The sequence below is a fragment of the Carassius gibelio genome, chromosome A11 (assembly GCF_023724105.1).
Source record: "Carassius gibelio isolate Cgi1373 ecotype wild population from Czech Republic chromosome A11, carGib1.2-hapl.c, whole genome shotgun sequence".
NCBI lineage: Eukaryota > Metazoa > Chordata > Actinopteri > Cypriniformes > Cyprinidae > Carassius > Carassius gibelio.
In genome coordinates this window covers 17,265,926-17,410,104 of record NC_068381.1, presented here as the reverse complement: position 1 = coordinate 17,410,104, position 144,179 = coordinate 17,265,926, and the positions used below count along the sequence as shown (strand labels likewise).

Below are 144,179 nucleotides of genomic sequence, written 5' to 3'. Positions count from 1 at the left end.
GGTGGTAGTTTACAATTTAAACATTATTCGAAACATTTGGGGTAATTTAAGTAAGTCATTAAAATATATAACACTGTTCTAGTGGTGTTTTAGGCATTTTAATATAAAAATTATACATATTGTGCCTTTAGAATTTAAACCCAAAAGACTGAGTCTCGCTGTATCACTCAGGCTGCACTGCAGTGTCTATTCACAGGTGCGACCCCACTACTGATCAGCACGGGGGCTTTGACCTGCTCCGTCTCCGACCTGGGTCGGTTCACCCCTCCTTAGACGACCTGGTGGTCCCAAGCTCCCCTAGGAGCACCATATCGATACTGAACTTAGTGTGGACACCTGATCGACATAGTCCACTGCAGTCCAGAACCCCTGAACTCAAGCGATCCACCAGCCTCAGCCTCCCAGCAGCTTGGATTACAGGCACGCGCCACTGCACCCGACGAGAGCTGCGAGCATCAGCGCTGATACTCAATCTAGTGCTCACTGAGACCTCCAGCGCAGCACAGCACAAAATAGTTTTTAACCTTGGTACATTTTTCCAAATCACTGGTACTTTTAGATAGCTTTATTTTCCTAACAGATCATCAAAAACGGTGCGTTTATAAATGTTTCAACATAATTTTAATCGAATCACAAAATCACTTTTTTCACCACCACACCTGATAGTTGTTTCATCTAGATACTCCATTCATGTTAAGTAATTGCCTTGCATAAAACCTTTGACACAATTTAACTAGTACTGTTAAAATTAGAGCGTTAATGCAGGCAATTTTATTATTATTATTTTCTTCAGTTTAACGCGTTAAAAATATTTAATGCAATTAACTTGACCCACCACAGTCGTGTCATCCGCTAACTTAAAGAAGAGGTTGAGTTTGTGTGACAGTGTGCAGTCGTGGGTCAGCAGAGTGAAGAGGAGGGGGCTCAGCACACATCCTTGGGGGGCCTCAGTGTTCAGTGTTCAGTGTTCAGTGTGATGGTGCTGGATGTATTGCTGCCGACCTGTTGCAAGTTGCACAGCGAAGTGTTGATCCCCAGCTGGACCAGTTTGTGAATGAGCTGTTGAGGGATGACAGTGTTGAATGCTGAACGGAATCTTTGAACAGCATTCTGACGTATGAGTCTTTTTTTTATCCAAATGTGTGAGTGCTGAGTGGAGAGCAGTGGCGATGGCATCATCGGTTGAGTGGTTAGACCGATATACAAACTGGTAGAGGTCCAGGGAGGGTCGTTGACTAGGACGATGACTAGCCGTTCAAAGCACTTCATGAGAATAGGAGTATGTGCAACTGGACGGTAGTCATTGAAGCAGGATGGAGACGGCTTCTTCAGGACTGGATTGATGGTGGTAGTTTACAATTTAAACATTATTCGAAACATTTGGGGTAATTTAAGTAAGTCATTAAAATATATAACACTGTTCTAGTGGTGTTTTAGGCATTTTAATATAAAAATTATACATATTGTGCCTTTAGAATTTAAACCCAAAAGACTGAGTCTCGCTGTATCGCTCAGGCTGCACTGCAGTGTCTATTCACAGGTGCGACCCCACTACTGATCAGCACGGGGGCTTTGACCTGCTCCGTCTCCGACCTGGGTCGGTTCACCCCTCCTTAGACGACCTGGTGGTCCCAAGCTCCCCCAGGAGCACCATATCGATACTGAACTTAGTGTGGACACCTGATCGACATAGTCCACTGCAGTCCAGAACCCCTGAACTCAAGCGATCCACCAGCCTCAGCCTCCCAGCAGCTTGGATTACAGGCACGCGCCACTGCACCCGACGAGAGCTGCGAGCATCAGCGCTGATACTCAATCTAGTGCTCACTGAGACCTCCAGCGCAGCACAGCACAAAATAGTTTTTAACCTTGGTACATTTTTCCAAGTCACTGGTACTTTTAGATAGCTTTATTTTCCTAACAGATCATCAAAAACGGTGCGTTTATAAATGTTTCAACATAATTTTAATCGAATCACAAAATCACTTTTTTCACCACCACACCTGATAGTTGTTTCATCTAGATACTCCATTCATGTTAAGTAATTGCCTTGCATAAAACCTTTGACACAATTTAACTAGTACTGTTAAAATTAGAGCGTTAATGCAGGCAATTTTATTATTATTATTTTCTTCAGTTTAACGCGTTAAAAATATTTAATGCAATTAACTTGACCCACCACAGTCGTGTCATCCGCTAACTTAAAGAAGAGGTTGAGTTTGTGTGACAGTGTGCAGTCGTGGGTCAGCAGAGTGAAGAGGAGGGGGCTCAGCACACATCCTTGGGGGGCCTCAGTGTTCAGTGTTCAGTGTGATGGTGCTGGATGTATTGCTGCCGACCTGTTGCAAGTTGCACAGCGAAGTGTTGATCCCCAGCTGGACCAGTTTGTGAATGAGCTGTTGAGGGATGACAGTGTTGAATGCTGAACGGAATCTTTGAACAGCATTCTGACGTATGAGTCTTTTTTTTATCCAAATGTGTGAGTGCTGAGTGGAGAGCAGTGGCGATGGCATCATCGGTTGAGTGGTTAGACCGATATACAAACTGGTAGAGGTCCAGGGAGGGTCGTTGACTAGGACGATGACTAGCCGTTCAAAGCACTTCATGAGAATAGGAGTATGTGCAACTGGACGGTAGTCATTGAAGCAGGATGGAGACGGCTTCTTCAGGACTGGATTGATGGTGGTAGTTTACAATTTAAACATTATTCGAAACATTTGGGGTAATTTAAGTAAGTCATTAAAATATATAACACTGTTCTAGTGGTGTTTTAGGCATTTTAATATAAAAATTATACATATTGTGCCTTTAGAATTTAAACCCAAAAGACTGAGTCTCGCTGTATCGCTCAGGCTGCACTGCAGTGTCTATTCACAGGTGCGACCCCACTACTGATCAGCACGGGGGCTTGACCTGCTCCGTCTCCGACCTGGGTCGGTTCACCCCTCCTTAGACGACCTGGTGGTCCCAAGCTCCCCCAGGAGCACCATATCGATACTGAACTTAGTGTGGACACCTGATCGACATAGTCCACTGCAGTCCAGAACCCCTGAACTCAAGCGATCCACCAGCCTCAGCCTCCCAGCAGCTTGGATTACAGGCACGCGCCACTGCACCCGACGAGAGCTGCGAGCATCAGCGCTGATACTCAATCTAGTGCTCACTGAGACCTCCAGCGCAGCACAGCACAAAATAGTTTTTAACCTTGGTACATTTTTCCAAGTCACTGGTACTTTTAGATAGCTTTATTTTCCTAACAGATCATCAAAAACGGTGCGTTTATAAATGTTTCAACATAATTTTAATCGAATCACAAAATCACTTTTTTCACCACCACACCTGATAGTTGTTTCATCTAGATACTCCATTCATGTTAAGTAATTGCCTTGCATAAAACCTTTGACACAATTTAACTAGTACTGTTAAAATTAGAGCGTTAATGCAGGCAATTTTATTATTATTATTTTCTTCAGTTTAACGCGTTAAAAATATTTAATGCAATTAACTTGACCCACCACAGTCATGTCATCCGCTAACTTAAAGAAGAGGTTGAGTTTGTGTGACAGTGTGCAGTCGTGGGTCAGCAGAGTGAAGAGGAGGGGGCTCAGCACACATCCTTGGGGGGCCTCAGTGTTCAGTGTTCAGTGTGATGGTGCTGGATGTATTGCTGCCGACCTGTTGCAAGTTGCACAGCGAAGTGTTGATCCCCAGCTGGACCAGTTTGTGAATGAGCTGTTGAGGGATGACAGTGTTGAATGCTGAACGGAATCTTTGAACAGCATTCTGACGTATGAGTCTTTTTTTTATCCAAATGTGTGAGTGCTGAGTGGAGAGCAGTGGCGATGGCATCATCGGTTGAGTGGTTAGACCGATATACAAACTGGTAGAGGTCCAGGGAGGGTCGTTGACTAGGACGATGACTAGCCGTTCAAAGCACTTCATGAGAATAGGAGTATGTGCAACTGGACGGTAGTCATTGAAGCAGGATGGAGACGGCTTCTTCAGGACTGGATTGATGGTGGTAGTTTACAATTTAAACATAATTCGAAACATTTGGGGTAATTTAAGTAAGTCATTAAAATATATAACACTGTTCTAGTGGTGTTTTAGGCATTTTAATATAAAAATTATACATATTGTGCCTTTAGAATTTAAACCCAAAAGACTGAGTCTCGCTGTATCGCTCAGGCTGCACTGCAGTGTCTATTCACAGGTGCGACCCCACTACTGATCAGCACGGGGGCTTTGACCTGCTCCGTCTCCGACCTGGGTCAGTTCACCCCTCCTTAGACGACCTGGTGGTCCCAAGCTCCCCCAGGAGCACCATATCGATACTGAACTTAGTGTGGACACCTGATCGACATAGTCCACTGCAGTCCAGAACCCCTGAACTCAAGCGATCCACCAGCCTCAGCCTCCCAGCAGCTTGGATTACAGGCACGCGCCACTGCACCCGACGAGAGCTGCGAGCATCAGCGCTGATACTCAATCTAGTGCTCACTGAGACCTCCAGCGCAGCACAGCACAAAATAGTTTTTAACCTTGGTACATTTTTCCAAGTCACTGGTACTTTTAGATAGCTTTATTTTCCTAACAGATCATCAAAAACGGTGCGTTTATAAATGTTTCAACATAATTTTAATCGAATCACAAAATCACTTTTTTCACCACCACACCTGATAGTTGTTTCATCTAGATACTCCATTCATGTTAAGTAATTGCCTTGCATAAAACCTTTGACACAATTTAACTAGTACTGTTAAAATTAGAGCGTTAATGCAGGCAATTTTATTATTATTATTTTCTTCAGTTTAACGCGTTAAAAATATTTAATGCAATTAACTTGACCCACCACAGTCGTGTCATCCGCTAACTTAAAGAAGAGGTTGAGTTTGTGTGACAGTGTGCAGTCGTGGGTCAGCAGAGTGAAGAGGAGGGGGCTCAGCACACATCCTTGGGGGGCCTCAGTGTTCAGTGTTCAGTGTGATGGTGCTGGACGTATTGCTGCCGACCTGTTGCAAGTTGCACAGCGAAGTGTTGATCCCCAGCTGGACCAGTTTGTGAATGAGCTGTTGAGGGATGACAGTGTTGAATGCTGAACGAAATCTTTGAACAGCATTCTGACGTATGAGTCTTTTTTTTATCCAAATGTGTGAGTGCTGAGTGGAGAGCAGTGGCGATGGCATCATCGGTTGAGTGGTTAGACCGATATACAAACTGGTAGAGGTCCAGGGAGGGTCGTTGACTAGGACGATGACTAGCCGTTCAAAGCACTTCATGAGAATAGGAGTATGTGCAACTGGACGGTAGTCATTGAAGCAGGATGGAGACGGCTTCTTCAGGACTGGATTGATGGTGGTAGTTTACAATTTAAACATTATTCGAAACATTTGGGGTAATTTAAGTAAGTCATTAAAATATATAACACTGTTCTAGTGGTGTTTTAGGCATTTTAATATAAAAATTATACATATTGTGCCTTTAGAATTTAAACCCAAAAGACTGAGTCTCGCTGTATCGCTCAGGCTGCACTGCAGTGTCTATTCACAGGTGCGACCCCACTACTGATCAGCACGGGGGCTTTGACCTGCTCCGTCTCCGACCTGGGTCGGTTCACCCCTCCTTAGACGACCTGGTGGTCCCAAGCTCCCCCAGGAGCACCATATCGATACTGAACTTAGTGTGGACACCTGATCGACATAGTCCACTGCAGTCCAGAACCCCTGAACTCAAGCGATCCACCAGCCTCAGCCTCCCAGCAGCTTGGATTACAGGCACGCGCCACTGCACCCGACGAGAGCTGCGAGCATCAGCGCTGATACTCAATCTAGTGCTCACTGAGACCTCCAGCGCAGCACAGCACAAAATAGTTTTTAACCTTGGTACATTTTTCCAAGTCACTGGTACTTTTAGATAGCTTTATTCTCCTATCAGATCATCAAAAACGTTGCGTTTATAAATGTTTCAACATAATTTTAATCAAATCACAAAATCACTTTTTTCACCACCACACCTGATAGTTGTTTCATCTAGATACTCCATTCATGTTAAGTAATTGCCTTGCATAAAACCTTTGACACAATTTAACTAGTACTGTTAAAATTAGAGCGTTAATGCAGGCAATTTTATTATTATTATTTTCTTCAGTTTAACGCGTTAAAAATATTTAATGCAATTAACTTGACCCACCACAGTCGTGTCATCCGCTAACTTAAAGAAGAGGTTGAGTTTGTGTGACAGTGTGCAGTCGTGGGTCAGCAGAGTGAAGAGGAGGGGGCTTGGCACACATCCTTGGGGGGCCCCAGTGTTCAGTGTGATGGTGCTGGATGTATTGCTGCCGACCTGTTGCAAGTTGCACAGGGAAGTGTTGATCCCCAGCTGGACCAGTTTGTGAATGAGCTGTTGAGGGATGACAGTGTTGAATGCTGAACGGAATCTTTGAACAGCATTCTGACGTATGAGTCTTTTTTTTATCCAAATGTTTGAGTGCTGAGTGGAGAGCAGTGACGATGGCATCATCGGTTGAGTGGTTAGACCGATATACAAACTGGTAGAGGTCCAGGGAGAGTCGTTGACTAGGACGATGACTAGCCGTTCAAAGCACTTCATGAGAATAGGAGTATGTGCAACTGGACGGTAGTCATTGAAGCAGGATGGAGACGGCTTCTTCAGGACTGGATTGATGGTGGTAGTTTACAATTTAAACATTCTTCGAAACATTTGGGGTAATTTAAGTAAGTCATTAAAATATATAACACTGTTCTAGTGGTGTTTTAGACATTTTAATATAAAAATTATACATATTGTGCCTTTAGAATTTAAACCCAAAAGACTGAGTCTCGCTGTATCGCTCAGGCTGCACTGCAGTGTCTATTCACAGGTGCGACCCCACTACTGATCAGCACGGGGGCTTTGATCTGCTCCGTCTCCGACCTGGGTCGGTTCACCCCTCCTTAGACGACCTGGTGGTCCCAAGCTCCCCCAGGAGCACCATATCGATACTGAACTTAGTGTGGACACCTGATCGACATAGTCCACTGCAGTCCAGAACCCCTGAACTCAAGCGATCCACCAGCCTCAGCCTCCCAGCAGCTTGGATTACAGGCACGCGCCACTGCACCCGACGAGAGCTGCGAGCATCAGCGCTGATACTCAATCTAGTGCTCACTGAGACCTCCAGCGCAGCACAGCACAAAATAGTTTTTAACCTTGGTACATTTTTCCAAGTCACTGGTACTTTTAGATAGCTTTATTCTCCTAACAGATCATCAAAAACGGTGCGTTTATAAATGTTTCAACATAATTTTAATCGAATCACAAAATCACTTTTTTCACCACCACACCTGATAGTTGTTTCATCTAGATACTCCATTCATGTTAAGTAATTGCCTTGCATAAAACCTTTGACACAATTTAACTAGTACTGTTAAAATTAGAGCGTTAATGCAGGCAATTTTATTATTATTATTTTCTTCAGTTTAACGCGTTAAAAATATTTAATGCAATTAACTTGACCCACCACAGTCGTGTCATCCGCTAACTTAAAGAAGAGGTTGAGTTTGTGTGACAGTGTGCAGTCGTGGGTCAGCAGAGTGAAGAGGAGGGGGCTCAGCACACATCCTTGGGGGGCCTCAGTGTTCAGTGTTCAGTGTGATGGTGCTGGACGTATTGCTGCTGACCTGTTGCAAGTTGCACAGCGAAGTGTTGATCCCCAGCTGGACCAGTTTGTGAATGAGCTGTTGAGGGATGACAGTGTTGAATGCTGAACGAAATCTTTGAACAGCATTCTGACGTATGAGTCTTTTTTTTTATCCAAATGTGTGAGTGCTGAGTGGAGAGCAGTGGCGATGGCATCATCGGTTGAGTGGTTAGACCGATATACAAACTGGTAGAGGTCCAGGGAGGGTCGTTGACTAGGACGATGACTAGCCGTTCAAAGCACTTCATGAGAATAGGAGTATGTGCAACTGGACGGTAGTCATTGAAGCAGGATGGAGACGGCTTCTTCAGGACTGGATTGATGGTGGTAGTTTACAATTTAAACATTATTCGAAACATTTGGGGTAATTTAAGTAAGTCATTAAAATATATAACACTGTTCTAGTGGTGTTTTAGGCATTTTAATATAAAAATTATACATATTGTGCCTTTAGAATTTAAACCCAAAAGACTGAGTCTCGCTGTATCGCTCAGGCTGCACTGCAGTGTCTATTCACAGGTGCGACCCCACTACTGATCAGCACGGGGGCTTTGACCTGCTCCGTCTCCGACCTGGGTAGGTTCACCCCTCCTTAGACGACCTGGTGGTCCCAAGCTCCCCCAGGAGCACCATATCGATACTGAACTTAGTGTGGACACCTGATCGACATAGTCCACTGCAGTCCAGAACCCCTGAACTCAAGCGATCCACCAGCCTCAGCCTCCCAGCAGCTTGGATTACAGGCACGCGCCACTGCACCCGACGAGAGCTGCGAGCATCAGCGCTGATACTCAATCTAGTGCTCACTGAGACCTCCAGCGCAGCACAGCACAAAATAGTTTTTAACCTTGGTACATTTTTCCAAGTCACTGGTACTTTTAGATAGCTTTATTCTCCTATCAGATCATCAAAAACGTTGCGTTTATAAATGTTTCAACATAATTTTAATCGAATCACAAAATCACTTTTTTCACCACCACACCTGATAGTTGTTTCATCTAGATACTCCATTCATGTTAAGTAATTGCCTTGCATAAAACCTTTGACACAATTTAACTAGTACTGTTAAAATTAGAGCGTTAATGCAGGCAATTTTATTATTATTATTTTCTTCAGTTTAACGCGTTAAAAATATTTAATGCAATTAACTTGACCCACCACAGTCGTGTCATCCGCTAACTTAAAGAAGAGGTTGAGTTTGTGTGACAGTGTGCAGTCGTGGGTCAGCAGAGTGAAGAGGAGGGGGCTTGGCACACATCCTTGGGGGGCCCCAGTGTTCAGTGTGATGGTGCTGGATGTATTGCTGCCGACCTGTTGCAAGTTGCACAGGGAAGTGTTGATCCCCAGCTGGACCAGTTTGTGAATGAGCTGTTGAGGGATGACAGTGTTGAATGCTGAACGGAATCTTTGAACAGCATTCTGACGTATGAGTCTTTTTTTTATCCAAATGTTTGAGTGCTGAGTGGAGAGCAGTGACGATGGCATCATCGGTTGAGTGGTTAGACCGATATACAAACTGGTAGAGGTCCAGGGAGAGTCGTTGACTAGGACGATGACTAGCCGTTCAAAGCACTTCATGAGAATAGGAGTATGTGCAACTGGACGGTAGTCATTGAAGCAGGATGGAGACGGCTTCTTCAGGACTGGATTGATGGTGGTAGTTTACAATTTAAACATTCTTCGAAACATTTGGGGTAATTTAAGTAAGTCATTAAAATATATAACACTGTTCTAGTGGTGTTTTAGACATTTTAATATAAAAATTATACATATTGTGCCTTTAGAATTTAAACCCAAAAGACTGAGTCTCGCTGTATCGCTCAGGCTGCACTGCAGTGTCTATTCACAGGTGCGACCCCACTACTGATCAGCACGGGGGCTTTGACCTGCTCCGTCTCCGACCTGGGTCGGTTCACCCCTCCTTAGACGACCTGGTGGTCCCAAGCTCCCCCAGGAGCACCATATCGATACTGAAATTAGTGTGGACACCTGATCGACATAGTCCACTGCAGTCCAGAACCCCTGAACTCAAGCGATCCACCAGCCTCAGCCTCCCAGCAGCTTGGATTACAGGCACGCGCCACTGCACCCGACGAGAGCTGCGAGCATCAGCGCTGATACTCAATCTAGTGCTCACTGAGACCTCCAGCGCAGCACAGCACAAAATAGTTTTTAACCTTGGTACATTTTTCCAAGTCACTGGTACTTTTAGATAGCTTTATTCTCCTAACAGATCATCAAAAACGGTGCGTTTATAAATGTTTCAACATAATTTTAATCGAATCACAAAATCACTTTTTTCACCACCACACCTGATAGTTGTTTCATCTAGATACTCCATTCATGTTAAGTAATTGCCTTGCATAAAACCTTTGACACAATTTAACTAGTACTGTTAAAATTAGAGCGTTAATGCAGGCAATTTTATTATTATTATTTTCTTCAGTTTAACGCGTTAAAAATATTTAATGCAATTAACTTGACCCACCACAGTCGTGTCATCCGCTAACTTAAAGAAGAGGTTGAGTTTGTGTGACAGTGTGCAGTCATGCATGGGTCAGCAGAGTGAAGAAGAGGGGGCTCAGCACACATCCTTGGGGGGCCTCAGTGTTCAGTGTTCAGTGTGATGGTGCTGGATGTATTGCTGCCGACCTGTTGCAAGTTGCACAGCGAAGTGTTGATCCCCAGCTGGACCAGTTTGTGAATGAGCTGTTGAGGGATGGCAGTGTTGAATGCTGAACGGAATCTTTGAACAGCATTCTGACGTATGAGTCTTTTTTTTATCCAAATGTGTGAGTGCTGAGTGGAGAGCAGTGGCGATGGCATCATCGGTTGAGTGGTTAGACCAATATACAAACTGGTAGAGGTCCAGGGAGGGTCGTTGACTAGGACGATGACTAGCCGTTCAAAGCACTTCATGAGAATAGGAGTATGTGCAACTGGACGGTAGTCATTGAAGCAGGATGGAGACGGCTTCTTCAGGACTGGATTGATGGTGGTAGTTTACAATTTAAACATTATTCGAAACATTTGGGGTAATTTAAGTAAGTCATTAAAATATATAACACTGTTCTAGTGGTGTTTTAGGCATTTTAATATAAAAATTATACATATTGTGCCTTTAGAATTTAAACCCAAAAGACTGAGTCTCGCTGTATCGCTCAGGCTGCACTGCAGTGTCTATTCACAGGTGCAACCCCACTACTGATCAGCACGGGGGCTTTGACCTGCTCCGTCTCCGACCTGGGTCGGTTCACCCCTCCTTAGACGACCTGGTGGTCCCAAGCTCCCCCAGGAGCACCATATCGATACTGAACTTAGTGTGGACACCTGATCGACATAGTCCACTGCAGTCCAGAACCCCTGAACTCAAGCGATCCACCAGCCTCAGCCTCCCAGCAGCTTGGATTACAGGCACGCGCCACTGCACCCGACGAGAGTTGCGAGCATCAGCGCTGATACTCAATCTAGTGCTCACTGAGACCTCCAGCGCAGCACAGCACAAAATAGTTTTTAACCTTGGTACATTTTTCCAAGTCACTGGTACTTTTAGATAGCTTTATTCTCCTAACAGATCATCAAAAACGGTGCGTTTATAAATGTTTCAACATAATTTTAATCGAATCACAAAATCACTTTTTTCACCACCACACCTGATAGTTGTTTCATCTAGATACTCCATTCATGTTAAGTAATTGCCTTGCATAAAACCTTTGACACAATTTAACTAGTACTGTTAAAATTAGAGCGTTAATGCAGGCAATTTTATTATTATTATTTTCTTCAGTTTAACGCGTTAAAAATATTTAATGCAATTAACTTGACCCACCACAGTCGTGTCATCCGCTAACTTAAAGAAGAGGTTGAGTTTGTGTGACAGTGTGCAGTCATGCATGGGTCAGCAGAGTGAAGAGGAGGGGGCTCAGCACACATCCTTGGGGGGCCTCAGTGTTCAGTGTGATGGTGCTGGATGTATTGCTGCCGACCTGTTGTAAGTTGCACAGCGAAGTGTTGATCCCCAGCTGGACCAGTTTGTGAATGAGCTGTTGAGGGATGACAGTGTTGAATGCTGAACGGAATCTTTGAACAGCATTCTGACGTATGAGTCTTTTTTTTTATCCAAATGTGTGAGTGCTGAGTGGAGAGCAGTGGCGATGGCATCATCGGTTGAGTGGTTAGACCGATATACAAACTGGTAGAGGTCCAGGGAGGGTCGTTGACTAGGACGATGACTAGCCGTTCAAAGCACTTCATGAGAATAGGAGTATGTGCAACTGGACGGTAGTCATTGAAGCAGGATGGAGACGGCTTCTTCAGGACTGGATTGATGGTGGTAGTTTACAATTTAAACATTCTTCGAAACATTTGGGGTAATTTAAGTAAGTCATTAAAATATATAACACTGTTATAGTGGTGTTTTAGGCATTTTAATATAAAAATTATACATATTGTGCCTTTAGAATTTAAACCCAAAAGACTGAGTCTCGCTGTATCGCTCAGGCTGCACTGCAGTGTCTATTCACAGGTGCGACCCCACTACTGATCAGCACGGGGGCTTTGACCTGCTCCGTCTCCGACCTGGGTCGGTTCACCCCTCCTTAGACGACCTGGTGGTCCCAAGCTCCCCCAGGAGCACCATATCGATACTGAACTTAGTGTGGACACCTGATCGACATAGTCCACTGCAGTCCAGAACCCCTGAACTCAAGTGATCCACCAGCCTCAGCCTCCCAGCAGCTTGGATTACAGGCACGCGCCACTGCACCCGACGAGAGCTGCGAGCATCAGCGCTGATACTCAATCTAGTGCTCACTGAGACCTCCAGCGCAGCACAGCACAAAATAGTTTTTAACCTTGGTACATTTTTCCAAGTCACTGGTACTTTTAGATAGCTTTATTTTCCTAACAGATCATCAAAAACGGTGCGTTTATAAATGTTTCAACATAATTTTAATCGAATCACAAAATCACTTTTTTCACCACCACACCTGATAGTTGTTTCATCTAGATACTCCATTCATGTTAAGTAATTGCCTTGCATAAAACCTTTGACACAATTTAACTAGTACTGTTAAAATTAGAGCGTTAATGCAGGCAATTTTATTATTATTATTTTCTTCAGTTTAACGCGTTAAAAATATTTAATGCAATTAACTTGACCCACCACAGTCGTGTCATCCGCTAACTTAAAGAAGAGGTTGAGTTTGTGTGACAGTGTGCAGTCATGCATGGGTCAGCAGAGTGAAGAAGAGGGGGCTCAGCACACATCCTTTGGGGGCCTCAGTGTTCAGTGTGATGGTGCTGGATGTATTGCTGCCGACCTGTTGCAAGTTGCACAGCGAAGTGTTGATCCCCAGCTGGACCAGTTTGTGAATGAGCTGTTGAGGGATGGCAGTGTTGAATGCTGAACGGAATCTTTGAACAGCATTCTGACGTATGAGTCTTTTTTTTATCCAAATGTGTGAGTGCTGAGTGGAGAGCAGTGGCGATGGCATCATCGGTTGAGTGGTTAGACCGATATACAAACTGGTAGAGGTCCAGGGAGGGTCGTTGACTAGGACGATGACTAGCCGTTCAAAGCACTTCATGAGAATAGGAGTATGTGCAACTGGACGGTAGTCATTGAAGCAGGATGGAGACGGCTTCTTCAGGACTGGATTGATGGTGGTAGTTTACAATTTAAACAATCTTCGAAACATTTGGGGTAATTTAAGTAAGTCATTAAAATATATAACACTGTTCTAGTGGTGTTTTAGGCATTTTAATATAAAAATTATACATATTGTGCCTTTAGAATTTAAACCCAAAAGACTGAGTCTCGCTGTATCGCTCAGGCTGCACTGCAGTGTCTATTCACAGGTGCAACCCCACTACTGATCAGCACGGGGGCTTTGACCTGCTCCGTCTCCGACCTGGGTCGGTTCACCCCTCCTTAGACGACCTGGTGGTCCCAAGCTCCCCCAGGAGCACCATATCGATACTGAACTTAGTGTGGACACCTGATCGACATAGTCCACTGCAGTCCAGAACCCCTGAACTCAAGTGATCCACCAGCCTCAGCCTCCCAGCAGCTTGGATTACAGGCACGCGCCACTGCACCCGACGAGAGCTGCGAGCATCAGCGCTGATACTCAATCTAGTGCTCACTGAGACCTCCAGCGCAGCACAGCACAAAATAGTTTTTAACCTTGGTACATTTTTCCAAGTCACTGGTACTTTTAGATAGCTTTATTTTCCTAACAGATCATCAAAAACGGTGCGTTTATAAATGTTTCAACATAATTTTAATCGAATCACAAAATCACTTTTTTCACCACCACACCTGATAGTTGTTTCATCTAGATACTCCATTCATGTTAAGTAATTGCCTTGCATAAAACCTTTGACACAATTTAACTAGTACTGTTAAAATTAATTTCAATCAATCAATTTTATTATTATTATTTTCTTCAGTTTAACGCGTTAAAAATATTTAATGCAATTAACTTGACCCACCACAGTCGTGTCATCCGCTAACTTAAGGAAGAGGTTGAGTTTGTGTGACAGTGTGCAGTCGTGGGTCAGCAGAGTGAAGAGGAGGGGGCTCAGCACACATCCTTGGGGGGCCTCAGTGTTCAGTGTTCAGTGTTCAGTGTTCAGTGTGATGGTGCTGGATGTATTGCTGCCGACCTGTTGCAAGTTGCACAGCGAAGTGTTGATCCCCAGCTGGACCAGTTTGTGAATGAGCTGTTGAGGGATGACAGTGTTGAATGCTGAACGGAATCTTTGAACAGCATTCTGACGTATGAGTCTTTTTTTATCCAAATGTGTGAGTCCTGAGTGGAGAGCAGTGGCGATGGCATCATCGGTTGAGTGGTTAGACCGATATACAAACTGGTAGAGGTCCAGGGAGGGTCGTTGACTAGGACGATGACTAGCCGTTCAAAGCACTTCATGAGAATAGGAGTATGTGCAACTGGACGGTAGTCATTGAAGCAGGATGGAGACGGCTTCTTCAGGACTGGATTGATGGTGGTAGTTTACAATTTAAACATTATTCGAAACATTTGGGGTAATTTAAGTAAGTCATTAAAATATATAACACTGTTCTAGTGGTGTTTTATACATTTTAATATAAAAATTATACATATTGTGCCTTTAGAATTTAAACCCAAAAGACTGAGTCTCGCTGTATCGCTCAAGCTGCACTGCAGTGTCTATTCACAGGTGCGACCCCACTACTGATCAGCACGGGGGCTTTGACCTGCTCCGTCTCCGACCTGGGTCGGTTCACCCCTCCTTAGACGACCTGGTGGTCCCAAGCTCCCCCAGGAGCACCATATCGATACTGAACTTAGTGTGGACACCTGATCGACATAGTCCACTGCAGTCCAGAACCCCTGAACTCAAGCGATCCACCAGCCTCAGCCTCCCAGCAGCTTGGATTACAGGCACGCGCCACTGCACCCGACGAGAGCTGCGAGCATCAGCGCTGATACTCAATCTAGTGCTCACTGAGACCTCCAGCGCAGCACAGCACAAAATAGTTTTTAACCTTGGTACATTTTTCCAAGTCACTGGTACTTTTAGATAGCTTTATTTTCCTAACAGATCATCAAAAACGGTGCGTTTATAAATGTTTCAACATAATTTTAATCGAATCACAAAATCACTTTTTTCACCACCACACCTGATAGTTGTTTCATCTAGATACTCCATTCATGTTAAGTAATTGCCTTGCATAAAACCTTTGACACAATTTAACTAGTACTGTTAAAATTAGAGCGTTAATGCAGGCAATTTTATTATTATTATTTTCTTCAGTTTAACGCGTTAAAAATATTTAATGCAATTAACTTGACCCACCACAGTCGTGTCATCCGCTAACTTAAAGAAGAGGTTGAGTTTGTGTGACAGTGTGCAGTCGTGGGTCAGCAGAGTGAAGAGGAGGGGGCTCAGCACACATCCTTGGGGGGCCTCAGTGTTCAGTGTTCAGTGTGATGGTGCTGGATGTATTGCTGCCGACCTGTTGCAAGTTGCACAGCGAAGTGTTGATCCCCAGCTGGACCAGTTTGTGAATGAGCTGTTGAGGGATGACAGTGTTGAATGCTGAACGGAATCTTTGAACAGCATTCTGACGTATGAGTCTTTTTTTTATCCAAATGTGTGAGTGCTGAGTGGAGAGCAGTGGCGATGGCATCATCGGTTGAGTGGTTAGACCGATATACAAACTGGTAGAGGTCCAGGGAGGGTCGTTGACTAGGACGATGACTAGCCGTTCAAAGCACTTCATGAGAATAGGAGTATGTGCAACTGGACGGTAGTCATTGAAGCAGGATGGAGACGGCTTCTTCAGGACTGGATTGATGGTGGTAGTTTACAATTTAAACATTATTCGAAACATTTGGGGTAATTTAAGTAAGTCATTAAAATATATAACACTGTTCTAGTGGTGTTTTAGGCATTTTAATATAAAAATTATACATATTGTGCCTTTAGAATTTAAACCCAAAAGACTGAGTCTCGCTGTATCGCTCAGGCTGCACTGCAGTGTCTATTCACAGGTGCGACCCCACTACTGATCAGCACGGGGGCTTTGACCTGCTCCGTCTCCGACATGGGTCGGTTCACCCCTCCTTAGACGACCTGGTGGTCCCAAGCTCCCCCAGGAGCACCATATCGATACTGAACTTAGTGTGGACACCTGATCGACATAGTCCACTGCAGTCCAGAACCCCTGAACTCAAGCGATCCACCAGCCTCAGCCTCCCAGCAGCTTGGATTACAGGCACGCGCCACTGCACCCGACGAGAGCTGCGAGCATCAGCGCTGATACTCAATCTAGTGCTCACTGAGACCTCCAGCGCAGCACAGCACAAAATAGTTTTTAACCTTGGTACATTTTTCCAAGTCACTGGTACTTTTAGATAGCTTAATTTTCCTAACAGATCATCAAAAACGGTGCGTTTATAAATGTTTCAACATAATTTTAATCGAATCACAAAATCACTTTTTTCACCACCACACCTGATAGTTGTTTCATCTAGATACTCCATTCATGTTAAGTAATTGCCTTGCATAAAACCTTTGACACAATTTAACTAGTACTGTTAAAATTAGAGCGTTAATGCAGGCAATTTTATTATTATTATTTTCTTCAGTTTAACGCGTTAAAAATATTTAATGCAATTAACTTGACCCACCACAGTCATGTCATCCGCTAACTTAAAGAAGAGGTTGAGTTTGTGTGACAGTGTGCAGTCGTGGGTCAGCAGAGTGAAGAGGAGGGGGCTCAGCACACATCCTTGGGGGGCCTCAGTGTTCAGTGTTCAGTGTGATGGTGCTGGATGTATTGCTGCCGACCTGTTGCAAGTTGCACAGCGAAGTGTTGATCCCCAGCTGGACCAGTTTGTGAATGAGCTGTTGAGGGATGACAGTGTTGAATGCTGAACGGAATCTTTGAACAGCATTCTGACGTATGAGTCTTTTTTTTTATCCAAATGTGTGAGTGCTGAGTGGAGAGCAGTGGCGATGGCATCATCGGTTGAGTGGTTAGACCGATATACAAACTGGTAGAGGTCCAGGGAGGGTCGTTGACTAGGACGATGACTAGCCGTTCAAAGCACTTCATGAGAATAGGAGTATGTGCAACTGGACGGTAGTCATTGAAGCAGGATGGAGACGGCTTCTTCAGGACTGGATTGATGGTGGTAGTTTACAATTTAAACATTATTCGAAACATTTGGGGTAATTTAAGTAAGTCATTAAAATATATAACACTGTTCTAGTGGTGTTTTAGGCATTTTAATATAAAAATTATACATATTGTGCCTTTAGAATTTAAACCCAAAAGACTGAGTCTCGCTGTATCGCTCAGGCTGCACTGCAGTGTCTATTCACAGGTGCGACCCCACTACTGATCAGCACGGGGGCTTTGACCTGCTCCGTCTCCGACCTGGGTCGGTTCACCCCTCCTTAGACGACCTGGTGGTCCCAAGCTCCCCCAGGAGCACCATATCGATACTGAACTTAGTGTGGACACCTGATCGACATAGTCCACTGCAGTCCAGAACCCCTGAACTCAAGCGATCCACCAGCCTCAGCCTCCCAGCAGCTTGGATTACAGGCACGCGCCACTGCACCCGACGAGAGCTGCGAGCATCAGCGCTGATACTCAATCTAGTGCTCACTGAGACCTCCAGCGCAGCACAGCACAAAATAGTTTTTAACCTTGGTACATTTTTCCAAGTCACTGGTACTTTTAGATAGCTTTATTCTCCTATCAGATCATCAAAAACGTTGCGTTTATAAATGTTTCAACATAATTTTAATCGAATCACAAAATCACTTTTTTCACCACCACACCTGATAGTTGTTTCATCTAGATACTCCATTCATGTTAAGTAATTGCCTTGCATAAAACCTTTGACACAATTTAACTAGTACTGTTAAAATTAGAGCGTTAATGCAGGCAATTTTATTATTATTATTTTCTTCAGTTTAACGCGTTAAAAATATTTAATGCAATTAACTTGACCCACCACAGTCGTGTCATCCGCTAACTTAAAGAAGAGGTTGAGTTTGTGTGACAGTGTGCAGTCGTGGGTCAGCAGAGTGAAGAGGAGGGGGCTTGGCACACATCCTTGGGGGGCCCCAGTGTTCAGTGTGATGGTGCTGGATGTATTGCTGCCGACCTGTTGCAAGTTGCACAAGGAAGTGTTGATCCCCAGCTGGACCAGTTTGTGAATGAGCTGTTGAGGGATGACAGTGTTGAATGCTGAACGGAATCTTTGAACAGCATTCTGACGTATGAGTCTTTTTTTTATCCAAATGTTTGAGTGCTGAGTGGAGAGCAGTGACGATGGCATCATCGGTTGAGTGGTTAGACCGATATACAAACTGGTAGAGGTCCAGGGAGAGTCGTTGACTAGGACGATGACTAGCCGTTCAAAGCACTTCATGAGAATAGGAGTATGTGCAACTGGACGGTAGTCATTGAAGCAGGATGGAGACGGCTTCTTCAGGACTGGATTGATGGTGGTAGTTTACAATTTAAACATTCTTCGAAACATTTGGGGTAATTTAAGTAAGTCATTAAAATATATAACACTGTTCTAGTGGTGTTTTAGACATTTTAATATAAAAATTATACATATTGTGCCTTTAGAATTTAAACCCAAAAGACTGAGTCTCGCTGTATCGCTCAGGCTGCACTGCAGTGTCTATTCACAGGTGCGACCCCACTACTGATCAGCACGGGGGCTTTGACCTGCTCCGTCTCCAACCTGGGTCGGTTCACCCCTCCTTAGACGACCTGGTGGTCCCAAGCTCCCCCAGGAGCACCATATCAATACTGAACTTAGTGTGGACACCTGATCGACATAGTCCACTGCAGTCCAGAACCCCTGAACTCAAGCGATCCACCAGCCTCAGCCTCCCAGCAGCTTGGATTACAGGCACGCGCCACTGCACCCGACGAGAGCTGCGAGCATCAGCGCTGATACTCAATCTAGTGCTCACTGAGACCTCCAGCGCAGCACAGCACAAAATAGTTTTTAACCTTGGTACATTTTTCCAAGTCACTGGTACTTTTAGATAGCTTTATTCTCCTAACAGATCATCAAAAACGGTGCGTTTATAAATGTTTCAACATAATTTTAATCGAATCACAAAATCACTTTTTTCACCACCACACCTGATAGTTGTTTCATCTAGATACTCCATTCATGTTAAGTAATTGCCTTGCATAAAACCTTTGACACAATTTAACTAGTACTGTTAAAATTAGAGCGTTAATGCAGGCAATTTTATTATTATTATTTTCTTCAGTTTAACGCGTTAAAAATATTTAATGCAATTAACTTGACCCACCACAGTCGTGTCATCCGCTAACTTAAAGAAGAGGTTGAGTTTGTGTGACAGTGTGCAGTCATGCATGGGTCAGCAGAGTGAAGAAGAGGGGGCTCAGCACACATCCTTGGGGGGCCTCAGTGTTCAGTGTTCAGTGTTCAGTGTGATGGTGCTGGATGTATTGCTGCCGACCTGTTGCAAGTTGCACAGCGAAGTGTTGATCCCCAGCTGGACCAGTTTGTGAATGAGCTGTTGAGGGATGGCAGTGTTGAATGCTGAACGGAATCTTTGAACAGCATTCTGACGTATGAGTCTTTTTTTTATCCAAATGTGTGAGTGCTGAGTGGAGAGCAGTGGCGATGGCACCATCGGTTGAGTGGTTAGACCAATATACAAACTGGTAGAGGTCCAGGGAGGGTCGTTGACTAGGACGATGACTAGCCGTTCAAAGCACTTCATGAGAATAGGAGTATGTGCAACTGGACGGTAGTCATTGAAGCAGGATGGAGACGGCTTCTTCAGGACTGGATTGATGGTGGTAGTTTACAATTTAAACATTATTCGAAACATTTGGGGTAATTTAAGTAAGTCATTAAAATATATAACACTGTTCTAGTGGTGTTTTAGGCATTTTAATATAAAAATTATACATATTGTGCCTTTAGAATTTAAACCCAAAAGACTGAGTCTCGCTGTATCGCTCAGGCTGCACTGCAGTGTCTATTCACAGGTGCAACCCCACTACTGATCAGCACGGGGGCTTTGACCTGCTCCGTCTCCGACCTGGGTCGGTTCACCCCTCCTTAGACGACCTGGTGGTCCCAAGCTCCCCCAGGAGCACCATATCGATACTGAACTTAGTGTGGACACCTGATCGACATAGTCCACTGCAGTCCAGAACCCCTGAACTCAAGCGATCCACCAGCCTCAGCCTCCCAGCAGCTTGGATTACAGGCACGCGCCACTGCACCCGACGAGAGCTGCGAGCATCAGCGCTGATACTCAATCTAGTGCTCACTGAGACCTCCAGCGCAGCACAGCACAAAATAGTTTTTAACCTTGGTACATTTTTCCAAGTCACTGGTACTTTTAGATAGCTTTATTCTCCTAACAGATCATCAAAAACGGTGCGTTTATAAATGTTTCAACATAATTTTAATCGAATCACAAAATCACTTTTTTCACCACCACACCTGATAGTTGTTTCATCTAGATACTCCATTCATGTTAAGTAATTGCCTTGCATAAAACCTTTGACACAATTTAACTAGTACTGTTAAAATTAGAGCGTTAATGCAGGCAATTTTATTATTATTATTTTCTTCAGTTTAACGCGTTAAAAATATTTAATGCAATTAACTTGACCCACCACAGTCGTGTCATCCGCTAACTTAAAGAAGAGGTTGAGTTTGTGTGACAGTGTGCAGTCATGCATGGGTCAGCAGAGTGAAGAGGAGGGGGCTCAGCACACATCCTTGGGGGGCCTCAGTGTTCAGTGTGATGGTGCTGGATGTATTGCTGCCGACCTGTTGCAAGTTGCACAGCGAAGTGTTGATCCCCAGCTGGACCAGTTTGTGAATGAGCTGTTGAGGGATGACAGTGTTGAATGCTGAACGGAATCTTTGAACAGCATTCTGACGTATGAGTCTTTTTTTTTATCCAAATGTGTGAGTGCTGAGTGGAGAGCAGTGGCGATGGCATCATCGGTTGAGTGGTTAGACCGATATACAAACTGGTAGAGGTCCAGGGAGGGTCGTTGACTAGGACGATGACTAGCCGTTCAAAGCACTTCATGAGAATAGGAGTATGTGCAACTGGACGGTAGTCATTGAAGCAGGATGGAGACGGCTTCTTCAGGACTGGATTGATGGTGGTAGTTTACAATTTAAACATTCTTCGAAACATTTGGGGTAATTTAAGTAAGTCATTAAAATATATAACACTGTTCTAGTGGTGTTTTAGGCATTTTAATATAAAAATTATACATATTGTGCCTTTAGAATTTAAACCCAAAAGACTGAGTCTCGCTGTATCGCTCAGGCTGCACTGCAGTGTCTATTCACAGGTGCGACCCCACTACTGATCAGCACGGGGGCTTTGACCTGCTCCGTCTCCGACCTGGGTCGGTTCACCCCTCCTTAGACGACCTGGTGGTCCCAAGCTCCCCCAGGAGCACCATATCGATACTGAACTTAGTGTGGACAACTGATCGACATAGTCCACTGCAGTCCAGAACCCCTGAACTCAAGCGATCCACCAGCCTCAGCCTCCCAGCAGCTTGGATTACAGGCACGCGCCACTGCACCCGACAAGAGCTGCGAGCATCAGCGCTGATACTCAATCTAGTGCTCACTGAGACCTCCAGCGCAGCACAGCACAAAATAGTTTTTAACCTTGGTACATTTTTCCAAGTCACTGGTACTTTTAGATAGCTTTATTCTCCTATCAGATCATCAAAAACGTTGCGTTTATAAATGTTTCAACATAATTTTAATCGAATCACAAAATCACTTTTTTCACCACCACACCTGATAGTTGTTTCATCTAGATACTCCATTCATGTTAAGTAATTGCCTTGCATAAAACCTTTGACACAATTTAACTAGTACTGTTAAAATTAGAGCGTTAATGCAGGCAATTTTATTATTATTATTTTCTTCAGTTTAACGCGTTAAAAATATTTAATGCAATTAACTTGACCCACCACAGTCGTGTCATCCGCTAACTTAAAGAAGAGGTTGAGTTTGTGTGACAGTGTGCAGTCGTGGGTCAGCAGAGTGAAGAGGAGGGGGCTTGGCACACATCCTTGGGGGGCCCCAGTGTTCAGTGTGATGGTGCTGGATGTATTGCTGCCGACCTGTTGCAAGTTGCACAGGGAAGTGTTGATCCCCAGCTGGACCAGTTTGTGAATGAGCTGTTGAGGGATGACAGTGTTGAATGCTGAACGGAATCTTTGAACAGCATTCTGACGTATGAGTCTTTTTTTTATCCAAATGTTTGAGTGCTGAGTGGAGAGCAGTGACGATGGCATCATCGGTTGAGTGGTTAGACCGATATACAAACTGGTAGAGGTCCAGGGAGAGTCGTTGACTAGGACGATGACTAGCCGTTCAAAGCACTTCATGAGAATAGGAGTATGTGCAACTGGACGGTAGTCATTGAAGCAGGATGGAGACGGCTTCTTCAGGACTGGATTGATGGTGGTAGTTTACAATTTAAACATTCTTCGAAACATTTGGGGTAATTTAAGTAAGTCATTAAAATATATAACACTGTTCTAGTGGTGTTTTAGACATTTTAATATAAAAATTATACATATTGTGCCTTTAGAATTTAAACCCAAAAGACTGAGTCTCGCTGTATCGCTCAGGCTGCACTGCAGTGTCTATTCACAGGTGCGACCCCACTACTGATCAGCACGGGGGCTTTGACCTGCTCCGTCTCTGACCTGGGTCGGTTCACCCCTCCTTAGACGACCTGGTGGTCCCAAGCTCCCCCAGGAGCACCATATCAATACTGAACTTAGTGTGGACACCTGATCGACATAGTCCACTGCAGTCCAGAACCCCTGAACTCAAGCGATCCACCAGCCTCAGCCTCCCAGCAGCTTGGATTACAGGCACGCGCCACTGCACCCGACGAGAGCTGCGAGCATCAGCGCTGATACTCAATCTAGTGCTCACTGAGACCTCCAGCGCAGCACAGCACAAAATAGTTTTTAACCTTGGTACATTTTTCCAAGTCACTGGTACTTTTAGATAGCTTTATTCTCCTAACAGATCATCAAAAACGGTGCGTTTATAAATGTTTCAACATAATTTTAATCGAATCACAAAATCACTTTTTTCACCACCACACCTGATAGTTGTTTCATCTAGATACTCCATTCATGTTAAGTAATTGCCTTGCATAAAACCTTTGACACAATTTAACTAGTACTGTTAAAATTAGAGCGTTAATGCAGGCAATTTTATTATTATTATTTTCTTCAGTTTAACGCGTTAAAAATATTTAATGCAATTAACTTGACCCACCACAGTCGTGTCATCCGCTAACTTAAAGAAGAGGTTGAGTTTGTGTGACAGTGTGCAGTCATGCATGGGTCAGCAGAGTGAAGAAGAGGGGGCTCAGCACACATCCTTGGGGGGCCTCAGTGTTCAGTGTGATGGTGCTGGATGTATTGCTGCCGACCTGTTGCAAGTTGCACAGCGAAGTGTTGATCCCCAGCTGGACCAGTTTGTGAATGAGCTGTTGAGGGATGGCAGTGTTGAATGCTGAACGGAATCTTTGAACAGCATTCTGACGTATGAGTCTTTTTTTTATCCAAATGTGTGAGTGCTGAGTGGAGAGCAGTGGCGATGGCATCATCGGTTGAGTGGTTAGACCAATATACAAACTGGTAGAGGTCCAGGGAGGGTCGTTGACTAGGACGATGACTAGCCGTTCAAAGCACTTCATGAGAATAGGAGTATGTGCAACTGGACGGTAGTCATTGAAGCAGGATGGAGACGGCTTCTTCAGGACTGGATTGATGGTGGTAGTTTACAATTTAAACATTATTCGAAACATTTGGGGTAATTTAAGTAAGTCATTAAAATATATAACACTGTTCTAGTGGTGTTTTAGGCATTTTAATATAAAAATTATACATATTGTGCCTTTAGAATTTAAACCCAAAAGACTGAGTCTCGCTGTATCGCTCAGGCTGCACTGCAGTGTCTATTCACAGGTGCAACCCCACTACTGATCAGCACGGGGGCTTTGACCTGCTCCGTCTCCGACCTGGGTCGGTTCACCCCTCCTTAGACGACCTGGTGGTCCCAAGCTCCCCCAGGAGCACCATATCGATACTGAACTTAGTGTGGACACCTGATCGACATAGTCCACTGCAGTCCAGAACCCCTGAACTCAAGCGATCCACCAGCCTCAGCCTCCCAGCAGCTTGGATTACAGGCACGCGCCACTGCACCCGACGAGAGCTGCGAGCATCAGCGCTGATACTCAATCTAGTGCTCACTGAGACCTCCAGCGCAGCACAGCACAAAATAGTTTTTAACCTTGGTACATTTTTCCAAGTCACTGGTACTTTTAGATAGCTTTATTCTCCTAACAGATCATCAAAAACGGTGCGTTTATAAATGTTTCAACATAATTTTAATCGAATCACAAAATCACTTTTTTCACCACCACACCTGATAGTTGTTTCATCTAGATACTCCATTCATGTTAAGTAATTGCCTTGCATAAAACCTTTGACACAATTTAACTAGTACTGTTAAAATTAGAGCGTTAATGCAGGCAATTTTATTATTATTATTTTCTTCAGTTTAACGCGTTAAAAATATTTAATGCAATTAACTTGACCCACCACAGTCGTGTCATCCGCTAACTTAAAGAAGAGGTTGAGTTTGTGTGACAGTGTGCAGTCATGCATGGGTCAGCAGAGTGAAGAGGAGGGGGCTCAGCACACATCCTTGGGGGGCCTCAGTGTTCAGTGTGATGGTGCTGGATGTATTGCTGCCGACCTGTTGCAAGTTGCACAGCGAAGTGTTAATCCCCAGCTGGACCAGTTTGTGAATGAGCTGTTGAGGGATGACAGTGTTGAATGCTGAACGGAATCTTTGAACAGCATTCTGACGTATGAGTCTTTTTTTTTATCCAAATGTGTGAGTGCTGAGTGGAGAGCAGTGGCGATGGCATCATCGGTTGAGTGGTTAGACCGATATACAAACTGGTAGAGGTCCAGGGAGGGTCGTTGACTAGGACGATGACTAGCCGTTCAAAGCACTTCATGAGAATAGGAGTACGTGCAACTGGACGGTAGTCATTGAAGCAGGATGGAGACGGCTTCTTCAGGACTGGATTGATGGTGGTAGTTTACAATTTAAACATTCTTCGAAACATTTGGGGTAATTTAAGTAAGTCATTAAAATATATAACACTGTTCTAGTGGTGTTTTAGGCATTTTAATATAAAAATTATACATATTGTGCCTTTAGAATTTAAACCCAAAAGACTGAGTCTCGCTGTATCGCTCAGGCTGCACTGCAGTGTCTATTCACAGGTGCGACCCCACTACTGATCAGCACGGGGGCTTTGACCTGCTCCGTCTCCGACCTGGGTCGGTTCACCCCTCCTTAGACGACTTGGTGGTCCCAAGCTCCCCCAGGAGCACCATATCGATACTGAACTTAGTGTGGACACCTGATCGACATAGTCCACTGCAGTCCAGAACCCCTGAACTCAAGTGATCCACCAGCCTCAGCCTCCCAGCAGCTTGGATTACAGGCACGCGCCACTGCACCCGACGAGAGCTGCGAGCATCAGCGCTGATACTCAATCTAGTGCTCACTGAGACCTCCAGCGCAGCACAGCACAAAATAGTTTTTAACCTTGGTACATTTTTCCAAGTCACTGGTACTTTTAGATAGCTTTATTTTCCTAACAGATCATCAAAAACGGTGCGTTTATAAATGTTTCAACATAATTTTAATCGAATCACAAAATCACTTTTTTCACCACCACACCTGATAGTTGTTTCATCTAGATACTCCATTCATGTTAAGTAATTGCCTTGCATAAAACCTTTGACACAATTTAACTAGTACTGTTAAAATTAATTTCAATCAATCAATTTTATTATTATTATTTTCTTCAGTTTAACGCGTTAAAAATATTTAATGCAATTAACTTGACCCACCACAGTCGTGTCATCCGCTAACTTAAGGAAGAGGTTGAGTTTGTGTGACAGTGTGCAGTCGTGGGTCAGCAGAGTGAAGAGGAGGGGGCTCAGCACACATCCTTGGGGGGCCTCAGTGTTCAGTGTTCAGTGTTCAGTGTGATGGTGCTGGATGTATTGCTGCCGACCTGTTGCACAGCGAAGTGTTGATCCCCAGCTGGACCAGTTTGTGAATGAGCTGTTGAGGGATGACAGTGTTGAATGCTGAACGGAATCTTTGAACAGCATTCTGACGTATGAGTCTTTTTTTTATCCAAATGTGTGAGTCCTGAGTGGAGAGCAGTGGCGATGGCATCATCGGTTGAGTGGTTAGACCGATATACAAACTGGTAGAGGTCCAGGGAGGGTCGTTGACTAGGACGATGACTAGCCGTTCAAAGCACTTCATGAGAATAGGAGTATGTGCAACTGGACGGTAGTCATTGAAGCAGGATGGAGACGGCTTCTTCAGGACTGGATTGATGGTGGTAGTTTACAATTTAAACATTATTCGAAACATTTGGGGTAATTTAAGTAAGTCATTAAAATATATAACACTGTTCTAGTGGTGTTTTATACATTTTAATATAAAAATTATACATATTGTGCCTTTAGAATTTAAACCCAAAAGACTGAGTCTCGCTGTATCGCTCAGGCTGCACTGCAGTGTCTATTCACAGGTGCGACCCCACTACTGATCAGCACGGGGGCTTTGACCTGCTCCGTCGCCGACCTGGGTCGGTTCACCCCTCCTTAGACGACCTGGTGGTCCCAAGCTCCCCCAGGAGCACCATATCGATACTGAACTTAGTGTGGACACCTGATCGACATAGTCCACTGCAGTCCAGAACCCCTGAACTCAAGCGATCCACCAGCCTCAGCCTCCCAGCAGCTTGGATTACAGGCACGCGCCACTGCACCCGACGAGAGCTGCGAGCATCAGCGCTGATACTCAATCTAGTGCTCACTGAGACCTCCAGCGCAGCACAGCACAAAATAGTTTTTAACCTTGGTACATTTTTCCAAGTCACTGGTACTTTTAGATAGCTTTATTCTCCTATCAGATCATCAAAAACGTTGCGTTTATAAATGTTTCAACATAATTTTAATCGAATCACAAAATCACTTTTTTCACCACCACACCTGATAGTTGTTTCATCTAGATACTCCATTCATGTTAAGTAATTGCCTTGCATAAAACCTTTGACACAATTTAACTAGTACTGTTAAAATTAGAGCGTTAATGCAGGCAATTTTATTATTATTATTTTCTTCAGTTTAACGCGTTAAAAATATTTAATGCAATTAACTTGACCCACCACAGTCGTGTCATCCGCTAACTTAAAGAAGAGGTTGAGTTTGTGTGACAGTGTGCAGTCATGCATGGGTCAGCAAAGTGAAGAGGAGGGGGCTCAGCACACATCCTTGGGGGGCCTCAGTGTTCAGTGTGATGGTGCTGGATGTATTGCTGCCGACCTGTTGCAAGTTGCACAGCGAAGTGTTGATCCCCAGCTGGACCAGTTTGTGAATGAGCTGTTGAGGGATGACAGTGTTGAATGCTGAACGGAATCTTTGAACAGCATTCTGACGTATGAGTCTTTTTTTTATCCAAATGTGTGAGTGCTGAGTGGAGAGCAGTGGCGATGGCATCATCGGTTAAGTGGTTAGACCGATATACAAACTGGTAGAGGTCCAGGGAGGGTCGTTGACTAGGACGATGACTAGCCGTTCAAAGCACTTCATGAGAATAGGAGTATGTGCAACTGGACGGTAGTCATTGAAGCAGGATGGAGACGGCTTCTTCAGGACTGGATTGATGGTGGTAGTTTACAATTTAAACATTATTCGAAACATTTGGGGTAATTTAAGTAAGTCATTAAAATATATAACACTGTTCTAGTGGTGTTTTATAAATTTTAATATAAAAATTATACATATTGTGCCTTTAGAATTTAAACCCAAAAGACTGAGTCTCGCTGTATCGCTCAGGCTGCACTGCAGTGTCTATTCACAGGTGCGACCCCACTACTGATCAGCACGGGGGCTTTGACCTGCTCCGTCTCCGACCTGGGTCGGTTCACCCCTCCTTAGACGACCTGGTGGTCCCAAGCTCCCCCAGGAGCACCATATCGATACTGAACTTAGTGTGGACACCTGATCGACATAGTCCACTGCAGTCCAGAACCCCTGAACTCAAGCGATCCACCAGCCTCAGCCTCCCAGCAGCTTGGATTACAGGCACGCGCCACTGCACCCGACGAGAGCTGCGAGCATCAGCGCTGATACTCAATCTAGTGCTCACTGAGACCTCCAGCGCAGCACAGCACAAAATAGTTTTTAACCTTGGTACATTTTTCCAAGTCACTGGTACTTTTAGATAGCTTTATTCTCCTATCAGATCATCAAAAACGTTGCGTTTATAAATGTTTCAACATAATTTTAATCGAATCACAAAATCACTTTTTTCACCACCACACCTGATAGTTGTTTCATCTAGATACTCCATTCATGTTAAGTAATTGCCTTGCATAAAACCTTTGACACAATTTAACTAGTACTGTTAAAATTAGAGCGTTAATGCAGGCAATTTTATTATTATTATTTTCTTCAGTTTAACGCGTTAAAAATATTTAATGCAATTAACTTGACCCACCACAGTCGTGTCATCCGCTAACTTAAAGAAGAGGTTGAGTTTGTGTGACAGTGTGCAGTCATGCATGGGTCAGCAGAGTGAAGAGGAGGGGGCTCAGCACACATCCTTGGGGGGCCTCAGTGTTCAGTGTGATGGTGCTGGATGTATTGCTGCCGACCTGTTGCAAGTTGCACAGCGAAGTGTTGATCCCCAGCTGGACCAGTTTGTGAATGAGCTGTTGAGGGATGGCAGTGTTGAATGCTGAACGGAATCTTTGAACAGCATTCTGACGTATGAGTCTTTTTTTTATCCAAATGTGTGAGTGCTGAGTGGAGAGCAGTGGCGATGGCATCATCGGTTGAGTGGTTAGACCAATATACAAACTGGTAGAGGTCCAGGGAGGGTCGTTGACTAGGACGATGACTAGCCGTTCAAAGCACTTCATGAGAATAGGAGTATGTGCAACTGGACGGTAGTCATTGAAGCAGGATGGAGACGGCTTCTTCAGGACTGGATTGATGGTGGTAGTTTACAATTTAAACATTATTCGAAACATTTGGGGTAATTTAAGTAAGTCATTAAAATATATAACACTGTTCTAGTGGTGTTTTAGGCATTTTAATATAAAAATTATACATATTGTGCCTTTAGAATTTAAACCCAAAAGACTGAGTCTCGCTGTATCGCTCAGGCTGCACTGCAGTGTCTATTCACAGGTGCAACCCCACTACTGATCAGCACGGGGGCTTTGACCTGCTCCGTCTCCGACCTGGGTCGGTTCACCCCTCCTTAGACGACCTGGTGGTCCCAAGCTCCCCCAGGAGCACCATATCGATACTGAACTTAGTGTGGACACCTGATCGACATAGTCCACTGCAGTCCAGAACCCCTGAACTCAAGCGATCCACCAGCCTCAGCCTCCCAGCAGCTTGGATTACAGGCACGCGCCACTGCACCCGACGAGAGCTGCGAGCATCAGCGCTGATACTCAATCTAGTGCTCACTGAGACCTCCAGCGCAGCACAGCACAAAATAGTTTTTAACCTTGGTACATTTTTCCAAGTCACTGGTACTTTTAGATAGCTTTATTCTCCTAACAGATCATCAAAAACGGTGCGTTTATAAATGTTTCAACATAATTTTAATCGAATCACAAAATCACTTTTTTCACCACCACACCTGATAGTTGTTTCATCTAGATACTCCATTCATGTTAAGTAATTGCCTTGCATAAAACCTTTGACACAATTTAACTAGTACTGTTAAAATTAGAGCGTTAATGCAGGCAATTTTATTATTATTATTTTCTTCAGTTTAACGCGTTAAAAATATTTAATGCAATTAACTTGACCCACCACAGTCGTGTCATCCGCTAACTTAAAGAAGAGGTTGAGTTTGTGTGACAGTGTGCAGTCATGCATGGGTCAGCAGAGTGAAGAGGAGGGGGCTCAGCACACATCCTTGGGGGGCCTCAGTGTTCAGTGTTCAGTGTGATGGTGCTGGATGTATTGCTGCCGACCTGTTGCAAGTTGCACAGCGAAGTGTTGATCCCCAGCTGGACCAGTTTGTGAATGAGCTGTTGAGGGATGACAGTGTTGAATGCTGAACGGAATCTTTGAACAGCATTCTGAAGTATGAGTCTTTTTTTTTATCCAAATGTGTGAGTGCTGAGTGGAGAGCAGTGGCGATGGCATCATCGGTTGAGTGGTTAGACCGATATACAAACTGGTAGAGGTCCAGGGAGGGTCGTTGACTAGGACGATGACTAGCCGTTCAAAGCACTTCATGAGAATAGGAGTATGTGCAACTGGACGGTAGTCATTGAAGCAGGATGGAGACGGCTTCTTCAGGACTGGATTGATGGTGGTAGTTTACAATTTAAACATTCTTCGAAACATTTGGGGTAATTTAAGTAAGTCATTAAAATATATAACACTGTTCTAGTGGTGTTTTAGGCATTTTAATATAAAAATTATACATATTGTGCCTTTAGAATTTAAACCCAAAAGACTGAGTCTCGCTGTATCGCTCAGGCTGCACTGCAGTGTCTATTCACAGGTGCGACCCCACTACTGATCAGCACGGGGGCTTTGACCTGCTCCGTCTCCGACCTGGGTCGGTTCACCCCTCCTTAGACGACCTGGTGGTCCCAAGCTCCCCCAGGAGCACCATATCGATACTGAACTTAGTGTGGACACCTGATCGACATAGTCCACTGCAGTCCAGAACCCCTGAACTCAAGCGATCCACCAGCCTCAGCCTCCCAGCAGCTTGGATTACAGGCACGCGCCACTGCACCCGACGAGAGCTGCGAGCATCAGCGCTGATACTCAATCTAGTGCTCACTGAGACCTCCAGCGCAGCACAGCACAAAATAGTTTTTAACCTTGGTACATTTTTCCAAGTCACTGGTACTTTTAGATAGCTTTATTTTCCTAACAGATCATCAAAAACAGTGCGTTTATAAATGTTTCAACATAATTATAATCGAATCACAAAATCACTTTTTTCACCACCACACCTGATAGTTGTTTCATCTAGATACTCCATTCATGTTAAGTAATTGCCTTGCAATAAAACCTTTGACACAATTTAACTAGTACTGTTAAAATTAATTTCAATCAATCAATTTTATTATTATTATTTTCTTCAGTTTAACGCGTTAAAAATATTTAATGCAATTAACTTGACCCACCACAGTCGTGTCATCCGCTAACTTAAGGAAGAGGTTGAGTTTGTGTGACAGTGTGCAGTCGTGGGTCAGCAGAGTGAAGAGGAGGGGGCTCAGCACACATCCTTGGGGGGCCTCAGTGTTCAGTGTTCAGTGTTCAGTGTTCAGTGTTCAGTGTGATGGTGCTGGATGTATTGCTGCCGACCTGTTGCAAGTTGCACAGCGAAGTGTTGATCCCCAGCTGGACCAGTTTGTGAATGAGCTGTTGAGGGATGACAGTGTTGAATGCTGAACGGAATCTTTGAACAGCATTCTGACGTATGAGTCTTTTTTTTATCCAAATGTGTGAGTCCTGAGTGGAGAGCAGTGGCGATGGCATCATCGGTTGAGTGGTTAGACCGATATACAAACTGGTAGAGGTCCAGGGAGGGTCGTTGACTAGGACGATGACTAGCCGTTCAAAGCACTTCATGAGAATAGGAGTATGTGCAACTGGACGGTAGTCATTGAAGCAGGATGGAGACGGCTTCTTCAGGACTGGATTGATGGTGGTAGTTTACAATTTAAACATTATTCGAAACATTTGGGGTAATTTAAGTAAGTCATTAAAATATATAACACTGTTCTAGTGGTGTTTTATACATTTTAATATAAAAATTATACATATTGTGCCTTTAGAATTTAAACCCAAAAGACTGAGTCTCGCTGTATCGCTCAGGCTGCACTGCAGTGTCTATTCACAGGTGCGACCCCACTACTGATCAGCACGGGGGCTTTGACCTGCTCCGTCTCCGACCTGGGTCGGTTCACCCCTCCTTAGACGACCTGGTGGTCCCAAGCTCCCCCAGGAGCACCATATCGATACTGAACTTAGTGTGGACACCTGATCGACATAGTCCACTGCAGTCCAGAACCCCTGAACTCAAGCGATCCACCAGCCTCAGCCTCCCAGCAGCTTGGATTACAGGCACGCGCCACTGCACCCGACGAGAGCTTCGAGCATCAGCGCTGATACTCAATCTAGTGCTCACTGAGACCTCCAGCGCAGCACAGCACAAAATAGTTTTTAACCTTGGTACATTTTTCCAAGTCACTGGTACTTTTAGATAGCTTTATTCTCCTATCAGATCATCAAAAACGTTGCGTTTATAAATGTTTCAACATAATTTTAATCGAATCACAAAATCACTTTTTTCACCACCACACCTGATAGTTGTTTCATCTAGATACTCCATTCATGTTAAGTAATTGCCTTGCATAAAACCTTTGACACAATTTAACTAGTACTGTTAAAATTAGAGCGTTAATGCAGGCAATTTTATTATTATTATTTTCTTCAGTTTAACGCGTTAAAAATATTTAATGCAATTAACTTGACCCACCACAGTCGTGTCATCCGCTAACTTAAAGAAGAGGTTGAGTTTGTGTGACAGTGTGCAGTCATGCATGGGTCAGCAAAGTGAAGAGGAGGGGGCTCAGCACACATCCTTGGGGGGCCTCAGTGTTCAGTGTGATGGTGCTGGATGTATTGCTGCCGACCTGTTGCAAGTTGCACAGCGAAGTGTTGATCCCCAGCTGGACCAGTTTGTGAATGAGCTGTTGAGGGATGACAGTGTTGAATGCTGAACGGAATCTTTGAACAGCAATCTGACGTATGAGTCTTTTTTTTATCCAAATGTGTGAGTGCTGAGTGGAGAGCAGTGGCGATGGCATCATCGGTTGAGTGGTTAGACCGATATACAAACTGGTAGAGGTCCAGGGAGGGTCGTTGACTAGGACGATGACTAGCCGTTCAAAGCACTTCATGAGAATAGGAGTATGTGCAACTGGACGGTAGTCATTGAAGCAGGATGGAGACGGCTTCTTCAGGACTGGATTGATGGTGGTAGTTTACAATTTAAACATTATTCGAAACATTTGGGGTAATTTAAGTAAGTCATTAAAATATATAACACTGTTCTAGTGGTGTTTTAGGCATTTTAATATAAAAATTATACATATTGTGCCTTTAGAATTTAAACCCAAAAGACTGAGTCTCGCTGTATCGCTCAGGCTGCACTGCAGTGTCTATTCACAGGTGCGACCCCACTACTGATCAGCACGGGGGCTTTGACCTGCTCCGTCTCCGACCTGGGTCGGTTCACCCCTCCTTAGACGACCTGGTGGTCCCAAGCTCCCCCAGGAGCACCATATCGATACTGAACTTAGTGTGGACACCTGATCGACATAGTCCACTGCAGTCCAGAACCCCTGAACTCAAGCGATCCACCAGCCTCAGCCTCCCAGCAGCTTGGATTACAGGCACGCGCCACTGCACCCGACGAGAGCTGCGAGCATCAGCGCTGATACTCAATCTAGTGCTCACTGAGACCTCCAGCGCAGCACAGCACAAAATAGTTTTTAACCTTGGTACATTTTTCCAAGTCACTGGTACTTTTAGATAGCTTTATTTTCCTAACAGATCATCAAAAACGGTGCGTTTATAAATGTTTCAACATAATTTTAATCGAATCACAAAATCACTTTTTTCACCACCACACCTGATAGTTGTTTCATCTAGATACTCCATTCATGTTAAGTAATTGCCTTGCATAAAACCTTTGACACAATTTAACTAGTACTGTTAAAATTAGAGCGTTAATGCAGGCAATTTTATTATTATTATTTTCTTCAGTTTAACGCGTTAAAAATATTTAATGCAATTAACTTGACCCACCACAGTCGTGTCATCCGCTAACTTAAAGAAGAGGTTGAGTTTGTGTGACAGTGTGCAGTCGTGGGTCAGCAGAGTGAAGAGGAGGGGGCTCAGCACACATTCTTGGGGGGCCTCAGTGTTCAGTGTTCAGTGTGATGGTGCTGGATGTATTGCTGCCGACCTGTTGCAAGTTGCACAGCGAAGTGTTGATCCCCAGCTGGACCAGTTTGTGAATGAGCTGTTGAGGGATGACAGTGTTGAATGCTGAACGGAATCTTTGAACAGCATTCTGACGTATGAGTCTTTTTTTTATCCAAATGTGTGAGTGCTGAGTGGAGAGCAGTGGCGATGGCATCATCGGTTGAGTGGTTAGACCGATATACCAACTGGTAGAGGTCCAGGGAGGGTCGTTGACTAGGACGATGACTAGCCGTTCAAAGCACTTCATGAGAATAGGAGTATGTGCAACTGGACGGTAGTCATTGAAGCAGGATGGAGACGGCTTCTTCAGGACTGGATTGATGGTGGTAGTTTACAATTTAAACATTATTTCTTAACATTTGGGGTAATTTAAGTAAGTCATTAAAATATATAACACTGTTCTAGTGGTGTTTTAGGCATTTTAATATAAAAATTATACATATTGTGCCTTTAGAATTAAACCCAAAAGACTGAGTCTCGCTGTATCGCTCAGGCTGCACTGCAGTGTCTATTCACAGGTGCGACCCCACTACTGATCAGCACGGGGGCTTTGACCTGCTCCGTCTCCGACCTGGGTCGGTTCACCCCTCCTTAGACGACCTGGTGGTCCCAAGCTCCCCCAGGAGCACCATATCGATACTGAACTTAGTGTGGACACCTGATCTACATATTCCACTGCAGTCCAGAACCCCTGAACTCAAGCAATCCACCAGCCTCAGCCTCCCAGCAGCTTGGATTACAGGCACGCGCCACTGCACCCGACGAGAGCTGCGAGCATCAGCGCTGATACTCAATCTAGTGCTCACTGAGACCTCCAGCGCAGCACAGCACAAAATAGTTTTTAACCTTGGTACATTTTTCCAAGTCACTGGTACTTTTAGATAGCTTTATTCTCCTAACAGATCATCAAAAACGGTGCGTTTATAAATTTTTCAACATAATTTTAATCGAATCACAAAATCACTTTTTTCACCACCACACCTGATAGTTGTTTCATCTAGATACTCCATTCATGTTAAGTAATTGCCTTGCATAAAACCTTTGACACAATTTAACTAGTACTGTTAAAATTAGAGCGTTATTGCAGGCAATTTTATTCTTATTATTTTCTTCAGTTTAACGCGTTAAAAATATTTAATGCAATTAACTTGACCCACCACAGTCGTGTCATCCGCTAACTTAAAGAAGAGGTTGAGTTTGTGTGACAGTGTGCAGTCATGCATGGGTCAGCAGAGTGAAGAGGAGGGGGCTCAGCACACATCCTTGGGGGGCCTCAGTGTTCAGTGTTCAGTGTGATGGTGCTGGATGTATTGCTGCCGACCTGTTGCAAGTTGCACAGCGAAGTGTTGATCCCCAGCTGGACCAGTTTGTGAATGAGCTGTTGAGGGATGACAGTGTTGAATGCTGAACGGAATCTTTGAACAGCATTCTGATGTATGAGTCTTTTTTTTATCCAAATGTGTGAGTGCTGAGTGGAGAGCAGTGGCGATGGCATCATCGGTTGAGTGGTTAGACCGATATACAAACTGGTAGAGGTCCAGGGAGGGTCGTTGACTAGGACGATGACTAGCCGTTCAAAGCACTTCATGAGAATAGGAGTATGTGCAACTGGACGGAAGTCATTGAAGCAGGATGGAGACGGCTTCTTCAGGACTGGATTGATGGTGGTAGTTTACAATTTAAACATTATTCGAAACATTTGGGGTAATTTAAGTAAGTCATTAAAATATATAACACTGTTCTAGTGGTGTTTTAGGCATTTTAATATAAAAATTATACATATTGTGCCTTTAGAATTTAAACCCAAAAGACTGAGTCTCGCTGTATCGCTCAGGCTGCACTGCAGTGTCTATTCACAGGTGCAACCCCACTACTGATCAGCACGGGGGCTTTGACCTGCTCCGTCTCCGACCTGGGTCGGTTCACCCCTCCTTAGACGACCTGGTGGTCCCAAGCTCCCCCAGGAGCACCATATCGATACTGAACTTAGTGTGGACACCTGATCGACATAGTCCACTGCAGTCCAGAACCCCTGAACTCAAGCGATCCACCAGCCTCAGCCTCCCAGCAGCTTGGATTACAGGCACGCGCCACTGCACCCGACGAGAGCTGCGAGCATCAGCGCTGATACTCAATCTAGTGCTCACTGAGACCTCCAGCGCAGCACAGCACAAAATAGTTTTTAACCTTGGTACATTTTTCCAAGTCACTGGTACTTTTAGATAGCTTTATTCTCCTAACAGATCATCAAAAACGGTGCGTTTATAAATGTTTCAACATAATTTTAATCGAATCACAAAATCACTTTTTTCACCACCACACCTGATAGTTGTTTCATCTAGATACTCCATTCATGTTAAGTAATTGCCTTGCATAAAACCTTTGACACAATTTAACTAGTACTGTTAAAATTAGAGCGTTAATGCAGGCAATTTTATTATTATTATTTTCTTCAGTTTAACGCGTTAAAAATATTTAATGCAATTAACTTGACCCACCACAGTCGTGTCATCCGCTAACTTAAAGAAGAGGTTGAGTTTGTGTGACAGTGTGCAGTCATGCATGGGTCAGCAGAGTGAAGAGGAGGGGGCTCAGCACACATCCTTGGGGGGCCTCAGTGTTCAGTGTTCAGTGTTCAGTGTTCAGTGTTCAGTGTGATGGTGCTGGATGTATTGCTGCCGACCTGTTGCAAGTTGCACAGCGAAGTGTTGATCCCCAGCTGGACCAGTTTGTGAATGAGCTGTTGAGGGATGACAGTGTTGAATGCTGAACGGAATCTTTGAACAGCATTCTGACGTATGAGTCTTTTTTTTATCCAAATGTGTGAGTGCTGAGTGGAGAGCAGTGGCGATGGCATCATCGGTTGAGTGGTTAGACCGATATACAAACTGGTAGAGGTCCAGGGAGGGTCGTTGACTAGGACGATGACTAGCCGTTCAAAGCACTTCATGAGAATAGGAGTATGTGCAACTGGACGGTAGTCATTGAAGCAGGATGGAGACGGCTTCTTCAGGACTGGATTGATGGTGGTAGTTTACAATTTAAACATTATTCGAAACATTTGGAGTAATTTAAGTAAGTCATTAAAATATATAACACTGTTCTAGTGGTGTTTTAGGCATTTTAATATAAAAATTATACATATTGTGCCTTTAGAATTTAAACCCAAAAGACTGAGTCTCGCTGTATCGCTCAGGCTGCACTGCAGTGTCTATTCACAGGTGCGACCCCACTACTGATCAGCACGGGGGCTTTGACCTGCTCCGTCTCCGACCTGGGTCGGTTCACCCCTCCTTAGACGACCTGGTGGTCCCAAGCTCCCCCAGGAGCACCATATCGATACTGAACTTAGTGTGGACACCTGATCGACATAGTCCACTGCAGTCCAGAACCCCTGAACTCAAGCGATCCACCAGCCTCAGCCTCCCAGCAGCTTGGATTACAGGCACGCGCCACTGCACCCGACGAGAGCTGCGAGCATCAGCGCTGATACTCAATCTAGTGCTCACTGAGACCTCCAGCGCAGCACAGCACAAAATAGTTTTTAACCTTGGTACATTTTTCCAAGTCACTGGTACTTTTAGATAGCTTTATTTTCCTAACAGATCATCAAAAACGGTGCGTTTATAAATGTTTCAACATAATTTTAATCGAATCACAAAATCACTTTTTTCACCACCACACCTGATAGTTGTTTCATCTAGATACTCCATTCATGTTAAGTAATTGCCTTGCATAAAACCTTTGACACAATTTAACTAGTACTGTTAAAATTAGAGCGTTAATGCAGGCAATTTTATTATTATTATTTTCTTCAGTTTAACGCGTTAAAAATATTTAATGCAATTAACTTGACCCACCACAGTCGTGTCATCCGCTAACTTAAAGAAGAGGTTGAGTTTGTGTGACAGTGTGCAGTCGTGGGTCAGCAGAGTGAAGAGGAGGGGGCTCAGCACACATCCTTGGGGGGCCTCAGTGTTCAGTGTGATGGTGCTGGATGTATTGCTGCCGACTTGTTGCAAGTTGCACAGCGAAGTGTTGATCCCCAGCTGGACCAGTTTGTGAATGAGCTGTTGAGGGATGACAGTGTTGAATGCTGAACGGAATCTTTGAACAGCATTCTGACGTATGAGTCTTTTTTTTATCCAAATGTGTGAGTGCTGAGTGGAGAGCAGTGGCGATGGCATCATCGGTTGAGTGGTTAGACCGATATACAAACTGGTAGAGGTCCAGGGAGGGTCGTTGACTAGGACGATGACTAGCCGTTCAAAGCACTTCATGAGAATAGGAGTATGTGCAACTGGACGGTAGTCATTGAAGCAGGATGGAGACGGCTTCTTCAGGACTGGATTGATGGTGGTAGTTTACAATTTAAACATTATTCGAAACATTTGGGGTAATTTAAGTAAGTCATTAAAATATATAACACTGTTCTAGTGGTGTTTTAGGCATTTTAATATAAAAATTATACATATTGTGCCTTTAGAATTTAAACCCAAAAGACTGAGTCTCGCTCAGGCTGCACTGCAGTGTCTATTCACAGGTGCGACCCCACTACTGATCAGCACGGGGGCTTTGACCTGCTCCGTCTCCGACCTGGGTCGGTTCACCCCTCCTTAGACGACCTGGTGGTCCCAAGCTCCCCCAGGAGCACCATATCGATACTGAACTTAGTGTGGACACCTGATCGACATAGTCCACTGCAGTCCAGAACCCCTGAACTCAAGCGATCCACCAGCCTCAGCCTCCCAGCAGCTTGGATTACAGGCACGCGCCACTGCACCCGACGAGAGCTGCGAGCATCAGCGCTGATACTCAATCTAGTGCTCACTGAGACCTCCAGCGCAGCACAGCACAAAATAGTTTTTAACCTTGGTACATTTTTCCAAGTCACTGGTACTTTTAGATAGCTTTATTTTCCTAACAGATCATCAAAAACGGTGCGTTTATAAATGTTTCAACATAATTTTAATCGAATCACAAAATCACTTTTTTCACCACCACACCTGATAGTTGTTTCATCTAGATACTCCTTTCATGTTAAGTAATTGCCTTGCATAAAACCTTTGACACAATTTAACTAGTACTGTTAAAATTAGAGCGTTAATGCAGGCAATTTTATTATTATTATTTTCTTCAGTTTAACGCGTTAAAAATATTTAATGCAATTAACTTGACCCACCACAGTCGTGTCATCCGCTAACTTAAAGAAGAGGTTGAGTTTGTGTGACAGTGTGCAGTCGTGGGTCAGCAGAGTGAAGAGGAGGGGGCTCAGCACACATCCTTGGGGGGCCTCAGTGTTCAGTGTTCAGTGTGATGGTGCTGGATGTATTGCTGCCGACCTGTTGCAAGTTGCACAGCGAAGTGTTGATCCCCAGCTGGACCAGTTTGTGAATGAGCTGTTGAGGGATGACAGTGTTGAATGCTGAACGGAATCTTTGAACAGCATTCTGACGTATGAGTCTTTTTTTTATCCAAATGTGTGAGTCCTGAGTGGAGAGCAGTGGCGATGGCATCATCGGTTGAGTGGTTAGACCGATATACAAACTGGTAGAGGTCCAGGGAGGGTCGTTGACTAGAACGATGACTAGCCGTTCAAAGCACTTCATGAGAATAGGAGTATGTGCAACTGGACGGTAGTCATTGAAGCAGGATGGAGACGGCTTCTTCAGGACTGGATTGATGGTGGTAGTTTACAATTTAAACATTATTCGAAACATTTGGGGTAATTTAAGTAAGTCATTAAAATATATAACACTGTTCTAGTGGTGTTTTAGGCATTTTAATATAAAAATTATACATATTGTGCCTTTAGAATTAAACCCAAAAGACTGAGTCTCGCTGTATTGCTCAGGCTGCACTGCAGTGTCTATTCACAGGTGCGACCCCACTACTGATCAGCACGGGGGCTTTGACCTGCTCCGTCTCCGACCTGGGTCGGTTCACCCCTCCTTAGACGACCTGGTGGTCCCAAGCTCCCCCAGGAGCACCATATCGATACTGAACTTAGTGTGGACACCTGATCTACATATTCCACTGCAGTCCAGAACCCCTGAACTCAAGCGATCCACCAGCCTCAGCCTCCCAGCAGCTTGGATTACAGGCACGCGCCACTGCACCCGACGAGAGCTGCGAGCATCAGCGCTGATACTCAATCTAGTGCTCACTGAGACCTCCAGCGCAGCACAGCACAAAATAGTTTTTAACCTTGGTACATTTTTCCAAGTCACTGGTACTTTTAGATAGCTTTATTCTCCTAACAGATCATCAAAAACGGTGCGTTTATAAATTTTTCAACATAATTTTAATCGAATCACAAAATCACTTTTTTCACCACCACACCTGATAGTTGTTTCATCTAGATACTCCATTCATGTTAAGTAATTGCCTTGCATAAAACCTTTGACACAATTTAACTAGTACTGTTAAAATTAGAGCGTTATTGCAGGCAATTTTATTCTTATTATTTTCTTCAGTTTAACGCGTTAAAAATATTTAATGCAATTAACTTGACCCACCACAGTCGTGTCATCCGCTAACTTAAAGAAGAGGTTGAGTTTGTGTGACAGTGTGCAGTCGTGGGTCAGCAGAGTGAAGAGGAGGGGGCTCAGCACACATCCTTGGGGGGCCTCAGTACACATCCTTGGGGGGCCTCAGTGTTCAGTGTGATGGTGCTGGATGTATTGCTGCCGACCTGTTGCAAGTTGCACAGCGAAGTGTTGATCCCCAGCTGGACCAGTTTGTGAATGAGCTGTTGAGGGATGACAGTGTTGAATGCTGAACGGAATCTTTGAACAGCATTCTGACGTATGAGTTTTTTTTTATCCAAATGTGTGAGTGCTGAGTGGAGAGCAGTGGCGATGGCATCATCGGTTGAGTGGTTAGACCGATATACAAACTGGTAGAGGTCCAGGGAGGGTCGTTGACTAGGACGATGACTAGCCGTTCAAAGCACTTCATGAGAATAGGAGTATGTGCAACTGGACGGTAGTCATTGAAGCAGGATGGAGACGGCTTCTTCAGGACTGGATTGATGGTGGTAGTTTACAATTTAAACATTATTCGAAACATTTGGGGTAATTTAAGTAAGTCATTAAAATATATAACACTGTTCTAGTGGTGTTTTAGGCATTTTAATATAAAAATTATACATATTGTGCCTTTAGAATTTAAACCCAAAAGACTGAGTCTCGCTGTATCGCTCAGGCTGCACTGCAGTGTCTATTCACAGGTGCGACCCCACTACTGATCAGCACGGGGGCTTTGACCTGCTCCGTCTCCGACCTGGGTCGGTTCACCCCTCCTTAGACGACCTGGTGGTCCCAAGCTCCCCCAGGAGCACCATATCGATACTGAACTTAGTGTGGACACCTGATCGACATAGTCCACTGCAGTCCAGAACCCCTGAACTCAAGTGATCCACCAGCCTCAGCCTCCCAGCAGCTTGGATTACAGGCACGCGCCACTGCACCCGACGAGAGCTGCGAGCATCAGCGCTGATACTCAATCTAGTGCTCACTGAGACCTCCAGCGCAGCACAGCACAAAATAGTTTTTAACCTTGGTACATTTTTCCAAGTCACTGGTACTTTTAGATAGCTTTATTTTCCTAACAGATCATCAAAAACGGTGCGTTTATAAATGTTTCAACATAATTTTAATCGAATCACAAAATCACTTTTTTCACCACCACACCTGATAGTTGTTTCATCTAGATACTCCATTCATGTTAAGTAATTGCCTTGCATAAAACCTGTGACACAATTTAACTAGTACTGTTAAAATTAGAGCGTTAATGCAGGCAATTTTATTATTATTATTTTCTTCAGTTTAACGCGTTAAAAATATTTAATGCAATTAACTTGACCCACCACAGTCGTGTCATCCGCTAACTTAAAGAAGAGGTTGAGTTTGTGTGACAGTGTGCAGTCGCGGGTCAGCAGAGTGAAGAGGAGGGGGCTCAGCACACATCCTTGGGGGGCCTCAGTGTTCAGTGTTCAGTGTGATGGTGCTGGATGTATTGCTGCCGACCTGTTGCAAGTTGCACAGCGAAGTGTTGATCCCCAGCTGGACCAGTTTGTGAATGAGCTGTTGAGGGATGACAGTGTTGAATGCTGAACGGAATCTTTGAACAGCATTCTGACGTATGAGTCTTTTTTTTATCCAAATGTGTGAGTGCTGAGTGGAGAGCAGTGGCGATGGCATCATCGGTTGAGTGGTTAGACCGATATACAAACTGGTAGAGGTCCAGGGAGGGTCGTTGACTAGGACGATGACTAGCCGTTCAAAGCACTTCATGAGAATAGGAGTATGTGCAACTGGACGGTAGTCATTGAAGCAGGATGGAGACGGCTTCTTCAGGACTGGATTGATGGTGGTAGTTTACAATTTAAACATTATTCGAAACATTTGGGGTAATTTAAGTAAGTCATTAAAATATATAACACTGTTCTAGTGGTGTTTTAGGCATTTTAATATAAAAATTATACATATTGTGCCTTTAGAATTTAAACCCAAAAGACTGAGTCTCGCTGTATCGCTCAGGCTGCACTGCAGTGTCTATTCACAGGTGCGACCCCACTACTGATCAGCACGGGGGCTTTGACCTGCTCCGTCTCCGACCTGGGTCGGTTCACCCCTCCTTAGACGACCTGGTGGTCCCAAGCTCCCCCAGGAGCACCATATCGATACTGAACTTAGTGTGGACACCTGATCGACATAGTCCACTGCAGTCCAGAACCCCTGAACTCAAGTGATCCACCAGCCTCAGCCTCCCAGCAGCTTGGATTACAGGCACGCGCCACTGCACCCGACGAGAGCTGCGAGCATCAGCGCTGATACTCAATCTAGTGCTCACTGAGACCTCCAGCGCAGCACAGCACAAAATAGTTTTTAACCTTGGTACATTTTTCCAAGTCACTGGTACTTTTAGATAGCTTTATTTTCCTAACAGATCATCAAAAACGGTGCGTTTATAAATGTTTCAACATAATTTTAATCGAATCACAAAATCACTTTTTTCACCACCACACCTGATAGTTGTTTCATCTAGATACTCCATTCATGTTAAGTAATTGCCTTGCATAAAACCTTTGACACAATTTAACTAGTACTGTTAAAATTAGAGCGTTAATGCAGGCAATTTTATTATTATTATTTTCTTCAGTTTAACGAGTTAAAAATATTTAATGCAATTAACTTGACCCACCACAGTCGTGTCATCCGCTAACTTAAAGAAGAGGTTGAGTTTGTGTGACAGTGTGCAGTCGTGGGTCAGCAGAGTGAAGAGGAGGGGGCTCAGCACACATCCTTGGGGGGCCTCAGTGTTCAGTGTGATGGTGCTGGATGTATTGCTGCCGACCTGTTGCAAGTTGCACAGCGAAGTGTTGATCCCCAGCTGGACCAGTTTGTGAATGAGCTGTTGAGGGATGACAGTGTTGAATGCTGAACGGAATCTTTGAACAGCATTCTGACGTATGAGTCTTTTTTTTATCCAAATGTGTGAGTGCTGAGTGGAGAGCAGTGGCGATGGCATCATCGGTTGAGTGGTTAGACCGATATACAAACTGGTAGAGGTCCAGGGAGGGTCGTTGACTAGGACGATGACTAGCCGTTCAAAGCACTTCATGAGAATAGGAGTATGTGCAACTGGACGGTAGTCATTGAAGCAGGATGGAGACGGCTTCTTCAGGACTGGATTGATGGTGGTAGTTTACAATTTAAACATTATTCGAAACATTTGGGGTAATTTAAGTAAGTCATTAAAATATATAACACTGTTCTAGTGGTGTTTTAGGCATTTTAATATAAAAATTATACATATTGTGCCTTTAGAATTTAAACCCAAAAGACTGAGTCTCGCTGTATCGCTCAGGCTGCACTGCAGTGTCTATTCACAGGTGCGACCCCACTACTGATCAGCACGGGGGCTTTGACCTGCTCCGTCTCCGACCTGGGTCGGTTCACCCCTCCTTAGACGACCTGGTGGTCCCAAGCTCCCCCAGGAGCACCATATCGATACTGAACTTAGTGTGGACACCTGATCGACATAGTCCACTGCAGTCCAGAACCCCTGAACTCAAGCGATCCACCAGCCTCAGCCTCCCAGCAGCTTGGATTACAGGCACGCGCCACTGCACCCGACGAGAGCTGCGAGCATCAGCGCTGATACTCAATCTAGTGCTCACTGAGACCTCCAGCGCAGCACAGCACAAAATAGTTTTTAACCTTGGTACATTTTTCCAAGTCACTGGTACTTTTAGATAGCTTTATTTTCCTAACAGATCATCAAAAACGGTGCGTTTATAAATGTTTCAACATAATTTTAATCGAATCACAAAATCACTTTTTTCACCACCACACCTGATAGTTGTTTCATCTAGATACTCCATTCATGTTAAGTAATTGCCTTGCATAAAACCTTTGACACAATTTAACTAGTACTGTTAAAATTAGAGCGTTAATGCAGGCAATTTTATTATTATTATTTTCTTCAGTTTAACGCGTTAAAAATATTTAATGCAATTAACTTGACCCACCACAGTCGTGTCATCCGCTAACTTAAAGAAGAGGTTGAGTTTGTGTGACAGTGTGCAGTCGTGGGTCAGCAGAGTGAAGAGGAGGGGGCTCAGCACACATCCTTGGGGGGCCTCAGTGTTCAGTGTTCAGTGTGATGGTGCTGGATGTATTGCTGCCGACCTGTTGCAAGTTGCACAGCGAAGTGTTGATCCCCAGCTGGACCAGTTTGTGAATGAGCTGTTGAGGGATGACAGTGTTGAATGCTGAACGGAATCTTTGAACAGCATTCTGACGTATGAGTCTTTTTTTTATCCAAATGTGTGAGTGCTGAGTGGAGAGCAGTGGCGATGGCATCATCGGTTGAGTGGTTAGACCGATATACAAACTGGTAGAGGTCCAGGGAGGGTCGTTGACTAGGACGATGATTAGCCGTTCAAAGCACTTCATGAGAATAGGAGTATGTGCAACTGGACGGTAGTCATTGAAGCAGGATGGAGACGGCTTCTTCAGGACTGGATTGATGGTGGTAGTTTACAATTTAAACATTATTCGAAACATTTGGGGTAATTTAAGTAAGTCATTAAAATATATAACACTGTTCTAGTGGTGTTTTAGGCATTTTAATATAAAAATTATACATATTGTGCCTTTAGAATTTAAACCCAAAAGACTGAGTCTCGCTGTATCGCTCAGGCTGCACTGCAGTGTCTATTCACAGGTGCGACCCCACTACTGATCAGCACGGGGGCTTTGACCTGCTCCGTCTCCGACCTGGGTCGGTTCACCCCTCCTTAGACGACCTGGTGGTCCCAAGCTCCCCCAGGAGCACCATATCGATACTGAACTTAGTGTGGACACCTGATCGACATAGTCCACTGCAGTCCAGAACCCCTGAACTCAAGCGATCCACCAGCCTCAGCCTCCCAGCAGCTTGGATTACAGGCACGCGCCACTGCACCCGACGAGAGCTGCGAGCATCAGCGCTGATACTCAATCTAGTGCTCACTGAGACCTCCAGCGCAGCACAGCACAAAATAGTTTTTAACCTTGGTACATTTTTCCAAGTCACTGGTACTTTTAGATAGCTTTATTTTCCTAACAGATCATCAAAAACGGTGCGTTTATAAATGTTTCAACATAATTTTAATCGAATCACAAAATCACTTTTTTCACCACCACACCTGATAGTTGTTTCATCTAGATACTCCATTCATGTTAAGTAATTGCCTTGCATAAAACCTTTGACACAATTTAACTAGTACTGTTAAAATTAGAGCGTTAATGCAGGCAATTTTATTATTATTATTTTCTTCAGTTTAACGCGTTAAAAATATTTAATGCAATTAACTTGACCCACCACAGTCGTGTCATCCGCTAACTTAAAGAAGAGGTTGAGTTTGTGTGACAGTGTGCAGTCGTGGGTCAGCAGAGTGAAGAGGAGGGGGCTCAGCACACATCCTTGGGGGGCCTCAGTGTTCAGTGTTCAGTGTGATGGTGCTGGATGTATTGCTGCCGACCTGTTGCAAGTTGCACAGCGAAGTGTTGATCCCCAGCTGGACCAGTTTGTGAATGAGCTGTTGAGGGATGACAGTGTTGAATGCTGAACGGAATCTTTGAACAGCATTCTGACGTATGAGTCTTTTTTTTATCCAAATGTGTGAGTGCTGAGTGGAGAGCAGTGGCGATGGCATCATCGGTTGAGTGGTTAGACCGATATACAAACTGGTAGAGGTCCAGAAGGGTCGTTGACTAGGACGATGACTAGCCGTTCAAAGCACTTCATGAGAATAGGAGTATGTGCAACTGGACGGTAGTCATTGAAGCAGGATGGAGACGGCTTCTTCAGGACTGGATTGATGGTGGTAGTTTACAATTTAAACATTATTCGAAACATTTGGGGTAATTTAAGTAAGTCATTAAAATATATAACACTGTTCTAGTGGTGTTTTAGGCATTTTAATATAAAAATTATACATATTGTGCCTTTAGAATTTAAACCCAAAAGACTGAGTCTCGCTGTATCGCTCAGGCTGCACTGCAGTGTCTATTCACAGGTGCAACCCCACTACTGATCAGCACGGGGGCTTTGACCTGCTCCGTCTCCGACCTGGGTCGGTTCACCCCTCCTTAGACGACCTGGTGGTCCCAAGCTCCCCCAGGAGCACCATATCGATACTGAACTTAGTGTGGACACCTGATCGACATAGTCCACTGCAGTCCAGAACCCCTGAACTCAAGCGATCCACCAGCCTCAGCCTCCCAGCAGCTTGGATTACAGGCACGCGCCACTGCACCCGACGAGAGCTGTGAGCATCAGCGCTGATACTCAATCTAGTGCTCACTGAGACCTCCAGCGCAGCACAGCACAAAATAGTTTTTAACCTTGGTACATTTTTCCAAGTCACTGGTACTTTTAGATAGCTTTATTTTCCTAACAGATCATCAAAAAGGGTGCGTTTATAAATGTTTCAACATAATTTTAATCGAATCACAAAATCACTTTTTTCACCACCACACCTGATAGTTGTTTCATCTAGATACTCCATTCATGTTAAGTAATTGCCTTGCATAAAACCTTTGACACAATTTAACTAGTACTGTTAAAATTAGAGCGTTAATGCAGGCAATTTTATTATTATTATTTTCTTCAGTTTAACGCGTTAAAAATATTTAATGCAATTAACTTGACCCACCACAGTCGTGTCATCCGCTAACTTAAAGAAGAGGTTGAGTTTGTGTGACAGTGTGCAGTCGTGGGTCAGCAGAGTGAAGAGGAGGGGGCTCAGCACACATCCTTGGGGGGCCTCAGTGTTCAGTGTTCAGTGTTCAGTGTTCAGTGTGATGGTGCTGGATGTATTGCTGCCGACCTGTTGCAAGTTGCACAGCGAAGTGTTGATCCCCAGCTGGACCAGTTTGTGAATGAGCTGTTGAGGGATGACAGTGTTGAATGCTGAACGGAATCTTTGAACAGCATTCTGACGTATGAGTCTTTTTTTTATCCAAATGTGTGAGTCCTGAGTGGAGAGCAGTGGCGATGGCATCATCGGTTGAGTGGTTAGACCGATATACAAACTGGTAGAGGTCCAGGGAGGGTCGTTGACTAGGACGATGACTAGCCGTTCAAAGCACTTCATGAGAATAGGAGTATGTGCAACTGGACGGTAGTCATTAAAGCAGGATGGAGACGGCTTCTTCAGGACTGGATTGATGGTGGGAGTTTACAATTTAAACATTATTCGAAACATTTGGGGTAATTTAAGTAAGTCATTAACATATATAACACTGTTCTAGTGGTGTTTTAGGCATTTTAATATAAAAATTATACATATTGTGCCTTTAGAATTAAACCCAAAAGACTGAGTCTCGCTGTATTGCTCAGGCTGCACTGCAGTGTCTATTCACAGGTGCGACCCCACTACTGATCAGCACGGGGGCTTTGACCTGCTCCGTCTCCGACCTGGGTCGGTTCACCCCTCCTTAGACGACCTGGTGGTCCCAAGCTCCCCCAGGAGCACCATATCGATACTGAACTTAGTGTGGACACCTGATCTACATATTCCACTGCAGTCCAGAACCCCTGAACTCAAGCGATCCACCAGCCTCAGCCTCCCAGCAGCTTGGATTACAGGCACGCGCCACTGCACCCAACGAGAGCTGCGAGCATCAGCGCTGATACTCAATCTAGTGCTCACTGAGACCTCCAGCGCAGCACAAAATAGTTTTTAACCTTGGTACATTTTTCCAAGTCACTGGTACTTTTAGATAGCTTTATTCTCCTAACAGATCATCAAAAACGGTGCATTTATAAATTTTTCAACATAATTTTAATCGAATCACAAAATCACTTTTTTCACCACCACACCTGATAGTTGTTTCATCTAGATACTCCATTCATGTTAAGTAATTGCCTTGCATAAAACCTTTGACACAATTTAACTAGTACTGTTAAAATTAGAGCGTTAATGCAGGCAATTTTATTATTATTATTTTCTTCAGTTTAACGCGTTAAAAATATTTAATGCAATTAACTTGACCCACCACAGTCGTGTCATCCGCTAACTTAAAGAAGAGGTTGAGTTTGTGTGACAGTGTGCAGTCATGGGTCAGCAGAGTGAAGAGGAGGGGGCTCAGCACACATCCTTGGGGCGCCTCAGTGTTCAGTGTGATGGTGCTGGATGTATTGCTGCCGACCTGTTGCAAGTTGCACAGCGAAGTGTTGATCCCCAGCTGGACCAGTTTGTGAATGAGCTGTTGAGGGATGACAGTGTTGAATGCTGAACGGAATCTTTGAACAGCATTCTGACGTATGAGTCTTTTTTTTATCCAAATGTTTGAGTGCTGAGTGGAGAGCAGTGGCGATGGCATCATCGGTTGAGTGTTTAGACCGATATACAAACTGGTAGAGGTCCAGGGAGAGTCGTTGACTAGGACGATGACTAGCCGTTCAAAGCACTTCATGAGAATAGGAGTATGTGCAACTGGACAGTAGTCATTGAAGCAGGATGGAGACGGCTTCTTCAGGACTGGATTGATGGTGGTAGTTTACAATTTAAACATTCTTCGAAACATTTGGGGTAATTTACGTAAGTCATTAAAATATATAACACTGTTCTAGTGGTGTTTTAGACATTTTAATATAAAAATTATACATATTGTGCCTTTAGAATTTAAACCCAAAAGACTGAGTCTCGCTGTATCGCTCAGGCTGCACTGCAGTGTCTATTCACAGGTGCGACCCCACTACTGATCAGCACGGGGGCTTTGACCTGCTCCGTCTCCGACCTGGGTCGGTTCACCCCTCCTTAGACGACCTGGTGGTCCCAAGCTCCCCCAGGAGCACCATATCGATACTGAACTTAGTGTGGACACCTGATCGACATAGTCCACTGCAGTCCAGAACCCCTGAACTCAAGCGATCCACCAGCCTCAGCCTCCCAGCAGCTTGGATTACAGGCACGCGCCACTGCACCCGACGAGAGCTGCGAGCATCAGCGCTGATACTCAATCTAGTGCTCACTGAGACCTCCAGCGCAGCACAGCACAAAATAGTTTTTAACCTTGGTACATTTTTCCAAGTCACTGGTACTTTTAGATAGCTTTATTCTCCTAACAGATCATCAAAAACGGTGCGTTTATAAATGTTTCAACATAATTTTAATCGAATCACAAAATCACTTTTTTCACCACCACACCTGATAGTTGTTTACTCTAGATACTCCATTCATGTTAAGTAATTGCCTTGCATAAAACCTTTGACACAATTTAACTAGTACTGTTAAAATTAGAGCGTTAATGCAGGCAATTTTATTATTATTATTTTCTTCAGTTTAACGCGTTAAAAATATTTAATGCAATTAACTTGACCCACCACAGTCGTGTCATCCGCTAACTTAAAGAAGAGGTTGAGTTTGTGTGACAGTGTGCAGTCATGGGTCAGCAGAGTGAAGAGGAGGGGGCTCAGCACACATCCTTGGGGGGCCTCAGTGTTCAGTGTTCAGTGTGATGGTGCTGGATGTATTGCTGCCGACCTGTTGCAAGTTGCACAGCGAAGTGTTGATCCCCAGCTGGACCAGTTTGTGAATGAGCTGTTGAGGGATGACAGTGTTGAATGCTGAACGGAATCTTTGAACAGCATTCTGACGTATGAGTCTTTTTTTATCCAAATGTTTGAGTGCTGAGTGGAGAGCAGTGGCGATGGCATCAGCGGTTGAGTGTTTAGACAGATATACAAACTGGTAGAGGTCCAGGGAGAGTCGTTGACTAGGACGATGACTAGCCTTGCAAAGCACTTCATGAGAATAGGAGTATGTGCAACTGGACGGTAGTCATTGAAGCAGGATGGAGACGGCTTCTTCAGGACTGGATTGATGGTGGTAGTTTACAATTTAAACATTCTTCGAAACATTTGGGGTAATTTACGTAAGTCATTAAAATATATAAGACTGTTCTAGTGGTGTTTTAGACATTTTAATATAAAAATTATACATATTGTGCCTTTAGAATTTAAACCCAAAAGACTGAGTCTCGCTGTATCGCTCAGGCTGCACTGCAGTGTCTATTCACAGGTGCGACCCCACTACTGATCAGCACGGGGGCTTTGACCTGCTCCGTCTCCGACCTGGGTCGGTTCATCCCTCCTTAGACGACCTGGTGGTCCCAAGCTCCCCCAGGAGCACCATATCGATACTGAACTTAGTGTGGACACCTGATCTACATAGTCCACTGCAGTCCAGAACCCCTGAACTCAAGCGATCCACCAGCCTCAGCCTCCCAGCAGTTTGGACTACAGGCACGCGCCACTGCACCCGACGAGAGCTGCGAGCATCAGCGCTGATACTCAATCTAGTGCTCACTGAGACCTCCAGCGCAGCACAGCACAAAATAGTTTTTAACCTTGGTACATTTTTCCAAGTCACTGGTACTTTTAGATAGCTTTATTCTCCTAACAGATCATCAAAAACGGTGCGTTTATAAATGTTTCAACATAATTTTAATCGAATCACAAAATCACTTTTTTCACCACCACACCTGATAGTTGTTTCATCTAGATACTCCATTCATGTTAAGTAATTGCCTTGCATAAAACCTTTGACACAATTTAACTAGTACTGTTAAAATTAGAGCGTTAATGCAGGCAATTTTATTATTATTATTTTCTTCAGTTTAACGCGTTAAAAATATTTAATGCAATTAACTTGACCCACCAAAGTCGTGTAATCCGCTAACTTAAAGAAGAGGTTGAGTTTGTGTGACAGTGTGCAGTCGTGGGTCAGCAGAGTGAAGAGGAGGGGGCTCAGCACACATCCTTGGGGGGCCTCAGTGTTCAGTGTTCAGTGTGATGGTGCTGGATGTATTGCTGCCGACCTGTTGCAAGTTGCACAGCGAATTGTTGATTCCCCAGCTGGACCAGTTTGTGAATGAGCTGTTGAGGGATGACAGTGTTGAATGCTGAACGGAATCTTTGAACAGCATTCTGACGTATGAGTCTTTTTTTTATCCAAATGTGTGAGTGCTGAGTGGAGAGCAGTGGCGATGGCATCATCGGTTGAGTGGTTAGACCGATATACAAACTGGTAGAGGTCCAGGGAGGGTCGTTGACTAGGACGATGACTAGCCGTTCAAAGCACTTCATGAGAATAGGAGTATGTGCAACTGGACGGTAGTCATTGAAGCAGGATGGAGACGGCTTCTTTAGGACTGGATTGATGGTGGTAGTTTACAATTTAAACATTATTCGAAACATTTGGGGTAATTTAAGTAAGTCATTAAAATATATAACACTGTTCTAGTGGTGTTTTAGGCATTTTAATATAAAAATTATACATATTGTGCCTTTAGAATTAAACCCGAAAGACTGAGTCTCGCTGTATCGCTCAGGCTGCACTGCAGTGTCTATTCACAGGTGCGACCCCACTACTGATCAGCACGGGGGCTTTGACCTGCTCCGTCTCCGACCTGGGCCGGTTCACCCCTCCTTAGACGACCTGGTGGTCCCAAGCTCCCCCAGGAGCACCATATCGATACTGAACTTAGTGTGGACACCTGATCTACATAGTCCACTGCAGTCCAGAACCCCTGAACTCAAGCAATCCACCAGCCTCAGCCTCCCAGCAGCTTGGACTACAGGCACGCGCCACTGCACCCGACGAGAGCTGCGAGCATCAGCGCTGATACTCAATCTAGTGCTCACTGAGACCTCGAGCACAGCAGACATTAGTATTTAAACCTGTTACATTTTCACAAGTCACCGGTAGTTTATAAAGCTTTATTCTCATAACAGATCATCATAAATGTTTAAGCATAATTTAAATCAACTTTTCACCACCACACCTAATAGTTGTTTCATCTATTTATTTGAACATCTAACGTTGAATGTTGTTCACTCACAGCATCCTCTAGTGTATGAATCATGTAACACATCTGACGAGAGAAGAGCTGGTCGCTGTTCAGAGGTCAGAGACAGGTTTGAAAAACCTTGAGGGTGAGTAAAGATGACAAGATTTTCATTTTTGATCTATATTAAATTAGTAAAACAAAAACACAGATTGGATAATGTGTGAGTTACATAGGGTCAAACTGTTTTATTCCAGTCCATCACACATACATGTCCACTCACTTCACTAAAGTGAGAGAAAGATTATTACAAATTTATACATTAAAGCACTTTATTTACTATGACATACAGAAAAATATTGAATATAAATAGAGAAAGATTAATTAATATTACAATACAAGTATGATTCTGAATGCGTGACACACTGAAGACTGGAGTAATCAAAAGAATCAGATGAAAATCTGGAAAAAAAAAATCAGCTTTGCGTCACAGGAATGAATTACATTTTAAAACATATTTATATAGAAAACAGTCATTTTAAAATATAATAATTACACAATATTACTGTATTTTTTTATCAAATAAATGCAGCCTTGGTGAGCATAAGAGACTTCTAAAACATTTTTTTTTACATCTTTATTATTCCAAATGTGTGGCTGGCAGTGTATATTTATACTCTTATTATTATTATGGTTTAAAAAAAACTGAGGAACATCTAATTTCATCTTGAAATGCAAGCTAACAGGTACAAGAGGCTGAACTGAGATGTGATGTACCAGTAAGGAAACCATTTATTACTTTGATCTACTGTAAAAGACACTTTGCATTTGCCAATGAAAATAAGCATTGGAGTATGAAAGATCATAGAACACAATGAACACAATGTAGCCAAGTATGGAGGATCTGGTTGGAGATCAAATGTGTATTTTCCAATATGATAACGTTCCAACATGCTGCACATGGAACAAAGTTGCACACAGTGGAAGTGTTCAAGATCATGTGTCCCTAACTTTAAATCCATTTAAAACCTTTGGGAAATTATAAACCTGCATTGTGAAAAGTCGTGTCTCCAGTTCACCTGCTTCTGTTGTCATGCCTGTCACAGTCACCTCAGCACACTACATTTCCCAGACTCCAGTTTGTCTCCCGCGGAGTATCTGCTCCTCCATCTCTGCCAAGATGGTCATTCTCTGGAGAGTTATATGGAGGAGTTTGTAGACCATGTCCATCGGGTGAGTTGGAGTGATTCTGTTCTGAATAACGTTTTGCTGAATGGGCTGGATTAGGATCTGCTAATCATCTTTATACTTCCAAATGTTTATGAGTTGTCTCTGGTGGATTTTATTAATTGAGTTCCAGATTCTGTGTTGGTGAAGCGTACAAGGACTCAAGTGGTGTCTCTCCAGTTCCATCCTTACATCCTTAATCTCCCTTTTACAGATAACTTTGTCCCTGATATCCACTCCATCCGGTCCTTCATTGAAGTCATCACCTATCATGACTGCCGATTTCAAGTCCACTCTAGTCTATGAGCCTGCCCAAAACCTTGGAAGGCTCCAGCCCTTGAGTGTGCTCCACGTCTTGCCCATATAGGGCTCCTGTTCCCACATCTAGCCCAGAGAGTGCTGCTCAAGCCACTGACCAGAGTCCAGTGAAGCCTCCAATCCCTGACCAGAGCCCAGTGCAGCCTTTAACCCATGAGCTCTGTCTAGTGCCCACTCTTGCCTCAGAGCTCTGCCAGGATCCTGCTCTAGTCCATGGATCCGATCTAGAAAGCTCTCCAGAATCCTCTCCAGAATGTGCTTACTTCACAGGGCTCCATCAGGAGCCTAGCTCCCCTTCATCTTGATTGGTCCCATCCAGCTCTCCTGCGTATCTTAAGTCCTACTCAAGATACGCAGGATGCGTATTAATGTTGAATAAGGCAAATATGCAGGACCGGGTCGTTGTAGCAATGTGGTCTGTGAAGCACTCCTAGGTTTCTGGCTGTCCTCGAAGGAGTAATGGTTGACAAGCCCAGCTGTATAGAGAAGCTGTGATGAGGCATTTGGGTTAGCTGGAATCACCAGAAGTTCTGTCTTCGTCAGGTTAAGCTGAAGGTGATGGTCATTCATCTAGCTAGAAATGTCACTCAGACAGGCTGAAATGCGAGCAGCTACCGTTGGGTCATCTGGTTGGAATGAGAAGTACAGTTGGGTGTCATCAGCGTAGCAGTGATTAGAAAAGCCATGATTCTGAATGACAGATCCTAATGACATCATGTAGATGGAGAAGAGAAGAGGTCCAAGTACTGAGCCTTGAGGAACCCGAGTCCAAGTAATCATGAAGACAAGACAGTTTCTCACTTCTTCAAGGTTTATTCAAACCCACAAGCAATACAACAGTGCCAGCCATTTACATGATTGGGCAGCAGGTGCAACAACTTCCATTCTTAGTCCACACCTTTTATAGGTATCAAGATGTGGATTACAGCGCCATCTCCTGACAAGTACATAGACACAACAGGGACAGTTTCAGATTTTGTTTTAAGATTGCGAAGCCAAAAAAATGTTTTGTGTGGATTGACTTGCATGGATGAATTGTTCACCACAAAACGATCAATTTAGGCAAACAAAGTAAACATGATCAATTTTGATTTCAGTTGGACTTTAAAAGCAAATATAGTGCAAATATCCTCTCTAGGCATCACTTATGGACACTACTGTATATATGAAGTATGTTCCTTGCTAACAAAAAATATGTTCATGTTATATGTTATAGACAACAAATAAAGGTTTCTATAGATGTGACGTGAATATATTTTTTTGAATTAAAATATAATATATAATATATATATGAAGGGTAACAAATGCTTTTAAAAATATACATTTAAAAATATATATTGTTATTCTTTTTTTCCGTATGGGAGCATCACCCACCCTGTTCGAGTCTGGACCAATACGAGGGTCATCGGTGAGAATCGGAGCCAATGAGAGGACAGGAGTCCCTTGATGTTGCGAAAGGAAGACGCGTCCATGTAACGGGATTCCTCACATCTGCGTTCACTGCCATCAGGCACGAAGCTTATGCTCACGGAATCCAGTGTAATATAAACTTAAAGGTAAAAGCTACATTTTATCTCACGCATTTATGGCCTTTATTTGGTCTTGCTCGAGCAATCACTTGTGGTTGAATAGTGTGAATAGTTCATATATTTAACATGTAAGTTACACGGTCGCAGGCTTCTTCCTCTTTTGTGGCAGCAAGCAGGAACAGTTCACCCAAAACGACATCGCTTCCGTTTGGTTATAAATATAAACGGACTGTTTTTTTTTTTTAAATGGCCGACATGACAAACGTTTCTGGCTTTATGACTGGGATTGCTGAACACTGTTTTGGCTTGACTTGCACAAACACGTCGAGTGTCTTTTCTGTCCCCCTCTCTCTCTTCAGATGCAGTTTATGCTGCTCTTCAGCAGGCAGGGAAAGCTGCGGCTGCAGAAGTGGTACGTGCCTCTGTCGGACACCCAGAAGAAGAAGATCTCCCGGGAGGTCATTCAGATGGTACTGGCTCGCAAACCCAAGATGTGCAGCTTCCTGGAATGGAGGGATCTGAAAATAGTCTACAAAAGGTTAGAAAGCCATACTGAATGATGTTTACTGCATGGAGGGAACTACAGATCCATTGTGTTCGGCACTTTCCATGAACACGGTACTCTTGGGTGTTCCCTGACTTACAAAAAAAAAAAAGCCTTATGGGCACAATTCCCATGTTTTTGTTTGTGTGTGTTTGACATATTTACATGTCTGATAAACTGTTATCTGACTAACCTAATAAGAAAAGCTGGTAGAAGCAAGTTTTAAACACCTTCAATGTTTGTATCAACCCCTTAAAATGCTGAACATGGTCTGTCCCACATTAGAGCTCTAGTCTAGACCTTCTCAGCTGTACTCAGCATTTTAAATTACAGCAATGTTACTTTTGACATGTTGAATTCATTGTAGTAATTAATTATTTAATTAAAGGGATGGTTCACATTCAGTTGCTGGTCCTCATTGACTCCCATAGTGTTTTTCCATAGGGATTTTTTTTTTTAAAGAGTTACAAACTATGAACCAAACCAACCAGCTACGAGGAGAATCACAACTTCAATTTGACGCAAAAAAGTATTTGAAAATCAGACAAGACTGAATTTAACAGCTTCAGTAAAGGGAAGAAAATCCCATGAATCATGATGCAAATGACATTGAAATCCATGGTGAAAGTCTATTTGACTGCCCAGTGCTACTTTAATCACAGTCATTATTGCCTTTGATACTTTCTCCCTGGTAGATGAGAATGACTGTTCAGGACAAAATGATCCTGTTTTTGATGGTTTGTAATACTGTGTAGCTTTGCACTGTGGCCAGACTGAAAGAGGAACAGAGAAATGCGTTTCATTTTCATTGTACTGTTTGTGTTTAGATGATGATCTTATTTTGCATTTCAGATATGCCAGCCTATATTTTTGCTGTGCTGTGGAGGATCAGGAAAATGAGTTGATAACCCTGGAAATCATCCACAGATACGTGGAGCTGCTGGACAAATATTTTGGCAGTGTGAGTTTTATGTCAGCATTAGCTTTTTAACCTCACGAAAAAATTGCTGTTTCACCATTTACTGCTCTTTCATTGTTCCAAACTTGTATGACAATGACTCATGATTTGTATGACAATGATTTTTTTTTTAAAAACACCATAAAGTAGTGCTGCATGATAAATCATTACCACAATTTCTTCTTCTCTCAATTCTTTTTTTTAAGCTTATAATTGTCTGTGATATTTGCCATCTGGCTACTTATACTGAAAAGTTTCATTTTAATATGGCACTTGCTTTATCTAACCGATAACAAGCTTTCACAGACTTTCATGGTAGCGGCTGCCAGATACCAAGAGTTTAAATCCTCCAATTAGAGCTTCTTCATAAATTGATACGTTTTCTTCCCAGTGGTTTACTCAATACCCCCAACCTGGCAACCAGGCAAACATGATCTCTCTATTCTACATTACAGAAAAAGCGCTGAAAACACTGGCAAATCTAAGTTGGAGTTTAGCCATCCTTATTAAAATATTCAACTCCAAAAAAAGTGTAATGCAGCCAATCTGTTTTCTTTCATATGGTCATTTGTTCTCTTTGCTGTGACTTAATTTGCCAGCAAATCATGTGAGTGCAATGATTCGGATGAAATGTAAAAAAAAAAGAAAAAAGAATGACAACAGCCATGATTAATAATTGTGATTTTATATTTCGTTATTAACCGTTTATTGTGATTATTGTATTAACCAATGGCAATATGTTGCTATATTTAAACCACAATCACTCATTGTGAAACTCCAGGTGTGTGAACTGGACATTATCTTCAACTTTGAGAAAGCCTATTACATTCTGGATGAGTTCATACTGGGTGGTGAAGCCCAGGAGACCTCGAAGAAGAACGTGCTGAAGGCCATAGAGCAAGCTGACATGATGCAGGAGGTGAGGAACACAAATACTGTCTGAGTTTTTAGAATGTGAAATTAAATAGTTAATTTTTTTGTTTTTGAATGAGTTTTCTCTGATTCTCCTCTCTAACAGGAAGCCGAGGCACCACGTAGCGTTCTGGAGGAGATTGGACTGACATAAATGATGAGAACTCCTCCAACCCAAACACTTAGACTCATCTCCCTTTCTTTTTTTCTGTGGGCATTTTCTCTACACTTGTATTTTAGGTTATTTTGCAGGCAAAAGTAGTGTTTGAAATGATCAGCACTTCCTGAATAAAGTTAGATACTGACGTTTGGATTTCTCCTGCCAAACATCTGAGCGAATCCAGCACGTTGAAGTGGTCGTCTTAGTAGTTATGCAAATTTCCCATAGTGCTTGGTTGTTTGGATCAGTAAATGTGTAGCAAAGTTTAATGTCAATGTCCCCACACTTCTCTGTAGATTTTAACCATTACCTCTCACCTTCAGCTGCCTTAAAACACTCCTTTCCAGCTCACAATGTTTGCCAGTATCTTATGCAACTCTCAGTAGATCCGAGTCAATGGGTTGTCACTGTTCGAGACCAAGACTTGCTGAAGAGGTACAGACCAAACACTCTTATTAAAAGGGGGGAAATAGCTTATGTAACATCAACATTCAAAAATTTGGGCCTAAATTCATGGATTGTATTAATTAAGGCACAAGTAAACATCAGTATTAGTCAATTCTTGACCAGAATCACTGTAAACACTTAATTAGTTAAGGCATATCAGGCATTTGCCATTCAACAGCTAAACGTTTTATTTCCAAAGCCAAAGAATCTACACCATCCTCATGCCTTTTTTTTCCTTAAAAGCATCTTTGTATGCTTTTGTATTGGACTTTGATTTTCTGACTTCCTCTTGAAAATGTCCTTTGAAGATTCATCAAAACAGAATAAAAGTCAGATATTGCAATATGATGTGTAAATCTTTGGTGAGCTTTTACTAATGACAATATAATTTGGTATGTATACTCATCATGAAATGGAAATAAACCCCTTAATGCATCTTAAAGTGATAGTTCACCCAAAAATCAAGCTCAATTTGTTCCAAACCCCTATGCGTTTCTTTTTTCTGTAGATAATACAAAAGAAGACACTAAGAAAGCTAGTAACCAAACAGTTCCTAGTCCCCATAGACTTCCATAGTATTTTTGCTTAATATGGAAGTTAATTGGGATCAACAATTGTTTGGTTACCAGCATTATAGAGAATATCTGCTTATATGTTCAACAGAAGAAAGAAACTAAACTTTAGTTTTCATTTTTGAAAAGGTAAATTACCTTACTGTGAACAATTAATGAATGCAAAGTCGTGGGGAAGTCGTGGCCTAATGGTTAGAGGGTTGGACTCCCAATTGAAGGGTTGTGGGTTCTAGTCTTGGGCCGGACGGAATTGTGGGTGGGGGGAGTGCATGTACAGTTCTCTCTCCACCTTCAATACCACGACTTAGGTGCCCTTGAGCAAGGCATCGAACCCCCAACTGCTCCCCGGGTGCCGCAGCATAAATGGCTGCCCACTGCTCCGGGTGTGTGCTCACAGTGTGTGTGTGTGTGTGTGTGTGTGTGTTCACTGCTCTGTGTGTGTGCATTTCGGATGGGTTAAATGCAGAGCACAAATTCTGAGTATGGGTCACCATACTTGGCTGAATGTCACTTCACTTTTTTTAAACATTGAATTTTAAATGTACTTTTTGAGCTCATACTTTTTAATAAAAATGTCATAATTGGAACGTCAGATGTCTTTCTGGTGACATATGCAAGACTTCTCCAATGATTTGTGAAATTCACAACTGATGGACAGAATCACAGTCCACACTGAACGTTTTTTTTCTTTGTCAATAATTTGTTTCACTCTGATGAACGTCGCAACATGGAAGTAAATATCTGCTGCTACTTACTGTATTTTTCGGACTATAAGTCGCACCTGAGTATAAGTCGCATTTATTTAGAACCAAGAGAAAACATTACCATCTACAGCCACGAGAGGGCGCTATATGTTCTCAGTGTAGGCTACAGGAGCACTGAGCAGCATAGAGCACCCTCTCGCGGCTGTAGATGATTTCTCTTGGTTCATGTCAAATTAATTTTGATAAATAAGTTGCACCTGTTAAACTATGAAAAATAGTGCAAATTATATTCCGGAAAATACGTTATGTTATGTCGCGGCATTAACGCTCACCCACATAATGTCTTCGAGCATCTCAGTGACGAAGAAAATATCATTTCTATAATCAACGCTTTTCACAAGGTTTTAGAAAACCCTAGATTTAATTAAAAATGTACAGACAATGTATTCATAAGCAAAATCAGGAACCTAGGCATTTTGTCATGCAAACTAAAATAACAACAGCTGCTTTCTGACAACAGAAACAGTTAATGTATATTTATGTATCTATCCAGACTGTGTGGTGCTATCAGATTTGGTAGCATCTAGCGCACAATCATTGTCCTGTTCCGGATGACAACCCTCCAAATTTGTGGTCTCTTCTGTATCTACTGGTGATCCAGTGCTGGATGCCACCACTGCTGTACATTCATCAGCAGGAGTTTGTGATTTAGACGGCATCTCGTCACACTCCTCATTCTGGGAGTCTTTATCAGACTCTGAGCTTGAGCTGCGTGATTTACTCTTCTTTCGTTTGCGTTTCTTTTTGCCCTTTTTCTTCTTCTTGCTTTTTTTAGAGTGCTTGTGGTGATGTGCATCCATTCGATCAGAGTTGTCAGGGCTTTGGCTTTCCTTCTTATGACTCCTCCTTTTTACAGATCCGTTTTTGGACACCTTTTCTGGGCTGTTTGATTTTGATATCTGGCTTCTCACGTCTGCTGATGTACATTCGCCTTGCTTCAACCTCTCTCTGCTGTGGGATCGGCTCCTGCTCCTTCTGGATTGCTCTCTCTGAGACGCTGATCTTCTTGTCATTGATTGCTGTGATTTCCTTCTCTCTCTGCTTCTGCTACGACTCCGCTTTTCATCATTTCGACTCCGCCTCTCCCGGCTGCGACTCCGCCTTCCCCTGTAACTGTACCGCTCACGGCTGTGGCTCCTTCGATCTGTCCTCCTGCGCTGGGATGAGTGCACAGGACTATTTCCACGCTGGGACCACATTCCATCTCTGCTGCCCAAATGGCGACTAGAAAAGCCTCCAGTGCGATCAGGGGACATATGAAGGTCACGGTCCGCCTCCCAGAATTCATTGTCTGGGTTCCTGAACACATGGAGGAAGTTGCAGTGTTTCCCCTTTGGACATTTCCGTCTGTCGAAAAGACCTGAGAACGTAAGAAAAATAATATAACTATATAAGACATACATGAAGAAAGGTCAAGAATAGTGATCAAATGAAGAAACTTCTACTATTTAGAGATCGAGAAATATAGTTTATTTAGACTGTTTTCTTTTTCTTACCACATATGGCTGTTTTCCATCTAGTTACTGGGGAGAATTCACATTGCAGTTGTCTTCCAGCGTACCAGCGGCCATTAAACATCATGAACGCTTCTCTACATTGTTCCTCTCTGCAGACATATAAACAGACATATCAAAATAAAATACTTCTCCTCTGCAGCATTGTGTCTAATATAACAACACTGGACTTACGTGTCATACTGAACGTAAACGTTCCCTCTCAAGTGAGGTTCAAAGTTGCAGCTCACCTATTAAAATATGGGAAAATAATGATTAATTAATTTTTTGTTTATGAATTTGATTTCGACATGCAATTAGAAACTATTTCACATCTATTGATTTAATATAACCTTCATTTATTTAAATCATTTAATGTTTAAAAAAAATTATCAAATTAATTTTAAACCAGTGTTATTGTAGTACCATTAAGATGCTTTTATTTTGAGTCCGTTCTTTTTATTTAATTGTAGTTTCAGTAATTGTGTTTTGTCTTTTACATTTTATTTTAAGTTTTAATTTGAGTCATTTTACACCAATCTTTACAACAACATTTTTATTTCAAGTAAACTTTTTTTTTGGATGGTTTTAATTTAAGTTTCAGTTTAAGTTGCCTATAATAACACTGATTTAAACATTGCATTCTATTTAAATGTGTCGTTTCCATTATGTTGATGATTTTTAGGTCTTTCATTTAAATTACCTTGAACTGCAGCACCCTCCCTGCGTTCTTGAACTCTGGCAGAGCGTCTTCATAGAAATCCAGGAACTGCTGGTGCATTTCCTCCTCGCTGTACTCAAGACTGGCATCAGTGTCGTAGTCATCCCGTCTGCTCTGCTCCATCCCGAATGTCACAAACATCCCCCTCACCATCAGAGTGGTGCTGGATGCTGGGTGCTCATGCTTTCGGGAGCACCTGTTAAAATAAATATATCATTAAAAACAAAAAACCTCACCAGAACTGTAATTTTGACTGTGAAAAGCCTGTGACAAACTCCTTGGAAACAGCAGCTTAATAAATACGTACCGATCTCCAAACCTACAAGCACCCGTTTTAAGGAAGAAGGGGCAGTTTGCCTTGTCCTTTTCAGTTCCAAAATCCTTTGGGGCATCAGGGTTTTTCCAAGGACCACCATTTTCCAGCTAATTGCAACAAAATAATGGAGACTTTTCATGATTTCATAATTATAGAAAACTGCATTTTCCAACTTACATTTGACGTGGAAAGCAAGATGTTACCTGACTCTCTGCTTGATCCAGCATTTTCTGTACAGCTTCCTATAAATGGTGCAAACATACACAGTATGGCGGGTGAAATTCTGTGGTGTGCAAGCACATGTCTGTTAGAATTAGTTAAGACAATCTGTCAGATAATTTGTACAGTATCGACTGAAGTTATCTGTATTTTGTAATTCAAATGTGACTGTTTGTTGCAGGGCTTCTCAAACATCTTGAGGCCTTACAGGGGACACCCTCAAAATTTTAACAGTGAATATAATTATGTAATTAGACATGTTTTTTATTACTTTACTATTAAAATAAAACTACATAGAAGAAAAACTAGTGTGATAGTATTTTATATATATATATGTATATATGTATGTATATATATATATATATATATATATATATATATATATATATATATATATATATATATATATATATAGTTGTAATAACAGAATCCCTGGTTTACAGCACATAATAATGATTTTCTCTTCTGTAACATCAATAAGCAACATTATCCCAAGTGACATGAAAAGATACATGTTCTTCACTGGAAGTGGACACTTGCTGCATTCTAAATCATTTTTGTGTATCTTGGTTAAGGAAACAAAGACAATAATATTCTGCTAAACAAACAATATCACACACTGTACATATGAAACACAGATTTATGGCACAAGACTGGAAGCCTTTAAAGGCTGATTTGTCTCAGGAAGCACGAGATGTTTAGATGTCTGATGTTGGTATAATGTGTAAGAGCAATAGAGGATATATGTAGACATCTGCATCTTTATCCTCCCAGTGCAGGGATCACCTCTCTCTCTCTCTTCTGCTGTTCCTTCTGCTCCCGCTCCTCTTTTTCTTTCCTTTGCTGCTCCTCCCATTCCTCTCTGATCCTCATCTTTGGTTACAGAAGGACACAAAAGCAGATATTGGAGAATTATATGTATATAATGTATATGTATATGAGAATGTCATGGATTTAATGTCACAGTGACATGTAACTTTAGATTGCTCACCTCTTCTTCCTCCTTTCTCTTTTGGGCTGCCTCTTCTCTCGCTCTCTTCAGCTCAAATTCTTCCTGTGCAATTCTTTCTCTCTCCAGCCATTCCTGGTGTAATCGCTCACTATATTACATGTAGATTAACAGTGTGATATATTGGAAGTTTCTCCAAATATTAATCACTATTAACAATAGCTTATACTGAACTTTAAAGGACAAACCTCTGATCTTCAACCGTCTGTTCTTCCTCATCTTCAGTTTGGTGCTCCTCATTTTTTGAATGATCTAGAGCTGAAAAAGATGCATGAAATATATATATATATATACAAATATATGTACAGACACACACTTTTATATACATTATATACATTCATGCATGGTATGTTTGTGTGTGTGTGTGTGTGTGTGTGTGTGTGTGTGTGTACACACACACACACACACATAAATAACAAAAATTTCGTAAATTACGTTAACGTTAGCTATAATCAAAATATAAGTTACCAGCTTCTCTTAATTTGGCAATAGCTTGACGTTTCCTTTTCCTTCGCTCTCGTTTAAGAACAGCCCGTCGTTGTTTTTGACTAAAAAGAGATTAATAAAGAGTGATAAATAAACCGTTTTTGTTAAGTCTGCATATTAATTTCTACAGAGCTCCAGAATAAACCCTTCATACAACACCTGAGCACAACAGAAGCAGTTTCAGACTCATCTATCTGACTCTCGGAATCTCGTGTCTGACACGAGCAACAGTTATCGTCCGTCATTTTAAACCATTATTTACACATTTCACAAGTAACTTAGACGGCAAAAGCTCTCGATAAAGACAACACATTTCCCAGCAATCATTCCACACGCGCGCAGAGATGACGTCAGTTTTATAGTCGTGCTCTGAAAGCGTTAACGCGCATGCTCAGATTCGCACGAGGAAATCAATTCACTCCAGCGAATCGGTTCATTCTGGACGACTCGTTAAAATTAAGCACTTATATTGTGAAAACTAGAATAAAGGAAACTTTAATAAATCAGTGCAACAGAAAGTTTCATCGTTGTTCCCAGTATTGATGCCTATGACGATGATGATGATAAAAAATGTAGTCTTCTTACTAAGCAGTCATCTAGAATACATATAACCTACCCAAACTTGACAGGGTTATATAAAAATGGAAAGGGAAATGGAAAAAATTGAGAAAAAAAGCATTGCACATATTTAACAGTTGCGTAGATTTGCATTGCTTTTTATGTTTAGATATTTTCAAACATGCCTGTGTTTTCATGACAAATTTAAAGTATTCACACATAGACATTTTCCATTCTGGATTTTATGAAAATAAATACTATTATAATAATTACTTTAGGGTAGTAACTGATTACATGTAATCTTACATAATCAGATTTCAAAAATTAAGTACTTTTATTAAAATTAAATGATTCCTAATTTATTGATATTCCAATTCCAATCTTTCTAATTTTCCTTTCTAAAATAGCTTATGGCTTATATACATTCAGAAAAACTTCCAGTTTTGTGGACATTGAAACAAAGACCAACAATGTTCAGGTGGCTACACAGCATTTAATTTAAACAAGTGTTTCAACACTGAATCCACTAGTGATGAGCACATTAATGTGTATTTGAATTATCACTCAGTAGGTTTTTCAACCATGTATTACTATGTCTTCGGAATGCTTTTTTTTCTTTCAGACACATTAAAATGCACACATTCAAATTATTTCTTATTTACATGTAATGCAGTAATTCCCAGGGAATCTTTTTCACCTAATATATTTATTTGGAGGCCATAATTTGCATAATGTGCATATTCACGGTTCTCTGACGTTGGTTAATGGTCACATGACAAGAAGGAAAACAAATAATTTTTTTTAGTAAGTGCTTTATTTTGATTGCTGTTGAAATTATTCATTTAAATTTTAATTATTAGCTTTTCATTAAATTCGTTAACCCACTGAAGTTCCTTGATGAACCCATGTTTGGAAAAACCTAGTTTCACACCTAAACTAGATAATTTTAGATAATTCTTAATTTCTTTTCTGCCATACTCCAATTCTTGTTAAAGGAACACACTAGACATGCACTTTTTGTGTGAAATCTTTTTGTCCGTGAAAAGTGTGCTGTCACTTTAATTGAGAGTCGCTTGCGTCACCTGTTCAGTGAATTGATTAATCGGTTTGACTGAATCATAAAAAGAATCGGTTCAGAACCACGACTCGCTTGGGAATCGGACAGTAAACCCCTGCAAACTGATCTGTTATTTCTGGCTTTTTGGCTGTAAACCCCATTGTTCATTCAGTGGCTACACCGCAGAAAAGACGCCGAAATGGCAGACAAAGAAGGTAAAGTTTCCACGTAGTGAATAGCGTGCATTATTTTTAGTTTTGGCAGAGTTTGTTAGCTTTAGCCTAAACTGCTAATGGATTTGACCCACATATTGACCCGAAATGTCACAATCTACGTCATTTTTTCCAAATGCTAACGGTTCACTTAAGTTTAAACTACTGATATTATTTAATAATTTATCAAAGCAGGTTGAACTTTTGTTGTTCTTGACTTCCCTCCATCATTCAAATGCTGCAGTGTAACTGCTAGATCAAGTAACATTTTAGTTTCTGCTTTATATGACAACACAGCAACCCACAAGGCAGCTATAATGAAATGTGTTCATTTGGATGCGTTTGTCCCGAATAGATCCATCTGTTTTCTTTCCTCAGTATACGATGATGCAGTGGAGGAGAGAGTTATAAATGAGGAATACAAGATCTGGAAGAAAAACACACCATTCCTGTACGATCTAGTCATGACACATGCACTCGAGTGGCCCAGTCTGACAGTGCAGTGGCTTCCTGATGTCAACAGGTAATCCAGTAAAAAAATTCCACCTTCTGAACATAACTGATGACTATAATTGATTGTCTATCCCTGTGTAGGCCTGAGGGAAAGGATTACGTGGTCCATCGGCTAGTGTTGGGCACACACACATCAGATGAGCAGAACCACTTGGTTATCGCCAGTGTTCAGATCCCTAATGATGACGCTCAGTTCGACGCGTCCCACTATGACAGTGAGAAAGGAGGTAAGAGCTGATCGGACCCTTAACAGATGAACCTCAATATTCTTGTTCACGCTGAAGTCTCCATACTAAAATTGTAATTATGTGTGTGTTTCTTCAGCAGGTATGATCAGGACGTCAGTTGATGAAAGAGAGGGAATCATTTCACAAATATGATGCATTTTCAACAATCTCAGACTGTGGACTGGATCTTGTTTTTGTCTGTATTTAGCATTTATAACCTGGAGAGGACTGTAAAGGGATAGTTCAGACATGAAAGCAATCCATATGAAAAAAGCAAGCATGTTTGAGCTTCCGCGTTTCCATATTTGATGTGCTTTATATGTGAATAAAAGCCTATATTATATCTGTTCATCATGTAAAACAGCTTTGTCTCTTCAGAAGACTTGGATTAAACTGTTTAATTCATATGAATTCTTTATTAATGTATTGAAGCATCAATGATTAAATGGACTTTCAGTGGAGGTGCTCTGGTTACATTAAAAAATATCTTAATTTGTGTTTCAAAAAGTCTCATGAAGGTGAGTAAATGATGAGACTTTCGGCTGAACTATCCCTTTAACACCAAATGTAACCACATTTTATTTTTTTGTTCAGCTGAATGATACAAACAGATGTAACTAAAGTAAAGTTGATGTAACTGGGACAGAGATCAGACGTTGGGAATTATTAATGACTATATTTGTTTTTTTTCCCAGAGTTTGGAGGGTTTGGATCGGTGAGCGGAAAGATCGAAATTGAAATTAAGATCAACCATGAAGGAGAGGTGAACAGAGCCAGATACATGCCACAAAACCCCTGCATCATCGCCACCAAGACCCCCACTTCAGACGTGCTGGTGTTTGACTACACCAAACACCCAGCCAAGCCAGGTCAGTGGGTCTCATTCACAAATGAACTGTCTGGATTATTTACACGCTGAAGATCGTCCCACAAAACAAAATCTGCCTAATTCACAACAGGTGCATACAAATATGAAATAGTTTTTAACCTTATGAGTTAAAAACGATATAATATGAGTAACCGAGTGCATGAGGTTTGCTGTTTGCAAAAAAAAAACATCTTCTAAGGGCTTCCAGCACAACCTTTCCTTTACAGCTGTTCGACACTCTCAGAAAACACATGATGCTCTCATCTGAAAGATGCAAGATCCTCGAGTAAACCCAGATTACAGACCTCTGTACAAGCATTGTTGTACACAGAAACCAAGCTATAACAGAGCTTTTCTAACTCATTCACTGTAAATGATAAAATATTTTAGATTTTATACGATTATAAGGCCACCCACAGTATTTGATTTGTATGTACACACGGTTTTATTCTTTGTACATTTAGGAGGAAAGTTATTGGTGAACATTGATTTGTTCTTGTTGTCTCCATTGCATGGAGATTTTGTGCAAAACTTCATGCTTACGCACTCTTAGTGTATGAACCCTTGTGTTTTTCAGTTTCTCCAAAGACAGGTAAATTATGCAAAAAACAATAATTTTCATAATATATTTGGCTGATGATGCCTTTGATTAATTTGATTCATAAAAATCCAACTTTTGGTGTCGACATTTTATTTAAAAAGTAAAACGTTATTCTGCTCAGTGTTGTCCTGCAAAAGAAATTGCAAACTGAAAGCTATAAAAATCTATTTAGTGGATGCATGTGGACTGCACCAAACATTGTGCAAAAAAAAACTTGCCTAAAGTAAGAAAGAAAAACAAAAGCACTTTTCACTCATCTGTTTAATTATTATTATGCATTTGTACTCGATACGTTTAACGTCCAACAAAATTCTTATTGTGTTTGCACTTTGTCTGTGTTTTTCACTAAAGTCTATGAAGTTTAATGGAGACTCGACACGTGTCTGCCAGAGCACCCAACAGGGCAAGCTGCTTTACATAAATATTTACTACTAATTAATACTAGTTTGTTTGAAGCTTAATATGAAACGTATGTTTAGGACAGCTTAGGACCCACAGAAGCCCACTGTCTGGAATTTTTGGTTTGTCCATAGTAATGCATTATTCTCGAGTGTAAAGTGACAGATCTGTTGATCATTATTGATCACTTGTTGCAGCCTTATATTAAATGATGCATGAATACACTCGCTTGGAATAATAAACGTGGGTTGTCTGTTTGAAGACCCCAGTGGCGAATGTAGTCCAGACCTGAGACTGCGGGGGCATCAGAAGGAGGGATACGGTTTGTCCTGGAACCCCAACCTGAGTGGAAACTTGCTCAGTGCATCAGACGACCATGTGAGAGAGCTCACATCAAAGCAGTGCTAGTTTAGTATCATTGAGACACTTATAGTTTCTGTTAATATTTTGAAGATCTTGTATCTGGAACCTGTATGTTGCAAGATCATGTGTCGTTGTTCAACTTTAGACGATCTGTCTGTGGGACATCAGCGCTGTTCCAAAGGAGGGGAAGATCGTAGATGCCAAGACCATCTTCACAGGGCACACAGCTGTGGTGGAGGACGTGTCCTGGCACCTTCTACATGAATCGCTGTTCGGATCTGTGGCTGATGACCAGAAACTCATGATGTGAGTTAACAGTGCAGGAATGGATCAAATGATAATGATTAAACAGTTGAGCAGTGCATATTTTTTGGAGTGCATGTTAACAATTGAATGCATTCACAACAGGAGCAAGAGCAGGAGCATCAATTAAAGTGAATCATTTATATAATGTAGATATATATAATGTAATGTAGAGAGACCATGCTGTGCGTGGTTGCCAGGTTATCACAGACAATCATGTTTTTAATAAATCGAGAGAAGCAGAAATAGCAAGAGAGACTTAACTAAGATGGATTGCACAATGAAATAAATGTCTTTCTTCTACAGTTGGGACACACGATCCAATAACACCGCAAAGCCCAGTCATTCTGTGGACGCCCACACGGCTGAAGTCAACTGCCTGTCCTTCAACCCCTACAGCGAGTTCATTCTGGCCACTGGCTCAGCAGACAAGGTCTGTACACGTTGTGATCTGCACACACGGCTGTGGAAGGTTTTGATTTGCAGATCCTTCCCTGTGCAGAAGAGAACCCCTTCTTCAGTTTTGACGCTCACTGGTTGATCTCTTGGTTTTTGGTTGTAGACTGTTGCATTGTGGGATCTGCGTAACCTGAAGCTAAAGCTTCACTCGTTTGAGTCACACAAGGATGAAATCTTTCAGGTAACGTTTAAAATTCTGTTACAGTGGAACAATATTCGATCCACAAAGAATGTAAACAGAATATTTCAATATAATCCTGATGCTCTCGACAGGTCCAGTGGTCTCCTCATAACGAGACCATCCTGGCCTCCAGTGGCACAGACAGACGCCTCAATGTCTGGGATCTGAGGTATGGCATTATTACTCTCTCTGCTTTGTCAAATTGATTTGAGCACATTTCTGAAAATGGACTGTTATTTTTTTCTTTCTTAAAGGGATAGTTCACCCCAAAAAATGAAAAATATGCGATGATTTACTCACCCTCAAGCCATCCTAGGTGTGACTTTCTTCCTTTAGGCGAAAACAGTTGCAGTTATAATAAAAATTGCCCTGGCTCTTTCAAACCTTTGTATTGGTGGTGAATGGTGGTCAAGATTTTGAAGCCAAATAAAGTCTGTCCTTCCATCATAAAAAGTGTTCCAGATGGCTCAGAGGGGTTAAAAAAAGGCCTTCTGAAGTGAATTGATGCATTAAGAAAAATACCCATAATTAAATCTATCCACTAACTGTCCTGCCACGCAGGTTCACAAGAGAGTAAGTGTAGTGTAAGCTTCAGTGAGAAAATGATAGTTTTGCTTATGGCAAAGGAAAACTGTCTCTGACATTTTTCTTCATAAAACCTTGCTTTGCACTTCTAACTTGTGACCGATGTTTTATTTTGCTCTCTACTTCGCTCTTCCATGCTCTCATGAACGCACATAGGAAAGTTAGCGGAAGTTAGAGATAACAGTTTATAAGGTTTTAAATATAGATATTTTTTTCACATTGATTCATGTGGAGTACGTTTTATGATAGATGGATGCACTTTTATTTTGCTTCAAAATCATTCACTGCCATTATAAAGCTTAGAAGAGCCAGGAACACTGAAGGCATCAAAACTATGAATTAACACATGAGGAATTATATATGGAATTATATACATAACAAAAAAGTGTGAAACAACAGAAAATATGTCATATTGTAGGTTCTTCAAAGTAGCCACCTTTTGCTTTGATTACTGCTTTGCACACTCTTGGCTTTCTCTTGATGAGCTTCAAGAGGTAGTCACCTGAAATGGTCTTCAACAGTCTTGAAGGAGTTCCCCGAGAGATGCTTAGCACTTGTTGACCCTTTTGCCTTCTGTCTGTGGTCCAGCTCACCCCTAAACCATCTCGATTGGGTTCAGGTCCGGTGACTGTGGAGAGCAGGTCATCTGCAGCACCCCATCACTCTCCTTCTTGCTCAAATAGCCCTTGATGCCTTCAGTGTGACTCTACAATTTTCATAGTCATGAAAATAAAGAAAACCCTTTGAATGAGAAGGTGTGTCCAAACTTTTGGTCTGTACTGTATATATATATATATATATATATGTGTATGCATGTATGTTATGTATGTATGTATGTATGTATTTGTCTGAAAAAAGAAAGACATATACATCGAGGATGGCTTGAGGGTGAGTAAATCATGGGGTAATTAATTTTTTTATTTTTGAGTGAACTATGCCTGATGTTATTGTGAACTATTTATTGTACTAACTGGGTTTAGATCCACAAATGCCTTAAAGGTATATTGACTGTATTGTTACATGTATGTCCTGCAGTAAAATCGGAGAAGAGCAGTCTGCGGAGGACGCAGAGGACGGGCCACCTGAGCTGCTGGTGAGTAAAGAAGGACTTGCTGAAAATATTTAGCTTTTTCAATACTAAAAAATATTTAACCGTTTCAATACTTCAGCAAAAACACATGATAAGATTGCAGCTGTTATATAAGAGGTTAAATGTTTATGTAACAATGAATATATATATATATATATATATATTGATCAATAATTTTTTATTAATTGGTAAGATTTGTTTTGAAAGAGGCTCACCAAAGTTGCATTTATTTAATATTAATAAATATTTTAATCTTAAAATTATTTTTTTTTCCTGCCGGCCTGAGACTCAAACTCACAACCTTTCAATTGCAAGTCCAACTCTCTAACCATTAGGCCACGACTTCCCCTAAATTGAATGTTTTCTTGCTGGACAAAAAGTATTAATGTCTTACAACAACAAAATGTGTATGTATTATAAATATTATATAATTGACATGTTTAGTTGTAAGTCAGTACAATTAAATAAATGGTACTACTGATCCTGTAGAAACACTCTTTTTTTTTTTTTAATTGCTGTATGTAAGTTTTTGATTCTACTAAAGCATAAAAATACCATAATATATTTGCAGATATTCAAGAAACATGCCAAGTTAACATACTTGTTTATCTGAAAAACAATGCTACAGTTAGTTATTCCCCTTTGAAAATGTCTTTGGTTTGTGAAACCCACCCACTGGCAGTTCACCCAATTGTATTTCGGAATTCCTGGATTGCTAGATGCTGTAGAACACAGTGTATTTAATTTCATTTATTGTCAAATGCGCTCGTTCGTGTTGGTGTCATTAATCTGGCAACCTGTGTGTGTGCCAAGTCTGAGGAGGAGTCAATATTTTGAATTTGGACTGCAATACCTAGTTCAACCACTCGGTGTCAATCCTACATACAGCACCTTTAAGTATCAACTTTATAACATCCCTATACTGACATCCACTCACATATTTTACAACAGCAATAAAAGTATGGATATAATAACAGAATAGAGGAGACTAGGATAATTACTTGATTTATTTGTTTTGGCAGTTCATTCATGGTGGGCACACAGCTAAAATCTCAGATTTCTCCTGGAACCCAAATGAACCTTGGGTAATCTGTTCGGTGTCAGAGGACAACATTATGCAAGTATGGCAGATGGTAAGTGCAGCAAAACTTGAAAGATTTACCTTCCTTTGGGAATGAAAGTCACTAATGAAGTGGAGTGATTTGTAGTTTTTGATTCAGTTTGATATTGTATTAATGTCCTAATCTCTGACTGAACTTCTCTTGTGTAGGCTGAGAACATCTACAATGATGAAGAGCCAGACACCCCTGCGTCAGAGCTGGAGGGACAGGCGTCTTAACTGATCTTATTAAAGATCTTCAACCCTTTCATGGCTTCTTACCTCTCAGCTTTTGCTTTGCAGCAGTATTCAGTAAAATCTATCCTCTTACTTCCTGCTCAATACATGCCTTCTGTAGACACTTTTCTAAAAGGTTCACCCCTCATCCATTGCGGTAGAGAAGTTTGGCCTCAGATGGTTTGGAGAAAGACTGCACCACTTATTCAATCACTTCTGAGAAGTTACGGCCTGGTGTGGCTTATCACAGTTTTAGTTTTTGTGCATAAACCTGATGTCAATTTGCAATAAATCTTTTGTAATAACTTTTAAAATGATTTTGTATTCCTAAATTGTTCACAACGGCCTGTACTTCAGTTGTTGAAAATAAAGTACAGATCAACTGTTAGATTTTTCTTTTTTGTTTCTCTTGACAAAAAGAGCTCATCAAAAAGCACTTTTTATTAGTGATGCACCAAAAATGAAAACCTTGGGTCGAAAACCAAAATTCAGTATGCACTCAGTCGAAAGCCAAATGTGAGAAGCAAAGCACAAAACTTATTTTGATTATTAGATGGCAGGCACAATAATAATGTTGTGAAATTTGTGCATCAGCAGAAAACAGCACTGACTATACAAGACTGATCTTGTGATTTACAATTGCATATTAGTAATTAAAAGCGAGAAATCCGTATTGTTAATTCAGCACTAGTATCGAAGAAAAACAAGGTAATTGTGATTTTTTTTTTAATGTCACATTTTTTTTTAGATCTGTTCTCGCAATCCTGACTTTATAATTCACAACTGTGAGTTTCAATCTAACAATTCTGAGATAAAAAGTCGCAATAACGTTTGTTTTTTCAGTGGTGGAAACAGGCTTCCATAGCCCTAATGTCCATTACACAGTCACATGTTATGTTTGGCTGCACGAAATAGACACAGAGGCATTCAAAACATGACTTCAGCCCTCCACTCTTTCTCTGCTCAGAAATCAGAGTAATTATTGTAACACTGTAGGAAGTAAGGTCTCCAAACATTTGTTTTTAGATCAATTTGACTTAATGAATTATCCGTCAGTTACTTCTTTATTTGTTAATATCGCTTCTCTTCCATCAAAAGTTGTGTGCATAAATATGTCTCCCTCATTTGTTTGGGGTCATTTTTGGAAAGTTGTTACTGTATAACATAAAGTATTATAAGTCGAAATTGTTAACAGAATATATCATGTGAAAGACACATTTCAACTGACTTAATTTATATATATATATATATATATATATATATATATATATATATATATATATATATATATATATATATGTGTGTGTGTGTGTGTGTGCGTGTGTGTGTGTATTATGAATTTGCTTTTGTAGAAAACGTTATATACATCGGGCCGAATTGAGTTACTGAAAGTCGATTTTTTTTTCACATTTTCAAACAGCCTTTAAAGTTTATTTAGAATATGTAAAGTTTATAAAAATAATAATCAGAGAGCCCAAAGAACTGTATTTCTGTTAAATGGATTTAACTTACATTGATGGCCTTTAATTTTAATTTCATCCTGTTTTTTAAATTTATTATTTCTGTTTATGTGTGCATGTGCACAAAATTGTAAAATGTTGCAAACTTGCTGAATTTTGTTAATCTTGACCTTTTATATATATATATATATATATATATATATATATATATATATATGTGTGTGTGTGTGTGTGTGTGTGTGTGTATGCAGTAGTCAACATTTGAATTGGATCGAAACCTTTCATCAAAGTTGTCCTAAAACCAAAATGCGTTCTTCTCTTAGGACAATGATGAACTCTTTTGATCCACTTCAAATGTTGACTAAATACATGAAATTCCGGTGCGTATCTACTTTTTGTATCTGGACATGTGAAGACGCTGTGAAACAAGCTATGACACAGTAAGGAAAATTCTACAAAATGTTTTATTGAAAAGCAAGACAGAACTACAAGAGCGTTGTACAATCAGAGGGGTCACGGGCTGAGCTGGGGGAGAAAGAAAAGCTCTTTCACAGTACGTCTTACCTGAAGAGGTAGATTTCTTGCATAACCTGAGAATCAAACTGGGGCATTGCCAAAAAAAAAACCTTAACCCCAATTACAGATGTATTTGTCAAAATAAATGCTCACAAACCTTAACTTCTGCAGAGATCATAAAATATTTGACAGTGAGGTGAAACTGTTATGAGGAAATCCACGCAAATCAAGTGCAGAGATGTTCTTGTAATGAACATTAACATCGTTATCCAAAATTTGGGGAAGCTGGTGAAGGTCTAACTTTCAATTCTGTCGAGTTTTACACATTCAGCCCATGTTTCTAATGAACAGCACAGGCTTGTCCTACACTTTTCACTTTGCCGTCCATCCATTACAAGACATGATTAATGGGATTAGTTGAATGAAAACGCTGGATGTGTTTTGTTTTATTCAGAATACTGGTTAGCATCAGAGGTTCAGATCAGGACATGAACAGAGCCAGATGTTGTGATGGACCTGAGGTGCGAGTGTTTCTAGACCCAGTGTGGCCATGTTTAGTCATGGTAACTTCTACATTCATCACTTCAGTTCTCCACATAGATTCACATTAGCAGTATTGAGAATGTTCCCAGCTCTTCTGAACATTTTATCATTGAATTACAGACATTTTATTCATGTTCATTACAAAAAAGTCCAAAAAAGAAAGAGGTAACTCACATTCAGCATATTCAGTATCAAACACATCAAGGCCCCTTTCAAAAATATAGAATTTGAGTCAGTTTTGTGTTCAGTTAAAGAGTGAAAATGCAACCTTGTACATTTTAGATGAAATAAAAATGGATAGTTTACCTCAAAACTGAAAATTCTGTCATGTACTCATGTTGCTCCAAACGTATGACAGAGAATATTTTTTTTTGTCCTAACTATGAAAATCAATGGGGTCCGATGTTGTTTTGAACCCCACCAGCTTTCATACAGACAGTAGAAATAGTCTTTATATCTTCTTTTGTGCTCCACAGAAGAAAAAAGACATACAGATTTGGACCGACATGAGGGTGACAATTTATGATATTTCAGGGTGAACTACCATAAAAATAATAAAATAAAAACACACACACAAACAAATCCAATTAAAACAACAGCGGTCATCAGGACTAATTGACAGCAGCATCAGGACAATGAAACAAATCTCACCCTTTCAGCAAACAATATGTCCTTATTTTAAAAAAATTTTTTTTTAGTAAATTAAGAAATGTTAAAATCAATAAAAAGAGGGTTTTTTGAAATTGACGTCAGTCAATGATATGATTTTGGTAAAAAGCTGATTGATTTTACAGTTTGATAAGTTCAGTTGTGTAATCCAATGGTTGATTGGCTTTAGGTGGCTTGAAAATCCCGATCCAACAAAAACAACTACCCTGTCTCTTAAATAAAAGGGCTTGGGAAGCTGACATGAACTTTTAACGATGTATAAATGCATGGGACACATTTTCCTGCTGGTAAAGATGCTTTTTCTTCGTCTGTCATATAACATAAAAGTTCCTCCCATAGAAAGTTGTTCAGCTTCAGTGGTGTGAGACTGTTCGACCCTGTCTTAGTATTTCACATAACTGTTGGAGATGTAGCAGCCTTTTTCAAAGTCAAACTAGCCCTTAATCAGATTCCCATTTGAAGACCAGTCCCAGGCAGTGAGGAGTCTTGACCTTCTCTTATTTATAAGACATGCATCTTCCTTTAAAGTCGAGGCATCCTTGTCATGGACCAGTCTTGGCTTGGACTCAAAGTGCCTAGGAGTAGCTGAGTGTGTTAATGTATCTTCACTGTTATTAATGCCCTGTTTCTCAAGTCTCAAGGTTATCTGGTCATCTACAGCTGGACTGCCTTGTGGACTAGTTACGGTTATTTTAAAATAGCAATATTAAACACTATCTGCATCCAAAATGATTTATTCAGATTCTAGAGGTCAGAGCGAAGAGCTACATTTTATTAAAGAGAAACGAGAAGCGTGCAAGCACAGCACAGCTGAGCAGAGAAAGGGGGAGAAAAAAGAAAAACATATGAAACAAAGCTGCATGGAGGCCGTCTGGGACCACATGACCATTTCCTACGAAAATACAATATTATAGAAAACAGGGAGTAAAAAGTGCTTTCCACCAAAGTATAGAGCAGTTAGCGTCTTCACTAATGTCCTGCTTTTTCCTCACTAAATTTTATGATAATTATTAGACAAAAATATATACCTCCACAAAAAAAAGAAAGAAAGGAAGGCCAGGCTCAGTCGCCGATGAGTTGTCTGGATGTTGTGGAGCCCACGTCCTCAGGCTGAAGCCCGAGTTTCTCTGTCTCAGGCTCCAAACCCTCCACCTCTCTCTCCATCTCTGGGGTGAGCCCCTGCGGCTGAGGGTCAGGGGGTCCCGTACCTTCTTCCTCAGGATCTTTGGCTGGCCCCTGAAGGTCACAGAGTTTCTGGTTCAGGTCGTTGCGTTCTCTCTGCAGGGCCCTGCAAAGCTTCTCCAGTCTCTCCAGTTTCCCTTGGAGGGCCTTGTAATTCTTGTCTCGCACCGTTTTCTTGGAGACAAGCAAAAAGAGCAACTTGAAAACAGATTCTTAAATATAAAAATAAATGTTAATTGATCCAAAGCAACAGTTCCGCCTATCGATTCCTGTGTGAGCATCTTTTCTTGTTTTTTTTTTCATCTGTGAGGACCCGACTCTGTGATCTGCCAGGACCTTCCTCTCTATTCTAAGCGCTCCAGTGTTTGGCTACATTTGCGATAGTCAGCAAATAACTGCTATGTATAATATTTGTGATAAGCTAACAGGACAAATCACTTTTAATTAAATATCGTTTTAAAAATCGCAAACACGATTCAAACACCAACGTGATCTTTCTTAGATGATAACGATTCAGCTGTTAAGCCTTTGACGTGTGAGTAAATTACCTTTTAAAAAAAAGTCATTTGACGCTTCAAATAAAGATTTATCGATTACATTGTGCTAGTAGTAGGTGACGAAAAAGGAGTTGCTAAAAATTAATTTGTCGTTGAATCATTCATTCAAGAGATTCATTCAAAAGCACAGATTCTTCCAATAATGAAACAAGTAAATCTTAAGTGAATAATTCATTCATAAATTACATGTTATTTTTGTAAAAAATAAAATAGTAATAATTCATGAATAAAATAAATAAAAATCTCAATTTTTTTTTTTTTAATTGTGCAGGTCTATTTCAGCTTTTAATCGAGTCAATTTTATGTATCCTGTGGATTTTTGTTCAAGGTATTCAGTTGCAGCCAAATGTTTTACAGAAAGAAAAATGTTTGATATCTAAATGTTTATTTCAAATGATAACCAACCCTAAAAGTGACAGTAAAGACATTTCAAATAATCAAAATTAAAATCTAATTTACAAAAGACATTTGTCACAGAAGATTTATTTCTATATAAATGCTGTTCTTTTGAACTTTACATTCATCAAGGAAACCTGAAAAAAAATGTATCATAGCTGCACAACTGTTTTCAACACTGACAATAATAAGAATTGCTTATTGAGCATCAAATCAGTATATTAGAGAGATTTCTGAAGGATCATGTGACACTGAAGACTGGAGAAATGATGCTGAAAATACAGCTTTGCCTCAAAAGAATTATGTTTTAAAATGTATTAAAATGGAAATCAGTTACTTTAAATTGTAATAATATTTCACTTTATTCAATATTTCACGTTTTACCTTGGTGAGCATAAGAGATTTCATTTAACAAGTTTAACAAAAAACCCTGAAACAGTAGCGTGTATGTACACAGTCTTGACCCATCTCTTATTTATAAGACTTTGCTGAACTATACATGCTTGCTGATCTTTATTAATGAGGCGTGCTACAGTTTGTAGGCGTAAAACCAGCAAGAGAATCAGCATTTCAGATCCATCAGTTCACAAAGGAGGTTTTTGATTTTTATGGTTAAAATGACTTGTGAATCAGGGTTAATTGCAGATTAAGTTAACTTCAAGTTAACCTGAATTTAGAAAATGCTTCATGTCTAAAAACACAAGAGCTCTATTCGTCCTCTCACCTCTTCTGCCATCTGCAGTAGAGTCTGGTTGTTGGTCTCCCATTTGGTCCTCCATAGTGTGGTCTCCTTCTCAAGCTTCTTGATCTTCTTTGTCATCTGATTAACGTCAGAAAACAAAAGCGGGTCATTCCGTATGGAACTAACAAGACCATATTCACTGTCTTTCAAACAATCAGGTCTAATCATTTCATTGTTGGAAAGCGTTATAATTGGAATCATCAACTATATTAAAACCCTTACCTATAAGAATTCTTTTACTAATAAAAGGATCATGTGACACTATGGAGTAATGATGCTGAAAATTTAGCTTTGCATCACAGGAATAAATTGTATTTTAAAACGTATTCAAATAGAAAACCGTTATTTTAATTTGTAATCATATTTCCCAATATTACTACATTCTTGACCAAGTAAATGCAGCATTGGTGAGCTTGAGAGATCTCTGTTGAACACTTCCTGCACACTCACTTTCTCCATCTCCTGTCGGAAGGTGGTGAAGACCTCGTTGCTCTTGGCGAGGGTGGTCTGAAACTCCTCGAACTTGTCCATGTACAGAGTGAGCTGCTGCTTTAACTGATGCTCCTGCTCCTTCATCAGCTCACATTTATGTCTGGACTCGGTCGCGTTCTTCAGAAGCTGAACAGAGAATACAGATCACATGGCATTTACGGCTCAGGTGATTGGCTCAAATCAAGTGCCAGAGAGTAAAGAAGCTCTCACACCAGCGAGCAACTTCTACTGTGATAAATGGAAATGCTATTGGATAGGATAGCTTAATTCAAGTACTATGGATCTGTATTAGGATTATGACAAGGATACTCACAAACTCTCTCTCTCTTTGCTGTTTCTCCTCCACCTCTCGCATCAGCTCAGCCGTCCTCTGGAGTTTAGCGTCCACCAGCTGCTGTTGCAGCTCCTTGTGTTTGAACACCTTGTCGATGTGCTGGGTAAAGAGAAATGTTGCATTGACAGTATTCCTCAAAAGAGCAATCGCTTGGAAAACTGCAACATTTCCTTATCGACTTTGTTTTTAATTTAAGGGCAATTTTAACCTCAATGTGTGAGGCTTCCAGTTATTTTAGCGGTACAAAAACAGTTTATTTTGCTGCTTGACTCTGCATACCGAGGTTATTACAGTTAAATAAAACCATATAATACATTTTTATTACCTGAAATAAAATATATTTAAAAAATATAGAAATATATACTACAATTTAAAGCAAATGTATTCCTGTGATGCAAAGCTGAATTTTCAGCATCATTACTCCAGTCTTCAGCGTCACATGATCCTTCAGAAATTGTTGAAATAGAAAACTCAAAGAACAGCTTTTATTTGAAACAGAAATCTTTTGTAACATTACAAATGTCTTTACTGTCACTTTTGATCAATTTAATCCAGCCTTGCTGAAGAAAAGAAATGTTTTCGACATGAAGAATAATAATAATTGTTACTTGAGCAGCAAATCAGCATCAAAGGATCATGTGACACTGATGACTGGAGTAATGATGCTGAAAATTCAGCTTTGACATCATAGGAATAAAATATATTTGGAAATGTATTAAATTAGACTACAACCTATTCCAAACTTTTGAACAGCAGTGAACTTATGGTTAATCCTTCATACAGAGTCATGTGATTAAAGCTGCAGTAGGTAACTTTTGTAAACATTTATTTTTTACATATTTGTTAAACCTGTCATTATGTCCTGACAGTAGAATATGAGACAGATAATCTGTGAAAAATCAAGCTCCTCTGGCTCCTCCCAGTGGTCCTATTGCCATTTGCAGAAATACATCGCTCCCGGTAAAAAACAACCAATCAGAGCTGCGGTCCGTAACTTTGTTTGTGTTCAAAATGTAGAAAAATGAACATAATAAGCGAGTACACCATGAATCCATTTTCCAAACCGTGTTTTTAGCTTGTCCTGAATCACTAGGGTGCACCTATAATAAGTGTTTATATTCTGACTATTTTATATTGCTTCGGGGATACCGCGGCGGAGTAACCCAGTACCTTTGTGATTCTTCATAGACATAAACAGAGAGAAGTAGTTCCGGCTACGATGTTCTTCCGCAAGACGCAAGCAGTTCTGTTTATTAACCGCTAGAGCGTCAAAAGTTCCCTACCGCAGCTTTAAGTGATTACTCATAATGGTTTCATCTGAAGGTGCACATTTGGAATGAGCTCAACATGCAAAATATCCTGCATGCCATTTAGGGTTAAGCAAATCAAATTTAAAACTGCAGGAAATGAAACCGTAATTAAATATCATCGTCCTGTCACATATTTTAGAAGCAATATGAATGGACAGATTAAACACCTTGACGTTTTTATGGAGTATACAACAAATGAAACCTCTGCAAATCTTAATTCTCTGAGGGCTCGAAGGACTCGGCCGTTTTGCATATTGGACAGATGTTGCCTCACCTCCTCGCGGAGCTCGTACTGCTCGATGAGCTTCTGGAGTTTCTCAGCCAGCTCCATGTTCTCCTGCCGCAGCTTGCTGTTGTGCGAGTTGTGCTGCTCCATCTGGACCTCGATCTCATTGAGCGTCATCTGGAAGTGCAGCGTGGCCTCCTTGCGCCGCTCCTCATACTCCCTGAACCGCTGAGCGTTCTCCTCCTGCCATTACAATGTTTATCTGGTTGAACAAAGGCCAAATCAAATCTCGGATGTGTGTGAGCTCAGGTGGCTTTACCTTCAGGGTCTTGTTATGGCGCTGGAGTTCCCTGCAAAGGCTCTCCAGTTTGCTGCGTGCCAGGACGGCCTTGCTGTGCTCGCTCTGCAGGTGGATCTTCTCTTTCAGCACCTGGTTCTGCTTTTTCTGCAACACCTTCACCTGCTTTTGCATGCTGCGACTCTCCTCCAGCTGTAGGAAGGAGGAAGGGCACTTTAGTATTAAGTGATGCGCTGAAATATCAGCAATTGAAATCATTTGCAGTTACCCAATCAAAACTTTTATCTTGTTTTTGTTAGTTTTTCATACCACATGAGTTGTATATTACTTTACATGGAAAAAAAAGAAGAGTAGTGTTTTACAAAGAATATACTACATTTTAATTATACAATAATTTTTTTGTGTGTGTGAACTCTCTCTGTAAGGACACCAAGTATAAGTATTGCCTAATATCCATTGTTGTGCAATATAATTTCTCTAGCCCCAAATACATACCAGGTCTGCATATTTCTTACAAAGGGCAGCAAGTTTTTCTTCTGGAGTGGCTAAGGTGTGAAGCGCCTGCATCAGCAACAAAACCTCTTTGCCTATGACAACAAAAGAAATACGCGTAAAATAACCTGTTGTTGACAAATCACTGTCGTTATCCCATCACAAAAACACACACACACACACATTTAGTCTAAAAACAAACAGGTCTACCAATTAAAATGGAAAGATTTTAAGAATGTGGATAACCAAGCAGTTGTTGGTCCCCACTGACTTCCACTGTATCAGAAAACCTATAAAGAAACCCAGAAAATGTTTGGTTACCTACATTCTTCAAAATATCTTCTTTAGTATTCAGAAGATAAAATAAATGTATGCAGGTTTGGAACAACTTGAGGGCGAGTTAACAACATTCCTTGAATGGCGAACACTAACCAAATGCATTATGGTCCTTGGTTTTCTCAGCGTTAGGGTCCGACTCCCCATCGAGGGGGTCAGGGTTACTGTCCTCCCTTCCAGGCGTCTCCCCTCTCTCCTCCTCACTGCTCACGAGCCCGCTGAAATCCTCCACGTTATCCTGGGACGGGGTCTCCACATGCGGAGGTGAACTGCTCCCTTCGACGAGTCCTCTGGCTTCTAGACCACAGACCCCAATGATGTCCTCCATGACTTCAGCACGCTGACGGCGTAAACACAAAACATGTGTGAGGAGATGAGTCTAAATCAACCAAGCTGAGATTGTGTAGTCCTGGCAAAGACATTAGTCACCGAATCACTGCATATAAGTGACACATATAACATCCAAAACAAAGATGCCCGCACTAGTTCTGGATATGAAATTTAAACACAGCCAAGTGCAAAACAAACCCAGTATTCAGGAAGAGAGAGAGATCAGCACGTGCTGCAGACAGACATGGGGCTGTGTCCCAAACCCAGTGAGCTCCCTAACTAGGCAGCAATTTATTTTTCAAATGCATGAACTTCTCTTAGTTTAGAGCCACAGCCTGAGAGTTACTTAAAAACCAGCATAGACTAAACAAGTGAGAGGGAACGGCGGGTTCAGACACGAACAAATAAGACCACTGAGGCGTTCATTCAAAGCACGTGTCGACTAATAATCTGCGCCAAAGAAAATGCGTCAACACTGACCAGTTACACTACAAAACCTTCTGAAAATTAAACCATTAAAATACGCATTCAAGCATACTTAGTGTTTTGTTGTTGTTGTTGCATACATTAGAGGCATGTATTAATCTTTATGTTTAAACATATGGTAACTCAAACCCCCAATGAGCCTCAAGTTTACAATATTAAACCCCAAAACCATCTCGCTGTGAAATCTTTAATATTACAGAGATTAACCTCAGGCTAACTCCACATTCACCGTTCAACACACATGCGGGTCCATTCAGCACTTATAGTCTCTTAACTCTATTGCAAAACGGAGAGATAATTACCGTCAATTTAATATCAGCGAAAGAAATAACAACAAGTCGCCGTGGTAGAGCCCAAAGTTTAGCTTTAATATTCTGATAAGGTGAGTTGAAAGTGCTCTCGTAAGTTGGCTAGCGGGCTAACGCTACTTCCTTCGTAAATCACACGCATTTACGGCTAACAGTTACTGGCTCCCTTCGCGCGTGTTCAGCAAGCCCTTCTCGGTGTTAGATATGTAAATGGTGGTATGTTTAAAATAAATGTTCAGCGGTGAGCAGGTTGAGGGACAGTACCTGTGTGATTTCGGTGTTTTTGTGCCTGGCGTCCGAGCGCGTCGCCATGTTGTGACGAAACAGTGAAAATAGAGGCAAGACTGGATGAACAGAAATAAACCGCGTTTAAGCAGCATGTATTTGTTTATGCCATGAATTTATTTGTAATTTCGACATGCTTTAGGTAAATTGTTCCATTGTGTATATATATTGTCAAATAAACAAATAAATGCAAAAATTCAAAAATATCATTTTTTTAATAATTAAAATCAAATGTGTGTCTCAGTTGCATAGTTCAGTTAAAATGCTCAGGTCCTGTTTCTGGCCTGGTCTCCCCACAGTCCTCTCTTTCTGTCCGGAGCTGACAGACAGACACCTCGCTCCCATGAAGCTGTTATGGGGACACTGGACACTTCAGAGCCTGAATACAGGGAAGTCTGCCAAATGCAGGAAATGGCATTAATTTGGTTTGATCTGGGCAGCAGACTTTAAAGGGGCACTGGTGGTGAGGTTGCTTTCAAGGCATTTAAATGCTGCAGTAGATGCCTCTGCCCTGCAGTGGGAAGGAGAAGTTCCTCTTATTAAGCTCAGAGGACTCACTGTGGTCTTTCGCTTCACTCCATACTCGTGCCTGGAGGACTACATGATCAAAGTCTTTTGCAGAATTTAAGAACATAAATTAAAAGTTTAACCCCTGTATGTCATTTTCAAAAGCTACACATATTACAAAAAAAATTCCACTTTCACTGACATAAATCCTGTTACCAACATCAGTCTTGATCATTAACGTAATTTGTTCATTTTTAGTATTTTGAGATTGTGCCAGTTTGTTTGCATAATGTCACTGTTGTCTAATAAATGCTAATCATACTTTATTTCGGGTTAAATTCAGTTGTGCATATGTTAATGCTTAGTGACAATGTTTATTTTAATGCATTATAAAAAATTTTTTTTTGCAGTATAAGAAAAAGAAGAACAAATCCCCTACTATTCACACAAGTCTACACATGTTTCTCAGTAGACACACACAAACCACACTCTGACTTCGATACCAATACATCTATACAATTATAATTATGCAATTTTTATTTTAGTATTTAGTTTTTGTTCATGTTTTTTTTTCAGCAGTAGATGGAAACAGGAAAAATAGAGTATTTTCTTTATAGACCAGAGAACCTGAGAAAATGGTTTCATCAGGTGGAGTAGTGTGGTCAAAAAAAAAAAAATGTAAATATGTGGTTGCAAAAGAATGAATAAATTAATTTAAGGTTTAAGTGTAAAATAGATTTATACAAGGAAACGAGGGTGACCTTTTAGTATTCCAATAAAAAAACACATTTGTATGCTTTTTGCATTAACACAACCAAAATTATATAAATATATATGTATATATATATATATATATATATATATATATATATATATATATATATAAAGTTATTTTTAGCTACATCATATGGGCCCTTTAAATGTCAGAGCTGTAGCTCCATATTAATGAAGGCATTATGTCTTATTTAAAGGTTCACATGTGCAGAGCAAAAGTGTCGTCCCGCTCTTGTGCAACAATGTTGATGGTATGAGACTCACCTTGGTAACATATCTATAGAGTTTTGTGATTTTGTTCTGGTTATAATGGTTTTGTTTTCTTATTAACAGAAATAATTGACTGCTTCTTTTTGATTTTTTTTTTTTTTTGAGAGAGAGAGAGAGAGAGAGAGAGAGAGAGAGAGAGAGAGAAAAGCACTGACAAAGAAATCATTAATTCTATCCTGGATGTGGAGGATCTTGTATATATATTAGATTTTATATATATATATATATATATATATATATATATATATATATATATATATATATATATATTAGAAATAATTATCTTATAACCAAGGCTCCATTTATTTGATTTGAATGATTATATATTATTTTGCAGGATTGAAACTGGATGTTACCACAATTGCAAAAATAAAATGTATGTTGCACTTTATAAATTAATATTGTTATAAAGTATTGGAGTTCTTTGGAATATTTTGCTCAAAGCACAACATAATAATCTTAAATAAATGTATATAATAAATAAATGAATAATCCATTAACGGTTTTAAGATGCCGGCAAATAATCGAGTAATCACCAAACCCCACAGGTCCGTGGTGTATCAGTGACCTTGATATATTGACTAAAAAAATAAAAAAATAGTTTTACATGCACAACCGCTAAAATGCCATCTCTTCATATCAAGCTTCATATGTGAGATTTTGTGAACTTTGAAACTAAAACAGCTGTGGTGGAAGCCATGGAGCAGATCACAGGATATTTAGCAGGGAGTGAGTATTTCTAAAAAGGACTTTAAAGATTTTCTGTTTATGAGTGCAACATTGATACACATGTGCAATAATGATCAGTTGGTAATATTCTGCATTTGTGCTATATTTATTATGTTTGTCTCTTTATTCTGATTTAGTTGGTGTTTGGGGCTGAACCTACAGAGGGCAGCAGGAGATCACAGACGGGAATAAGCCTGAAGCAGTTTAAGGTTCGCTCCAGTTAATTTTCATATTAATGCTGTCTTCATCAGTGCATGAAGTTGTCTGAGGACATCACGTTTTCCGTTTTCTCCAAAATGGTACATTTCAAGTTTCAAGATGTTTGTCCTGTGTTTTAAGAATATGTGAAATTCCAAAGCAGCATATTAGAGTGATTTCTGAAGGAACATGTGACACTGAAGACTGGAGTAATGGTGCTGAGAATTCAGCTTTGCATCACAGGAATATATTATATTTGAAAGTATATTAAATTAGAATGCAGTCATCTTAAAGTTTAATTCTATTTCACAATATTACAGTTTTTACTGTGTTTTTGTTCAAATAAACTCAGCTTTCTTAAAGTTTTTTTTTTTTTTTTTTTTAAACCTTAAAAAAATGTACTGACCCCAAGTCTTTAAGCGGTATAGTGTACTGTATGTCACTCAGGTCCACTCTCTGCTTCTGATTCCTGAATCTGTCTCATATCAGGTCCACATTCATCCAGCAAGTTCAGGAAGAAACAGGTGACTGATGTTTGGGCTTCTTCCTCTACCAAGAAACAAGGTATGAGACTCTAATTCAGATTCCTCGTGCAATAAAGAGAAGGTACTCTTTGACTGAAGCACATATTCTGGAAAACTTGGGGGTTTATGCAGTCGTGAAGAATCTGAGAGGTATTATTGCTTCAACATTAAAAGTGTTGGTTGCTTTGGTGCACGTGCATGCAGCGTTCACAAAGAAATGCTGAAAAAAAGTAAACTTGCACGTTAATCTTGTATGCCACAGCTATAAAAGATTGAAAGTATGTGTGTTTATACTTTCAAGGGAATTTGCTGCATTACTGGTGTTTTTCCCTGGGGTTCAGCGTGCAGGAGTTGCTCAGACAGGAAGTGCGCAGCATCATTCTGACCAGTGAAACTCTCTCACGCTCGTCCTTCACCTGTGAAATGCAAATGTTAGTGCTCTTCTCCTCTAGCTGTCCCCTCTGAGTTTTCTGAGTTGATGTGTGTAGGATGCTAATTCTCTGCTGATTTTCTGCAGTCCTTTCTCTGTATCCTTGGAGAATCCTCACGTCATCCAGTGTGATCAGATCTTTGTCAGTATCACTGAAAAAGGTCTGGGTGGTGTTCAATTGAGCACAGCCTTTGACAGAAGGTGAGGGTTTCATTAAAGGATGTTCAGTTACATCAGTATCCTCTACTTAAAGGGACAAACTGCCATTCAAAAGTTTGGGTCAGTAATTTAATACTATATGTAGTAAGGTCTGATTAAATTGATCAAAAGCTCTTTTAAACTTTCTGTTTTCAGCATTGATAATAGCAGTAAATCAGCATATTGGATGAATTCTGAAGGATCATGTGACACTGGAGACAGGAGTAATGTTGGAGTAATGATGCTGAAAATTCAGCTTTGCCATCACAGGAATAAATGTAATTTTTGTATGTATTTATGTATGTATATGTGTGTGAGTGAGTATAAAAACAAACACTACTAAAAATGACAAACAGACAAAACATTCTGATTCTGAAATTAACCAAAACTTTAACTGAAATAAAAATGGAAAATATAAAAATAAAAACTGATTGAAATATTTTTCGTCTGAGAAATGACATTTATATTGGCCATGGACTGTTAAGGTCCAATAAGAACAACAAAAAGCACTAGGTTATTATAAATAGCTAAAACCATAAAAAAAATTGTTACTTGAAATAAAATAAATGTTAACTGAAATAAAATAATGATTAGAAATCAGCTTCAACTTATTTTAATTTGGCAAAATTACTAAAACTAACAAAAAAAAGTTTAAAAATGAAAATGTAAACTAAAAATTGTAGTAATAATAGAAAAAAGGAACTGATATAAGTATGTCTCTGATACTAAAATATCACTGCTATAAAAGCACCTTAAAAGTATTTTGTGGCTTGTTTGCTACAAGTTTATTCCAAGTTTTCTGTGTGAAATGTTTCAGTTTAGTTTGTGAACATGGCTCGTATCCCGTTATGGCCAAACTCTGGAGTTACTATTTAAAGCTGCAGCAGCTTATGCAAAACATATGTAGCTGACTTCTCAGTTCAAATGAGTCCATGGATTCATGTGATAAGCTGTTAGTTTGATTAGAAAAAGGTGGATTTGTAAACTGGTTCTGCTGATTATTTGAAGAAAGTCAGACAGCATTTTGTTTACACTTGCTAAGTTCAGGGTTTCTGCAGGTCTTAAAAAGTAAAGAAAGTTAGTTTCAAATGTTTTTCATTCACCAACTGTAGCAGGTAAAGTTATTATTCACCACTCCCTTCACTTTCTCAGGCTAAAGGACATGCCAATCACATTGAGCATGTGAAGCCCATGTTTGTAGTACCAAAGGGTAAAGGCACTTTTACAGAGGTAACCACTATTGCTGTCAGTCATGTAATAATTGTTCACTCAGCATGAGCTGATATAGATGCTGTCAATCAGTGCTGCTCTGAAATTGGATTCTCTTCCAGGTGAATGATGGTTATTATGACAAGGTGAATGACCCAAACTCCAGTGGAGGCAGCTTCTTCACCATATGAAGGGGAAAGGTGAGACTATACATATTTAATGCAGTAAAAAATACTTTCATTATGAGCCAACCAGTAATATCAATACATTTATTTTTGTTTTTCAAGGCAAGTGAGGGGTTAGATTTTGCTGACACGTATGGTCGAGGGGTCATGGTCACTGGACTTCCCTTGCCCCCCAGGATGGACCCCAGAGTGTCTGGAAGAGATGTGCAAGAAAAAAATAGTGGAGTGAAGGTCCCTGCTCTTCAAGAAATAATAGATTAAGATTGTCAGTTTGACATGTTTACTTATTACAATTTTAATGCATGTAAAAATCACTTAGTACAATTTTTTGTTTATACACATTTTTAAATAAATACATTAAATTATGCTGTACTTTTGAACTTTCTATTCATCGAAGAATCTTAAAATAGAAAATGCTTCTAGAAAATATAAACATTATGTTAGCACTGATAATAATCAGAAATGTGTCTTGAGCAGCAAATCATCATATCAGAGTGATTTCTGAAGATCATGTGACACTGAAGACTGGAGGAATGATGCTGAAAATTCAGCTTTGATCACAGAAATAAATGACATTTTTAAATACTACAATAGAAAGCAAATTATGGTAGTATTTCACAATGTTACTATTTTTACTGTATTTTTGATTAAATAAATACAGCCTCAATGCAGCAGAAACTTTGTTTTTAACATTCTTAAACAAACAAACAAACAAAAAACTATTCACTCCCAAACTATATAGGAAGAATATGAATCAATTAGTTATCTATTAATTTATTCAGAAATGCACTAATAATACAATGCAATCATGTCATGTAAATGAATGCTTCTCTTATAATGAATATGGCTTTCATTTCTGAATCAATAAATTATGATATTTAGGCATAAAGTGAAAATATCAGGATGGTACTACTGTCCTTATATCATAATGTAGAAAACTTCCTCAATAAGAGCATGAAATGCTTGAAAAGTAGCTTGTTAATATGTACTACTGCGTTACGTTCAAATAAGTGGGTGGAGCTACATAATTAGGCATTGATATTCTTCTGTGGAGGCGGAGTTTAACTTATCTATTACTTCACGTTCCAGGATCTGGCATTCAATGTTCACTGGCCTGGTGTCAATAAAAGCTTTTATTTCAGTAACAAGGACTTTTTCAGTTCTGAAACTTACTAGCAGGATGCTCTTTTAGTATGATTACCTCTTATATATCAAAAGCTTGAGTAAAAGTTTTTCTCAAATCATGACCCCTTTACAATATTTTATATGAATATTATGTTATTAAATGTATATTTTTATTTCAAAACTTTCTGGAAAGTAATGTCCTGTACTGATGTGTACACGCTCACGTGTTTGTAAAGAAACCCTGCGGTGTATTATATTTAGTTCAGGTACAGTAGCGTGTCTTGTGGTCCGTCTGGTTGTGTGGTAACTCTCTGGGCAGGAGTGGTACAGACAGCAGGCGTCTGGAGCTGTCAATCAAGCCATTGCTAGAGCCATCTTCCACTGTGATCACAGGTCAACACTAATTACAACAACAGCAATTCACAATTTGACTGGAGAGCAAGTATGTAGTTATCAATGCTGTGGGCTTGTATTTCAGGTCTAGGAGCACCGAAACCTGTAATCAGCTTTCTTTATGAGTGAGGCCATACGTTAAGGTTTACGATAGCTGCACGTACCGTGACCATGGCTCATGTCTTTCAGACGGCGCAAAAAACTGTAAGTCCATTTTGTGTTTTCCTGTACCGTGGACCTGTTTTTACACTTAAAAGAGCTGATGTGCAAATTTATTTGTTGATTTGTGTATCAAGCTCCTGTTAGGAAAAGAAAAGAGGCCTGTAAAAGTCATGCAGACAACAGGCCGCCCAACACAGGCTCCAGCTGTCCTGCTCCTGTCTGGCTCAGTGACGCCTCTCAGAAAGCCAAAACACCAAAAATTAGGTGAGCTCACCTCAATTCATCTTTTTTATTTTTTTATTTATTTTTTTTTTGGCCTTTTGAATGAGGTCTGAAGCTCTTGGATGAATGCGTTTATTAGGACATATGGTTCAGAGTTTTTTTTTTTTTTACAGTAATAGATATAAAAGTCAAGTAATAATAAACACTAAATTATAATTTAGTCTCTTCTGAGACTGTGATTTATAAAACAGCCCAGTTGGATTAGATTATTATTATTATGATAAATATATGATTTTAAAATGTATGTAAATATTTTTGAAAGTCTCTTTTGCTCACCAAGCCTGCATTTATGTTCTGTTTTCTTTTTTTGTAACATTTTAAAATGTAATTTATTCCTGTCACAAAGCTGAATTTTCAGCATCATTACTCCAGTCTTAAGTGTCACATGATCCTTGAGAAATCATTATGATATGCTGATTTTCTGCTCAAGAAACGGTTGTGCTGCTTCACGTTTATGTAGAAGCCATGATATACCACCATTCAAAAGTTTGGGGGGTTGATGGAAATTAATGCTTTTATTTTGCAAATTTACATTAAATTGATCAAACATGACAGTAAAACACAGCTATAATAATTTTTGTTTTATTATTTAAATTAACTTAATATTCATCAAAGAATCCTGAAAAAATGTTTCCACATAATATTAAGCAACAACAATTTTTTTTTAACATTGATAATAACAAGAATCATTATTAATAACTGAGCACAAATAATAATTGAGCATTTAGTCAGCACATCAGAATGATTTCTGAAGGATCATGTGACACTGAAGACTGGAGTAATGATGCTGAAGCTTTGCATCACAGTAATAAATTAGATTTTATAATATATTGAAATAGAAAATAGTTATTTCAACATTTTATAATATTTCACAATATAATTGTTTTTTTACTATGTTTTTCTTCAAATATTGCAGCACTGATGAGCATAAGAGACTTCATTAAAAAGATTTAAAAACTCATTGTTTCCATACTTTTGTATGTTCAGTGCAAGTCAGCTAAAACGATTGTGATGTTTTAGAGTCAGAAGAGCATTCTGGGCAGGATGGAGCTTTTCCGCATTCAATACGAGATGGAGATGACAAACAAAAGGAAACCAGTCAGCCTGCTGGACGCCCAGGATGACCACCAACAAAAGAGGGAGGGAAGACACCATGGTTGGGGAAGAAAGAGTGAGACAAGAATTAAATCACTAGAGAAATCATTTAGTTGCTCTCTTGCAAACCAGTTTTATTTTCTCTCTGTAGTTTAGCACAAAATGAGATGTAATGCAGAATGCTGGTGCAGCTGTTTTCAATTGTAATGAAAGTGGATGGCGATGTATACGGCAGTGGTCCAAAAGAGGACAAGTATAATAAAAGTAGCCACATGCGACCTGTGCACCATTTTCCGGGTTTTTGAATTCATATGACAGCTAAGTGCAAGAAACAGTGGTGTAGGCAGGGATTTCACATTTCTCAGAGAAATTGGATGTGAATAACCTAGAAAATGAATTTTTGCTGAATAAATGAAACATGAATGGTAAGGAATTACCTCATAAATCACGATCGAGGTTTTCAGCGATGCCTTTGATCTGTTTTTATCTGCTTCTCAAATCTTTCGTGAGATTAGCTCATTGTGCAGGTCTGTAAAAATGTCTCAAATGCCGTAACGTAACTGTGATCGAATCTTTTGGCTAATTTTCCCTTTCTCTCATTGGTTTTTGACCCTGCAGGCGAGTCGCGTGTCTACTCTTTCCCTCCAGCATGACAAACGTCTGGATGATGAATCGAGGGGTGGGAAACGGAAGATTAAAGTGGTTCAAGAGCGGATGAGGGATCTTGATTGAATTTTTGTGCGCTCTTAGCTTTTGGTGCATGGAGACTCTTTTATGCTGTTGATTACAAGTCTATGCAAATTAAAGATTCACATTTATCCAAGAAAATGATACATTTATGTATGCGAGTGTGTGTGTGTGTGTATTATATTACTTAATCGTATATATATATATATATATATGTGTGTGTGTGTATTATATTACTTAATCGTATATATATATATATATATATATATATATATATATATATGTGTGTGTGTGTGTGTGTGTGTGTGTAGCAATTTTGCTAAATATTATAACAGTTTATAATGTTTCTATTGTAATATATTTTAAAATGTAATTTATTCTTGTGATGCAAAGCTGAGTTTTCAGCATCATTACTCCAGTTTAGTGTAAGATGATCCTTTAAAAATCATACTAAAATGCTGATTTACTGCTCAAGAATGATTTCTTATTATCAGTGTTGATAACAGTTCATATTTCATCCCCTTTGTTTTTGAAAGTTCAAAAGAGCAGCTTTATTTAAATAAATAGATATATCTTGTAACATTATTCATGTCGGTTTTATTTCTACATCATGGATTTGGAATTGCAAAGACATGAATAATGTTACAAGATATATCTATTTATTTAAATAAAGCTGCTCTTTTGAACTTTCAAAAACAAAGGGGATGAAATATGAATTGTTTTCAACAACTAAGGATCATGGCCTGTTCATTTTGATCCATAAATCCATTTATTATGGTAATCCACTACATTTAAAGGTAAAGTGTTTTATTTCTAAATCATGGATTTGGAATTGCAAACTTTACCTTTAAATGAAGTGGATTCCCAGAATAAATGGATTTGTGGATCAAAATGAACAGGCCATGATCCTTTGTTCTTTTGTATTAAAGTAAATGTACTTTTTGTCTTTAGCTGGCTGTGCTTCAGAAGACAGTGGCTTCCTCTACTGCAAAAACTTTCATGATGGAGCTGAGATGATGTCGAGATGATTATCCAGGGAGGAGCAAGAGGCTCTCAGGCAGAACACAGGTAACATCTCGCTTGTAAATAGTGTATAACAGTGACATTTAGGGCTTATTTTTTTCTCTCTCAATAAGCATGAATAAAATGTTTTTATATTTTATATTTCTAGCTAAAGCTGAGATGTGAATCCACCCAGTGAGCAGCTGAACCAAGGTGCTTCTCAACTGGGGAACTGCTGAAATTAATGGAGGGGATGGGCAAAATGGAGGTATATTGGAGTTTATCGATACTAACCACCAGTGTTGCAGAAAGTTAAAAGGAATGCATTAAAAGATTGCTTTACTCCCTTAAAAAAGTAACTTATTGCATTACTTATTATGGAAAATAATGCATTACATTTACTTTCGCTTTACTTTTTCTCACCTGAGCTGGACTTGCTAACACAAAATAAAATTAATAACAATAACACTCTTATTTCAGCTGTATATAAAAAAATCAACATACAAATGTGATGTTTTACGGAGCCCCGCACATGACATGGTAGAAAAAATAAATAAATTGTGCGCACGATTTACTAATTCATTCCCTCAATGTACTAAAATTACTATTGCGTTCGAATTATTAAATTGTGCGCACAATTTATAAATCGAGTGAACGAAATAGTAAATCGAGGGAACACAATAGTAATTGTGTGCATGTTTTAGTACATTGAGGAAATGAATTAGTAAATCGTGCGCACTATTTAGCCTAATATTTTTTCCTGTATGTCATGTTCGGGGCTCCGTAATGTTTATCTAAAGTCATGTTTGCTTATTTGTGTGGTGGAAATGGACCATCGAAGGTCAGCAGTGAGATTAAATACATAAAGTGTGGTTGTGTTATTTAACAGATTTAATTATTGCAGGTTTGCAGAATATTCTGAGTTTGCATTGTTAGCACAGTTTTTTTTATTCATTTTGAGGAATACTGAAGCTGTTTTTGTACAAGCGAGTAAATGCATGATCACATTTAGTCTAGAACTACAGTAAGCTTCATGTTCATAACCAATGATTCAACAAATCAATGATTCAGTAAGATAATCATGAAGATAGTTGCTAAATTCAAAACTGTATACTAGTTTACCACTATTGCTATTTCTGGTGTATCTTTTTTTGGCATAAATTGTAAGAGTATTTTACCAGTATGCTTTTCCAAATCAGCAAGTCACTTGTTTAATTCCAGAATAAAGCAGCCATTTTTAATGAATTGATCAAATGAGTGAATCAATTGACACTCTTATGACTTGTCGGCACCTGTTGATGATTTTAGTTTCATATTTAATTTCTATTCAGTATGAATTATATTCAACACAATAATCTCCTAACATTATACATGTATTGTAGCTGCAGTGTAAATGCATTCATGGCATCTCTGAGCTGCATTGAACAGTCTGTGTAAATACATCTTCATGCCACTTCAGATGCAGCTTCTGTGCCACTTCTGCAGTGCACACATAATGTCATCCCTAAATGGAAATGTTTATTATTTCTTTGTCACTGGTTTAGGATTATTTTTTTCAGTTTTTATCCTGCAAAATGTCCCCCTTTTTGGGGTTACAGAGATTGCCACCCTCTTCTTGATGCAGACGTTTGTATATCTATAAAACTTGCTCTGATTAAGTTTGACATTTTTACAGTGAAGTGAAGTCCAGAAGCCACAATCATCCATCAAAGAAGGTCTGTCGTGCTCCTCTCTGCTGTCAGACATCAAACAGGCCATCGGTGCAGAAAAAAAACGTCAGATGTTTTTGGCCTTGCAGGCCTATAAAACGTCAAAAAATTACTACCAGATGGTGTCAACTGTTGTGAGTTTATTGACTGAAAGAGATGAAGACATCGCTCTACTGGAACGTTAGTCAGTTTCTTTAAGATTCATCATAACCATTTACATTTTGCGCTGTTAAAATCCTTGAATGGAAATGATTGTGTCACAAACCAGGGTTCAGACGTGGCATCAAGTCAACCGAATCAAGGTATTCTTTGTAATAAGTGTAAATATTATATTCCTCTATGGGGGTAGTAGATAATTATGCTAATTATTCTTAAATATATTCCTATCAGAATCTCAGAAAAGAGTCAAAAGCTACTGTTTTTATGTAATGCATTTTTTTCAATAAAAATTTTGCATTAAATATTTTGAAATAAATTAGTTTTATACTTCACTGTTAAATTGACTTTTTTCAAGTTCCTTTTTCATTAATGTAAAAAAAAAAAAGATAAAATAATATGAAAGTGACTTTGCATCCGACCATTTTATCATCCCAGTACCATTAAGTAGCACTATACATTTTTTTTATCATTACTAAAATGTGTTGTCTGAGAGAGATAGAGAAAAAAAAACATGTTAGACCAGAATGCATTTATATAAAACAGTAAAAAATGTATTGAAATGGAATGAACGTTTATTGCCAGGAAAATACAGCACAAGGTACAATGCTAAGATAATGTTAACATTAACAATTTATTTTTATTTCCCAAAAACAATATAGGGTTCTAGTTATTAAATTGTTTGGCAAATAATAAATAATACTAACAGCTAAAGATTTATAACACTATTAGGACTGAATTAAACAAATATAGGTTGACTCAAAATAAAAGACTTTTACCCCCATGGGAACTTTTAATGGAGCACAAAAACTAATACAAAATTAAATTCATGCACTTATTTTTTATTCAGTACAACACGCACAAGAGGAATTGCGTAGTCACATTATTATAAGTTGCTAGATAAAAAATAAATAAAACTTTCGGTGTGATAACCGTGTTAAAACACTGTAGCACTTTTGAAATTTTTGTTTATTTTAAAATTAATGCAAAGAGGCCAGTTCTTTTTATGTAATTTATTCACTGAAATAGATTGAACATTACAATACATTTGACCAATTAAGTCCACACACAAGAAACAAGAACAATCTTAATCTGAGAAGAGGGGGAAAATATTCATATAACTTAAGCTAGTAAACAATAGTTCAAATGTTCTTCCTTCATCCTACAGCGGGGGAGCTATTGTTATCTAACAGTATGTCATTCTTTTGTTATGAATTTCTATTTCAGACTCTTTCAAAGATTCAATTTCTAACAAAAATAAAATACATTTTGCAATGCATTTCGCATTTTTTTTTAAATTTATGAATATAATATTTACCTTGCTAAATGTAAAAATTAACAACATAATCATTTTGCTTTTGTGTGAATAAGTGCAAATAATTAATAACATAACCGACATAGAATGAATGCACTGTAAGTCGCTTTGGATAAAAGCGTCTACTAAATGCATAATTTTATTTTATTTTACATAGGATGAAGGAAAGCAAGTGCTGCCCGATCTGTGTTGCCAAGTATGTGGTTTTCTCGCAGGATTTGTCTAACACTTTTGCCGCGGGTTTAAGTTACCCCAATACAGTGACATTTATCCCCTAAAATGCGAAATTTACCAGGAGAACAGCACCAAAAACGTGTACTTTACCCCATTCGAATGTGATTTTTACCGGGGAAGATAGGGATAGTTTTGCGTATCACTTGTGAAAACCTGGCAACCCTGTGCCCGATGACGACAGTGATGTCAAAGTTGAGCGGCTCCCAATGAGCTGAAGGCGAAGAAAGCTCACCGTCTCTGTCCGTACAGGAACAAAACACTGCTAAGAAGACGACAAACAGCAGATTTAAAATGTAAGTCCGTGATTTTGATGTTATGTAATGTTAGCCAGCTACAAAGTAAAATCATGTATCTGAACTAAAATAAATCAGTAAACTAGCTAGAGAGAGCTAACGTTTGGGCTCTCTAACGTTAGCTTGAAAGCTAACCGGCATAATTGCATAGTCTCCACCTCAACTCATATATATATATATATATATATATATATATATATATATATATATATATATATATATATATATATATCTCACAAGAACATTAAATAATGTTTTCTGAAATATATGAAGACTGTACTGTTTTGCATAATGTAACGAGACTGTTCTTTGCCTGTTTTATCCTTGCAGTTTTATCTCCGTGAGCTCCTGTCATGTAAGTGTCTGATCCTCACTATGGATGAAGGCAGTCTGGAAGAAGCCATCAGGACCTACAGCGCTCAGCTTCAGCAGGTGGAGGTGGCGTTATGTGCTGGGTTGGGCTCAGAGGAGCAGGCTGACCTGCTGAAGCTGAAGGAGGACCTGCAGCAGCTCATTGAGCTCACAGAGTCCAGCCTGGTGTCTGTCAAAAAGAGCCAGTTGCTGGCTTCGTTGGAGGAGCCCTCGACGAACCAAAGTGCCACATCGGTTCCTCAAGAAGCGGCTTTAGATGATGAGTTTGCTTCTTTCTATGCTGAACTGTCAGAGGACTCTGCTGAGGTGAAACTAAACTCTGAACCTGAAGAGGTGGATATAAGTGGCACTAAGGTACGTGCTCCGTACCGTACCTCATGGGGAACCCTGGAGTACCATAACGCCATGGTGGTCTGCCCTGAGGAGGCAGAAGGAGAAGAGGCTCGAGTCCGGGTGCTGTACCTTCACCCCACAAACAAATCCATGAAACCCTGCGGCTTCTACCTTGAGGACAAGTGCCGCTTCATGGACAACTGCAGGTGCTGTTTTACTTCTTCAGTAATTTTAATCTGTGCTTGCTATACAAAGTGAAGAGTTTTTGCTCAGCAGATATTATAATGATCACATAGAGAGAAAAAAAATACTAATTTGAAAAACTATATATGTAAAAAAAAAAACTAAACATTTTCATCAAAAGTTAAAATTAAATTAGGTTGAGTAAAGATTTATATGTTTTTATCTTACACCTTTCATACCAGATCTTATTCAGTATTTTCATAATTGTCAAGGTAAATTTTTGTAAAATAAATATCTTATATACATAAACTTGCATAACAAATAAAAAAAATATATATATATCTATATATATATATCTATATCTATATATATATATAGATATATATATACAGTCAGGTCCATAAATATTGGGACATTGACACAATTCTAATCTTTTTGTCTCTATACACCACCACAATGGATTTGAAATGAAACGAACAAGAGGTGCTTTAACTGCAGACATTCAGCTTTAATTTGAGGGTATTTACATCTAAATCAGGTGAACGGTGTAGGAATTACAACAGTTTGTATATGTACATCCCACTTTTTAAGGGACCAAAAGTAATGGGACAGATTAACAATCATAAATCAAACTTTCATTTTTTAATACTTGGTTGCAAATCCTTTGCAGTCAATTACAGCCTGAAGTCCGGAGATCAATTAGACATCAGCGTACGCTGGGTTTCATCCCCGGTGATGCTCTGCCAGGCCTCTACTGCAACTGTCTTCAGTTCCTGCTTGTTCTTGGGGCATTTTCCCTTCAGTTTTGTCTTCAGCAAGTGAAATGCATGCTCAATTGGATTTAGGTCAGGTGATTGACTTGGCCATTGCATAACATTCCACTTCTTTCCCTTAAAAATCTCTTTGGTTGCTTTCCAAACACCAAACTACCCGGAAGACCATGGAAAACAACTGTGGTGGATGATCGAAGAACTCTTTCCCCGGTAAAGAAACCCTTCACAACAGTTGGCCAGATCAAGAACACTCTCCAAGAGGTAGGTGTATGTGTGTGTCAAAGTCAACAATCAAGAGAAGACTTCACTATGTGAATACAGAGGGTTCACCACAAGATGTAAACCACTGGTGAGTCTCTAAAACAGGAAGGCCAGATTAGAGTTTGCCAAACAACATCTAAATAAGCCTTCACAGTTCTGGAACAACATCCTATGGACAGATGAGACAAAGATCAACTTGTACCAGAGTGATGGAAAGAGAAGAGTATGGAGAAGGAAAGGAACTGCTCATGATCACCTCATCAGTGAAGCATGGTGGTGGTAGTGTCATGGCGTGGGCATGTATGGCTGTCAATGGAACTGGTTATCTTGTATTTATTGATGATGTGGCTGCTGACAAAAGCATTAGGATGAATTCTGAAGTGTTTCGGGCAATATTATCTGCTCATATTCAGCCAAATGCTTCAGAAATCATTGGTCAGCGCTTCACAGTACAGATGGACAATGACCCGAAGCATACTGCGAAAGCAACCAAAGAGATTTTTAAGGGAAAGAAGTGGAATGTTATGCAATGGCCAAGTCAATCACCTGACCTAAATCCGATTGAGCATGCATTTCACTTGCTGAAGACAAAACTGAAGGGAAAATGCCCCAAGAACAAGCAGGAACTGAAGACAGTTGCAGTAGAGGCCTGGCAGAGCATCACCAGGGATGAAACCCAGCGTACGCTGATGTCTAATTGATCTCCAGACTTCAGGCTGTAATTGACTGCAAAGGATTTCCAACCAAGTATTAAAAAATGAAAGTTTGATTTATGATTGTTAATCTGTCCCATTACTTTTGGTCCCTTAAAAAGTGGGAGGCACATATACAAACTGTTGTAATTCCTACACCGTTCACCTGATTTAGATGTAAATACCCTCAAATTAAAGCTGAAAGTCTGCAGTTAAAGCACATCTTGTTCGTTTCATTTCAAATCCTTTGTGGTGGTGTATAGAGACAAAAAGATTAGAATTGTGTCAATGTCCCAATATTTATGGACCTGACTGTATATATATATACATACATATACTTTTTACAGTGATAACACCACTAAAAGGTTTATAATATATTATAAACCTATTAGTGGTGTTGTCACTGTAAAAAGTATTTTTATAAGTCTCATATCTTTGCATTTTTTAAATAATTTATCACATGTAATTACATTTAATAATTATGAAAATATCCTTTAAAATGTTTCAATATGATTTAAGTTTTATGAAAATATACTTTCTTATTTTCAACTTAAAGTTGAATTTTTTTTTAAATTAATGTTTTTACAAATATAAATGCTTTTATCATAATTGCATATATATATATATATATATGTATATATTATTTATTTATTTATTAATTTATTTATTTATTTATAACAAACTAAAACCTTGAGATATGTTATGACATATGTTGTCTAATGTGTGTGTTTTCAGGTACTCTCATGGTGAGGTGGTGTGTGTATCGGAGCTCAGGGACTTCCTGGAGGCTGACATCAGTAACATGGAGTTGGGCTCTGCGTGTTTGGCCAGGCATGAAGATGGCATTTGGTACCCGGCCAAAATATCAGGTACATTTTCAGAGTTCTTTCACTGCCATTAACAGAAATGAAGAACAGAGATTGCAATATGATATCATTTGTTTGTTACCTTTCCCACAGTTCACAAGAACAGAGAGAGAGAGCGAGAGATTCCTTATTGATCCCCAAGGGGAGATTTAATGGAAAATAGCGGCAGTTTCAGAAACACTGCACAAAAACACAACTCGATTAGGCAAAACAGACATAGATATTACAGATGTGCATGAGACATTCTGCTTCTCTTTCTCCAGAGATTGAAGGCGAGTTGTACACAGTGAAATTTGACTCGCTGCTGCTGAAGGAAGCTGTGCTGGAGGCTGATGGGATAATTCCTCCCCTTCGTCAGGATGACAGTTCCTCCTCTTCCTCGTCGGACTCTGAGGATGATTCTGACCAGTGTGATGCTGCTTATGCTAAAGGTGTAAAAGCATAATTACAACATCTGGAATATCGCGTACTGGAATGCACATTCAACACATTGTTGAAATCAAAAGCTGACTTTGTATCTAATTACAGTATTGGGATCAAGAGAGGAGGACATGGCCCAGGTAAACAGTGCAGAGTTTTGCGGTTGGGAGGCTCACACACGTGGCATTGGCTCCAAGCTCTTGCTCAAAATGGGTTATGAGTTTGGTAAAGGTAGGTGACTGTATCAGACATCGGTCTTAAAACCATCAGAACAAATGTAAAAGTATTCTAAAAACTGTCACAGCATTTGCTTTTCTATTATGAGTAACAATAAGGCAAATGCTATAAAACATTTAAATTTGGTAGCATTCAGCAAATGAACTTTTAATTTAAACGTGTCTTTGAATATCTAATCTGAATATCTAACCTTGCAAATTTGTCAACTTCAGCTGTGAGATTCTCTAAAGTGTAGGCATTTGTGCATTGCATTGTGTGATTTCAAACTATGCGGTGCTATACATGTCATTCTCTATATGCTACAGCATATGTAAAATTAGCACTATCTTGTCTTTATTTGAAATATATACATTTCATTTAGGGATGGGACGGTTCACTGAAAAAAAACGAACTGCTCGGTTCTCCACACACGGTTCAACTTAAATCTGAAAAAGCATCTGTAATATGGTTTGCTATAAATAACACGTAAAACAAACAAAGTTCAGCATATATATGCTCATGTTAATGGAATGCGCATTCTGGCCTCCCAGACATTACAAAAACAGCTATGGGAAAAAAACTGTATCAGTGCATTCTCTTAAAGTGACGTGAAGTGAAGTCTTTATATTAATCGAACAGCAACCACAAAGAAATCACTCAATGCTCTTGATTAAAAAGCTAGAAAAGATCTACCTAAAAAAGAAAAACCTGAAAATCACAGTTTATTTTATTTACTTTGTATTTATTTATCCTATTGTATTTATTTGTGCTATTGCTTGTAGTTAGAATAATCCTTTTTTTTTTTTTTTTTTCAAAGTATAGTTTTTCTATAAATGGCACATACTGAACTTTACTGAAATGGTGACCCTAAAACCGTGAAACAAACCGAACCGTGAAAAAATTGAACCACACAAACTCACCAGATTAACAGGTACACTGCTGGTTGCAGTGTTTGTTTAGATTTATTTTTGCATTTATTTAATTACATTTTTTTTGTGAAAACTACTATAATAGAGTAACAGAATCAAGAAGTTGCCATCTAAATAATACTCTTTATTTAAAAAATAATAATAATAATACATTTTTTTCATATTTATTTTCAAATTATATAAATTAAATTTAAGCAAATGTTATGCATGTTTTTTTTTTATTCTAGCTTTAAATACTGTTGATATATATTGGTTTTATATTAGCTATCGGCCCTCAAAATATCGATATAGTTCAACCTCTAATTTCTGTCTTGTGCATACATTTGTAACAGTTCTTTCTGTGCGTGCATAGGTTTGGGGAAGACCCTCTCTGGTCGAGTAGAGCCAGTTCAGGCCATGGTTCTTCCGAAAGGCAGCTCATTGGACATGTGTGCTGAGCTCACTCAGAGAAAGACTGCGGCCGCTATTGCTAAGAACAACCCGGCCTCTCGCAAACCCAAGGCTAAAAAGAGGAAAGCCTCCACATCAACGCGCCACAATGTTTTTGATTTCCTGAACTCTAAGCTTGGTGACACAGCTCAGCCTGCGTCTCATTCATCAAGCTCATCAGCCACAGGTGTAGAGGCCTACCAGGGCAGAAAGAGCACCAAACGGTCCCTGAACGTTCGTCTGTTCCAGGCTACGGAGAAAGTAGCTCAAGTGGAGAGAGAGATCCAGCAGCTCACTAAGTCTCTCAGTAGACGAAATGGAAGGTGTTCTTTCCTCACTTTCTTTGCACGCGGCCAGCTTTCTTTTCTTTGTTCCTTTCATTGCCTTCTCATTCTTGATTTCACCCTTATCAGTGTTGCAGAAGCTACTAAAGGAGTTCAGTAGATCTGCTCTTTTGAAAATCTGTTGCACCTCTCATTATTACCTTTGCTCTGACATAAATCCTCTGCTTGTGCAAGAATCACATTGAATTGTTTTGTTGCAGCAGCTCTGTTTTTAAAACGGCTGTTGATGTAGCTAATGAAAACGAAATGTATTGTTTTATTCTTCAAGTCACCATTACAAATTTTGTCTTTCTCAGTGTCTTTGTCTTTGTGTCTGTCTGTCCTCAGGGATGCAACAGTGGTCAGTAGAATCGAGGAGAAGCTCACTGCTTCCCGCAGCTTACTGGAGCAGCTGAGGGCTCAGGAACAGTCCATCCAGAGAGAGCAGAAGAAAGCAGACACACACAAGAAAATGACTGAATTCTAATAAATCTACTGTCTTTTGCTATTATTGGGATTTTGTTTAGTGTGTATAAACGTTAATACATCTATCAAAACTTTAAACATGTATGTATGATAATGAATGTGTGAAATGCATTTTCCTTTGTTTATTGCCTATCAGAATCTTGTTTTTTGACATGAACTGTATCTGATATTCAAACTGATTTTGTTTTTTATTAAATGTTTCTTCTAAGGATTAGGTCATTTTAGATACACCAGGAGAGTGTGAGGCATAACCTGCAATACCTTTCTAAAACATTGTGGTTAGTGTATAGTATACATTTCCTGAGAAGTCCGTTTTCTGGAAAATAGGTAGGTGTAAATTTGAAAGCTAGGGCAGAATAAAAGAAGGCCAGTCCATTGTTAAACTATTAATCAGTTGGTCAATAATGCTGCTTAATAATGAATGAGACGCCTCAGAGAAATTCTGTTCTTTTCTGAAACTGCTCAAACACAAACTAAAATGTTTTGTTTTTCTGCTGATTGGTTTTAATGAAGTTTGTGGTGCTTTACCAACTTAGCCAGACTAGGAGACCAACTTAAGACCAGCCAGTGTTATTTTACTATCAATGAGATATTATTATAGTTTTTATTAATATTTGGGATTAGCCTTTATTGTTATATTTCTTGCCATTTATATACTTTTCAGATTTTAGTAGTTTTGTTAGTGTGAATTTAAATTAATTTTAGTACATCAGGCTATAAAATATAATATATATATATATGTGTGTGTGTGTGTGTGTAGGTAGGTAGGTAGGTTTATTAAAAAATAACGATATATATTTTTAATGGTTTTAATTTTAATTCCGGTAATTAAATAACCATGAGACCAGAAAACTCAGCATGGACTGATGTTATATATATATGTTTTTTTTTTCTTCCTCTTAAGGATAATAACAACTTATGCAATTAGTAGGCTACCTTACAGTGAGTCTTTTAACATTTTGAGAATATTACATTATTAATAGCTTAACCGTTACGCTGTTAACATTTGGCAACTCTATAATATAATTGTATTTCTAACCACGAAATCACTGATGTTTTATCGACAGACTAGAAGGTCCCTTTAAATGGGTGTTTTCTGAACGTTATTCATGATTTTCTTGCAGTTAAAAACCCGTTCCTATTCTTTACTGTGAAAGTTTGAGCGAGTTTGTTACCGTTTCCATGACAACAGGAAGCGCACAACGTAAACACAGATGCACTGAGATTTGATCCCAGGTAGGACAAATTTACACACTTCACTTCTAATGAAATTAATAAAATAGTTTCCTACTCATTTTTGTCACACGTCTATCAAAACAGCTATTTATTTGTTATCCTTTTTTGTCTGTCAACAAACTTTCTGCAATTGTGTCTCGTTGCTTGAACTATAGACGTTGTGTTGGTAGCATAGAGTTTAAACCGTGGAAATAGAAATATAACATTTCTATTATCACAAGCGTAGTGTGCTTATACGTATACGTTCATGTTAAAATATGCTCCTGTGAACTGTCAACTTGACAAGCTTACGTTAGCCTACACCGTTTGAAATATTTTAGACATTTTTTTTAGTTTTCTCTGTTATAAGGTATTGTAGGCCTATTTTGTAAATGTTTTTCTTTGTAGTAATGCAGTATTAAGCAGTCAAGATGACCAAATTTTTGCTTAATGTTTTGACAAATACTACTTTTTGATTCATGTTGCCAGGACATCATGAAACACTGGATGCTTTTTCAGAAGATGGGTTTGAAGTGGACTCCTAGTGCAGGCAGTGATATCTCAAACTGACTTTTAACCATGTCTTCACCCAAGAGAGAGACTCGAGGAAATGGCTTTTCAGAACCAGCCGTCACCCGAAACAAGAGAAGAAACAGTCTTGAAGCTGCAGCTTCTCAGCCTCGACTGCTGCTTCGTGAATCTCATACTGCCACACCAGCATTTAAGTGTGAACCCTCACCCTTTCGCTCCCTCAGCCCTCCATTGTCTCCACCGCAATACGATCTGTCGTTTGTTAAACTGCCTCAGTTAGTATCACAGGTTTGCCCTGAACTGCCGCTAAGAGAGACTGTGTGGCGAGAAGGGCCCCGTTTTGTGACACCTGTCAGAGCGATTCAGCACTCAAACGACAGAAGATTCAAGTAAGTTGAGTATTACCAACTTATTCCATTCATTTACTTTTTCTGTACTTTCCTTTGAAGATTGTAAATAGTTTGTCTGTGTTTTGAAGGTTTGAACATGAGAAGCCTGCAGTCCCAAGAGAAAAGAATAAAACCAAGAAAAATAGGAAACCTAAATACAAACCACTCACCGGAGCTGAGGTAGTTGAGATGCTAGCCAAGGAAAAACATCTGGGGGAACATGAATTTTACTATTTGAAGGCTTCTGAAGATGGACCTTACAGGTGCCAGTGCTTTTATTTATTTATTTATTGAAAATCCCAGTGTTGTTTTCTCAATAAAAATGACTTGCAAATCTCAATAAAAATTCTGAATAAACATTGCGTGCAAATTTCTCATTAACCGCAATTCTTGTATTCAACTTTCAATGTATTGTAACAATGTATTCATTCTTCTTTCACTTAGATTTTGTATTTATTTTGGCACTGATTGATAATAGGTTTCTATGATCTGAGTTTATTCACCACCTGTTTTTGAGTGAAAATAAATAAATACAATTATTTGTGAATAATTTAGCCAATGTTCATTGTAAAAGTGAAGTACATAAGCTCAGGTCTATTATTAATCAGTTCAAAAAAGAAATCCAAAACCCATTCTAACTGAAAGAAAACAAGCTGACAAAAATATTAAATCCATTATTTAGTAATAATAAAGCATAACAAGAAATTTGTATTTTCCAATTTGTCAGTAATATTTAGTCCGACACAATAACACTGAAGGGAAAGTTCACCCAAAAATAAAAATTGTCATCATTTACACTCCCTCAAGTTGTTCCAAACCTGTATGAATTTCTTTCTTCTGTTGAACACAAAATAAACTCTGGTCCCCATTTGACTTCAATAGTATTGTTTTGCTATCAGCAACTCTTTGGTTACCAACATTCTTCCAAATATTTTATTTTGTGTTCAACAAAAGAAATAAAACTCATACAGGTTTATTAACAGCTTGAGGGTGAGTCATTTAATTTCATCTTTGGGTGAACTACATCTCTCTGGATCAAAATGATCAGAAGAAAACACAATGGTTAAATGTATTTCACTTGAATGTATTTCTTTCAAATTAACTTGTTTATTTGCAGTATAGTATTTTAGTTTGGTATAAATTTTTAGTATGTTTATGTTGATTAAGTCTAATTTCTCTTTTATCAGACCATATGACTTGCGAGTGGTCTCACGCAGTGAAGTGGGCACAGATTACTACACCAACACTCTCACAACCATAATACATGTGCAGAACGGCTGCTTCATTGAGCTCTGGAGCCTGGGAGAGTGGACACGAGAGTCTGCGCTTTGGGGTGCTGTAAGAAACATCCCATTTTTCAGAGACTTTGTACTGCGCAAGACCTTCGAAAGGTGACTTACTTTTAGTCTTAATGTTGTGTTTACTTTGGAATGTGTGACTATATAGTTGTTAATACAAGCAGTTTTCTAACTGTAACCTTGACAACTTTTTCAGGTGGCACAGGAATGCACACAAGGCTACTGTCAAACGCAGGATTGACCTCCTTCCTTCTCAGATGCTGATAGCAGTGCCCCAATTCAGGGGTGCCTTATTACATCTCGCCAGGTTTTCGTCCAAAAAGCCTACTGTATCATGTTTTATTTGATTTGCAAACTTTTTATTAGGGAGTGAAGGCCTTGATACATGTGTTTTTTTGCTGGGATATATGTATGCATGTATATATATATATATATATATATATATATATATATATATATATATAGATGCGGGTCATATAATTACAATATCATCAGAAAGTTGATTTATTTCACTAATTCCATTCAAAAAGTGAAACTTGTATATTATATTCATTCATTACATAAAGACTGATATATTTCAAATGTTATTTCTTTTAATTTTGATGATTATAACTGACAACTAGGGAAAATCCCAAATTCAGTATCTCAGAAAATTAGAATATTACTTAAGACCAATACAAAGAAAGGATTTGTAGAAATCTTGGCCAAATGAAAAGTATGAGCATGTACAGCACTCAATACTTAGTTGGGGCTCCTTTTGCCTGAATTACTGCAGCAGTGCAGCGTGGCATGGAGTCGATCAGTCTGTGGCACTGCTCAGGTTTTATGAGAGCCCAGGTTGCTCTGATAGTGGCCTTCAGCTCTTCTGCATTCTTGGGTCTGGCATATCTCACCTTCCTCTTCACAGTACCACATCGATTTTCTATGCAGTTAAGGTCTCCAATATTGAACCTTTTCACAATATTCTAATTTTCTGAGATACTGAATTTGGAATTTCATTAGTTGTCAGTTATAAGCATCAAAATTAAAATAAACAAACATTTGAAATATATCATTCTTTGTGTAATGAATGTATATAATATACAAGTTTCACTTTTTGATTGGAATTAGTGAAATAAATGCACTTTTTGATTATATTCTAACTATTATATATATATATATATATATATATATATATATATATATATATATATATATATATATATATATAATTTAAAGGTTCAGTAAAACTTACTATTGTTTTATATGTAAGTCTTTACAGGGTAAAATTATATGTAAGTTATAATTATTGCTATAAATATTCTCATTTTGCTCATCTTAAAAGGTTTCTTTTATTTTTTAGATTAACTGAGGAGCTAAAGCAAGTCAGTTGGCTGCCACATGATGATATAAGGACTTATACATTATTAGATTTCCAAACTGCACTCCTGGAAAAGAGTCAGGCAGCTCAAGCATCTTTAGATAGTTTCCTACATTGTTGTGCTGCTACACTTAGTAAGGTAATGTTTAACGCTTTCAGGTCACTCAAAATTCTACATTCTGTGATCATTTACTCCCTCTTGTCATTAAAAAACAGTACTTTCTTTCATGGAATGCAAATATAGTTATTTAGTGTAATGTTCAAGCTGCTCTTTTCCATCTTGAAATCGAATTGTTACCACGGCTGTCAAGCATTTTCAGTAAATAATGAGTTCCGCACACAAAATCATACAGACTTAAAATATCTCACATATAATACAAATATCTCAAATATATCACATAGACTACTGCTTTTTTCCTTGGAATGCATCACATGGTTCCCATCCTCTTTCATTGAATGGGAGAGAAAAACTTGAACATTCTTCAAAGCTGCTTCATTTATGTTCCACAGAAGATAGTCAGTCAAACAGGTTCAGAATGACAGAGGTGAATACAATAAATGATGAGAGAACACTAATTTCTGGCTGAAGTATCTCTTTAATGTGAATATATATACGGTACTCGTAGTAACATCATTTAATTGCAGGTAAGGTATGAGACTTACCAAGCACATCAGGAGCTCCAAATGAAAGTGGAAAACTCAAAACTCTACCAGAGCACTCAATCCCTACACGTTCAGCTCACCTACCATAGAAACCTCCAGAAAGAGCTCAGTCAGGCAGAGCAAGCATTACAGCGGCTGGGAAACCTCGCTGCTCTAGCTGACCGCATGACTGTTCAAAACCTTGTCACCATCTCAAAGCGGGAGATCACTGCATTCCTAAACAATGTTTTAAAAGTAAGGTTTACAAGGTTTTAGTTCTGGATTGTTAGTTGATTTATGATTTATTGTTATTTGTATTTTGGACTTAATTTTCTCACATTTAAACTGCCTTTCAGAGAGAACAGGAACAACAGGGTGGTCTCTTCCAGACAGAGATTATCTTTGGAGCAGACAGTCAGCTCACTGTTTTTCCTCCATTGCAATTGTTTCAAAAGGTTTTGCTTGGAGCATTGCTATTAGTAGCAGATTCTGTCCTGCAGGTGAGAATAAAAAGTTGATTAATCATGGTCTTGCTATAATGCCAGAATTAGTCACATTTTACAGTTATGTATTTCTCATTCTGGTGATTTTGACACCATTTTTATTGCTCCATCTCTAACTTTTGGTCTAGCAGTGTACCGTAAATGCTTTTTATTAGTATCAGCATACTTTTACCACATTGATGGAAGTATTGAAAAGTATAAACTTACACTATAAAAAAAAGATTTACACAAATAAACTTTAAAACAATATACTTTAGTGTGAAATTAATGTAAAGTTAATTGAATTAAATGTTATTTGCAATTTAAAAAATAATTTATTATAGTTTACATTTGTGAAATTAGCTGAACTTTAGAGTATTTGACCACTTAAATAAAAATGTACAGTAGGTAGGAAATATGGTTTATTTAAGTGTACTGCCAAATGTTATGGCAAACATTTAAAGTGAAATAAAAAAATGTATATAAAGCTTTAATATCAATTAAACTTGTGTGTCATTTATGTAAATGTATCTATAATTATACACTGAGATTGCAATTTAACACAAATTAAATTATATACACTTTGAATGTTGAATAACACTTCAGATAAAATAGAAGAAGATATTGTCGAATGATGATAACAGTTCCTGGTACCCATTGACTTCCACAGTATTTTTTTCCCCTACTATGGAAGTAAATGGGGACCAGCAACTGTTACCATGACAGATTAATAATGACAGAATTTTTTTTTTTATTGTTTATCCTTTTAAGTAAACTTAAGTGGCCATTTATTTAATTAATACTACATTATCTGCAAGTACAGTTAAAAAAAAACCATACTTTTAGGATTGAAGTACAGTACACTACAAGTGTAAATTCAAAAATTTCCTTTACACAAAGTTATGCTAAACTGTTGATGTGATCTATAGGTGTTTGACTCCTGCAGTTTATCATGTGACTCAAAAGGCTGTTTGTCCAACAGCTGTGTTAAAGACCACATTGCAGGTACCTAGAAGAGCATGTACCATTAAATAAAAAAGTAGCATTCTTCTTTAATATTAAGCATACACAACATGTAGCATAACAGTCTCATGTTTTGTATTATTATTATTCTTTTTCTTCTTCAAAATTTAAAGCCAAATGTTGTGAAGTAACAGGTCCAGGCAGTGTTTCCTCACAAACGGAGCATGATATGTCACCCCAAACCCAAATGCCAGTCACAATGAACTCCCTCAAAGTTCAGGGACAGAGAGTGCGAGGCCATTTTCAGCCTCTGCCCCGAAGACTGCTGGAGTGGAACTTGAAGGTTCACATTGAAACACAAGAGTTTCAGAATGAGCAGATCAAGATTACACAGGTATTCTGACTTTTTCATCTGTATGCATTATTAAATTCAAATACATATTATGCCTAGAACAGTACATATACATCCAGGAACACTGCTACTCCACAAAACAAACAGTGCAGTTATGATGCCCTTGATTCTCTTGTGTAGGATGCCATTACAGAGGTGCACCAGCTGTGTGAGAGCCACTCTTGGTTGGCAGATGTTCATTTGTTCACTGGTCAGTGGAGTTCATCCTCTCTAGAGACCCTGAGTGGATGTTCCCCCCTGAAATATGAGGAGCTGATCAAGAAACTTCATTTTTGGATGGACAGAGTTCACAGCTTGCCTCCATCTTTTACTACATCAAACAAGTTGTTCACTGTTGAAATCTCCAACTTCCAAAAGCATATCGGTGTGTATTTCAAGTGTCTACAATTCCATTTAAATTTTAAAAAGCCCTAATTAAGCACCTAGGGCAACACAGGCACATAAATTGCATGCCTTCAAAAATTTGCAATACATCTGCTAGTATAATGCAATTTTTGCTCTGTATGCTTCCAGTTTTTTATTCATTCAAAAGAAAATGGCTACTTGAATAGCTGTCAATAAATAAAAATGAATGATGTATTTACAGCAGTTACATTAAGTAGTCACATGACTCACTGTGACATGCTCAGTAAAAATATAAATATATATTACAATCAAGATGATTGATTATATGCTTTCTTATATTTTAGTCAATACTGAGAACTACTAATAAAATTAGTTCCGTATAATTAAAATGATCTTTTTGACCCAATATATCTGTGTCCAGCGTTCTTGTGCTTTTAGGGAATATGCTAACACAAATCTCAATAATAGTGACTGCTCACTTTTCAGAGGCAGACATGTTTCCAGACCTGTTTTTGACAAAAACAGGATAAAAACATCCCAACATGATTTCATAACAATCACAAAAAAATTTCTAAAGCAATAAAGTATTTTGATTGACACAATAATATAATCTAAAAGTACCAACTACAAATCATTGATTAAAAATAAGATCAGACTACCTTATGATTGCGTTAGAACCACTTCTCAACAACCTTAGAGCTCATGCTAGGTCAGTCCTGAGTTGTTTATATTTTGCTGCTAAAAGTTGATTTCTCGATGAAGAAAACGAATGGATTTTTATATACAGAAATGTTAAGTTTAGAAATAGAGCGATTATGTCCGTATATCAAGCATTGGTATAAATGTTCTTCTATTTTTGTGTTAAGGTTCCATTTTAGGCATCATTGACAAGGATGTACTAAAGCTACTGTGTGACGATTTGCAGACACGTTCTGAGAACCTCAGTTCTGAGCTGAAAACAGCTGTGGAAGTCATAAAGTCTGAGCCTAGTACCTTTGACCAGTTTACCGTTTTTTCAAACACGGTATTGACTTTGACATACTGCTTTTCAGTACTGGTCGATCATTGTGAACTGCGGAGTAATTAATCATGATTATATGCAGGTCCAGCACAGTGAGAGGACATTAGGGGATATACAGCAGAGGCTGGAAGACCTCCACTCTCTACAGCAGACTGTGAGAAGGAATTATACACACATGGATCCAAGTGATGTTCTCTCATTGAAGCAGGTATATGTGATGTGAAAATGTGGTCACTGATTTCTGTTGCAAATTCAGTCAAAGTCTAAAAGCCAATTATTACTGCAGGTCGTTGACTTGTGGGATCAGTTTGTTCAGCTCCTAAAACCAGCTGCAGACATAGTTACCCAGCAGCTTCCTTCTATGCTTGATAAACTGGACAAGAACATTTCTTTATTAGTGAACAAATTAGACAACCTGGTTTCAAGAGCCACCTCTAGACTCTATCTCGACCCTGATCAGAATCCCAAGGAAATGTTTGTCCAGCTGAAAGCATTGTACAGTCAGTTCTACGTGATTGCTGAGCAGCTGAATGAACAGAGCAGAGCCAGTGAAATTCTGAGAGGTAAGACATCACGCCCCTAAACACCTCTCTTCCAGTGGTTTTATTGCAATGGTTCCATGTCAGTGGTTTCGTTTATTTTTTCAGGTCACCTACTTGATCTCACTTTTCTGACAGTAGCACGGCAGAATATGGAAGCAAGGAAAGGACTCTGGGAACTGATGAGCGTTTTGTCCACACAAATTCATGAGTGGAAGCTGCTAAATTTCAAGAAGGTATCCAACACCAAACAGTTCTTTTAGATTTTTCATGGATTTATAAAATTTTACAGTATTTCTCTTGAATTTACATCTTTGCAGTTTGTGGTGACTAAAGCACAAGACAAGGTTAGTGAATGGCTACGACAGGCAGAGGCATTTGCAAAAGTTTTACCCTCCCATGATGCTTTGCTGCAGAAAACCCTACAGATTTTGCAGGGATTCAACCAGCTACTCCCTGTTTTAAGTAAGCTGAGCAGCCCAAAACTGAAGCCCAAGCACTGGAAAATCATCTCAAAGGGTAAGATAAGTGACATTACAAAAACACATACGTGTCATATATATATATATATATATATATATATATATATATATATATATATATATATATATATATTGTAAGGGAAACCGGTCAATTTAGCTCAAAGGGAATCATTTAATAATTTAAAGGGAATTTGAACAGAATCACTGTTTCACGGCTGATCACTGAGACGCCCTGCGATTCACTGAACGAGCCGTTTAATATCAAATCTGCGCTGGATACTAATATCCAAACTATAGTGAAAACACTATTAATTAGCACAGTAACAAGATTGGCAGTTTAAGACATTAACTTATAAGCACAAAACACAAAATACTTCACTTTTCAATATGAACAATGCTTTATTAGATAAATCTAAGACATATAAAGTAATCTAACACATAAGCACACGCACTCACATATTCACACAAGTTGCAGGAAGATAGAAAGTTTACAGCAATACCTGAAATTGCTGAGACATGAACAGCCATCAATCACTTAATTAACCCTCGCATTGAGTTACTCAATGAGGTTAAAATTATATTAGATACACCAGTAAAGATCAGTCTGGAGGTACTTTGCCTGTGTAAAGGGGTTCCCTTTGTTGTCGTTGAAAGGGGGTTTCCCGATGTCGCTAATTGGCTGAAAGTTCAGTAGTCGCTGAAGTGTCGTTTTGGGAAGCCTGTGGTGGGCGTTGGCTGACAATGCAGAGTTGTGTGGCTGGTTGAAGTTAAACGGGCACTCGAGGTCAGACTCAGAGACATGGCGTTGCAAAACTTAACTCAGAACACGAAACTCTCAAACGGAAAAGAAAAGAAACTAAAGTAAAAGGAGAGAAGTAAAGTTTGACGAGATTAGGTGGTGCTTCTTCTCATCGTGGCTAAGTAGCTGCATGGCTAAAGTCATGAGTAAAAGCAAACGCAAAAAGCAGGCTAAAAGCAAACTAAAAGCAGGCATGACTAATAGCAGAATCAAAGCTAAAAGCAAGATTTGATGGTGTCCTAAGTATTTAAACTGGCCTGTTGGATACACCTCAAATGTTGTCTTGACCAATCAGATATCGTCTTTGCTCGGGGTATCATAAATCATATGTTATCTTATCAAGCATGTGGTCTGAATTTTCCCGCTCTTGCAGGGTCTAATTTTGGACATGATTCCTATAACAAGAATATGATACATTTGACAAATAACTGATGGTCAGGACTGTTTCAGGCTAACAGATTCAAACATGTACATACTAAACATGAATATGTATCCTTAAGCTATCCAACAGTTATTGAAAGACATACACAATAAGTGATTATAACATGATAGTCAAAAGTGTGGGGATTACATGTAAATGAATATGGAGTTAAGCGATGGAGATTTTGAAGTCATGAAGTCATTTTGAGTTCATTTTGGTCCATTTATATCTAGAAAAGACAGTTTCTGTGCCATTCTCTGACATAAAGATTTCTGTGGAGACCAGAGGTTAAAAGGCCCCCCTTAGGAATTTCAGTCTGGTTCTGGTAGGTGGGGGAAGTCAATCCAAGGATCTTATGTATTACTCTCATGGGTTTACATGTGATGTCTGGCGTTGCATCTCAATTACTTGCCCCAAATTTGACAATCTCTTCTCCGAATTGACCAATGACTAATTGTCAATAATTGTTCTAGTGGTGTTAATGTTGAAAGCTGTTCTGTGAAAGAGTTGGTTGGTTGGTTATCTTGCTTTGGGCTTGTGGTACTAGGAATGATTCATGACCTCCTGTTGCCTTTCTGAGGAATTCGGCTCGTGTTTCAACCGTAGTCCTGATCGACTCTTTAATTTGTCTGGTTCGGGTCTGATATGCTAAAATATATATATATATATATATATATATATATGAATCAACCCTCATTAGAATTGTTTCTGTAGGAATTGGCCTGCGGTATGACCCAGGATGGAAATTAACGCTGGCTGATCTCATGTCCAAAGAGCTAGAGAAGCATCAAAATAAAATCGACAAGGTTCAGTAATACTTGTTTAGATTATTAAACATGTGATGTGAATACTTTACATTAAAGGTTTTTGGATCATTGTTAACTATGAGTGTGGATATGCATTGGCTTCCAGATCTATCTAGATGCCAAAGCTGAGGCAGACATGGAACAGAATTTCAGAGCACTTCGGAGGCACTGGGAACAGGCAGAATTTCTTCATACCAGGTTTATTATTGCTGTCGAGCAACAGCAGGGTCCACAACTAGGTGATGGAAAGGAGAAAAATGTCTTACCTCAAAATGCACCAAAGCATCAGATTATTGATGGTGGAACCTTCACCATTATTGGTAAGTTATATACACTCCCATCAGTGTTGGGGAAGTTATTTTCAAAAAGTAATTAATTACTATTACTAATTACATCATCAGTATTGTTTTTAAATTACTTTACTAATTACTCTGTCTGAAAAGGGACTTATTTACTCAATAAGTAACTTAATTATTCAAATTGCTAATTAGGCTACATCTTAAAATTTACTTAATTTTAATAGAGTTAAATGTACCTTAATAGAAATTAAACTCTTTATACTTTCAATTTGAGTGAAACATAGAATAGTTTAGCCTTTAGTTTGGTTTAGTTGTTGTTTTTTCTCATTTCTCTTTGCAGGTTTAGAGGCACTTTTGGCTCAGACTAAGGAAAGTGTTCTGATGCTTTCTGATATGCTGCGTTCTCCACATGTTGCTGAGTTTCAGCAAGAGGTTGAACACTGGCTGTTGCTTTTACAAGAGCAGGGTATATTCACAAGATCAAATTTATAAAAAAAAAAAATATCTACAGCAGAAGGTTTTAAAAAATGTTGATTTATAGTTTTCTTTTGCCTTTATTTACAGATAAATTGCTTGATATATTTGGGCGATATCAGCAAAAATGGATCTTTTTAAGTAGAACGTTCAATGAAATGGTGCACTCTCAAAAATCTGAGTTTGTATGTTTTTGATGTAATGTTGAGTTTGTTTACTGCCGTTTGAGTAAATAAGTTTTCTCTAATTAATCAATTTCTCTGTTGTAGCAAGAGAAGTTTCACCTGGTGGATAAGATGTTTCGTAAAATCATTCAAATCACTGTTAATGACCCACATGTATCCAGTTTTGTTCGACTGGGTACAACAACAGAGGCCAGTGACAGTTTACAAGAACAGAGTCTACGTACTGTCTTTATGAATGGACTCACAATAATGGAGAAGATTTCCAGTCACTTACTCTACGTCATGGAGTCACCACGAATCCAGTTCCCTAGACTCTACTTTCTCAGTGATGGGGAGGTGATGAAACTTCTCTCTTTACAGCTCCCAGAACCTTCATCCCTTTTACCTCTGGTGCAGAAATGCTTCAAGGGCGTTAAACAGTTTGATGTTCAAGTTGAAGGTGGTGGTTGCTGTGACAATGACTTGACAGCTCTAAGTGATGAGCGAATGTGCATACACAGTGTGTATGGAGAATTTGGAGAACATGTTCCCTTCATTGGTCCTCTTGAGCCAAACCTCAGTCCTGTGGCTTGGCTTAGTCTTTTTGAGCACAAGTTATATCAAGCAGTGAAACAGGCAATTCTGAAATGCTTAGATGTCCAGCAACATTCAAACTTTGAAAAGCAACCTAGCACCCCAGACCTGATTGGGAATAGAAAAGAGAACAATTCAGAAGTAGCTCATGAACCTCCCTCACTTATGCATCTAATACGTCAATATCCTTTGCAATGCCTTTTGGTGGCAGAGGAGGTTTTGTGGTGTAGCATGATCCGGAAGTCATCACATACTGGCATGTGGACAAGAATCAAGTCCCAAAATGCAGCAAAAGTGCACTATTTGTGCCAGCTTTTAAAAGAACACTCAAATGAAAAAACATCTCAAATCTTGACAGCTCTGCGTGCCTTGGTTATGCTTACCATGAAGCACTCTGGCCAAACAGATGGGCTTGCTGAAGTGAAAGGAGACTTGGAGTCCTCTTTTGAATGGCATAAACTTATGAAATATTACCTCATCCCAAATGATAATGCGCCTTCTTCTGATTTGCTTCCACTTAAAGAGGATCAGTCTGTCTGTGTTGATATTCTGTGCACACAGTTGCCATATGGCTATGAATACATCGGACCTGATAACTGGAAGATGGTGACTACTCCTTCAACTGAACAAGCTTACATGGGCATTATTCTTGCCTTATCAAGCTTCAAGTGTGCTTTCATCAGTGGACCCCACATGTCAGGCAAGCAGCATACTGCAGTGCAGTTGGGTTATGCACTGGGACGACAAGTGGTTATCTTGAAGTGTTGTTCAAGCACTGCTACTTCAGTTGTTTCGCAAATGCTTCTAGGTGCTCTTCAATCTGGGGCTTGGCTTGTGCTTGATTCAGTGGATTTGTTGAAACAAGGAATGTTGTCCGAGTTGGGACAACGCTTGACTGAAATTCATCAAAATTTATCAGCAGTTCAAAGACAAGCCCAAGAGGAAGCACATGAGCTGACAAGCTCATTTAGGAAGTGTAGCAGTAAAGAATTCATACAAAAATATAACAGTAGAGTGAATGAAGTGGAATGTCACATTGCTGGAAAAAATATTCAAGCCATGCTAAGCTATGGATGTGTCACAATCTCAGCTAATGGCTACTCAACTGAGATACCAGAAAATCTTAGAATTGCAATGAGGCCTGTGGCATTTATGCAGCCACACTACAGAACCATTGCAGAAGTGATGCTGATGTCATTTGGATTCTCTGAAGCAGCTACCATAAGTCGTCGCCTGGTCTCTCTCTTTAGCCTTGCTAAGGATTCACATTGCCTCCCTGATTTTGTCAGTGGTCACCAGACCTCATGGCTTGTCCTTCTCAGAAATGTGATTGCTGTCTCTGGAACACATTTACATCTCTCTCGTAATTTGGTAGAAATTGATAAGGGTACATTTTGTAGTCAGTATGAGACAGGATCTGCTTATACAAGACTTGAAACAATACCCGCAAAGGTCGAAGAACATTATTCATCACACTTCAGTCAGTCTAATGTGATCATAAATGAGTTAGAAGAGCAAGCAGCAATTAAAGGAGTTCTGTCAGTCATGCAGTATACTGTCTCAGATCCAAAGATAGCATCACAGTTTTGTAAAATATCTGAGCAAATCTTTCCGAAAGCAAGGTACTTTTCCAGTCCACAACTGTTCACTGATGAGGGGGAACAAAATATCCTTAGAAATCTTGTCATCGATGAGTTGCAGCAACAAGGAATTTATACAGACACACAAACACTTCACAATGTGTTGATCCTGCATGAAGTTTTGAAGCGCTCTAATGTTGTAGTGCTTGTCGGACCAGCAGGTAGTGGAAAAACAACTTTGTATAAAGCCCTTTCTAGTGCACTTCAAAAACTGTCCAGGGCTCGGGACATTGAATCTACTGGTGATCCTACAGGAGATTTTAATGACATTTATCATTATTTGTCTAAGCCATGTTGGACCTCTGTGAGCACAGAAGTTATATTTCCTAATACCTTGTCCCTCAAACAGTTTTTTGGTGGCTATTGTGGTCAGGACAACTCCTGGTTTGATGGAGTTTTCACCAAAGCATTAAGACACTCAGAACAGCCACTGCCGATTACTCCTTGCAAGAGGAAAATAACTGTGCAAAAACAGCTAGAAAAATGGATTGTGCTGGATGGAGATCCACTCGGCAGACCTGCTTGGATGGACTCTTTGGCTACTCTTTGTGATCTTGAAAATCCCTATCTCTGCCTTTCATCAGGAGAGAAAATTAAGCCATCAAAACTGAAAATACTAGCTGAGATTACAGACCTTGGTGATTCAAGCCCCTCTGTAGTGACACACTGCAGTCTGGTGTATGTTTCTGGAGAAAACCTGTGGAGATCTGTGTGGAAGAGTGAGATGAATGTACTTTCTACTGAACAAAATGTCGACCAGATTACTCTGGAAATGTGGAGTCACCTTTCTGAAGACCTTTTTCCTGACACGCTAGCATTTCTTAAGAACAAAGCACTTTCTTCTGTGATGGCCAGTGATCGATGTGAAGGCAGACAGTCATCTAGGATTACAGATGGTTTGCAGGAAATAATGTCCTTCATTAAGATTCTTCACACCCTTTTGGAGCATTCAGGAAAGGGAGGAGGCTTGAAATACACATCAAGGAAACCTGTAACAACAGGTAGGTTATACAAATATCTATTTTTTTTTTTTTTTTTAAAGAGACTTTGCATTGATTTTCCATAGTTCAGGCTTTTAGGTTCAGAGGATATGATTTTTTGACCTAGTGAAAAGTTTTATTTACCTGATTCAAACAATTTTTGCTAATAATTCATATAAGGGAAGTTTCCACATCTTTCTTCTCTAGATAGTACACAAGCTTTCCAATCACCCTGCAATGATGCCATGGCATCGTCTTCTCATTGGTGGTTACAAGCACGAAACCTCTTTATTGTAGCTTTCATTTGGGGATTTGGAGGTCATTTGCAACCTAGGTATATATGTAATTTATTTGTGATTATACTCAATCCTAGATGTTGTTAGGATATAAATAAAAGAATATGCCTGTTCTCATTGTAGACACTGGCCACATTTTGATCTTTTTGTACGAGAGGCTCTATATAAAAGCTGTTGTACTATTGAGACTCCACCAGAAGGCACAGTATTTGAGCATTTCTTTGAATTCAGTGAGGAAATGAGAGATACGACTAATTTCATCAACTGCTTCATGCGTAAGAGTCCACAGCTCTTCTACACACCTGTGCCTCAGGTATGCCTTTTATCCCATAGAGTGCATATTAATGTATATTTTTCCTCTGAATTTATTAAGTGAACAAATTCTGTCTGTACTACTTGCCCTGATACAGTACGAAAAACATGCATATCTCCTGGACATGCTCCTGGATGTTCATCAGCCAGTTCTTACTGTGGGAGAGTCTGGCTCTGGCAAAACAATGCTGTGCAAGTCTTTAATATCAAAAACACGACCACACCTGCATTTACCAGCCTGTCTCGGCCTTCACTCTTCTGAATTGAGCAAGGTACTTGAGAGAGTTAGGTACCAGAAGACTCAAGTGAGGAACATGGAGGCCTTAAAGCAGCCAAACTTTCTTTTGTTCATTGATGACCTTCATGAAGCACCATTTGGTGAGTTTATAAAAGATGCAGATTTAGAAAGCAGCTTGAAGCGTCTGTTAATAATAAACCAAAATCTCTGTCATGCATATTTGCCTTTCATTTAAGATATTTAATTTTTTTGCAGGATTAATTGGTGTATAATTTTATTCCAGGGGATCAAGTTATCAAAATGTTAAATAACTTGAGCTCCTCAATATTGCAATCATATCATATTTTCTTTTAGGTTTTCCCCGTATTTTTCTTTTTCCTTTCTTTTCTTTTTTTAATTATCCTGGACTGTTTATCTCCAGAATGTTCTCATTTAAACAAATTATTGTCATGATGCACATTTTCATGTATCTCTATATCATATATCATGATATCATTGATGAAAAACAAAAAAAACTTTATCATCAAACATTTTCAGTAATTTTAACATGTAACAATAAGATTAACTTGTAACAAACTTGTAACAAGTGCACTTGTAGCAAACTTTCGGTATTCAAAGAGTAACAACTAAAGTCTCCCTATCTTCTATTTTGCAGATGTTTATGAAAAAACATCAATGACTCTAGAGACATTGCGTCAGTGTATTTCTACAGGTGAAGTGTTGATATCAGAAGGCTCTCATTTCAAGCTGTTTCGATTAAGAGCCGTTAATTATCTAGGCACTTGTAGTGCTCCTAATGCAGTCAACAGCAATCAGATCTCTCCACGTCTCTCTCGACTCTTCACAATCTTGACTTTCCCAAGCATGACTTCTGAAATCTTGTTTTCTATCCATTCCTCGAAATTGCAACCATGGCTGAAAGAGACACAACCCATGCAGAGGATTGTAGATATAACAAACTGCATCCTAACCTCAACTCTTGATGTGTATTTTGCAGTGCGTGAATGTTTTACTCCTGCCTTACATAGTCCAATCTTCATCTTTTCTTTGCATGATGTTCACAAAGTGTTTCAAGGGATGTACCTTTGGAAGCCAAGGCTTAATGTCCAGGAGGCTCTTCATAGTAGTCTGGGTTATAGGAGTGTCTCTTCATCCGCTCTTAGACATGCAGCTCATGACCTTAACATCGCGCGCCTCTGGATGCATGAGTGTTTGCGCACTTTTGGTGATCGGCTAGCTTCAGAGGAGGCATGCCAAAAACTTCTCTCCATTATAGCTGAAGTTTCTAAGAAGAATTTTGGCACTAGGTTGTCAAGTGAATCTACAGAAGGTATATCAAGCCCTACAGATCAATCATCTGTATCAAGGAAACATAATGCGAACCAGCAACTGGATTCAACCCCTTCCCAGTTGGAAGAGAATGTGATTCCCTTGCTTGGAATGGCAGAAGTTCAGACAGAGAGGAAAGAGCGCTATGCAGTAGAGAACAACTCCAGCTTGTATAACCAAGGAAGAGGTGAGGATGGATCCTCATATGGTAAAGATGAAGTAAAAGATGATGGCGAAAGTGAACCAGGAACATCAGCGTGTGTATCTGAATCTGCAAGTGAATTCTTAAGTAGTTCATCTCAAATGCATCTAAAATGTTCTCATTCTGGTGAAAACAAATATGACTACATTAATCAAAAGCCAGAATCACATGAAGAGTTAACCACACAACATATGCCTTTAACAACAACCACAGCAAAAACATTCATTCAGCTTCTACAGGAAGCAGCTTCTTCCATCCAGAATGTGGTCTTCAGCCCAGAATTGTGTACACCACTGAATAACATACTTCAGCACCATAAATGTAAACTCAACTGTGTGTATCGAGAAAGAGACATAGATATGTTGGTAGACCAACTATTTCATACTCTTAAAAGCAGAGAAGAAAATAAAGAGGAATCTGACAACACTTACTATAGTCCTACCTGGGCTGTGCATCACCAAAATGTACATCAACTTGTGCATATCATCCGCACATTTCTCGTTCCTGGTGGACACGGGGCTCTGTTTGGAGCAGCAAAGAAAACAGGCAGAAAGACCATTGTACGGCTAGCAGCCACTTTGTTGGGATATCAACTAGTTGAGGTCCATCCTGAAAATGAGGCCAAGTTGTGGGAAATTATGAAAGGGGTTCGTAGCCAAATTGGGGTGGGTGGACATTTGGTTCTTCTGGTTCACGAAAACACTAGCCAGGCTATTAAGGATGAGCTGCTCATAATAATGGCCAATGGACGCTTCCCTGGACTGTATTCAGATAAGAAATTGAGCAGTTTGACAAAGGATGCCAGAGCACTTGAAATGTAGAGTATAAGTTTCCATTACATTTCATATCACTTACTTGAGATACTGATGCCATTTTAATTGCATGTTTAATTATGCATATTCATTTGTGTTCATTAAGATTTTTGAAATCTTTTTTACATTTTTTTATACTTAGATTGTGATTTTGCAGCAGATCATGTCACTGAAAAAAAGGAATGCATTGACTATACATTTCAGGCAGATACTGAAAAATCTATAATTATTGTAATGTTATGGTAAAAATGAATATTCATTTTGAGATTATCTGAAGATTAATATAATATAATTTAAAAAAAAAATTTCATATATTAAATAAGTGTTAGGCAAAGGTAATCTACATGTAAGAATAAGAGAATTGAGCATGCAGATTAAAAGCTTACTCCACTCCAAAATGAAAATTTTGTCAATCACTTATCCCCATGTCGTTCCAAACCCGCGAAAGCTTAGTTTATCTTCAGAAGACAAGAGAAGATATTTAAGATATTTAAGACAACAAAAGGATACGTTTTCTACGTGTACTACAGTATTTACGTCTGAGACAGAATAGCTTACTCCATTTGCGTTTAGTGGATGTTCTCCAAAATGAAGAGCCACAGAGGAGACAAATTGTTGAATAAAGTCATTATTTTTGTTTTCTTCGCGTACAAAAAGTATTCTCAATGTCTTTCATACTCTTCTGGACCTTGACAATGCAGTTTGCTTGGCAGTCAAAGGGACAGTCACAAGCCTCCTGATTTTCTTTCAAAATATCTTAAATTGTGTTCCAAAGACAAATGAAGCTTTTACGGGTTTCGAACGACATAGGGCTAAGTGATTACTGACAAAATAAAAATTTTGGGGTGGACTATCCCTTTAAATATTTAATATTCCGCTGTGTTTAATTATAAATTCTCTGATATCAGCAGGTAACAATTATAGTACTGATATTGTGCATCTCTTTTTGTCCAGCTATTTCAAAAACATCAGAAGAAATACTCATGTATTCCTTCTTTATCCTCTTCTCTGGCACAACTGTGAAAGTCAAACCGTAAAATCTTCAGTTTTGGAGATGCATATCACCAAGGCTTTGAGTCTCTGCTGTTGTGTAGAAGTGTACCAACCTTGGACCTGTGAGGCTTCAGCTGAAAGTGCTTTGTATCATTTAAAAGCCAGCCATCAGATTCCCAAGACAGATAGAACAGGTGAATCTGTCAAATATAATTATAATTCTGCTCCTAATGGATTTTTTTTGTAATCTGTTTCATGTTTTGAATGAGTTTGTGCCTGTGTGTTATTGCTTTTCTAGTTGCCAGGAATAGCTTAGTGGCTAGCATTTCTGAGGCGATGGCAAGAATACATTTATCAGCTACAAAATATGCTGTCACACTGTTTCATTTTCAACCGTTTGGACCTCGGTCCTACGTAGAGTTGATGGTCCAGTTCTTCTTCTTCTGCCACCACCTCTTTGAGCAAAGCAGAGTTCAGGATAACCGGTGAGGGGACTGCTAATCCCACTAATGTATTTAAACATACACTACTGGTCAGAATTTTTTGGAGTCAGTTTTTTTTTTTTTTTAGCAGGGATGCAAAAGTATACCACCATTTGCACTGATAATAGTAAGAAATGTTTCTTGAGCAGCATATCAGTATGATTTTTGAAGGATCATGTGACACTGAGGACTGGAGTAATGATGCTGAAAATCCAGCTTTGCCATCACAGGAATAAATTATATTTTAAAATGTATTAAAATATATTTTTTTTTTATTGTAATTATATGTGTGCCTGGACAACAAAACCAGTCTTAAGTTGCTAGGGTATATATATATTTTTAGCATAAGCCAAAAAAACATTGTATGGGTCAAAATTATTTCTTTTATTTTTAATTTATCATTATGGTATAAGTAAAGATCATGTTCCATTAAGATATTTTGTAATTTTCCCACTATAAATATATCAAAACCTAATTTTTGATGAGCAAAATGCATTGCTAAGAATATAATAAGGTGATTTTCTCAGTATTTAGATGTTTTGCACCCTCAGATTCCAGATATTCAAAACAGGTGCATCTCAATAAATTAGAATGTCATTGAAAAGTTACAATTTTTCAGTATTTTTTTTTTTTACAATTTTTCATAGTTTAAGTGGTTGTTTTAATTGTGATGATTTTGGCTCACATTTAACAAAAAAACACCAATTCTCTCTCTCAACAAATTAGAATAATTCATAAGACCAATTAAAAAAACATTTTTAGTGAATTGTTGGCCTTCTAGAAAGTATGTATTTACTGTACATGTGCTCAATACTTGGCAGGGGCTCCTTTTGCTTTAATTACTGCCTCAATTCGGCGTGGCATGGAGGTGGTCAGTTTGTGACACTGCTGTGGAAGCCCAGGTCTCTTTGACAGTGGCCTTCAGCTCATCTGCATTTTTTTGGTCTCTTGTTTCTCATTTTCATTTTTGACATTAGCCCATAGATTCTTTATGAGGTTTAGGTCTGGCGAGTTTGGTCAGTCAAGCACACCAACAGCATGGTCATTTAAGCAACTTTTGGTGCTTTTGGCAGTGTGGGCAGGTGCCAAACCCTGCTGGAAAATGAAGTCAGCATCTTCAAAAAGCTGGTCAGCAGAAGGAAGCATAAAGTTCTCCAAAATATGTTGGTTAACGGGTGCAGTGACTTTGGTTTTCAAAAAACACAATGGACCAACACCAGCAGATGACATTGCACCACAAATCATCACAGACTGTGGAAACTTAACACTGGACCTCAAACAACTTGGGCTATGAGCTTCTCCACCCTTCCTTCAGACTCTAGGACCTTGATTTTCAAATGAAATACAAAACTTCCTCTCATCTGAAAAGACTCAGTCCAGTTCTTCTTCTCCCAGGTAAGACGCCTCTGAAGTTTGTGGTTCAGCAAATTCCTTGATACCTCTGTGTGTGGTCTTGATGCTCTTAATGCCTTGACCCCAGCCTCAGTCCATTCCTTGTGAAGTTCCCTCAAATTCTTGAATCAATTTTGCTTGACAATCCTCATAAGGCTGCAGTTCTCTCGGTTGGTTGTGCATCTTTTTCTTCCACACTTTTTCCTTCCACTCAACATTCTGTTAACATGCTGGGATACAGCACTCTGTGAACAGCCAGCTTCTTTGGCAATGAATGTTTTTGGCTTACCCTCCTTGTGAAGGGTGTCAATGATTGTCTTCTGGACAACTGTCAGATCAGCAGTCTTCACTATGATTTTGTAGCCTAGTGAACCAAACTGAGAGACCATTTTGAAGGATCAGGAAAACTTTTCAGGTGTTTTGAGTTGATTAGCTGATTGACATGTCACCATATTCTAATTTTTTGATAATTTGTCTGTGTGCACTGCATTTATTTAATACACAAGTTTCACAATTTGAGTTGAATTACTGAAATAAATGAACTTTTCCACTACTCTCTAATTTATTGAGATGCACCTGTAAACTTTTTTTGTGTTTGTTACTTTTTTAAAACATATTTTCATATATTAGTTTGGCAAAGGTTTTAGCGCATGTGAAGGACATGACTGACACAGCTGCAAGGCACACACAGGACGTTCTGAGCTTTAAGGCCAAATGTGAGGAAAAACAGAAGGTATGTTTCAGTAACAGTTGTTATTAGAGGAGCAATAGGATGTGGCAGAAATTATGTTCAAAAGTGATTTTACTTGCTCAAGCATTGAAAGGAAATGGAGTAAAGGTTGGACCTTTGTGTCAATAGCTCAGACCTAAAATGATCACAATGTAATTTTTCTCACTATTGTGTGCATTCATGTGTCTGTTGTAGTGTCTGGACCAGCAGCAGGAATCAGTGGATGTGGCATACAAAATCTGGGAACAAACCCACCACCAAAGTTCAAAGGAAGAAGAATGGCTTTTCAATCTAGAGGATCAGTCATACCGAGTTCAGCAACAAGTTCAAGATGCCTTCGAACAGGTCTGGTTTGACTAGTATGATCACACATAAGACACACTGAAATGTGATTTTCACTGTTGCTGGTTTTGTGCAGGTAAGTCCGCTGTACCAAGCAGCTGTGGAGGCACTGCAGGCTTTAAGCCAGTCTGACTTGGATGAGATGCGGCACTACAGGATGCCCCCTGATGGATTTGTCATGGTCATGGATCTCATATGCATGTTATTCAACCGTCCATGTGGGTGGGACAGTAGCAAACAACTTTTGATGCAATCCAGCTTCTTTCAGGTAAAAAAAGTAACCTACTGACCCCAATTAAATTTTTTGTTGATTTGTCTGAAAGCTTTCCTTTTGCATGTTGCTCTACCAGGAACTGGAATTTTTCGACATATCTAAATTAACCGATGAGACGATTTATAAGTTGGCTCAGATCACACAGGCACCATGCTTTCAGCCAAGCTCTGTGCGAGATGTGAGTCGGACTTGTGAGTCCTTGTGTCGCTGGGTGAGAGCAGTATATCAGTATGCTTGCATACAGCGCCATATGGCACCTCAAAAGGAAAAAAAGCGCTATTTAGATGAGCTCATAGCTGAGAGTCGAGCGAGGTTGAGACTTGCGAGGCTGCAGGAGGATTCAGAGCGGAAAAGACTAGAAGAATTGGAAAGAAAGCAGGCGCTCAACAGACAAGACATGGAGTTGCTGAAGGCCCAGCTTAGTACTTCAGAGGCTCAAGAAAGGGAGTCATGTGCTGCTCTCAAACAGGTTGAATGTCTCATTAAAGATTGGATGTCAGCAGAAAAGGTATAGCTAGAATTATTGATGGGTATAATTATTCAAGCAATGTGTGTGTAACCAATTATTTGACTCAGATTTTTATATATTACAGGAAGCAAAGTTGGCTAATCACAGCATTCCAGGTGACGCCCTGCTTTTGGCAGCTGTTGTTACATATTTGGGTCCATTCGGGCCTGATGTTCGACAGGAGCTGCTCCAGAAGTGGCACAAACTTTGTCTGGATGGTGCAATTAATATGAAACCGGAGGATCCATGTGCAACAATTTTCTGTGATGTCCCCCTTGCAACTTGTGACAACTATGTGGCAATTCCTGTCAGTAAGACATTTCAAATTGCCTTAAATCGAATACTTGGACTAGATCTGCATCGCATCCATGGAGATTCCACTGATCTGTTCCGGAGTGTTCTTCTCTGGGGGCACAGATTTGCTTGGGCTCAGCGCTGCCTTCTACTGGCAGATCATCATAAACACGAGGAACCCAGCTCTCAGACATTGTTTCCTCCTGGTCAGTATGACAGCCTGCCTTTATATATCTTACACACTGAAAAAACAAAATAGTTCTAAAGGCTTGTCCACTGGAAAAACAATGGTTCTTCACTGGCACTGATGGTTCCTTGAAGAACTTTTAACATCTATGGAATCTTTCCTTTCCACAAATGGAATGGAAAGTGGGAAAAAATTGCTTTAGTTTGTTGAAATGTTCTTTACACTAAGAAAAAATGGTTCTTTTAAGAACTGATCACTGAAAGTTTTTTGTGGAGCCCAAAATGGTACTTCACTGCATCACTGCAAAAAACACCTGTTAAGACATTAGAAGTATATCAAATACCTCTTGACAGTGTGTTGACAGTCTGTGCAGTTGTATGGGTGAGCTCCAGAAAAACAGTAATGAATTGGCTTTGAAAGCATTTTTTGACAGTTAAATAAATAAAAAAATTATAAGGAATAAAGAACAAATTACAAACAGGCTCTTGAATAACAAACTCTAACACAATGAACCATTTTAGCAAAAAACGTATAAGCATGGTTTTAAATAGAACTGATACTATGTGTAAAGAACCTTTAAAGAAGCAACTTTTTTTGAGTGCATTTTAAAAATATCTTTCAGTTATGGTGAGATTTGTTATAGGTCAGGTTACAAGATGGGAAGAAAAAGCCCATGAGGGGGATAGATATGGACTTATAGTTTCTGCTGATGATCCACAGTTATTTGATAAGCTAAATCATGGAGCAAAAGAAGGTAATCATATGCAAAGACTTCTTCAGTTCCATTTTCATATCTATGCTGTAAATGGTTTAAGCTCACTTTGCTTTCATCCACTGCAGGTCTAAGAGTATTGGTGACGCATACTGAACGAGCAACATCAAACCTCCAAATCCTTCAGATGTTTGTTACGCCAGCAAGTTCCCCTGGTCAGAGCCACTCAGTTAAACCTGCTCATCCGGACTTTCGTCTCATTATGAGTACTTCCCTTCCAGTCCAATCGCTGATACACGGTGAGAGATTAAGGATGTGTGATGTGTTGATTTTGCAGGATAGTCAGAGTATGATCCTTTTTGAAGTCTTTGAAGCAGGGCTTTAAAAAAAAAAAAAGTTTCAGACCAAGCACCCCCAAATATGCTGATGGGTATAGGACCCTTTTCCTAAAAAATGAAGCCGTCTATATATTTTCATGTACCTCATCTATAGTAAAATATTGTTTTATTTGTATGTGTAGTGCTTTTCACAATAAATATAGTTCAAAAAGCAGTTCTAGAATATTGTCTTTCAACCCCCAGTGAGCAAGATAGAAAGGCAACAGAGAAACTTTGTAGCAAAGTACAACACAAATACAAGCTATTCCCAAGTGCATATATGCCTAGAAAAGATTTCACAAAATTAGATGCAGATTTGTTTTTACTGTCAAGACTGTCAACAGAATAAAGTGAAATTAATCTCCTGAAAATATATGAATCATGTATCTGAATGAAAATCTTAATTTTTACATGTTAACCTTGACAGCCCTGAAAAATATATGTGTTTTCCCTCACACATTTTCATGGACTTTAGTTGAAATAGCCTTGCTATGAGGGGTTGCCTTGTGTTATTAATCCACGCTATTTCCCAACTTTTCTGTTAGAAATTCACACTTCATTCCTGGAGGAGGTTCAAATGATTGATCTTTCTCCAAGCACGTCTGAAATTCAGGACCTTTTCCTGACAGAACTGATGCAGACCGTGTGTTTAGAACTTTGGACTCTACATCGTCAAATTCTAACAAAAAAACAGACACTTCAGCGTGAACTTTTTCAAAACAAGGTTGGCTGGTGAAAAAGTTTAGATCTTTTTTGGAAAGCTTTTTAAAATATCCCTAATGTCCATTTTTATTATGATCGCAGGTTTCCTTGATGGACTATGTCATGCACGCATCCACACCACTTCTCCAGGACCCCGACTTCCTTCCACTCGTGTGTATGTGTCAGAGTGTCTCTCTTGAACTTGAGACAGAAATCAAGGAGCTATCCCAAGAGATAGATCGGCACAAAGCCCTGATGGCTGATTTTTATCGAATAGCAGAGCTTGCCACAGCCCTGTACAACGCTCTGCAGGATGTGGCCCAACTTTCCCCATGTTATCTTTTCACTCTTCATGGTTTCCTGCTCACTTTACGGTCAGCTTTACCCTTAGAGAGCCAAGACATGAGCCTTCATAGAGTGATGGAGTCCACAGCAGTCTTATCTGAGATTACCTACAGGATTGTGTCTCATGTCTTTTCTCAGTATAAACCCCGCTTGTTCAAGAGCCATTCCACTTTATTCAGATTATTGGTATCTGTTGCTGTTATTGTGCACAATGAGGGATGCCCTGAGGTAGAACGAGTCATTTTCCTCAGAGGATTAAGCAACTGGAAGTCTTCAGAGCATTTTTTATCACCGTCTGCACAGTCTGTCCCCGAGCTGCCGAGCTGGATTCAAACATGCGCACGAGATGATATTTTTCTGTTAGAGAGGATTGAACCCTTTTGTGGCCTTGTATCATCTCTGGTAAATTCGTCCAAGCTATGGCGAGAATACCTGCGATTTCCTTCATCCACAGTGATTGGACCGGTCCCTTGTCAGTCTCACTCTCATTTGTCCACAATGCAGAGGGCTATTCTCTGGAAAACGCTGTGTCCTCATTGGCTAGCAGCAGTGGAGGAGGACCTTGAAGCCTGTGCGCAAGGATATTTGCTGCATTCATATCCTGGAGATCCTCCAATGAGCTCTGCGGAAATGATCTCCAGCCTTTTGTCTAAAAATCAAGGTCCTGTTGTTGTACATTTACCAGATAAAAATGAAGAAATGCCAGTAAGCATTTACCCTCTCCACTTGATTAATCAAATTGCGCAGTGCCAGGTGGACAACAAAGGGGTAAGTTGCTGTAGCAGTTGTTAATGAGATCTAAAACACCTAAAAATTGTTTTTGGTAACTAAAAAAGAAAGAAAGAAAGATATAAATATAAATATAAAATCAAACTTAAATAAAAAATGATAAATGTTGCCTTGGCATGTACTAAATTAAATAAAAAATTAAAATTAAATGTATGCATTTAGCAGACGCTTTTATCCAAAGCGACTTACATTGCATTCCAGCTAACAATTTTCTCCTAACATGTGTTCCCTGCGATTCGAACCCCCAACCTTGCACTTGCTCTAATGCAATGCTCTACCACTTGAGCTACTAAAATTACTAAAACTGATATAAAATAAATTAAAGCTAAATAGAAATATAGATAATAATAATAATACAAATTACATTAAGTTACTAGAATTTACACTAAAATTTAAATGAAAACAGAAATTATAAAATGGTAAGTTACTGTTGCAGCAGTGTTGTTTTTGATGACTAAAAAGGTTTTGCTAAATAAGATAAAGCTAAAATGAAAGTAAGGAAAAAAATGAAAATGTTCTGATACTATTCTTCCCAGTTTTCCCATCACAAATGAGCTTTGAGAGGCAGAAAATATAACAAAAATATAAGGAAGGAAATATCAGAAAAGTACAAATAAAATTACTAATAGGTTTTTAATAGGCCTATAATTTAAATTTGATTTGGTGTCCTTGCATTGATTGGATAGGCTAGCCAGTGTTATATTAGTTAACTAAAACTAAATAAAAAACGTCATTACTACACACAACAAAATTGCTTAAAATTTAAAATGAAAATGGAAATTCAGAAGTGTGATTCAATAAGAACTACAGAAGTATTTTAATAGTGTGCAGCTGATATTTTTAAGCCCAAAGTATACTTAAAGAGTAACTAAACCCTAAACCAACTTTGTTTTAGTTAATGATTTGTAAGAATGGGGCTATAGTGCTGTTCATTGATTTGAGTAACTTTTTTGACATTTGAGTATAAAGTGTTTTAATTCTATACTATATGGTGTAAAAACGTCTGAGTGCTGCCCTGTTCAGGTTGAACGGTGGCTACTGCAGTTGATTTTTCCTATTGGATGTTTGCGGTGGTACGTGACGTAAGCGGTGGCAGGTGACGTAATTAGTTTCCATCTCACCACGCCCCTTGATACGAGCTACCACGCCCCTAGCAGTATAAAATCATCTTGTTCCGTCAAAATCACTGCAGCGAGTCAGGAGTTTGAATTGCGAGTATTGAAAACTATCAGGATAGAGTATTTTAGCATCTATTTAGCTTAGCATTTATTTAGTTATTAAGATTATTTCGTGTAGCCTATGTAGTTAATTAGCATAGTTATTAGTGTAACGTTAGTATTGTTAGAAGCATAGTTAATTAGTAGCATAGTATTGCATCAGTTTGGATAGCTTCAAGTTAGCATAGATTTATTTACAGTGGTCAGGATGGTACGTAGGTGTAGTGCTGCTGGTTGCGACAGCACTGCTGGACTGCATAGTTTTCCAGCAGACTTGAAATTTAGGTGCCAGTGGTTGCATGCACTTGGCCTGGAAGACCGCGAGTTCCCTTCTAGAGCTGGAGTTTGCAAACTGCATTTTAAGCGGGATTGCTTCTCGAACACAATGGAGGTGGAAATGGGCAACTTGTTTGACGCAGACAGTAGCATATGCATACCGTCCGACAGTGCATAGATTTTCAACGTTAAATCCATATACAACCATGGCTCCCTTCCTGATGTTGTTATTTAGGCTCATTTCTGAAAACAAAAAGGTTGCTGTTTTCGATTCCTCCAACATTGTTGCTATCATTGTTACTCAAAGGTGCTCCAGGGGTATTGTCATCGTAATAAGGTCATGGCATTGTTCTATGGATGTCACAGAAACATATATAACTTGCCTGGTCATGTGGAAGTAAATAAAATCTAATTCTAAAAGTCAGAGCTTTGGCCTAGTGGTTAACACATGTGCCCTGTGCTGCTCAGTCCAACATGTGACATTTCCCCTGCTCTCCTCATTATTTCTTGACATTTCTCTCTCCCAATCAATAAAATCATGGCCATAATATGCTATGGGACAAGGGGTGATCATTAATTTTATAATAAACTCATTATTTTATTATGAAATAAAACTATACTTTTAAATTATGTTGCAGCCTGTCATTATTGTCAACAGGTGAAGCTGAGTGTTATTTCTTTCGGGTCTGGGTGCCATCGAAATGCTGTTCTCTCTGCACTAGACAGCGCTGTCCAGAATGGCCACTGGTTAGTCCTGAACAACTGTCATCTGCTGGACTGCTGGGATGTCAGCGTTGTGAACAAGTTAACACAAGTAGTGTACAGCACTACAAAAGGTGACTCTAATAATGATACAAACTACATCTACAAGACTTCATTATCTCATTGTAAACCACCTGGGAATTTGACAGATTTGGAGACAGATGGCAGGCTTCTAAATGCTGAAAGTACAGGAAGATTTGTGCATCCCCAGTTTAGATTGTGGCTCATAACCAGAAGTGACAGGACTCACTCAGTCCCAGGTAGGCAATACTCTGCTCATTACACATCATGATGGCTGAAATACCTGCGCCATACTGTCAACATGAATCATATTTATTTCCTTAACACAATCTAGTCTTATTGTGAATAATTTGTGAGTTATTTCAAAAATATTTACAAATAATATAATTTGTCTTCGTAATATTTCTCCAATAGCCAAATAATCGTCAGAATGTAAATGAGAGCTGAAATCACTGTGATATAATTGACTTTACACTACTGTACGGACTTCTTTTTTTTTTTTTTTTTTTTTTTTTTTTTGATAAATGAATACTTTTCAGCAAGGATATATTAAATTTATCAAAAGGGAGAGTAAAGACATTTATAATTTTACAAAAGATGTCTATTTCAAATAAATGCTGTTTTTTTTCACTTTCTATTTATCAAAATATCCTGAAAAAATATAGAATAATAATAAGAGTTATTATTGTTGAGAATAAGAAATGTTGCTATGCACATTAGCATAATGATTTCTGAAGGATCATGACATGTAGACTGAAGTAATGATGCTGAAAATTCAGCTTTGCATCACAGGAATAAATTACATTTTAAAATATATTCAAATAAAAAACTGTTACTTTAAATGGTAAAAATATTTCACAATATAAAAGTTTTATTGCATTTTCAACCAAATAAATGCAGCCTTGATGTGCAATAGAGACTTCATTCAAAAACTTTTACAGCTCCCAGAATTTTGCATTTTGGTATATATGACAAGAGCAGGTCTAAATAATCAAAAAAAGTGTTCCTTTTTAGAGAAAGTAAATCAGTTAATTTCTGTCTGCAGCATACAAATGCTGTCTAATGTGTATAATCTTTCATCTGATACAGTTGCTGTTAGGATTAGAGCCCTGCACTTGGTGTGTGATTCCTCCTGGGACCTGAAGGATGAGTTGTGGTCTTCAGTTAGACAGACACTCCCCTTCTCCTCTCATGAAGACACTGTGAACACTCGGTGTGCTGTCCTGCACTCTGTCCTGCGGCAGAGACAAACATTCAAACACCTGGGCCAAGCACGGCTTTACCTTTGGTGAGGATTTTAAACCGAATTTGTTGTGCAAAAGTTATAAAAATAACTCAAACTTTATTCCATTTATAGGTCTCAGGAAGATCTACTTGCTCTGATTGATGCACGTCACCGCATAACCAAACACTGTAGTGACCCTACCGGAGCATTGGAGTACATAGCAGGTACAGCTAGGACATTAACTGCTTTAAATGCATCTCTCCGGTTCAGTATGAACTTGATGATGTTGGTTGGACTGCTCTCTCAACAGGTCACCTGGTTTATGGGAGCCACGTGTCAGACCATGAAGATCGAGCAGCTGTGCAGAGTGTGATTAGGGCATGTCTAAGAGAGCCGTCTACATTATGTGGACGCGGCAAAGACATTCTCTCTGATATCATTAACATTACAGGAAGATTTGGTATGCAAACACACACTATCACTTAAATTTCCACGAAAAACTATAACTATATAATAATAAAGCTTTAATGTTAATATTATATATATATATATATATATATATGGTCAAAAATGCTGAAAACCACTGCTATGTTTTAAACATCTACGTTGTTCTTAAATCCTTCAATTAATTGTCACACACTCATATTTTTGCAGAAGCTGGTGGTCTGTTGAAAGACTTGAGGAATTGTATTCAATGCATTACTAGCAGTACAGACCCATTCGTTCTGGGCTTTAGTCCAGGTATGGCAAGTGAACTGGTGAAGCTAAAAAGTCATCGACTCGGCATTCTACTGCATCAGACACAGAATATCTATGTTGATGTCAGAGGAGACACCAGTCTTTTCATGCAACCTCAAGAACTTCCAGACTATAGGACAGCTTGGGAAAGGCTGCTAACTTTACAAGACAAGCTGAGGAAAATGGACATTGGCATGGGAATGGAATCTGCTTCTCTTGGTCCGTTGCGTTGTTTCTTCCAGGCAGAGCGGGAGCGTCTGGATGCACTGGTGTCTTCCCTCCTTTTAGACAGTTTTCAGCCAGTTAAATATAACATGACAAGCTCCACTACTGCGTATCTAACATCATCAGATCTCTCAAGGCTGGAGACTCAAGCAGAGCAGCTCAGGTCATACCTGTGGGAGGAGTCATCCAGTATTAAACCTTGTGTTTATCGACTGGCTGCCTTTCTCAATCCCAGAGGCTTTCTGGCAGCGTTGATCAGAGAAGCAGTCCGCATCCAAGACGAGGATATCAGTCTTTACAGCTTGAATTTTAAGGTAAATATCAGCTTCTCAAACACAAACTGAAAAAAAAAACAAATAGAATACCAGTCACCAAATCCTTATCCTCAATCATAGTCCAGTTATTCACAAACAACTGAAAAAGTAATAAGTTCATTGGGTAAAAATGTGGATAACATTCCTTTGGTTAAAATTTAGCTCTTAAAAATGCAGGAATTCTGAAATGTAGTCTTTACTGTTTGAAATAAAACCTCAGATTTCCAAAAACTTCCATTACACTAATAGTCACCAACATATAATTTGAAATAGAGGTCAAACACCTCTGAAAAAAATAAAATAATAATAATGTGTGTGTGTGTGTGTGTGTTTGCAACCATTTTATGATGGTGAATAAAATTTGTTTATAATAATAATGAATAATATTTATAATATTTTATTTTGATTAACATTTGTTTTATATCAAGTACTATAAAAACCCCGCTCAGCATAAATTAAGCACTCAACTTGTATTTAGGATTAGCTTGAAGAATGCAAGTAACACTTAAATTTGTGTAAGAATTGAGAAAATGCACTGAGATTTTATGGAGAATGGTGAAATACAGAGATTGGATGTTTAAATCTAGCTGCTACTTATACTAAATTAAATGAATGTTATTCAAACTGATGGTAGGAGGTCGGGACTCCATCGCCACTTTCATTGGCCAAGGACTGGCCAAGAGACAATATGACACAGTTCGTTTTTGTAAACTTCACATACTTTTGAAAATCCAGCATTTATTTTATCCTGATTAAAACAACAGCTTTCTTCTGCCATGAGCAGGTTTGGTGTCTCATTTGATTTGTTTTCTGGTGGACTCTTACCAGAATGTGACAAACACACACGTCTCCCCGAAATCATGTAGAATTCAACCAATCAGATGATGACTTGAAAATGCTGAAATGGTTTCCATTTTGTGTGCCTTATACATCAGATATTCAGCTAGTGGTCTGTTGACTATTTAATAGTTTACCAAACATATAGTTTCACTTAATTTAAAAAAAAATACTTTAATTACAAAAAAAGTAAACGGACACCAAAGTGTGCTTTATTCAAGCAAAGTGCCATATGAATTACCATTCTTGTTTCTCATTTTGTCACTCAGGTGCTTCATGATATGGTATCCCTATCGTCTCCACCCTTAAGTGGTGTTTTACTGTCAGGACTGGAGCTACAAGGGGCACTTTGGGATCCAGTGTCAAGAGTTCTTAAAGACACGGAGTCCCCCAATCCTTCCCCTTTCCCACCCCTCTGGGTCAGTGTTGAAGAGAACAAACGTGACCGTACCTGCTCCTCTAAAAGCTCACACTGTAATTCCTCATCCCAGCCTCTGTACTGCTGTCCCCTGTATGTAGACAGACAAACTGCAGAGGGAGGTCAAGATCTCTCCGATGACAATATTATCATCCATGTTCCACTTGCAACAAGGTTAGATCCAATCCTCTGTGCTATGAGGCGTGTTAGGTTAACTAGTACTCTCTTACAATAAACCCTGCGGTAAATGGTGAAAAAAAGCATATGCTCATATTATGACATCATTACTAAATAGTTATCTTGCAGATTTATCTTTCTTTAGAGTAAACTTGGAAATATCTTTCATATTATCATACTTTTGTTGCAGTACAGTACTAGTAGACTTTATAGACCATTTTTGGTAATTTTTAGCATTTAGTATACATTCACGTTTGTGAATTTAAACAAAAAAATAATAAAGCAATTTTCAAATCACCCCCTATGAAATTAACAGTGCATGTGTGTGTGTGTGTGTGTGTGTATTTATATGTAAATAAAAACATATATATATATATATATATATATATATATATATATATATATATATATATATATAAACATTGGCTCACACCAAGGTTGCTGACTTTTGGGGATGTACGTAGAGTTTAGTTGAAGGCCTTGACACTTATGTTCATAACAGCCTCTGGATCAGCTTCCTCCTGCCTCAACACCTTACAGATCTGTGTGGGTGAAGCTCATGAAGCCTGTCAAAAACATGTCCATGTCATATTTCAGCCCATAATCTAAAGAAAGCAGTAAGAAGTGATATTTTACATCTGCGCCTGTAGCTCTCAAATCTCGTTTATGCATGTACACATTCTAACCTGGTCAGATGTCTTTGCTTATTGCATGTCCAGGTTGGATTTGTGACTTTTATTTGATAATGTCAGCTGATAACAACTGGAAATGTTTTGTGAGGCTTCATCCACACCACTAGATGTCAGTACACGTCCAAGATGACCATATCTGCCAGTGAAGCATAAATATTACCAAATCAGGACTTGAACAATAAAGACTGCCCAATGGCCAGCATGAAAGATGCTCGGGACATAATTGGAAAGAATTGTAGGTGTCAACGATAAATCCATTACGAATGTTTATCATTTGAATGTGTTTTTAAGCCTTGTCAATTTAAACATTCAATTGATTTTAAAACATTCAAGAGCAAGTAAAAAAAAAAAACAGGGTGCACACAGAGAGCCACGTCTTAGACCGTGTGCAAATACAGAATTAAGTTTTTTTTGTGTGTGTCTTTTTGCGCAATATAGAAAAATACACCTTGCCGATTTGAATATTCAAGCAGTTTTAAAACATCCAAGCTCAAGATGATGGGAAAGAACTCAAGAATTGATGTGCACACAGAGACTTCCCCAGACCACAAGCGAACAGAATTAAGCTTTCTTTCGTGTTTTCTTGTGTTGAGTGAACAAATATACACAAAGTCAAAAACAGTAAGTTATGGCTTAAGTGAATGTAAACAGTTGAGAAAGCTACCTGATGTGTATCATTATATTGGATCCATGCATTTTCTTCTAAAGTAACTGTGCCTCATTTACTAGCTGCTTTCAGTGTCCTTACAGGGGACATAGCACACACAGTTTCTGTCAGTCTTATATTAATCTTGAGTATTTATATAGTAAAATTGCAACCTTTATAACTCCAACGAATCTTTAGTTTCATCAGATTTATAAAAGAAGTATACAGCTTTATGATTCTTTCTGAAAACCGTCGATCTCCTGGAGGCCTGTCATGGACAGAGCTAAAGAGTCATGAACACTTACAACAAAACACAGAAATTTGATGTAGTTTTAATCACGCCTGCATTTCTGATTCATAAACAATATATTTTATTGCTGGGACCACAATGTGCAAATCCAGTGTCGAACTAGGCCTCATTTATCAAACATTCATCACCATAATGACGGGAACAAACAAACACATTAGAGAAGCTTAAGTTGATGTGTGAGTTTCAGGAGAAGTGCCCATTAAAAGGAATCCTGCCCTTTATGATGTTATGAAGGACAATGCTTGATAAAACTTTCTGAAATAGAAATACTCCATCATACGTCCAACTCGATTTTTGAAACTGTGGCAATGTTTATCATGAGACTCCAACTCTTTAACAGTGTAAACAACTCAGAATGCATGAAATAGTATACTGTAAGACCCCCCTTTTAATGTTAATCCAATTTTAAAAAGATAGCAATTTTGAACAGTGGCGGCTTGTGGGTTTTAAAATAGAGTTTAATTGGTTTGGGGATCCCTGGCGATTATTATTATTATTTGCTTAACCGCTTTGTAATGCTGTTTGTAAGTCGGGAAGAAGGAGTGGGGAACCGGCGAACATTTTAATAAAACTTTAATAATAAAATAAACACAGATGACTGCTGCGCACAAACAGAAACAAAACCCAAAATAAAATCCAGGCCTGGTCCTCTCTCGTCCTTCACTGCCATAACTCCCCCTTTTATCCTTCCGGAGCTCCTCCGTGGGATTCAAGACCGATGAGTGTTGCAGGTGTCGTTCATTATCACTCTCACTCCATCGGCCTCGCTCCATTCCCACAGCTCTCGGCCCCACTCTTTTTAGTCAGAAAACATAAAGAAAACAACACACACTGCTGTAGCCTTGTCCAGCTTAGGCGTGGTTTCCATTTATTTTTAATTTGCGTATATACTGTTTGAATGACAGATTGGTACATTTTCAATATCGCTACTCTTCATAAGTCCTTGGTACATTATCAGCGCAGCAGGAAACATTCAAAATGATATCACATAATTTATGTCTCTATGATGATTGGTTGATATACCAGAAGGGAGTCTAGCCTCCCCTACAAGGTTTCTATTCTCAACATTTCTCAGCATTAAAAGTGAACACTCGATGCTGATTGGCTAATTTTTTTATCAACAGAGGCACAAGAGCTCAACCCTCCCTAGGCCTCCCCTTCCCTTCTCTATCACATAGAGCAGATTCAGCATTCACAATAAAAATATGTTATGGTTTTACTGCTGTGAAATTACAAACAAAAAAAATACACATTTTGAGACATGAACTGAAATGAACTGTGAATTTTATTGACATTAAATAGTCCCCCACCCATTTTCACCTAGAAATTTGGGGGAAGCTGTGCCTCCCCAGAAGAGCTGCCACTGATTATGAATAAACCTTTTTCAGCTTTAACACGGATTAATCTATATTCAGTTTATTATTTTATATTTGATTATTCAATTTCTGTACCTGAACAACCTACAAACCCAACAACCGTAAAGCAGTTGTATTTGTCTGTTTGTTCTATTTATTTGGGTTAATGCTTGTAATTTGTTTAGTAGTACTTATTTTATTGACTCTTCACTTGTCTTTAATAATGACTTGAGGCTCGATGATGGCTTGTAGTTTTTGCTGTGCTATCAAAATTGAGAAATAAAAAAAATCAAGAATTTAATTGCCATCTAACATGTTGGTGTCAAACAAGCTTATTTAGCTCATCAAGCTTTTTTTTTTTCTTTTTTTTTTTGTGGGTGGGCAGGGCCAGTGAAAATGTTGGCAGGGCAAGTAAAAAGTTTAACTATGTCCTAACTGGGAAAGTCGAAAAAATTCTTAACGTTGAGCCCTGTGTGAATGCACCTTTAAAGCTTTGCATTGGCAGTCTCTAACCGAAGTCACTAACTGACGTAAGTCGTAACATCTGGTTCACAAAGACTTGAAGGGAACATTCCATTCCATAATTCTGCAAACTTTGGTCCTCTCAAAATTTGTCCAAAGTTTGAAACAACCTTGCCAGAACATTAGCCAAATTTCTGAGAATGGTCACCTGTTAGCTGGGAAACTAAAGGTGGTCCGGAAAGCCCTTAATCCCTTATATCCTTTTGGTAATTAGTTTTTAGCTAATTTAGAATACTCCAAATTCATTAACATTACAACAACGTTAAGAACAAATAATGTTCCATACAGTACTTGTTGTGATTTTTTTTTCTTTCTTGTGCAGATAAACACAAATAAACCATTCGATTATTGTTGTGTGATTATTAGAATGATTAGAAACTCCGTGACTTAAACTTAGTGATAAAGCACAAGCTGCCTTTTCCTGCTCATTAAGTTCATCTGTTACTGGCTCAGACGCCTCCAGGAGCGGAACAACACCAGATGCTCCATGAACATTCAGCTCTTCTGGGTCGCTCAGGTGGAGAGAGGAATCCTGTTGCTCTCTGAGTCCCTAAGCAGATTGAATAGAAAGCAGAATTTCACCTCCTTCATTACACCGCACCTCTTTTTCCCCATCTCTTTATAGCTCTCTCATTATTTCTTCCAGTTCCTCTTCCGTCTGCTGTTCCTTTTCACACTAGAGAATGAGTAGTTCTGCCTCTTTTCTGTCCTTTGGGATTCTGCTGTGTTTGCAAGCTGAAGGCTCAGGAGCAGAAGATGACTGAATTCGAAATAATCACAGTCATACCTGTGAATGGGAGAAAATAATAAACCGCTGCCCTCTTTTTTCACACTGACCTAGCACATTGTCCTTCTGCAGACGCTACAGTCTGACAGGCTCTCCTTTTTTGCATGTTGATAAATGATCTGGCTTCCAGAATAACAAATATTTGGATGCTATGTGTTATTTGATTAGTGTCACTTTCAAAAACACTCCAGTCTCTCTGTGAATGGACAAACTTAAAGGAAAAGCTGAAAATAGTTCTAAAATAATTTAAAGGGGACCTATTATGCCCCTTTTCACAAAATGTCAAATAAGTCTCTGATGTCCCCAGAGTGTGTATGTGTAGTTTTAACACAAAATACAGATCATTTTCTATAGCTTTGTTAAAATTGCCACTTCTAGGGTATGAGCCAAAACGCATAATTTCCGTGTCTTTCCCTTTAAATGCAAATGAGCTGGTGCTCCGTGAAAGAGGGCGGAGCTTCAAGAGCTCATGCTCCTGCAATACTGGTGCTAGCCTTTGCAAATAAACACTTCACTATTAATACAAGCCTGTTATCTTTACAGAAAACGCACTCGGTTTAAAAGTCAGTCATTTGATTGTACTGTCCATAAAAAATGCACTATATGAATTACAAAGACGGGAACATGCCGCAATAAAAAAATAACTCATGGTGCCATCGCATGGTATTACAAACTTTATAAGCCCCACTTGTGATTATGAGCTCAACTAATTCTACCAGTCGTCTTCACATTGCTTTCATATGCAATTTTAACTCCAACTTTCCTATTCAATATTATTCTGGTAGCACGTGAAGGCAGCGTCAGTTAAAAAAGACAGACAATTGTAGCTTTAGCTACGTTAGCCTTACAGAGTGTCAAGAAGGTCATTCAGAAAGGCAAATTGGTAAACTAATGCGTGATATTTCTTCTGGAGATGTAGCTGGATCATAAACAGTTGGCGCTGCTCCATCCTTCAGGAGCATTCACTGCACCCATTCACTGAAGAGCATCCATTGGTAAACAAGTGATGAAATGCTACATTTCTCCAAATCTGTTCTGATGAAGAAACAAACTAATCTACATCTTAGATGGTCTGAGTAAATTTTCAACAAATTGTAATTTTTGGTGAACTGTTCCTATACAGTAACCGTTGAATCTGGTTGACCAAGATAAAAGTCAGACACCAGCACAGCATCATCCAAAACATGAAATGGGGTGAGCACAATGGTCTTACAGCAGGGCAAAGGGGATTTTCTTCTTGAAATTGCAGATTATCCAGTCCAGCCGGGGTAACAGGTAGTGATCCCCCTAGAATCAAATCTGTCATGTCATTTAGAAAATGCATCAATGTATTTATAAGTAAGAACATTCAGAGCACCTCAGCACTAAGAGATGCTTTTCTATTTACTACCACATACCTGAACATTCAGGTTTCTGAGAATCTAAACGTACTAATAATCATTATTAATGAAATCATTAATTATCAATTTAATACTAAATACTTTAGCTTTTTCTGCAGCTCATTTATATTGGTCTAGTGGTCATTTGTTTAAATATGTATAAACCCAAGCAGGACGAACAGCCCATGCATTTTAGTTTTGGTTTAATTCATCCAACCAACTTTTCTCTATAAATCTTCTTTGGAATGGTATACTGGAGTGGTATATAAAAATACATGGGTATCGAACATTTTACAGAGAACTTAAGATGAATATGTCGATTGAACTAGTATTCATTTCCAAAGAAATACCCAACAGATAAAGGAATTACAGTTAGTGCATGTTTTAAAGTGGCAGCCTAAGTCAGTTGTTTGACAGCTTTCATTATGGTGTGGATGGTGAAATCCAATATTGGTGATGCTCTTGAAGAGGACGACAGCACTGGTTCACTCTGAGCTTTCCATCTGTCCCAAGGCACTGATTTAACTCAACCTGTGACCTCTTCTCTTGTAGGTCAACTCATCCACCACCTGAGAGGAGAGACGAGAATTAGAGCAGATTTTCCTTGACAGCTATTTCGGTATTGCTCAGGAACGATAACGTAACATGTCTCGCTAAACCTTTCATTGGGAAATGTCAGCATTTAATGGCAAAATTTCGAATCCTCCACAAAGTACTTGAAAGACGATTTAAAACAAATCTCATGTGGTTTTAATTTTTTATTAATGGACTCATTTCTTGTCTTTTGAAGAGGTTTCATCACTCCTCCATATGATCTAAATCATCTGAAATTTAGTAATGATCATTTTAAATGATCATTCTTCCTGTTATAAATAGCCCCTGCAATTTAATTTTGCAACTTTTGACACTATTTTTTGTAAAAAAGTATTTGTTAAAAGCTGTTTCCGAAATATGGACATAAATAGTGTCAGTACAATTTCACAAATTAAGAAGGACCTGCTTCTTTTGGCGTCTGATATATTCAGTGTTTGGAAAGCTGAACCGCTGAAATACAAGCAGACCTTGGGAATGATCTTTATGAATTCATATCACATTCACGACAGACTTGAACAAACTATGGCACAATTTAATCTGCTGTCATCTATGTTATTTTTCACAGCTG

At 39.5% G+C, this 144,179-nt stretch overlaps 6 protein-coding genes, 4 long non-coding RNA genes and 2 pseudogenes across 14 annotated transcripts; 6 read left to right on the top strand and 6 right to left on the bottom strand.

The window, feature by feature from the left end:
• Positions 1-35,573: 35,573 nt before the first annotated feature.
• Positions 35,574-37,325, bottom strand: LOC128022533 (uncharacterized). Its single transcript, XR_008185942.1, has 2 exons — positions 37,129-37,325; positions 35,574-35,766 (listed from the first exon to the last, which is right to left on the bottom strand). It is a non-coding gene; the product is annotated as an uncharacterized LOC128022533 (long non-coding RNA).
• A 2,946-nt stretch (positions 37,326-40,271) lies between these two features.
• LOC128022531 (uncharacterized) lies at positions 40,272-47,255 on the bottom strand. Its single transcript, XR_008185940.1, has 2 exons — positions 47,157-47,255; positions 40,272-40,464 (listed from the first exon to the last, which is right to left on the bottom strand). It is a non-coding gene; the product is annotated as an uncharacterized LOC128022531 (long non-coding RNA).
• A 1,058-nt stretch (positions 47,256-48,313) lies between these two features.
• LOC128022532 (uncharacterized) lies at positions 48,314-49,930 on the bottom strand. The gene is made up of 2 exons (XR_008185941.1): positions 49,832-49,930; positions 48,314-48,506 (listed from the first exon to the last, which is right to left on the bottom strand). It is a non-coding gene; the product is annotated as an uncharacterized LOC128022532 (long non-coding RNA).
• Positions 49,931-55,133: 5,203 nt separating this feature from the next.
• On the bottom strand, positions 55,134-55,862 carry LOC128022530 (uncharacterized). The gene is made up of 2 exons (XR_008185939.1): positions 55,715-55,862; positions 55,134-55,277 (listed from the first exon to the last, which is right to left on the bottom strand). It is a non-coding gene; the product is annotated as an uncharacterized LOC128022530 (long non-coding RNA).
• ap1s2 (adaptor related protein complex 1 subunit sigma 2) lies at positions 55,728-59,233 on the top strand. The gene is made up of 5 exons (XM_052610193.1): positions 55,728-55,896; positions 56,229-56,407; positions 57,266-57,374; positions 58,153-58,290; positions 58,390-59,233. The coding sequence occupies exons 1-5, from the start codon at positions 55,765-55,767 to the stop codon at positions 58,435-58,437; spliced, it is 606 nt and encodes a 201-aa protein (XP_052466153.1). The 5' UTR covers positions 55,728-55,764; the 3' UTR covers positions 58,438-59,233.
• Positions 59,234-60,568: 1,335 nt separating this feature from the next.
• On the bottom strand, positions 60,569-64,910 carry zrsr2 (zinc finger (CCCH type), RNA-binding motif and serine/arginine rich 2). The gene is made up of 11 exons (XM_052610191.1): positions 64,630-64,910; positions 64,453-64,532; positions 64,173-64,242; positions 63,967-64,075; positions 63,762-63,848; positions 62,960-62,998; positions 62,748-62,863; positions 62,423-62,636; positions 61,915-61,970; positions 61,723-61,832; positions 60,569-61,586 (listed from the first exon to the last, which is right to left on the bottom strand). The coding sequence occupies exons 1-11, from the start codon at positions 64,713-64,715 to the stop codon at positions 60,712-60,714; spliced, it is 1,842 nt and encodes a 613-aa protein (XP_052466151.1). The 5' UTR covers positions 64,716-64,910; the 3' UTR covers positions 60,569-60,711.
• A 1,245-nt stretch (positions 64,911-66,155) lies between these two features.
• On the top strand, positions 66,156-73,610 carry rbb4l (retinoblastoma binding protein 4, like). 3 transcript variants are annotated; one of them, XM_052610189.1, is made up of 12 exons: positions 66,156-66,300; positions 66,676-66,820; positions 66,892-67,037; positions 67,733-67,906; positions 69,168-69,283; positions 69,414-69,574; positions 69,878-70,004; positions 70,134-70,211; positions 70,304-70,380; positions 71,832-71,889; positions 72,909-73,019; positions 73,157-73,610. In XM_052610189.1, the coding sequence occupies exons 1-12, from the start codon at positions 66,285-66,287 to the stop codon at positions 73,223-73,225; spliced, it is 1,278 nt and encodes a 425-aa protein (XP_052466149.1). In that variant the 5' UTR covers positions 66,156-66,284; the 3' UTR covers positions 73,226-73,610. The 3 variants fall into 3 exon arrangements, with proteins under 3 accessions (XP_052466149.1, XP_052466148.1, XP_052466150.1); XM_052610188.1 differs by having other exon boundaries at positions 67,730-67,906; XM_052610190.1 differs by lacking the exons at positions 71,832-71,889; positions 72,909-73,019; positions 73,157-73,610 and adding an exon at positions 71,385-71,536 and having other exon boundaries at positions 67,730-67,906.
• A 2,209-nt stretch (positions 73,611-75,819) lies between these two features.
• On the bottom strand, positions 75,820-84,532 carry txlng (taxilin gamma). 3 transcript variants are annotated; one of them, XM_052610185.1, is made up of 9 exons: positions 84,164-84,532; positions 82,872-83,115; positions 82,443-82,534; positions 81,969-82,139; positions 81,698-81,892; positions 80,093-80,212; positions 79,738-79,905; positions 79,270-79,365; positions 75,820-77,766 (listed from the first exon to the last, which is right to left on the bottom strand). In XM_052610185.1, exons 1-9 carry the CDS (start codon positions 84,209-84,211, stop codon positions 77,473-77,475), a joined length of 1,428 nt encoding a protein of 475 aa, XP_052466145.1. In that variant the 5' UTR covers positions 84,212-84,532; the 3' UTR covers positions 75,820-77,472. The 3 variants fall into 3 exon arrangements, with proteins under 3 accessions (XP_052466145.1, XP_052466146.1, XP_052466147.1); XM_052610186.1 differs by lacking the exon at positions 84,164-84,532 and adding an exon at positions 83,894-84,090; XM_052610187.1 differs by lacking the exon at positions 84,164-84,532 and adding an exon at positions 83,304-83,461.
• A 1,518-nt stretch (positions 84,533-86,050) lies between these two features.
• LOC128022840 (regulator of telomere elongation helicase 1-like) lies at positions 86,051-89,149 on the top strand (annotated as a pseudogene).
• A 24-nt stretch (positions 89,150-89,173) lies between these two features.
• Positions 89,174-95,896, top strand: LOC128022839 (regulator of telomere elongation helicase 1-like; annotated as a pseudogene).
• A 1,629-nt stretch (positions 95,897-97,525) lies between these two features.
• On the top strand, positions 97,526-104,155 carry zgpat (zinc finger, CCCH-type with G patch domain). The gene is made up of 7 exons (XM_052610184.1): positions 97,526-97,661; positions 97,992-98,572; positions 101,011-101,144; positions 101,405-101,572; positions 101,670-101,792; positions 103,059-103,458; positions 103,807-104,155. Exons 2-7 carry the CDS (start codon positions 98,037-98,039, stop codon positions 103,943-103,945), a joined length of 1,500 nt encoding a protein of 499 aa, XP_052466144.1. The 5' UTR covers positions 97,526-97,661; positions 97,992-98,036; the 3' UTR covers positions 103,946-104,155.
• A 152-nt stretch (positions 104,156-104,307) lies between these two features.
• Positions 104,308-137,623, top strand: LOC128022838 (dynein heavy chain domain-containing protein 1). The gene is made up of 43 exons (XM_052610616.1): positions 104,308-105,180; positions 105,649-106,079; positions 106,169-106,342; positions 107,267-107,470; positions 107,574-107,684; positions 108,720-108,876; positions 109,383-109,634; positions 109,736-109,879; positions 110,791-110,866; positions 110,998-111,218; positions 111,357-111,600; positions 112,448-112,605; positions 112,685-112,810; positions 112,889-113,165; positions 113,250-113,377; positions 113,462-113,660; positions 115,558-115,649; positions 115,756-115,969; positions 116,289-116,414; positions 116,513-116,607; positions 116,692-119,821; positions 120,008-120,134; positions 120,220-120,409; positions 120,507-120,786; positions 121,302-122,994; positions 123,857-124,176; positions 124,281-124,467; positions 126,487-126,589; positions 126,782-126,931; positions 127,005-127,196; positions 127,279-127,710; positions 127,796-128,210; positions 128,835-128,945; positions 129,032-129,202; positions 129,826-130,004; positions 130,085-131,095; positions 133,268-133,445; positions 133,521-133,631; positions 134,482-134,680; positions 134,750-134,841; positions 134,928-135,077; positions 135,272-135,894; positions 137,001-137,623. Exons 2-43 carry the CDS (start codon positions 105,739-105,741, stop codon positions 137,382-137,384), a joined length of 13,767 nt encoding a protein of 4,588 aa, XP_052466576.1. The 5' UTR covers positions 104,308-105,180; positions 105,649-105,738; the 3' UTR covers positions 137,385-137,623.
• The last annotated feature ends 6,556 nt before the right edge of the window (positions 137,624-144,179 follow it).

Coding starts and splice junctions, on each gene's coding strand:
- zgpat (XM_052610184.1), top strand. CDS start 98,037: ATGGATGAAGGCAGTCTGGAAGAAGCCATCAGGACCTACAGCGCTCAG. Junction 101,145..101,404: donor GTACCCGGCCAAAATATCAG/GTACATTTTCAG, acceptor CTCTTTCTCCAG/AGATTGAAGGCGAGTTGTAC. Junction 101,573..101,669: donor TGATGCTGCTTATGCTAAAG/GTGTAAAAGCAT, acceptor ATCTAATTACAG/TATTGGGATCAAGAGAGGAG.
- rbb4l (XM_052610188.1), top strand. Junction 70,381..71,831: donor CTCAATGTCTGGGATCTGAG/GTATGGCATTAT, acceptor TATGTCCTGCAG/TAAAATCGGAGAAGAGCAGT. Junction 71,890..72,908: donor ACGGGCCACCTGAGCTGCTG/GTGAGTAAAGAA, acceptor TTGTTTTGGCAG/TTCATTCATGGTGGGCACAC.
- LOC128022838 (XM_052610616.1), top strand. CDS start 105,739: ATGTCTTCACCCAAGAGAGAGACTCGAGGAAATGGCTTTTCAGAACCA. Junction 120,135..120,219: donor GGAGGTCATTTGCAACCTAG/GTATATATGTAA, acceptor TTCTCATTGTAG/ACACTGGCCACATTTTGATC. Junction 135,895..137,000: donor TTTACAGCTTGAATTTTAAG/GTAAATATCAGC, acceptor TTTGTCACTCAG/GTGCTTCATGATATGGTATC.
- zrsr2 (XM_052610191.1), bottom strand. CDS start 64,715: ATGACGGACGATAACTGTTGCTCGTGTCAGACACGAGATTCCGAGAGT. Junction 64,243..64,452: donor TGCCAAATTAAGAGAAGCTG/GTAACTTATATT, acceptor CATCTTTTTCAG/CTCTAGATCATTCAAAAAAT. Junction 61,833..61,914: donor GTTTACGTTCAGTATGACAC/GTAAGTCCAGTG, acceptor ATATGTCTGCAG/AGAGGAACAATGTAGAGAAG.
- ap1s2 (XM_052610193.1), top strand. CDS start 55,765: ATGAGAGGACAGGAGTCCCTTGATGTTGCGAAAGGAAGACGCGTCCAT. Junction 55,897..56,228: donor AGTGTAATATAAACTTAAAG/GTAAAAGCTACA, acceptor CTCTCTCTTCAG/ATGCAGTTTATGCTGCTCTT. Junction 56,408..57,265: donor CTGAAAATAGTCTACAAAAG/GTTAGAAAGCCA, acceptor TTTGCATTTCAG/ATATGCCAGCCTATATTTTT.
- txlng (XM_052610185.1), bottom strand. CDS start 84,211: ATGGCGACGCGCTCGGACGCCAGGCACAAAAACACCGAAATCACACAG. Junction 83,116..84,163: donor AAAACACCGAAATCACACAG/GTACTGTCCCTC, acceptor TTACGCCGTCAG/CGTGCTGAAGTCATGGAGGA. Junction 80,213..81,697: donor AGTACGAGCTCCGCGAGGAG/GTGAGGCAACAT, acceptor CTCTTTACCCAG/CACATCGACAAGGTGTTCAA.